The 137,565-nt window shown below is 40.0% G+C and overlaps 1 protein-coding gene and 2 pseudogenes across 8 annotated transcripts; 1 reads left to right on the forward strand and 2 right to left on the reverse strand.

Moving 5' to 3' along the window:
- Positions 1–949: 949 nt before the first annotated feature.
- BDP1 (B double prime 1, subunit of RNA polymerase III transcription initiation factor IIIB) lies at positions 950–118,973 on the forward strand. Of its 8 annotated transcripts, none has more exons than XR_004056349.1 (40): positions 950–1,425; positions 3,194–3,470; positions 6,488–6,597; positions 9,033–9,092; positions 10,285–10,410; positions 11,538–11,671; positions 14,929–15,023; positions 30,086–30,140; positions 32,757–32,900; positions 35,043–35,321; positions 36,632–36,779; positions 41,538–41,696; positions 44,284–44,440; positions 48,883–48,974; positions 49,904–50,096; positions 51,914–52,044; positions 56,768–58,463; positions 59,549–59,736; positions 60,477–60,699; positions 62,838–63,016; positions 63,961–64,171; positions 65,213–65,343; positions 73,499–73,700; positions 73,969–74,162; positions 75,184–75,568; positions 82,221–82,343; positions 89,996–90,032; positions 90,515–90,607; positions 92,732–92,960; positions 93,385–93,545; positions 95,545–95,695; positions 95,913–96,093; positions 99,839–99,902; positions 100,600–100,786; positions 102,524–102,728; positions 107,694–107,733; positions 110,765–111,020; positions 113,079–113,325; positions 113,580–113,791; positions 115,933–116,065. XR_004056349.1 is itself a non-coding variant. In XM_010380258.2 (39 exons), exons 1-39 carry the CDS (start codon positions 1,214–1,216, stop codon positions 116,062–116,064), a joined length of 7,887 nt encoding a protein of 2,628 aa, XP_010378560.2. In that variant the 5' UTR covers positions 950–1,213; the 3' UTR covers positions 116,065–118,973. The 8 variants fall into 8 exon arrangements, 6 of the variants coding, with proteins under 6 accessions (XP_010378560.2, XP_030783167.1, XP_010378554.2 ...); XR_004056350.1 differs by having other exon boundaries at positions 113,580–113,700; positions 115,933–115,951; XM_010380258.2 differs by lacking the exon at positions 113,580–113,791 and having other exon boundaries at positions 115,933–118,973.
- Positions 20,438–20,525, reverse strand: LOC115896655 (annotated as a pseudogene).
- On the reverse strand, positions 22,506–29,468 carry LOC104675653 (annotated as a pseudogene).
- Positions 118,974–137,565: the final 18,592 nt, after the last annotated feature.

Consider the following 137,565-nt stretch of genomic DNA (forward strand, 5'->3'; position numbering starts at 1 on the left):
TGAAACCCCGTCTCTACTAAAAATACAGAAAAATTAGCCGGGCGTGGTGGAGGGCGCCTGTAGTCCTAGCTTCTTGGGAGGCTGAGGCAGGAGAATGGCGTGAACCCGGGAGGCGACGGAGCTTGCAGTGAGCGGAGATCGCGCCACTGCACTCCAGCCTGGGAGACAGAGCGAGACTCCTCCGTCTCAAAAAAAAAAAAAAAAAAAAAAAAAAGTACACAAGGAGGTTGGGGCGTGGTGGCTCACGTCTGTAATCCCAGCAGTTTGGGAGGCCAAATCGGGTGGATCGCTTGAGCCCAGGAGTTCAAGATCAGCTTGGGCAACATAATGAACCCGGTCTCCACTAAATATACAAAAAAAAAAAAAAAAAAAAAAAAAAAAAATAGCCGTTTCTGGTGGCGCGCGCCTGTGGTCCCAGCAACTTGGGAGGCTGAGACGGAAGAATCGCCTGAGCCCGAGAGGTGGAGGCTGCAGTGAGCCAAGATCGCGCTACTGTACCACTCCTGCCTAGTGGACAGAGCAAGACCCTGTCTCAAAGGAAAAAAACAAAAACAAAAAAGTACACAAGAGCGTACGATAAATGGTCTTCCTACCACGATGTGTTTTCCAGAAACCAATTCCTCTCCTGGGAGGTAACTATTATCAGTTTCTTCACATCAGCATTTAATCTATGTCTACTCAATTTAGAATTTCCAAACCCTTCATGACCTTCTAAAAACAAAATCGGCCAGCGATTTTAATACTTCCAGTAAAGGTTTGAACTGAGAAGTCGATTGTCTTCTTTTCCTCTTTTAAACTACTCCTAAGGACTCCTGGAGAAGAAAGAGGAAATATCTCTGCATCTCAATTTCTGGTCCGCAGGTAACCCAGTCTCAGTAGCTTGGTAGTTACCATGGCTCCCAGTGCTGTGCGTCTGACGTCATTCTGCGGCGCTGGCCATGGCGCAATCAGTTCCGGCGCCCTGTGAGGGCGGGGGAGCTGGGAGGAGGGTGAAATTTAGCCATCGGTGTGTGGCAGGGTCATGAAAAAGCGGCGGCGGCGGCAGAGAGGAGGAGGCGGCGGCGGCGGAGTGAAACTGCGGTAGCTGCCCCCTGGGCTGGTAGTGTGGCTTTGTGGGGAGGGCGTAGTTCCTAATCCCCTTTCCGGGCAGCCGCCGGGGCTCGGGGCTGTGAGCGGCCGTCAAGGCTGCCTCCCCGGGCCCCCTGCCTCCGCCATGTTCCGCAGGGCACGCCTTAGCGTGAAGCCGAATGTCAGGCCTAGTGTAGGCGCCAGGGGCTCCACAGCTCCCAATCCCCAGCGTGGGCAGGAGTCTCCCAGGCCGCCGGAGCCTGCCACGGACTCTGCTTCCAAGCCAGCGGAGCCCACAGATGTACCCGCAGTCGATTTCGGTGGAGCGGAGCCCCAAGAAAAGGCTCCTAGGAGCAGGTAAGAGCTTGCAGAGGGAAGAATTTTCATTTGCCCTGCCTCTCCGGGCCTGTCACCTGGAAGCTGAGCAAATGAATTTTATCATAGGAGTCCGCTGTCGTTTGCAGTAAGCCGTTCATTTGAGGCTTGATGAAACCACTCCAGACTGCAGTTTGGTTGTCTGGCGTGCAGGGTGTGGCTTATGTGGATTTTGTCACGGTCTGTAGATTGTCCGAGAGGAGACCATGTCTTCAAGTGGTGGTGGGGAGAATCGGGGTATGGCAGTCCTGAAGTGAAGAATAGCCACACTATTCATTTGAGAGTTTAGGTCACCATAGTTTTCATCCTTCTGGAGTGCTTTGCAGGGAAGTGTTTTTGTCTTTCAAAATATAAAGTATTTATTTTTTAAAGGAGAAGATAATTACCATGTTGGCCAGGCTGTACTCAAACTCCTGACCTCAAGTGATCCACTTGCCTCAGCCAAAAGTGCTGGGGTTACAGGCGTGAGCCACCGTGCCCGGCCTCTTTTTATTTTTTTGTGGGTCTTTGCTAGTTGTAAAAATCTATAGGATATATATTCTGTCATTATGCATTCAACATTATTGAATGAAATGCAGATAATGCATGTGTCACATTGTCATAAGAGCTAAGATACGAATTTAAATTGAAGTCTTCCTGGAAAGGTTATTCTGTAAGTTAAGGCATTTTCTAATTTTTTTATAAGTAATTGTAAAATATGGAAAAAGTAGACTTTTTAATTATTGACTTATAGCACCTCTTTTCTTGACTTAAGTTGCATTTATAGACCATTCCTGAAATATTTATATCTGAGGTGTACCATATCTAATATCCAATTTGGGGTGACTCAGTACTTTTTTTGACTGAAGAGTTTATTCTGATGGCTGTATAAGTAGCGTTGTACCTGACAAAAGATAAATGATTTCTGCCTCAAAGGGAACTGGGTTTTGGTTACTGTAACTAAATGGTTTTTTTTTTTTTTTTTTTTTTGAGACAGAGTCTCGCTCTGTCCCCCTGGCTGGAGTGCAGTGGCGCGATCTCGGCTCACTGCAAGCTCCGCTTCCCGGGTTCCTGCCATTCTCCTGCCTCAGCCTCCCAAGTAGCTGGGACTACAGGCGCCCGCCACCGCGCCCGGCTAATTTTTTGTATTTTTAGTAGAGACGGGGTTTCACCCTGGTCTTGATCTCCTGACCTGTGATCCGTCCGCCTCGGCCGTCCAAAGTGCTGGGATTACAGGCGTGAGCCACCGCGCCCAGCAACTAAATGTTTTTCTTCAAACACTGCAATACAGATATTTCAGAGGTTTGAAGTTTTGCATATTTGATTTGATATCTGGTTGATAAGTAAAATGCCGGTAGTTTAGACCAGTTTAAAATGTGAGAGTGAATTAAAATTTTTTTGTTTATATATAAATTAATTTAATTATAAATTGTTACTTTTTTACTTAGTAATTCAAATTAGGTTGATTAAGCTTTGTTCTGTAACTTGGTTATTTGTTTTGAGGGAACTAAGCCTATAATTATGTGTTCTAATGTGCCTAGGGACTTTATATTTGAAAAAGATTAAGAGTCTATTAGAATTTACATATATTTAAAAGATTTACTAAAGAAATTTTTTTGTAACCTGTCATAATTATCATACATCTCAAGTTATTAATTTTTTAAAAATTACGAGATTGCAGTTTTGGATTTTCACCAGACTAAGTTTTAAAACTAGCATGTATAACAGAAGATTCATGGTGCCCTCTTTTTTTCTTTTTTAATTTCAACAGTTCTGAAAAGACTGGTAGTGACAATGATGTTGAAGAATCCAGTAGATCTTCCCCTACTGTTTCACAGAGAAGAAAGCGAATATCAAGTACTTCTAGTCTGGTTAAGGCTAGTGTCAGTGTTCCTTCAGAATCTCATCCCTTATCTACAGTTAATCAAGAGGCTGCACAGCCAACTACCACTCCAACAAAAGAGAAACAGCCGTGCTCAGACAGATACCGAATATACAAAGCCCAGAAACTGAGGGAAATGTTAAAAGAAGAATTGAGAAAAGAGAAGGTAAGGGAGGAGAATCAGGATTTTGGTGTTGCCTTCTGTTTATGTTAGTAAGGAATCATTGGGAAGAAAAGCATTTATAGCATTTTGATGGGGGAACAAAAACTGCATAACATCTCTTAGTCAATGGAACATCCCTTCTTGTTAATGGATTGATTGGTACACCATGGACTTAAATTACATTTTTCACTGATAGTAATTTTTACATTATTTATTTATGTTTTCACTGTTTTTAGTAAAGGCCACAAATAAGTTTCATACACGTACACATAGATATACATACACAAACATATTTATAAAATCAACCTTCAGTCAGATTTTTCATACAAAGATATCCAAGTGACAAGCGATGTATTTATTTGAATTAAGGCAAGCATATGCTGGGCTTGGTGGCTCATGCCTGTAATTTCAGCACTTTGGGAGCACTAGGCGGGCAGATCACTTGAGGTCAGGAGTTCAAGACCAGCCTGGCCAACATGGCAAAACCCTGTCTCTACTAAAAATACAAAAATTAGCCGGGCCTGGTGGCATGCATCTGTAATCCTAACTACTGGGGAGGCTGAGGCATGAGAATTGCTTGAACCGGGGAAGTGGAAGTTGCAGTGAGCCGAGATTGTGCCTCTGTACTCCAGCTTGGGTGATAGAGTGAAACAGTCTCCAAAGAAAAAAAAAAAAAAAGACAAATGTAGTTGAGCAGAATGAATTGGTAATGTTTTCTAAATTGACAATATGGAAAATTACAAGTGGGAAAAATTTGTGGTATGCATATAGTAGAGTCCATGTTCTTTTTAATCTTGAGGATTGATTTCTTTTCTAGAAGGGCAGGTAAGAGCAGTAGAGTGTGCTGGCCCTGGGGTTAAATACTTAAGGATTGAACCTCAGCTTCATTTCTTTACTAGCTATGTGACCTTGAGTAATTTAATTAATCTATTTCCTCATCTGTGAAATAAGACCATTAATAGTTCAGGTTGAGCATCCCTGAAATTGAAAATGCTCCAAAGTCCAAAATGTTTTGAGCGCCAAAGTGATGCTCCAAGGAAATGCTCATTGGAGCATATTGAATTTCAGATTTTCAGGTTAGAGATGCTTAGCCAGTATGTTTTCTGGAAATATTCAAAAATGTGAAAAAATCCAAAGTGTGTATCATTTCTGGTCTCAAGTATTGCAGATAAGAGATGCTCAACCTCTGTATATCTCATTGGAGGGCTGTGAAGATTAAATGAGTCAATACATGTAAAACACACTTAAAATGGGCCTGGTGTGGTGGCTTATGCCTGTAATCCCAGCACTTTGGGAGGCTGAGGTGGACTGATGACCTGAGGTCAGGAGTTCAAGACTAGCTTGGCCAACATGGTGAAACGCTATCTCTACTAAAAATACAAAAACTGTCTGGTCATGGTGGTGCACGCCTGTAATCTCAGCTACTCAGGAGGCTGAGACAGGAGAATCACTTGAACTCGGGAGGCAGAGGTTGCAGTGAGCCAAGATTGCGCCATTGCACTCCAGCATGAGTGACAGAGCGAGACTCTGTCTCAAAAAAAATCAAACAAAAAAACTATGTCTTGAAAATAGTAAGTGCCCAACCAGGGTCAGCTCCTGTTATGAATTGTAAAATGCCTCTTTTATTTAGTTTTTTTTAAATTAAGGGAAGGCATTTTGCTTGGTGCTTTATGTCTGTTATGTTATGTAATTATATCAACTGTGTGAAGTAGGTATCACTGTTTTACACAGGAGAAAACAAGCTTTGAATTTATGTCTTCTAAAATGTAAGCCTTACGAGAATTGCTTGAACCTGGGAGGCGGAGGTTGCAGTAAGCCAAAATTGTGCTACTGCACTCCAACCTGGGCGACAGAGCAAGGCTATGTCTCAAAAAAAAAGAGTAAGCCTCTAAAAATGTTTTATGGGTTGGGAATTGGGGGTGGGGGGATTAAAAAAAGTTCTGTATTTTACAGAAACTGCTTACTTTCATATTTAATTTATTTTGGGGAATTAAAGATTAAACATTTGCTTCAAGAATTTTACGAAATACACAGAATTTCAATTCACTACAGGGCAAAAAAAAGCTGTGTAAGCATAAATTCTCAGTGAGCTATTAAGATGTTTAGTTAGAAGACATCAGTAAGCATTTTATACGTTGAGCTTTATTAGTTTTATTCTTTTATTATTTATTTAGTTTTGAGACAAGCACACCCAGGATGGAGTGCGCTAGTATGATTACAGTTCACTGCGACTTCAACCTCCCAGGCTCAAGTGATCCTTCCACCTCAGCCTCCCAAGTAGGTGTGGCTATAGGCATATGCCACCACATCCAGCTAATTTTTTTTGTATTTTTTTGTAGAGATAGGGTCTCATTATGTTGCCCAGGCTGGTAACTCCTGAGCTCAAGCGATCCTCCTGCCTCAGCCTCCCAAAGTGCTGAGACTATAGGCATAAGCCACTGTGCCTGGCCACGTTGAGCTTTTATCTAGTCCTAGTCACTTTAGTTGTTAAAATCTAAATACTGCCTGGGTGTGTGGTTCACTCCTGTAATCCCAGTGCTTTAGGAGGCTGAGGCAGGAGGATCACTTGAGCCCAGGAATTTGAAACCAGCCTTGGCAATGTAGGGAGACTCCATCTCTACCAAAAAAAAAACAAAAAAAAAAAACCAAAAAAAACCCCCACAAAATTAGCCAGGTATTGTGGCAAGCATCTGTAGTCCCAGCTACTTGGGAGGCTGAGGTGGGAGGACTGCTTGAGCTCAGGAGTTCAAGACTGCAGTGAGCTATGATTGCACCACTGCACTCTAGCCTGGACAACACAGCAAGACCCCATCTCAAAAGTAGATAAATAAAAACTAAAAACTATTAAGGATAATGTGCTACAACTTTTTAATATTCCATCTACAAAATTACATAACTGGAGTGAGAATAATATTAAAGCACTTATAGTGAATGCAACAGTGGACTGTATATTTGCATATAGTACATCTGAAATTCTTTAGTATTTATAAAAGTGGATCTGTGTGTGTTTATGTATACAGAAACAATGGAAAAACAAATATGCTGTAAATGAAAGTCAGAGGCCACCAGATCGTTCAAAAATGACTATGAGAGACTTCATATATTATCTACCAGATAACAATCCAATGACGTAAGTAAAATTTATTTCTGCTTTACTATCTCTTTTTTTTTTTTGAGGTAGAGTCTTGCTCCGTCACCCAGGCTGGAGTGCAGTGGTGCAATCTTGGCTCACTGCATCCTCTGCCTCCCAGGTTCAAGTGATTCTCCTGCCTCAGATTCCCGAGTAGCTGGGATTACAGATGCTCACCACCACATCTGGCTAATTTTTATATTTTTAGTAGAGACTGGGTTTCACCATGTTGGCTTGCCTGGTTTCAAACTCCTTACCTTGGGTGATCCACCCACTTCGGCCTCCCAAAGTGCTGAGATTACAGGCGTGAGCCACCATGCCTGGCCTTCTGTTTTACTTTCTTTGGGTATGTAGTTATATAAATACCACTTTTATAGTACAGTTTTTTGTTTTCCAAAAGCATGTTGACAAAATTTGGAACACATATGTCCTTTTAAATATAATTTCATAACCAAAAGTAGCTGTATTCCAAATAATTGCTTTCTGGGGATGATTAATTATGCCCTTTATTTCTGAGATTAAAAATAAGTTTCCGGCCGGGCGCGGTGGCTCAAGCCTGTAATCCCAGCACTTTGGGAGGCCGAGACGGGTGGATCACGAGGTCAGGAGATCAAGACCATCCTGGCTAACATGGTGAAACCCCGTCTCTACTAAAAATACAAAAAACTAGCCGGGCGACCTGGCGGGCGCCTGTAGTCCCAGCTACTCGGGAGGCTGAGGCAGGAGAATGGCGTGAACCCGGGAGGCGGAGCTTGCAGTGAGCTGAGATCCGGCCACTGCACTCCAGCCTGGGCGACAGAGCGAGACTCCGTCTCAAAAAAAAAAAAAAAAATAATAATAAGTTTCCTCGCTGGGCACAGTGGCTCATGCCTGTAATCCCAGCACTTTAGGAGACCAAGGCAGGTGGGCCGCTTGAGTCCAGGAGTTTGAGACCAGCCAGGGCAACATAGTGAAACCCTGTCTCTACAAAAAGTACAAAAATTAGCCAGGCATGGTGGCATGTGCCTGTAGTTCCAGCTGTTTGGGAGGCTGAGGCAGGAGGACTGCTTGAGCCCTGGCATTTGAGGCTACAGTGAACAATGTTCATGTCACTGCATTCTGGGAGCAGTCTGGGTGACAGAGCGAGATCCTGCTTAAAAAAAAATTTTTTTTCTTTGTTATATTAATTACCAAAGCATAGTAAAACCAACTAAGCCACTTTTCTGTAGTCAAGATTGCAATTTTGGCCGGGCGAGGTGGCTCACCCCTGTAATCACAGCATTTTGGGAGGCCAAGGCGAGAGGATCACTTGAGCCCAGGAGTTTGAGACCAGCCTGGACAACATAGTGAGACCCCATCTCTATAAAAAATACAAAAATTAGCTGGGCATTGTGGCGCATAGGAGGAGGCTGAGGTGGGAGGATCACTTGAACCTGGGAGTTCAAGGTGGCAGTGAGCCAAGATTGCATCACTGCACTCCAGCCTGGGAGACAGCGAGACTCTGTCTCATTAAAAAAAAAAAAGTTTGAAAGGATTGCAGTTTCTATTTTTAACATACTATAAACTGATCTAAAGGAGTGATCGAAGTTTCATGCCCTGCTTTCTAATAAAGACAGTAGTAGTGTGATTAATAAATCCTCCAAGAACAAAGTTTCTTTATTAAAGTTAGCCTGGGGTTTCTGAGGCAGAAGGTTTATAATAAATCTCATTGTTGTATTGTTGATGGTTTAGCAGGTAGAGGTAGGAGTAGGGACAGTTCCTTAGCATAGTCCTTTTTCAGATTCACCAGGTCTTTGGCCCTGTTGAAGAAAGGGCCAGAAACCTAGGTTTTGAGTTGTTTAATATCTAGGAATTGAAGACAAGTCACTTAAGCTGCTTCATGCCTTGGGATTGGGAGCCTCCTTTCACTGGGGATTTAGAGGATAAGAACATTCTCTACTAGGTGTGGTGGCTCATGCCTGTAATCCCAGCGTTTTGGGAAGCTAAGGTGGGAGGATGGCATGATCCCAGGAGTTTGAGACTAGCCTGGGTGATATGGTGAAACCTCGTCTCTACAAAAAATTAAAAAACAAAAATTAGCCCTGTGTGGTGGCACGCACCTGTAGTCCCAGCTACTTGGGAGGCTGAGGTGGGAGGATTGCTTGAGTTCAAGAAGTAGAGGTTACGGTGGAGCTGAGATCACACCACTGCACTTCAGCCTGAGTGACACAGCAAGACTCTATTGTTGTATTAAAAAAAAAAAAAGAGTATTCTCTACTTAGGACCTAACACATTATTTGTACGTGATGACAAGCTTTTGACTGAAAAATCGTTTGTTGGATTGCACCATCATTAACAAAATGCTATGGCATATCTTTAAAAATTAGAAGTTAGAATAATTTTCTTCTGCCTACAGATAGAATTGAGAGGATATAAATTAATAATTTATTAAAGGTATTGTTATTTATGTTCAATAGTTCTTCACTGGAACAAGAAAAGAAAACTGAAAAGCCATCGACTCCAGTCCAGACAAGAGAGTAAGTATTTTATTTTATTTTTGAATATATTCTGTTGCTACATTTTTTAAAAAATGAGATCAAATGGTGCTTCCTGTTATAGTCGAATTACATTTGACTGGGGTCGGGCACAGTGGCTCACTCCTGTAATCTTAGCACTTTGCAAAGCCAAGATGGGAGGATTGCCTGAAGCCAGGGGTTGAGACCAGCCTGGGCATCATAGTGACATTTTGTCTCTACAAATAATGTAAAAGTAAGCTGTGCATGGTGGTATGTACATGTAGTCCTAGTTATTCAGGAGGCTGAGGTGGGAGGATTGCTTGAGCCCACACATTTCAAGGCTGTAGTGAGCTATGATCATGCCACTGCTTTGCAGCCTGGGTGACAGAGCAAGACTGTCTCTTAAAAAAAAATTACATTTGGTTGGACTTTTGTTTTGGTAATTTTAAAATTTTAATTTAATTTTTGAGACAGGGTATTGCTGTGTCACCCAGGCTGGAGTGCAGTGGTGTGAACACAGCTCACTGCACCCTTGACCTCTTAGGCTCAAGTGATCCTCCTGCCTCAGCCTCCTGAGTAGCCGGGAGTACAGGTGTATGCCACCATCCTTGGCTGAATTTTTTTTTTTTTTTTTTGAGATGGAGTCTCGCTCTGTCGCTAGGCTCGAGTGCAGTGGCGCGATCTCGGCTCACTACAGCCTCTGCCTCCTGGGTTTAAGTGATTCTGCTGCCTCAGCTTCCCGAGCAGCTGAGACTACAAGTATGCGCCACCATGCCCAGCTAATTTTTGTATTTTTAGTAGAGATGGGGTTTCACCATGTTGGTCAGGATGGTCTCATTTCTTGACCTTGTGATCCACCTGCCTTGGCCTCCCAAAGTGCTGGGATTACAGGCATGAGCCACCACACCTGGCCCAAGAAGTCTTTACTCTCTTTTAAAATAAAGAGAAACAAGCAGGACATGGTGGTTCAGGCCTGTAATCCTATCACTTTTGGAGGCCAAGGCAGGAAGATCACTTGAGGCCAGGAGTTGAGATAAAACTTGAGAAAATCCTCTAATTGTGTCCTTAACAACACATACTGTTTTCATTTGGATTATAGGAAAAGTTGGAAATAGCTAGAAAGTTGAGTTTGTAATCATTTATTTTAAGTTTTATACTATTCAGGGACTACTTTTCATGCCTTTGTGAATTAACTTATCTTTATATCTGGTAGGCAAGAAGGTAAGAGTACTGCTAATGCTGAAGATAATGAAATGGAAGAAGAGACAGATGATGGGCCATTACTGGTTCCTCGAGTAAAAGTGGCAGAAGATGGCTCTATTATTTTGGATGAAGAAAGGTATTTAAAAAAGAGAGAAAGTGAGATTGTAGTTATATGAGAACAAACATGCTTTGTCTAGTGAAAGAGGTCCTCTTTCTATATGGGCCTTTGTCACTTAGACCTTGACATTTGTATTTGCATAATGAATATTGTAAATGGAAAAGTGGGTTAGATTAATTTATAAATTTTAGTAATTTTTATAACTCTGTTTTGTATGAGAAGATGCCCTATCTCCTATTAACCTAACACCATTGTTTTATCATCTTTACTGGTCATTGACTCAGGCTGTTGAACTAATCATATGCTGTCTTCCACTGAGGATAAATTTCTAAGATTGACACAGTCTTGAAGTCAATATTCAGGTTCTCATATTATTAACATATCCTGATGTGTGGTGATAACTGATGGATATACAGTGAAATGTAGGTTTAACGTATTTTATGATTTTTGTTAACGGTGCAGTATAATTCATCTTCTGGTTTAATTTCTGTTATAACATTAAATTTCTCACATTGGGCATCGTGGAATTTAGTTGTTTTAAGGGTATTTTTTTTAAAGGTGATAAATTAGTAAGTAAATAAATAGAGCAATGGAAGGTCTTTGAATGTTTAGCTAGTGAAAAATAATTTTACAGCATTTACATTCTATAATTAAACATAAATTTAATACTGCTAATAATAGTTGTTTTTGTGTGCTGTTTTCCATTAGTTTGTAATGATGATTTTACTGGTCATTAAATAGTTAGAGCATGTTTAACTGCTTTGTCTGCAGGAATGTAAAATATAAAGTGCTTATGTTTTTCAAAATTTCCATTGATTCCAGCACAGTAATACATATTGAATATCAAAGACATGTGGAAATCAATAATACAAATACCTTTTTATAATACGTAGCCCAAAGATATTTTTTAAATATATTGCTGTTAGGGAGTTTGAAAATGAGTTGACACTTCTTTCTACTCTCTTGGAATCACATTTTAGGTAAAACTTAGCAGATGCTTGGAAAATACCCATATTTCACATAAATATTATTATACTTTTGATATGATTGCCATGCTAAACCTCAAAATATAACTATTTATGTTTCATTTACTATTTGTTTCCTTGTTTTTAGTATAGCTCTGTTTAAAAATGTATTTATTTCAGTTTAACCGTAGAAGTTTTAAGAACGAAAGGCCCTTGTGTTGTTGAAGAAAATGACCCCATATTTGAGCGCGGTTCTACAACTACATACTCCAGCTTTAGGAAAAATTATTACTCTAAGCCATGGTCAAACAAAGGTAACTAATTTTCGTTTAAAAATATGTAAGTTCTTTATTTGAAATGAAGTGACTGTTTCTGAATTAAATCAGTTCTCCCCTAAGTAAATAAAATGCAGACTACCATTTTATTCCAGCTAATTTTATTATTGACACCTCTATCTTATGCCCTCCATGGAATGGTGTCTCTGACTTCATCTTACAAATTTTTTTTTTTTTTTTTTGAGACAGGGTCTCGCTCTGTCGCCCAGCCTGGAGTGCAGTGTCCGGATCTCAGCTCACTGCAAGCTCCGCCTCCCGGGTTTATGCCATTCTCCTGCCTCAGCCTCCCAAGTAGCTGGGACTACAGGCGCTCGCCACCTCGCCTGGCTAGTTTTTTGTATTTTTTAGTAGAGATGGGGTTTCACCGGGTTAGCCAGGATGGTCTTGATTTCCTGACCTTGTGATCCGCCCGTCTCGGCCTCCCAAAGTGCTAGGATTACAGGCTTGAGCCACCGCGCCCAGCCTTATCTTACAAATCTTTAAAAAAATTTTATTTTTTATAGCAGCTGGGTCTCAGCCAGGTGCAGTGGCTTACACCTGTAATTCCTGCACTTTGGGAGGTTGAGGCAGGAGGATCACTTGAGGTCAGGAGTTTGAGACCAATTTGGGCAACAAAGCAAGACCTCATCTCTAAAAAAAAATTAAAAAAAAAAATTAGAAAGTAGAGATAGGGTCTTGATGATTGCGGAGGCTGGAGTGCAGTGAAACGATCATAACTAACCGCAGCCTGGAACTCCTGGGCTCATGTGATCTTCCTGCCTCAGCCTTCCAGAGCAGCTGGCACTACAGGCATGTGCCACCATACCCAGCTAATTTTTTGGAATTTTTTTTTTTTTTTTTTTGAGATGGAGTTACCCTCTTTTTGCCCAGGCTGGAGTGCAATGGTGCAATCTCGACTCACTGCAACCTCTGCCTCCTGGGTTCAAGTAATTCTCCTGCCTCAGCTTCCCAAGTAGCTGGGATTACAGGCACCTGCCACCAACCCCAGCTAATTTTTGTACTTTTAGTAGAGATGGGGTTTTACCATGTTGGCCAGTCTGGTCTCAAACTCCTGACCTCAGGTGATCTGCCTGCCTTGGCCTCCCAAAGTGCTGGGATTACAGGCAGGAGCCACCACACCTGACCTGTTTTTTGGATTTTTTGAAGAAATAAGGTCTTAATATATTGCCCAGTCTGGTCTCCAATGCCTGGGCTCAAGCGATCCTCGTGCCTTTGCCTCCCAAAGTGTTGAGATTACAGATGTGAGCCATTGTGCCCTGCCCAGAATCTGTTCTTTCTTTTTTTTTTTTTTTAAGTTTCTTTTGGTCACTGTTCTGCTTAAGAAAATATTTTTTAAGAGTTAACTTTATAGTCATTTTGGCTGGAATGTTCCTCTCTGTCAAATCTCTGTACAACAAATACCATTTAAGTCAAAATTAACAATACAATATTTCCTTTTTTTTTTTTTTTTGAGATGAGGTTTGCTTTTGTCGCCCAGGCTGGAGTGCAGTGGCATGATTTCGGCTCACTGCAACCTCTGCCTCCTAGGTTCAAGTGATTCTTCTGCCTCAGCCTCTTGAGCAGCTGGGATTACAGGCGCCTGCCACCATGCCCAGCTCATTTTTGTGTTTTTGGTAGAGATGGGGTTTCACCATGTTGGCCAGGCTGGTCTCGAACTCCTGGCCTCAGGTGATCCGCCTCGCCTGCCTCAGCCTCCCAAAGTGCTGGGATTACAGGCGTAAGCCACTGTGCCTGGCCAACAATATAATATTTCTAATGTGAATAATGTTCTACCTCAGATAATACTGTATAATAAAGTTTCTATAGATAAATATTATGCTGTTAAAAGTCTGTTGCATGTTGGCACTTATTATTTTTATTTTAAAAACAGCAATTTTGGGGAAAAATTCAAACAGCAGAATATAGAGTAAAAAGATTCTATACTTCCCATCTTTCACTTCCCTGTTCCTATTCTCCTGAGGTGTAACTTCTGTTAATGGTTTCTTTTTTTGAGACAGAGTCTCACTCTGTCACCCAGGCTGGAGTGCAGTGGTGCGATCTTGGCTCACTGCAGCCTCCACCTCCCAGGTTCAAGTGATTCTCCTTCCTCAGCCTCCCGAGTAGCTGGGATTACAGGCATATGGCACCATGCCCAGCTAATTTCTGTGTTTTTAGTAGAGACGGGATTTCACCATGTTGGCCAGGATGGTCTGGAACTCCTGACCCCGACTGATCTGCCCGCCTTGGCCTCCCAAAGTGCTGGTATTTACAAGCGTGAGCCACCATGCCTGGCCTCTTTTGTATTTTTCTAGCTACTTTCTTTATATACTACTTAGCACATCTTAGTTGCTTACGTAGTGTAACCCTATCCTGACTATGTATGACTCATAGTTTTCCTCAGAGCACTTCGAATAAAATCAGCTAGACAGAATGAATGTCTTAAAAAAAAAAATCCAGCTGCTTTTGTATGATTTCTTTTTCTTTTTCTTTTTTTTTTTTTTGAGGTGGAGTCTTGCTCTTTTTGCCCAGGCTGGAGTGCAGTGGCGCCATCTCAGCTCACTGTAACTTCCACCTCCCGGGTTCAAGCTATTCTTCTACCTCAGCCTCCCCAGTAGCTGGGATTACACGTGCATGCCACCACGCCCGGCTCATTTTTTTTTTGATTTTTGGCAGAGGCGGAGTTTCACCATGTTGGCCTTGCTGGTCTCGAACTCTTTTTTTGAGATGGAGTTACACTTTCGTTGCCCGGGTTGGGGTGCAATGGCGTGATCTCAGCTCACCGCAGTCTACGCCTCCTGGGTTCAAGCGATTCTCCTGCCTCAGCCTCCCACGTAGCTGAGATTACAGTCATGTGCCACCATGCCCGGCTAATTTTGTATTTTTAGTAGAGATGGGGTTTCTCCATGTTGGTCAGGCTGGTCTCAAACTCCCGACCTCAGGTGACCCACCCGCCTCAGCCTCCCAAAGGGCTGCGATTACAGGCATGAGCCACTGTGACCGGCCCTGGTCTCCAACTCTTGTCCTCAAATGATCTGCCCGCCTTGGCCTCCCAGAGTTCTGGGATTACAGGTGTGAACCACCATGCCCAGCCTATACTTTCTTATACTGAAAAGTTTTTATTTATATTAAGGTGTTTTTAGGTATACCATGGGGATCTTTCTAGTAAAATTAAGTACTGTCAAATTTTGTAAGATTTCTTTTCTCTGAAATATTGATAGGATTAATTTTCAGTCATTCTAAATCTTTTATTTTCACAGAAACAGATATGTTTTTTTTAGCCATCAGCATGGTAGGAACTGACTTTTCTATGATTGGACAACTTTTTCCTCACAGAGCAAGGATAGAAATTAAGGTAAAGTAAACCCATCACATTTGTTGATTGGAAAGAGACCAAACATTACAAATGTTAGTAGTATTATTTGTTTACCTTTGGTTTAAATCTCAGTTCATCTTTTTTTTTTCCATTGAGACAGAGTTTCACTTTGTTACTCAGTAGTGCGATGGCATGGTCTCTACTCACTGCAACCTCTGCCTCCGGGTTCAAGCAATTCTCGTGCCTCAGCGTGTCACGTAGCTGGTATTACAGGCGCTTGCCACTATGCCCAGCTGATTTTTTTTGTGTTTTGGTAGAGACGGGGTTTCACCATGTTGCCCAGGCTGCTCTCGAACTCCTGAGCTCAGGTAATCCCCCCATCTTGGCCTCCCAAAGTGCTAGGATTACAGGCGGGAGCCTCTGCTCCCAGCCATCTTTTTTTTTTTTTTTTTTTTTTAGACTATTACGATGCTTTTGTTACATTTATCCCTCTTTATTGATTGAAAAGTAATATTTATGAGTTCTTATTTGGGTACAATCTTCTTTATGTTAGTTTCATATTTTCTTATTTGTATCTTATTCATTTCTAAAATGAATTTGAGGCAGTACCAATAAAAACACACTGCAACTAAGATAAAGAAGAGTTACATAATTAAAAGAGAAGATAAGTGTACCAGAGTACCTTGGTTAAGGGTAGCTTTTTCTTTTTTCTGTTGCCTAGGCTGGAGTGCAGTGGTGTGATCTCGGCTCACTGCAACCTCTGCCTCCTAAATTCAACTGATTCTCCTACCTCAGCCTCCCTAGTAGCTGGGATTACAGGCGCACACCGCCACGCCCAGCTAATTTTTGTATTTTTCGTAGAGGGAGTTTCACCATGTTGGTCAGCCTGGTCTCGAACTCTTGACCTCTGGTGATTCACCCGCCTCGGCCTCCCACCAAGTGCTGGAATTACAGGCGTGAGCCATCATGCCTGGCCAAGAGTAGCTTTTTGAACACAAAATGTATTTCAGAATTTCCTAGGAAAGCTTAAAGAGAAGAAATCTGAGTTTACACAGTTCTCCTTTTCTGATCCACTGCTTTCCTAGGCCCCCTTAACTCTGGGACAACCAGTGGCACTAATAACAACAGTGATGTCAGTTACAGCTATTATATGCCCCAGAGGATGAGCTGTCTCTGTTTTTTAGTTTCTTTGCTTGAGAAACTTATATAAGTTTTCTGGATTTAAGTGCATTTGAGTGTCATCACACTGTGTTGCCATAATGCATTCTCAATTGATAGTGAGATCTTTGCCCAACCATAGGCTTTTTCCTTCGTTTCTCATCCATATCATGTTCATTACATTAATAAAAGGAACCATTAGGATGGTATGTTTTTTCCTCTAGAACTAAATTAGGCATGGATCGTCTGGGGACATTACATAAGGGGCATTGTACAGTGTAATGAAATAGTCTTGTATTTCTGCAAGAGATGAGGAACTGTTTATATTCTTTACGTTCATTTTCTGATGTTGATCTTTGATAAAAGAACAAAATGTTAAAATTCTGTGAAGGCTAGAAATTGTCTACAATTGGACCTCTCTGCTGATCTGAGTAATTAATTATAAATTTGTCACTGGGCTATTTGTCTCAAAAATCATGTAGATTCTTTTCCTGAAAGGTTACTACGGCTCTAGTGGGTCGTTGGGTAAAGTGTAGAAAAGTGAGAGTAGGCCGGGCGTGGTGGCTTACACCTGTAATCCTAGCACTTTGGGAGGCTGAGGCAGGTGGATCACCTGAGGTCAGGAGTCCAAGACCAGCCAGGCCAACATGGTGAAAATCCCGTCTCTACTAAAAATGCAAAAATTAGCTGGGCATGGTGGCGCATACCTGTAATCCCAGCTACTCGGGAGGCTGAGGAAGGAGAATCGCCTGAACCCAGGAGGTGGAGGTTGCCATGAGCCGAGATTGCGCCACTGCTCTCCAGTCTGCGCAACGGGAGTAAGACTCCATCTCAAAAATGAGAATAGACTGTATTTGAAGCTACTGAATTACATTACATTGATTTTCAAATATTGGACTAATGTTGTATTCCTGTATAAGCTCCATTTGGTCATAGTGTATTTTTCTGTGTTGCTCTATTTTGCTACATTTTCTTGAGAATATTTTTTGCTACTTTGTTCATGAGGGATACTGATTTGTAAATTTCCTTTACAAAGTCCGTCCTATTTTGATATGAGGCTTATACTGGTCACAGAAATTGAGCTGGAAAGTGCTCCCTCTTCTATTTTCTGAAATAATTTGTTGAAGATTAGTATTATTTTGTATTAGCTAAAGTATTAGTATTACTTTAACATTTGATAGAATTTACCTGTGAAACTATTTGATTCTGTAGTTTTCTTTGGAGGAAGGGTTTATTTTATAAATTTACGCTTTCATTGATAATTTGTATTTTTTCTCTCTCTCTCTGTTTTTTTTTTTTTGGAGACAGGGTCTCACTCTGTCACCCAGGCTGGAGTGCAGTGGTGCTATCGTGGCTCACTACAGCCTCAACCTCCTGGGCTTGAGTGATCCTCTCACCTCAGCCTCCTGAGTAGCTGGGACTACAGGCGTGTGCCACAATGCCCAGCTAATTTTTTGTATTTTTTGGAGAGACTGGGTTTTGCCACTTTGCTCAGGCTGGTTTGGAACTCCTAGGCTGGAGTGATCTGCCTGCTTTGGCCTCCCAAAGTTCTGGAATGACAGATGTGAGCCACTTCTCCCAGCCTCCTTAATGAACCAACTTTTTTTTTTTTTATTTTATTTTGTTTTTTTTTGAGACAGAGTCTCGCTCTGTCGCCCAGGCTGGAGTGCAGTGGCCGGATCTCAGCTCACTGCAAGCTCCGCCTCCCAGGTTCACGCCATTCTCCTGGTTCAGCCTCCCGAGTAGCTGGGACTACAGGCGCCCGCCACCTCGCCCGGCTAGTTTTTTGTATTTTTTAGTAGAGACGGGGTTTCACCATGTTAGCCAGGATGGTCTCGATCTCCTGACCTCGTGATCCGCCCGTCTCGGCCTCCCAAAGTGCTGGGATTACAGGCTTGAGCCACCGCGCCCGGCATGAACCAACTTTTCTTAATGTCAGTTTTAAGTTTCCAATTGTTTGTGTGTTGTTATTGATTTTTTTTTTTACTGTTTAGCACTTCCATTTACTTTTTGTAAATTTACTGTTCAGCACTTCCATTTACTTTGTTTTTTTAGCTTCTTAAGATGAACACTTAAAGCATTGATTTTAAAGCTTTCTTTTCTAAAGTAGACATTTACAGCTGTACATTTCCTTTTTGTTTTTGAGACGGAGCCTCTCTCTGTCACTCAGGCTGGAGTGCAGTGGCGAATCTCAGCTCACTGCAAGCTCCGCCTCCTGGGTTCACGCCATTCTCCTGCCTCAGCCTCCCAAGTAGCTGGAACTACAGGCACCTGCCACCATGCCAGGCTAATTTTTTGTATTTTTAGTAGAGATGGGGTTTCACCGTGTTAGCCAGGATGGTCTCCATCTCCTGACCTCATGATACGCCCACCTCGGCCTCCTGAAGTGCTGGGATTACAGTCATGAGCCACCGTGCCCAGCCTGTACATTTCCTTTTAAGCATCACTAGAGCTGTGTCCCACGAATTTTGATTTTTTTTCTTTTTTTTTTTTGAGACAGTCTTGCTCTGTTGCCCGGGCTGGAGTGCAATGGCATGATCTTGGCTGACTGCAAACTCCACCTCCCAGGCTCAAGCAATCCTCCTGCCTTAGCCTCCCAAGAAGTTGGGACTATAGGTGTGCACCACTATGCTCAGCTAACTTTTGCATTTTTTTGTACTGATGAGTTTTCACCAGGTTGCTCAGGCGAGTCTCTGACTTCTGAGCTTGGCCAGGCATGGTGGCTCATGCCTGTAATCCCAGCACTTTGGGAGGCTGAGGTGGGTGGGTCACTTGAGGTCAGGAGTCCAAGACCAGCCTGGCCAACATGATGAAACCCTGCTTCTACTAAAATATAAAAATTAGTCAGGTGTGGTGGCAAGCTCTTGTAGTCCTAGCTACTCGGAAGGCTGAGGCAAGAGAATTGCTTGAACCTGGGAGGGAGAGGTTGCAGTGAGCCGAAATTGCATCACTGCACTCCAGCATAAGTGATGGAGCAAGACTCTGTCTCAAAAAAAAAAAAACCAAAAAAAAAAAAAAAACTCCTGAGCTCAAGGCAGATCCTCCTGCCTCGGACTCCCGAAGTGCTGGTGTTGTAGGTGTGAGCCACTGTGCCTGGCCCGATGTTGTTACTATTCAGTTAAAAATATTTTCTAGTTTCCCCTGTGAGTTCTTCCTTTACTTCTCAGTTATTTAAAAGTTGGTTGCTTAATTTCTAAGCATCTGGGACATAAGTTTTTATTTTCTTTTTTGAGACAGAGCCTAGTTCTGTTTTCCAGACTGGAGTGCCATGGTGCGACCTTGGCTCACTGCAACCTTTGCTTCTTTGCCACAAACCATCCTCCCACCTTATCCTCCCAAGTAGCTGGGACTATAGGTGTGTGCCACCAAGTCCAGCTAATTTTTTTTTTTTTTTGGTAGAGATGAGGTTTTGCTATGTTGCCCAGGCTGGTCTTGAACTTCTGGACTCAAGTGATCTGCCTGCCTTGGCTTCCCATAGTGCTGAGATTACAGGCATGAGCCACTGTGCCGGGCCTAAATATCTTATTGTTTCCTAACCTAATTTTATTGTGTATGTTGCTATAATTTGTAATTTAATATTTTTAAAATGTATTTATTTATTTTAAAATTTAGCATATTAAAAAACGAAATTTAGCATATTTCCATCTTTGTATGTGTTTCTGGTATACTTGAAGTTAATGTGTATTCTGCAGTTGGATGTGGTAGTATCTAGTTCTGTCAATTACTAAGAGGGGAATTAAAATCTCTAACCATGACTATGGATGTATTTCTGTTTAGATTTATCAGTTTTTACTTTGTGTATGTTAAAGTTGGTTTGTTGGATGTTGACATTTAGCATGCTGATGAATTTATTCTTTTACCATTAGGAAATGTTTATTTTTGTTTATTTAGAGACTGGGGTCTCACTATGTTGCCCAGACTGGAGTGCAGTGGCTATTTATAGGGATGATTGCAGCCTCAGTCTCTTGGGCTCAAAAGATCCTCCTGCCTCAGCCTCCTGAATAGCTGGCACTACAAATGTGTGTCACAGTGCCGGGCTCCTACATGGTTGTGTTTTTTTAAATTATTGTTACAGAGATGGAGTCTCACTTTGTTGCTCAGGTTGATCTCAAACTCTTGGGCTCAAGCAGTCCTCTCACCTTGGGTTCCCAAAGTGTTGGGATTACAGGTGTGAGCCATCCTGACTGGTCCATGATTTTTTTTTTTAATTGTTTCTTTAACCTGTGTCTTCACATTGTAAGTACACATTTTATAGACTACATAGTTGGGTCATGCTGGCTTTTTTGTTTGTTTTGTTTTGTTTGTTTGTTTTAACCTTGTCAAGGGGCCAGGCTAATCTTGTCTGTATTGTTCCAATTTTAGTATATGTCCTACTGAATGGAGCATAGGTCATGCTTTTTTATCTAGTCTGAAATCCTCTGCCCTTTTTTTTCCCCAGGAAGAACTATATAAATTTTCTAGTAAACATTCTTAGAAAAGCATTACTTTACTGTATATTTCACTGATTTATAAGAAATAACATCAGCCTTAGAAAAACTAGGAAAAAAGATACAGATAATTAAACTTACATGAAAATGGAAAATTATAACAAAAGACTGAGCTTTATACATTTAGTTAAATTAATGAGATTATAATTTAAAAACTGCATCTGAAAACAAACTTCACTTAATCAACAGCAGTGTTTTATGACTCAAATATACTGAATTTTTTTTAAAAGAAGGAAACTCACTTTGAAACCATGTTTATTTTAAAAATAGACCTGGGTCAGATGCAGTGGCTCACAACTGTAATCCCAGCCCTTTGGGAGGCTGAGGTGGGTGGATCACTTGAGGCTGGAAGTTTGAGACCAGCCTGGGCAACATGGTAAAACCCTGTCTCTACTAAAATTACAAAAATTAGCTGGGTGTGATGGCTTGTGCCTGTAATCCCAGCTTTTTGCGAGGCTGAGGCACCACTTGAACCTGGGAGGCGGAGATTGCAGTGAACTGAGATAGTGCCACTACACTCTAGCCTGGGCAACAGAGCGACACCCTGTCTCAAAAAAAAAAAAAAAAAAAAATTTAGGCCTGTATTCAGCTTAGATTTTTCCTCCTAGGCTCTGATCATATTTATTTTATTTTGATTTGGGAAGAAAATACTGTTTCTGATGGTACGAAAGGCAAAATTTAAAAGTTTTATGTGTGTTTTTTTTTTAATCCCAGTATGGAATTTTTTCTTTTTCTTTTTTCTCTTCTCTTCTCTTCTGTTCTCTTCTCTTTCTTTCCTTTCTTTTTGGAAGTCTTGCTCTTTTTCTCAGCCTAGAGTGCAGTTGCGTGATCTTGTCTCACTGCAACCTCCGTCTCCTGGGTTCAAGTGATTCTCCTGCCTCAGCCTCCTGAGTAGCTGGGATTACAGGTGCCTGCCACCATGCCTGGCTAATTTTTACATTTTTAGTAGAGACGGGGTTTCACCATGTTGGCCAGGATGGTCTAAAATTCCTGACCTCAAGTGATCCACCCGGCTTGGCCTCCCGAAGTGCTGGGATTACGGGCATGAGCCACCATGCCTGCTCCCCACTCTAAAATTTTAAGAATTATTAATTATTACTGATTAAGGTTATTAAATTTATAACACTAATTACTTGCCAGCTGTTGGTAGTCTTTTTCTTCTCTAGTTCATCCAGGGAACTCTTAAATTACATCTTCAGCAGAATAATCCTTAAATGTACTTTAATTTTTTTTGAGACAGGGCTTCGCTCTGTTACACAGTGTGAAGTGCATGGGCATGATTACGGCTTACTGCAGCCTCTATCTCGGCTCACTGCAGTCGCTTTTCTCCTGGGCTCAAATGATCTTCCCACCTCAGCTTCCTAGGTAGCTGGGACTACAGCACATGCCACTATGCTCAGCTAATTAAAAAAATTTTTTTTTGTAGAGACTAAGTCTCACTGTATTGCCCAGGCTGGTTTTGAACTCCTTGACTCAAGTGATCCTCTTGCCTCGCCCTCCCAAAGTGTTGGGATTACAGGCATGAGCCACTGTGCCTGGCCTTTCAGTGTACTTCATAAGCAAAATGGGAGCTTTTGTTTGGATTTTACTGTTCCTAATTTTATTCTGAAACTCAGTTTTACTCCAGGCCATAAATAACGTATTAACTTTGTAATGCACAGTTGTATCCAATTCAGCAAAACAGTAGTTCATCATCAGGCTGTATTCACCCAGAGGTTAGGAAAACCAGGATTTGTCACACCTTTTAAAACAAATCTGTCTCATGTTATTTGCCAATGTGTAGTTTCAGCCTAAATTCTGACAGTGAAATTATATGGATTCGTATCTGTGAGATGAGATATCATCTTGATTTTCAAAAGGAGCCAAAGGGAGTTCCTCAGAGCTTACCTTTGCCTGGCTGAAGCTGAAAACTTTGTAACTTCATATTGCCGGTAATTTTCCCTTTGCCTTGAAAGAAGGCGAACTGAGGATTCATTTTACCAGTTCAATCACTAAAGCCAGTAAGTCCTAGTCAGTATTTGTGATTGTGTGGTCAGCTTTCTCGTCTGAGTTGGAAAGCACTGATACTTTGCTGTTCTTTACATCCACCGCTAGGTGGCTTCTTTACCCCCTAGGCCATTCATTCTTCACCTTCAAGGCAAAAATACCACCGATTTTCTTCACAATCTGTCTGCTTTCCTCTTCAGGCTTCCTCTAAATCTCTTTAAACACAAGATTTGTCTTAAATCCATTCCCTGTAAAGCTGGTTGAAGCAGCCTCAATTTGATGAGTTCTAAAATAACTGGCAGCTTTGAGAAAGCACATCTTGTAAAGTGTTAAAACCCCAGCTTCTCCAAGGCCTAAATTATGCTGCACAGCCACCTTTGCACCAGGAGCTTGCCTCTTTCCAGCTTCCTTTCTCAGCTGCTAGCAGAGTTCAGCACACTGAACCAGGTGTTTATTGGTTTATTATAAAGCATATTATAAGGGATACAGATGAAGAGATTCATAGAGTAAGGTCTGGAAGAGTCTTGAATGCAGGCACTTCTGTCCTGGAGGAGTTGGGGTGCACCGACCTCCCAGCACATGGTTGCATTCACCAACCATGAAGCTCCTGAAAATCTCAGCCTTTTATGTGCTTGTTTTTTCAGTAGCCCCAGAGAACATGGCCAGCTTTGCCTTTTTTTCCCTTTTTTTTTTTAGACAGTGTCTCGCTCTGACATCCAGTGTCATCCACTGGAGTACAGTGATGTGATCTCAGTTCACTGCATCCTCTGCCTCCCAGGTTCAAGCCATTCTCCTGCTTCAGCCTCCTGAGTAGCTTGGAATTATAGGCGTGTGCCACCATGCCCAGCCAATTTTTTTTTTAAGTAGATATGGAGTTTTGCTATGTTGGCCAGGCTCGTCTCGAACTTCCTTACTTCAAGTGGTCTGCCTACCTCAACCTCCCAAAGTGCTGGGATTATAGGTGTGAGCCACTGCGCCCAGTCTCTTTTCCCTTTCCTTTCCTTTTCTTTTTTTTTTTTTTTTTTTGAGACAGGGTCTTTGTTGCCCAGGCTGGAGTGCAGTGGTGTAACCATGGGTCACTGCAGCTATGGCCTCTTGGACTCAAGCAATCCTCCTGTCTCAGCCTCCTGGACCACAGGTGTGCGCTACCGTGCTTGACTAAATTTTTTATTTTTTGTAGATAAGAGATCTTACTATGTTGCCCAGGCTTGTCTCAAATTCCTGGGTTCAAGCAGTCCTTCTGCTTCAGCCTCTCAAAGTGCTGGCATTACAGGCATGAGACACTGCACGTAGCCCTATATATCTTTAAATTCACCTTACAATGAACTTATAATAGTTTAATGAGGCAGCTGGTCCAAGTCCACTGGTGTTTACAACTAAATGATCACAACTGATTACAGATTTCTTTCTTTTTTAATATTAAATTTTTTAAAAAACCACTGACCCATGTTCAGACAAACTTCTTCTTTTCGGGTTTTTTTTTTTTTTTTTTTTTTTTTGATACAGGGTCTCACTCTCTGTTGCCCAGGCTGGAGTGCAGTGGCCTGATTGTGGCTGCCTGCAGCTTCAACCTCCTGAGCTCAAGTGATCCTTCCATCTCAGCATCCCAAGTGCCTAAGTACAGGCACGTGTCACTATGCCCACCCAATTTTTGTATGTTTTTTGTAGAGATGGGGTTTTGCCATGTTGCCCAGGCTGGTCTCAAACTCCTGGGCTCAAGCAGTCTGCTGCCTCGGCCTCCCAGAGTGCAGGGATTGCAGGCTGAGCCACCATACCTGGCCCAGATAAATTTCTTTTACCCTACTCTACTTCCACTGCTTTACTTGACTAGCCTTAAAAACAAAAACAAACAGCTGGGTGTGGTGGCTCATGCCTGTAATCCTAGCACTTTGGGAGGCTGAGGCAGGCGGATCACCTGAGGTTGGGAGTTCGAGACCAGGCTGACCAATGTGGAGAAACCCTGTCTCTACTAAAAATACAAAATTAGCCAGGCGTGGTGGCACATGCCTGTAATCCCAGCTACTCGGGAGGCTGAGGCAGGAGAATCAGTTGAACCTTGGAGGTGGAGGTTGCGATGGCTGAAATCATGCTATTGGACTCCAGCCTGGGTAACGAGAGAGAAACTCTGTCTCAAAAACAAAAACAAACAAACAAACAAAAAAACCAGTTTTCCTTCTCTGTATATAGATATATATGAGTCTTTTGTCTTTTAAGGAAATTGAGTAGAAAAACTAGGTTTTAACATTTAACTATATATTTATCATTTTTGATGTTTTCATTTCTTCCTGTAGGTCTGAATGACAGGTCTACTGTTGAAAAATTTTCTGAGCTTTCATTTATCTGAATGTTTTTATTTCAACCTTATTTTTGAATGATATATTTTGCTGGTTTGACAGTTTTTTTTTTTTTTTTTTGGTCTTTTAAAGATGTCATTCTGTTGTCTCCTGGCTTTCAGTGTTGCTGATGTAAAGTCGACAGTAATCATATCGTTCTTGCCCTGTATATGATTAATTGTATTTCTCTGGCTGTTTTCAGGATTTCTTTCTTTTTTTTTTTTTTTTAGTATTCAGCTGTACGATGATGATATGCCTAGCTTCAGTTTTGAGTTTGCTGAGCTTCTTGCATCTTTCCCTGTATTTGGGAAATTTTAAATTACTTCTTTTAATAGTTTCTCTGTTTAATTCTCTCGTTCTGGAATTCCACCAACATAGTTTACCCCAGGTGACAGTCTGCAGGTTACCAAAGCTCTGACCACCTTTTTCCAATCTTTTTTCTTCCATTTCAGTGTTGATAGTTTCTATTGTCGTAGCATCAAGTTCACTGACCCTGTCTTTTATCTTTAGTCTGCTGTTAAGCCCATTTAGTGAATATTTTGTTTCTGATATTATATTTCTTATTTCTGTAATTTCCACCTGGTTTTGTTTTGTTTTGTTTTATTTTATTTTATTTTGTTTTATTTTATTTTATTTTATTTTATTTTTTGAGACGGAGTCTCGCTCTGTCGCCCAGGCTGGAGTGCAGTGGCCGGATCTCAGCTCACTGCGAGCTCTGCCTCCCGGATTTACACCATTCTCCTGCCTCAACCTCCTGAGTAGCTGGGACTACAGATGGCCACCACCATGCCCGGCTAATTTTTTTTTTATTTTTATGGAGATGGGGTTTCACCGTGTTAGCCAGGATGATCTTGATCTCCTGACCTTGTGATCCACCTGCCTCGGCCTCCCAAAGTGCTGGAATTACAGGCATGAGCCACCACACCTGGCCGCCTCCTGGTTATTTTTTATAGTTTCTATTCCTCTGCTGAGATTTCCCCATCTCTTCACTATACTTTCCTCTAAATCCTCAAACATCTGTATAATTAATGGATCCTTTAACTTTTTTGTCTGTTCATTCTAATACCTAGATCACATTGAGATCTGTTAATTTTTTCTTTTTTTTCTGAGTCTGCTTGCCAGGGAATGGGATCGTTCTCTTGTGACTTTTTCTTTTCTTTTCCTGACTATCACATTTTCCTATCTTTTCTCATGTCATGTGGGTTTTAAAAAACAATTAATTTTTTGGTCTCTGTCATGGGTTTGTTTGTTTGTTTGTTTGTTTGTTTTTGTTTGAGACAGAGTCTCGCTGTGTCACCCAATCTGGAGTACGGTGGCATGATCATGGCTCACTGTAACCTCCGCCACCCAGGTTCAAGCGATTCTCCTGCCTGAGCCTCCTGAGTAGCTGGGACTACAGGTGTGCACCACCATGACTGGCTAATTTTTTTTTTTTTTTTGAGACAGAGTCTCACTCTGTCGTCAGGCTGGTGTGCAGTGGCGCTATCTCAACTCACTGCAACCTCCGTCTCCTGGCTTCAGGTGATTCTTCTGCCTCAGCCTCCTGAGTAGCTGGGACTACAGGTACGTGCCACCATGCCCAGCTAATTTTTTTTTTTTTTTGTATTTTTAGTAGAGACAGGGTTTTACCATGTTGGCCAAGATGGTCTCAATCTCTTGACCTTGTGATCCACCCGCCTTGGCCTCCCAAAGTGCTGGGATTACAGGTGTGAGCCACCGTGCCCAGCTTAATTTTTATATTTTTAGTAGAGATGGGGTTTCATCATGTTGGCCAGGCTGGTCTCAAACTCCTGACCTCAAGTGATTCACCTACCTTGGCCTCCTAAAGTGCTGGGATTATAGGCGTGAACCATCGTGCCCAACCATTTTTTTTTTTTGAAATGGAATCTCGCTCTGTTGCCCAGGCTGGAGTTCATTAGCACGATCTCAGCTCACTGTAACATCTGCCTGCTGGGTTCAGGTGATTCTTCTGCCTCAGCCTCCCAAGTTGGGATTACAGGTGCACACCACCATGCCTGACTAATTTTTGTATTTTTAGCAGAGATGTAGTTTCACCATGTTGGCTAGGCTGGTCTTGAACTTCTGACCTCAAGTGATCCTTGACCTGACCTCAAGTGACCTCAGCCTCCCAAAGTGCCAGGATTATAAGGAGTGAACCACCATGCCCGGCTAGCCATGAGTTTTTTTTGAAATTGCATACTAGGCCGGGCGCGGTTGCCCATGCCTGTAATGTCAGCACTTTGGGAGGCCAAGGCAGTCGGATCACGAGGTCAGCAGATCGAGACCATCCTGGCTAACATGGAAACCCCGTCCCTACTAAAAATATAAAAATTAGCTGGGCGTGGTGGCGGGCGCCTGTAGTCCCAGCTACCTGGGAGGCTGAGGCAGGAGAAGGGCGTGAACCCGGGAGGTGGAGGTTGTAGTGACCCGAGATCGCGCCACTGCACTCCGGCCTGGGAGACAGAGCAAGACTCTGTCTCAAAAAAGAAAAAAAAAAAAAAAGGAAATTGCATACCAGACATTGTGAATGATGTGTTGTATAGTGTCTGGATTATGTTTTTTCTTTTGTTTTAAAGAGCACTGGGGCCAGGTGTGGTGGTTCACACCTCTAATCCCAATACTTTGGGAGGCTGAGATGAGAGGATTGCTTGAGCCCAGAAGTTCAAAACCAGACTGAGCAACATGGCAAGATTCCATCTCTACAAAAACAAAACAAAACAAAACGCCAGGCTTGGTGGCACACGCAATTCAGGAGGCTGAGGCAGGACGATTGCTTGACACTGGGAGGTCAAGGCTGCAGTGAGCTGTGATCACACCACTGCACTCCAGTCTGGAAGACAGCAAGACTCTGTTTCAATAAACAAAACAAAATAAAAAATAGTGTTGACTTTTGTTCTGGAAAGTCGTTAATTTACTGCCGACCTCTTTGTTCCTCTTAAGGCTTGGCTTAAAGCTTTGTTGAGGCAGATCTAGACTGGTCTTTAATCTAGGACATCCTTTCTCCAATGGGATTTCTCGTCTGATTTACAGAAAATAATTTGAGTTACTATTATATTATTTTCTTCTTTTTCCAGAACAGTCTCATGGTAGGCATGAGTTGCTATTTTCTAAGTTCTCTATGGATGGTTATGCTAATACTATACTGTAAATAGATAATGAGAGAAGGGAATGCATTGCATACAGTGGCTGCTTTAATGCATTAGTACTTAATTCTCATGCTACATCCCTGGTAGAGAAAGGCTACTCTAGAGTATTGTCTTTATCTCTAATGATGACCTTTCTGGTGTCTGAGGTGAATGTATTTGGGTGTTAGTGGGGTCTTTCCATTAGGATGCGCCTGAACTCTGTTGTTGTATGGTGTTTTGTGACTTTTAGCGTCTTCCTTCTGCCCTCATCCCTTTAGCAGCTGTTTTCTTTTAGGCCTTATATTCTGGACATATGCAACCCATACTTAGGCCAAGGTACCATGGGGTATTTCCACCCAGGCTTGTGAGGTGCCCCTCTACACAGTTCCTTTTTAGAACTATGCTCCTAAAGATTCCCTACTTCTGCAGCCGTGGTTGGATTGCTGTACCCTGTTTGGCCTTCACCTCCCTTTCCTTGGTTGGGAAATTGAGCCCGGGCAGAGAGCCAAGGTAAACATGGGCACATCTTGTCTGTTTTTCTTCTCTCCATGATTGTAGTCTTGCTCTGCCTATTGTCCTTTGCTTGAAAATAATTGATGCATATATTTTGTCAGTGTTAAAAGTCATTTGTGGTGGAGTTGGATATGGAGGACCTATCCATAATGAGTTACTTTGTCAGGGCCAGTAGTGGAAGTTATGGGATTTATTTTGTGATCATGGAATTTGACCTGTTACTGGTTCTTACCTATGAAATCAGTGACTAGTTTCAATACATTCTTTGAGAAAGTTTTAAATTGTTCTGAATTATATTACCAATTAAGTAAAATATGAGGTAGCACTGTTTTAGAATTAAATGCCTGAAACCTATTGATGTTTCTTTTAGGACATTTAATTTAATGTTTATAGCCAGTCACTTTTTGTGGAGGTAACATTTGTTAACTTTTGAGGAAATGTTTAAATAACAGTATGATCTTTTAAGGTAGAAATAAGATTATCTTTGAAAACTTCTGTATTGGTAATAAGTTTTGTGAAGAAAAATAAAGAAAAGAATGGGAAAGAAGGGCAACCTGTACATTAAAAGATGTTAATGTCATATCAGGTTTTTAAAATGTGGGTAAGGCTAAACTATAGCATCTAAGACTACACACTTGGGTCATAAACAATAAGGAAATACAAGAAAGTGATTGCTTTACAAGTCATATTAGTGGTTAAGTTCTTTTGAAGGGAGAAAGAGGGCATGAAGTACTTCCTTTGTTTTAAGTGATATTCTCTCTCTCTTTTTTTTTTCGATAAAAAACTTTATTTTTTGCTTTTAGTAAAAACTTGTAGATCACTGACGTATAGATGGGAAACATTGGCTGTTTCCTCTCCTATGATGTGTGTATGATCAGACATCTTCAGACACAAACTTATGCCCTCAGTCTTCCTAATGACCTTAGGATGGATTGAGCCTTAAGCCTTAAACATCTCCCTCTTAATGGTAGTAATCTGGTAGTAAACTGAGGACAGGGATTTTTGGGGCTGAGAAAAATGTGATAAAATGTGCCTTAATATATAGAAGGTTGTCAAGATAAACTTGGCCTGCTTCAAAATTTCACTTGTTTCTCTATAGTCTTCTCTCCATGCCACTTGAAATATATTAGAACGATGATGTCAGAGGCTTAACCTGATACGAATACTTAATTTTTTAAAAGTTAATACCAGTTACCTTAATCATAGGTTTGATCTGCTTCCGTGTATGTTGACTTTATGTTTTTCTGTCCTTTGTAAATCCAGCTTTCATTGCCGATTAATGCTATTGGTAATAAGAATCAAGAAGCTCAGTAAAAATCTTTCATCCTTATTTTTAAAAAGCCAAAGATTTAAGTAACTTGCCTGTTGGTAAAGACATATTAAGTAGAGAATAGTATGTTATTCCTAAGAGTTTTGTTTTAATGCTTACTGCATTTAAAAAAAAAAAAGCTTGTTTTATGGGAGAAAATTACTATAGGATTTTTTGTTGTTGTTAACAGAATAAATTTAAACGTGAAGAGAAGACAAATGGATGGAGAATAGACAAAGCATTCCGTAAGTATTAAGACCTCTTTTACAAAGTATTACTTGGAGAGGCTAAAAAATGACCAGTCTTTTGTCTTTGGCTCCAGTGTGTTTTAGATTTGTTTTGTTCCTGTATTGGCATAAGAGGAAGAAGTCTGAAATTTTTCTGTTTAGCAGTATGGGTCTGGTACTTGCTACAAATATATAGGCAGGAGATTATCCAGAGTATCTAGGTGCAGGTAAACAGTTCTAAGTCCAAGAAGTTATGGAGGGATTGATGCTACCACTTCTAAGTGTTATTTATTCTGAAGGAACTGTATTGGAGGAGATAATTGTTTCTGGAAGACAGTACTATTAGTTATATAGATGGTTCTTTCTAGTTCTGAATGACTAATCAGTCGTTCAGTCTATAACACTGACCACCTACTATATGGTAGTCATTGTTCTAGGTATTGAGTATGTAATGGTGGAAGATATATGGCAGATGAGAATCCTGCATTTAGAGCCTTAAGTCTAATTGGATGGGGGAAGAAAGATAGTGGATAAGCATAATTTTAGGCAGTGATTCATTTCCAAAAAGAAGATAAGAGAGAGGGTGGCTGTTCAGATCTCTTTTTTCCTAATGATCATTGGATCATTAGGGAAGTTCTGTCTGAAGAGATGTACTAGCATTTGAATTTAGATCTCGTCTGAAGGAATGATAGGTATCTTTCAATTTCTAACTAAAATCCTCATTAAAATTAACATTTTTCTTTAAGTCTAGACAAAGACATCTAAGGATCTATAAAGAAAAATAAATTTACTGTTTAAAATAGTTCTTGTAGTAATTTTTTATTGGAAGATAGGTCTTTTTCTTTTTCACCACACCGGTGGACAGGAATATATTTTTTGTGGATTTATAATTATCAGTATTTTATTATTAATGAATATATTCAATGTCCATTTAGTCATAAGATTAGCCATAGTGCTAATTTTAGAAAAAAAAAGTCCAAATTTAGAGAGTACTTACATTATGTAGCATGTACATTTATTTTATGAGTAGACAGTAAGGTAGGTGGGTAGATCCTACACCCAGTGTTTTATCGGGTCTTTAGGGAAACTGCTTTGAGGAATGGCTCTTAGAAGGTCTGGAATATTGTGTTCCTCGGCCCATTCCGTGTTAGAGAAGTGGTCCTGAAACTTTTCATTAAGTTTAACACATTATAGTCAGAAAATAATTCATAAATCTATAAACAGTCTATTTGGAGTGTGAAGCCTTTTATAGACCATTATAATAGATATCTTTAAAATTTATTGATCTTAAACACGATATAGTGTTGTATGCCTATAGTCCCAGCTACTCTCAGGGGTCGCTGAGGCAGGAGGATCCTTTCAGCCCAAGAATTCGAGGCCAGCCTGGGCAACACAGCAAGATCCTATCTCAAAACTAAAAACAACTCATTGATTTGGGGGCTTTCTGTTGGATTTTTTTTTTTTTTTTTTTTAGTTAAAACCTATGTAGGTTTTTTAAGAGAACTTACGTTTTGAATTTCTCTGAGAACCATGTGGAGATCCTTTACGATTCTTTGAGTCTATGTCTTTCAGAATCGTTGGGGAGAGTCTCAACAAATTAAGTCTGGGTCAACAGTGAAATAGGGCCTTCAGGAATCCCAGATTTGGATTTAGTTTCCTGAAATACTTTTTATTTTAGTATATACTTTCTTTTCTGAGGCTGTCTTGTAATCAAACCAGTCTTCGGCTTATGTGCATAGAGCACCATTTTCTCTACATTTACTGTAAGATTAGATGTAAAGTTCAAGCAAGGATTTGCCTCCTGGCCTGGATTCATTCTTGGAGTGTTCATTGATTACTTTCAGATATAATGCTGTTGATAGGTATTTAGTGGGTATGTTCCTGATTAAATTCATTTACTTCCCACTTTGCTGATTCTTATAAGAGTAAATGGTGAAATGGTTGTGATAAAGGTAGGGCATATGGTGGTGAATAGGCATTTCAAGGATTTCTCAGTCCATAAAAAAATTGATTTATATTTACACACATTTCAAAGTGTAGTTCGAGTTTTGACAAAGAATATGCCTGTGTAACCACTATCCCAAACAATAGAGGAAATGTTTTCATCACTTCACAAGGCCTGTTATGTCCCTTTTTAGACAATCAAATGCTGTCCTCCTGGCCCATGGCCACCATTATTTTCATTTTATTCACCATAGATAGCTTAGTGTGTTCTAGAATATCTTATACATGGTATCATACAGTATGTACCCTAGTATCTGTTTTCTTCCACTCAGTATGTTTTTGAGATTGCCTCATATTATTGCATGTATCAGTAGTTTGTTCCTTTTGTTTTGTTTAAAACTAGTTTATTTGTAATAAACAAATTATTACAAATTTGTAGTAAACAAATTATTATTTGTAATAAACTAGTTTATTCCTTTTGTTGCTGAGTGGTGTTCTGATGTGAATTTTATCTATTTCTCTGCTAAGACAAAGCTATTTTATTGCTGAGTGGTGTTCTGTTGTGTACTTGTTTATCTGTTCTCCTGCTGATAGACAAACCCATTTGCTTTTGATGTTATGATACTTTAAAAGCTAGAAGTAGTTTTGAAAAATAAAAACTTGAAAGTTCTTTTCTTTTTTTTTAAACAGAGGAAAAGCGCCCTTTTGACTTCGATTTTTTTGCTCATTTGCTTCAGAAAGTTCTTGCTGAAGAAGAGAAAAGAAAACAAAAATCTGTTAAAAATCACAGTTTAAAGGAGAAGAAATCTACCAAACCACGGAAAAATGTAAAAGGTATTGATTTTAAAGGAAAGTGTGCTAGTTTACTTAGTAGTAATAAACTTGTAATGTTGTCCCTCAGGCCTTTGAGAGTTCATGTGTAGCTCAGGTAGTTAAGATCATCAAAGCATCCAGTTGGAGGGAGTATATCTTTTTTAATCAACTAATTATCTGGTCCAAAACAATAGCTTTCTTTTAAAATTTTTAACTGGCATGATTGGGTTATTTGATATCTTTCTAGCATAGAGGATAGTTGTTGCCAGTCAAAGAGCATCAGAATTTGGAGTGTTGTATTTCATGTTTGGTTATTTATTATCATTTTCCTCTGTAAAACAAATCTGGTATAAAATTCTAGTATTAAAAAAATGGAACTCTAATCTTTTGGGGTTGTGACTAGACTGTACTGTTTGAGCATAACATTTCTGAAGGCTAATGTTGACTTGTAAAAGGTAGACATTGTGTATATGTAGGTATTTTTATTTTTAGGCTTATGTTTTCTTAACTATTTGAACTCTGATCTATGAGGACAATGTTTAGCTGTAATCACATAAAGGAGATGCTTAGAACTATAGAGAACCTTATATGTTAGCGTTTACATTTTAGCCCCTTTTGTATTGGTTTTAATCACCAAGAAACAGCCCCAGCGATCGTAAGACACTTTTTCCTAAGGACTCACAGTGTGAGTAGTGGCAGAGGCAGAACTGAAACGTAGGATTGTGAGAGCCTGTGTTGGGGATCCCCACGACCACCACCGGGGTTTGATTATTCACCAAGAAGACTAAGGATTCAGCATCCTTTGCCTGGAACATACCAAAATTTCAGATATTCAAAAGGAAAGCAGTTTAGCATAAACCACATTATACAGCTAAGGCACAGTGAACCACCCTTATCAGTTAGGGTGGTAGGAACCGTTCCCAGAACCAAATTCTGAGACATGGCCCAAGGGCCAACCTTGTAAGGAAGATTTTTCAGAGGATAGCAGTCAAGCCTGCTAAATTAACTCTTTTCTGTTCAAAGCCAGGCTAGAATTTCTTCTTCTGGAGCACATCTTTTAAAAAGTAGTATTGAAAACTGCAAATACCTTTATTCTCAGTAATCTTTTTTTTTTTTTTTTTTTTTTACTTATACATAATCCTAGAAGATTAAAATATATATCTTTTTTTTTTTTTGAGATAGGGTCTCACTTTGTCACCCAGGCTGGAGTGCAGTGGCCCGATCTTGGCTCACTGAATTCTTTACTGCTTGAGTTCAAATAGTTCTTTCACCTCAGCCTCCTGAATTGCTGGGATTACAGACATGTACCACCATGCCTGGCTAATTTTTGTAGTTTTTCGTAGAGATAGGGTTTTACCATATTGGCCAGACTGGTCTTAAACTCCTGACCTCAAATGATCTGCCCACCTTGGCCTCCCAAAGTACTGGGATTGCAGGTGTGAGCCACCACGCCCAACCAGAACTGTTTTTTTGAGATGGAGTTTTGCTCTTGTTGCCCAGGCTGGAGTGCCTTGGCGCCATCTCAGCTCAATGCAGCCTCCACCTCTCCAATTCAAGCGATTCTCCTGCCTCAGCCTCCTGAGCAGCTGGGATTACAGGCATGTGCCACCATACCCAGCTAATTTTTGTATTTTTAGTAGAGATGGGGTTTCACCATGTTGGCCAGGTTGGTCTCGAACTTCTGACCTCAGATGATCTGCCCATCTCAGCCTCCCAAAGTACTGGGATTACAGGTGTGAGCCACCGCACCCGGCCTGTACTAAATGCATTTTCAATTTACAGTATACTCAACTTACAATGGGTTTATTGGGATGAAAGCCAGTGTAAGTCAAAGAGCATCTCTATATGTAATTGTTTTTGTTTAATAAAAATGAGATAAAAAAAAAAGATTTTATGTGTATCTTGTTCTGCTTGATTTTTTTAATGCAACAGTATGCTTTGAAATTTTCACATGACTGCATATAAACTTACCTCATTATTATTATTGGCTCCATGGATTTTTATATATTATTTAGTCATTTCTCACTGGACATTTTAGGTTGTCTTTAGGTTTTTTGTTCATGCAAATAAATACTACAGAGGACATCTTTGAGTCTCTTTTCCACCTTCACAAATTTTTCTTTAGGTTGTTTGCATATTTATAGTCGTTTCTCTTGTTTTCAGTCAAAAAAGTTGCCTGTGAAGGAGTGAATGATGATCCAGATGAGTCTATGAGTTCTAGAATTTCAGACACAGAAAGATCTCAGAAGGATGCTCAGACAGTTGACGAAGAGTCTCTGACCTTATCAGGGAAGGATGCAGAACAGGTTGCATTAGAAGTAGACCTAAATCAAGAGAAAAGAAGAAGGAAGAAGCAAGATGGAGCTAATGAACTGGAAGTAAACAATCTTTTAGAAAATGCCACTGTTCAGGCGGGTCCTTCTAAAGGAGAAAAACACAAGAGTAAGTTTCTTACGTATTTAAAAAGCCTCTATATTACTTGAGAAGGCATGTACAGCAATATGGTATGTGACTTAATTTTCTGTCTAGATAGCAATTAATGATGCTTATTAATTGGTTCTGTACTCATGGTACTGTGCTAACTCTGTTTATTTTTAATTAAAGAAAAAAGTTTATTGTAAAAAGAAAATTAAACAAATTAAAGTGGGGAGATTGTTCTCTAAAGTTTGTTTCTAAGTTGTGTCATCTCCTGTGCATTCCCATTAACTGATTAGAAATCACATGTGTATATAGTTAGAAGTATGTTGCTTATATCTGTTAATAAAGCACAGGTTTTCATGTTGTACCTCTACAGAGCACCTCTGTGAACCCACAAGGGGTTAATTCCTATAAAAGAACTGGAGGAATATGTGTTCCTTCCATTTTTCTTTTTTACTCTTTGAATGCAAACATACTGCCACTTAAGAGTTGGTTGGGGATGAGGGCTAAGAGTTTGAGGGGGAGTCTTGGTCCCTTTCCTTAAGAATTCATATGTACATTATTTAAAGCCGATAACCAAGGAAAAGGTAGGAGCAGACCAGAACAACCTTTCTATAAAATTTATGTTTTCTGTACTTCAGATTTACTAATCTGATTTTAATATAAGAGTCCTGGTAGCTAACATAGTATGCTTTGTAGGCATCGCAATATTATACTCTTTTTTGGCTTATCATTAGAGTCATTACGTATAATGCAGAACAACTTAATGATTCACAACCAGATTTTAGAAATCAAACAGACCTTGCTTTAAATTCCAGCTTTTTTATTTGCTTAAGTGTTGCATTGGGCAAGTTACTTAAGATCTCTGAACTCAGGGGGTTCTCCATGAGGTTAATATTAATATCTTTTAATAGGTTTGTTTCAAGTATTAAATGAGATAATGCATTTGATGGACTTAAGGGTTCCGGCCACTTAATAAGTACTTAATAAATGATAGCTATTTGTTACTAATTGGTATACTTCTGAAGGAGCAAAAGAATAGTTAAGTCAACTTTTAGTTTCCTTACTTGACATATAAAATAAGCCACTTTAAATACTTAGAATTTAAGATAAAAGATGCTATAAACTGCCCAAGAAGCTTGGGCTGATCCTCATCTATGTTAAGTTTTTATTGTGGTCTAAAAATAAGATGTGTGCCTTGCAATTAGAAATTTGAATGTTGAATGGATTAAGGTTTTGTAGGAAAAGATAGTGTTATAGGTAAATTCCTTTGTGCTTTAAAAAATATGTTTTTGCTGTCATTTTTTAGAATAACATGCATTTTGTATTTGTAGATAAATGTCAGGCTATAAGGCCCGAGGTAAAGGAAGGTGAATGCAGTAAGGAGCAGATGCTTTCCTGCACACAAAACGTAGATGGCATTGTGGGTTTTGCCTCCAGTGAAAAAGTTGAGAAAAGAACTGACCCCATCCTTTCATTAAGGTATTTTCTGTGTCTTTTCTGGTTTTACCCACATCTGTTGATTACTGAGAAAGGAGTGTTGAAGTCTCCATCTGTAATTGTGGATTTGCCTGTTTCTTTTTTTCAGTTCTATTTGTTTTTGCTCCATATATTTTAAAGCTCTGTTGTTAGGTGTGTACATATCTAGGATTGTTTTGTCTTTTTGGTGAAATTATCTTTATCATTGTGTACGATCCTTCTGGTATTGCTCTTTTTTTCTGATGTTTACTTTGCCATTGTAGCTTTCTTTTGGTTGGTGTTTACATGGGTTTATCATTTTCTATAATGATTTTCTTTGTCTTTGGTTTTCATTAGTTTGAATATGATGTGTCCTGCTCTGTGTGTTTTAAAATTTTAATTTGTAATATAAAAACATGAGATTTACCCTCTTAACAGATTTTTTGTGTGTACTATACAGTATTGTTAACTATAAGCACAGTGTTGTATTGCCGATCTCTGGAATTTTTTTTTACCTTGCGTAACTGTACCTCTGTACCTATTGAACAGCAACTCCCATTTCCTCCGCCTCCCAGCCCTTGGCAATCATGATTCTTTCTTTTTCTTTTTTGTTTTGTTTGTTTTGTTTTGTTTTTGAGATGGGGTCGGTTTCTGTCACCCAGGCTGGAGTGCAGTGGCACGATCTCAGCTCCCTGCAACTTCCACCTCTCAGGCTCAAGCAATCCTCCCATCTCAGCCTCCCAAGAAGCTGGGACCACAGGCATGTACCACTACACCTGGCTAATTTCTTGTATTTTTGTTAGAGATGGAGTTTCACCATTTTGCTCAGGCTGGTCTTGAACTGAGCTCAGGTGATCCATCCTGCCCTGGCCTCCCAAAGTGCTGGGATTACAGGTGTGAGTCACAGCGCCCAGCCTCATGCAGTATTTTTCCTTCTGTGGCTGGCTTATTTCACTTAATGTAGCATATGAGAAGATTGCCTTTTTTATGACCGAATAATATTCCAGTACATGTATCGGCCACATTTTCTTCATCCATTCATTGGTTGATGGACATTTAGGTTGTTTTTGTCTGTTGGTGTCACTGAACATGGGAGCGCAAATATCTCTTTGAGGTCCTGATTTCAGTTCTTGTGGATGAATACCCGGAAGTAGGGTTGCTAGATCATATGGTAGTTCTACTTTTAATTTTTTGAGGACCCTTCATACTGTTTCCAATAGTGGGTGCACCATTTTACATAACCACCAACAATGTACAAGGGTTCCAGTTTTTTTCACATCTTCTTCGATACTTGTTATCTTTCATTTTATTAATAATGTCCTTCTGAACAGGTAGAAGTTGGTTTCTTATGGTTGTTTTGATTTGCATTTCCTGGATAATTATTGAGTTGAGCATCTTTCATAGCTGTTAGCCATTTGTGTATTTTCTTTGGAGACATGTCTATTCAGGTCCTGTGCCCAATTTTTTAATTAGGTTATTTTCTTTTTTGCTGTTGAGTTTTGAGAATTATTTATGTAGTTTGAATTTTAGCCCCTTATCAGAAATATGATTTACACATTTTCTCCCATTCCATAGTTTGCCTTTTCACTCTGCTGTTTCCTTTGGTGTACAGAAGGTTTTTAGTTCAATGTAGTCCCATTTGTCTAATTTTGCTTTTGTTGCCTATACTTTTGGTGTCATATCTAAGAAACTATTGCCAAAAACAAACTTAAAGCTGTTTACTGTTTTTAAGCATACAATTTAGTGGCATTAATTACATTTACATTGTTGTGCAGCCATCAGCACTGTTTCTAAAGCTGTTTTATCACTGCAAACAGAAAACCTGTACCCATTATGCAGTAATTCCTCATTCTCCCCTCCCTGCAACCACTGATAATCTCTAATCTGCTTTTTGTTTCCCATCCATATACTAATCAGGACCAGACTTGCTTAGTTTGAGATCATATTAGGCCCATTGAGAGTGGTAAGGTTGTAGACAACTTTCTGTTTCTATGTCTAATCTAGATATTTCACATAAGTGGAATCATATGTTATTTCTCATAGTTGTTTGTTCCTAGGTGACAGATATCTAAAGTGTGACTTCAGAGATACACCTAGTTTCGTAAACTACACAAAACTACTCATGACTTTTCCTAATTTTTAAAATAATTTTAAAATATTGTAACAGGGTCTTACTCTATTGCTCCGGGTAGAGTGTAGTAGCGTGATCATAGCTCACCACAACCTTGAACTCTTGGGCTCAAATGATTCTATCACCTCAGCCTCTCGAGTAGCTGGGACTACAGTCATGGGACATCATGCCTGGCTAATTTTAAAGACATTTTTTAGTGGAGATGTTTTCCAGGCTAGTCTCAAACTCCTGGGCTCAAGCAATCCTCGTACCTCAGTATGAGCCACTGTGGCCCTAACTTTTTCTAATTTAGGGGAAAAACAACCTTGTAATGATCATTAAAGTCCCAGTTGGTTTTGGAAAACAAAGAGTTGATTCTAAAATTGTCGTGTACACAAGAGCAAAGACTCAAGAATGGTAACGACAGGTTTAGAAAGCGCCAGCTTTGGAGAGGGACTGTCCTAGACTAATTTTCAAGCTAGAGTAACTAAAGCAGCACGATATTGGTACAGGGTTAGATGAATTGACTCAGTGGAACTGAATATAGAGTTTAGGAAGAGACATTTAGGAATCTGTCATATGGCAGAGGTAGCTTTAGAAATTAGCGCGCAAGCCGGGCGCGGTGGCTCAAGCCTGTAATCCCAGCACTTTGGGAGGCCAAGACGGGCGGATCACGAGGTCAGGAGATCGAGACCATCCTGGCTAACACGGTGAAACCCCGTCTCTACTAAAAAATACAAAAAAATTAGCCGGGCATGGTGGCGGGCACCTGTAGTCCCAGCTGCTCGGGAGGCTGAGGCAGGAGAATGGCGTGAACCTGGGAGGTGGAGCTTGCAGTGAGCCGAGATCCGGCCACTGCACTCCAGCCTGGGCGACAGAGCAAGACTCCGTCTCAAAAAAAAAAAAAAAGAAAAAGAAATTAGTGGGCAAAGATTGAACTAACTGTTCATCAGATTGACCTCAGATTTGAAAACCATAATATTTAATCCTCGTGTTACCATATCCGCTAACTTCCTGACAGATTGAAGACTACATGTATAAAACAAATCTTTACAACTTTTAGAAGAAATGTAGAAAAATATCTTTGTAATGTCAAGGCCTGAGGTAAGACATTTCTATTAAAACATAGAAAACACAGACTTTAAAAGATAAGATTGATAAGTTTGATGGTAGTAAAATTAAATACTTCTGTTAACAATCCTCCATAAAGAAAATAAAAGGCAAGTTATTGATCGGGAGATTTTATATGTAATATCTAGACAATAAAAATATATAGAGAACTCTTGCTGATAAGTCAGGAAAAGATGAACACCTAGTAGAAAAAATGAGCGAGAAAAAAGAAAAAAAAAAAGGTATGGCTAAATGTGAATATGTGTTGAAATGGTCAGTGCATGACTGTGAGTTTTATTATTGTTAGTTGGAATTTATTTTGTGACCGAGTCTTGCTCTATCGCCCAGGCTGGAGTGCAGTGGTGCAATCTCAGCTCACTGCCGCCTCGACTTCCTGGGCTTAAGCAGTCCTCTCACCTCAGCCTTCTGAGTAGCTGGGACTATAGGCACGTTCTATAACACCTGGCTGCTAATTGAAATATTTTTTAATATAGTAGTTCTCACTTTGCATAGGACTATGTTAACTGCAACTTGAGCTTATTGGAGCTGTGTCTTTGCTTTATATGACTTTTGGTTACACAGTACCCTGCACAGCAAGGATTGCCTATATAAATTTTAATGAAAGCTAATTCCTAAATGTTACTATTATTTTATGCATGTTTGATTTGTGAACCACATTTAATAATTTCTCATTTTGAAGCCTTTTTTTTTTTTTTTTTGAGACAGAGCTTGGCTCTGTCGCCCAGGCTGGAGTGCAGTGGTGTGATCACCTCCTGGGTTCAAGTGATTCTTTTGCCTCAGCCTCCTAAGTAGGTGGATTATAGGCCTGCACCACCATGCCCAGCTAGGTTTTGTATTTTTATTAGAGACGGAGTTTAACCATGTTGGCCAAGATGGTCTCAAACTCCTGGCCTCAAGTGATCAACCCACCCCGGCCTCCCAAAGTGCTGGGATTACAGACATGAGCCACTTTGTCCGGCCTTCGTTTTGAAATTTCTTGAGCATGTTCCTAAACATGTAAATTTGTGGCTGCTGCTTTCTCTGGAGGTACAGTTTTTGTAACATGGTGCAAGATGGATCATAGAAAAGCTAATATAGCAGTTTGTGGCCAGGCGCGGTGGCTCAAGCCTGTAATCCCAGCACTTTGGGAGGCCAAGACGGGCGGATCACGAGGTCAGGAGATCGAGACCATCCTGGCTAATACGGTGAAACCCTGTCTCTACTTAAAAATACAAAAAACTAGCCGGGCGACGAGGCGGGCGCCTGTAGTCCCAGCTACTCGGGAGGCTGAGGCAGGAGAATGGCGTAAACCCGGGAGGCGGAGCTTGCAGTGAGCTGAGATCCGGCCACTGCACTCCAGCCTGGGTGGCAGAGCAAGACTCCGTCTCAAAAAAAAAAAAAAAAAAAAAGAAAAGCTAATATAGCAGTTTGTATTATTCTGTAATTTGAAGCAGCATCTTGCAAAATGGTGATTTTGTGTGTTTAAAATTTTTTAAAATAATTATTATAAAATATATATTATTAGGAATTCTCTTCTCTCTGATATATTTTCGCTTTTTTAGTAATCAACAAGATGCCACATCAGTAGCAACTGAGTCTTCAGAATCAAGCACTTCAGATTTGCCTTCATTAGAAGTTGGAATTAGAGCATTGTGTGAGGTGAATGATGCTGAGAGTAGTTGTACAGAAGAAAGAAATGTTGACCTAAAAAATAATTCACTGTGAGTATTTTATACGATAGGATTTATTTATAAAATTTTGATAAGGTTCTTAAATGATAATAATGTTGCTTTATTTAGGGATTCAAGGGGACTATTAATACATAGTTTATTAATAGTTGAGGGAATCATTTGATATGTAATTATACTGTAGTCTGTTCAGAGTGTAACATCAGGTGTTTTTATATTTAATTGCAGAAAGATTCTGTTTCATATTTGTTGTGTAATATATGAATTTAAGGAAGGTGGTAACTTATGAAATTCTAAAAGAATTTGGAAGCCTAAATATTTGCCGTGAGATTTTACTTTTGCTTGGTTTGAGTTATTTTTTATGCCTGGTGTCAAAATAATAGATTTTAATATTGGTGATTTCAAGGAAGTGTATCTTCCAGTATGGAGATACTGGTTAAATTAATATCTTCCCAAGAAACGATTAAAAGCATCATAAAAATCTCCCTTTGAAGAGATATCTGAAGGTTTTATACTTCCTTTTAATCTTCCTCATAATTCCTCATTTCATATGGGCTTAAAAGCTATTCAGTTTATGGGCTGGGCACAGTGGCTTACACCTGTAATCCCAGCACTTTGGGAGGCCGAGGCAGGCGGATCACGAGGTCAGGAGATTGAGACCATCCTGGCTAACATAGTGAAACCCTGTCTCTGCTAAAAATACAAAAAATTAGCCGGGCGTGGTGGTGGCACAGGTGGCAGCTGGTGTGCCTGTAGTCCCAGCTACTCAGAAGGCTGAGGCAGGAGAATGGGGTGAACCCAGAAGGCAGAGCCTGCAGTGAGCTGAGATCACGTCACTGCACTCCAGCCTGGGCGACAGAGTGAGACTCCGTCTCAAAAAAAAAAAAAAAAAAAAGAAAGCTATTCACTTCATCAATTCTTATTTTTCAGTAAAGTACTGTCACAATGGAAATCAAACTTTTAAAAAATCAAAATGTCACTTAGTCTTCGAAATAGACAATAGATTCATAGGGTTCAAACATCGACAAGTATAAAAAGGTATGATTGAGCGCTCCCTCTTACCCTGTCCCGTTTCACTCAAACAAATAATCCATGTTATTTATTTCTTATATTCTTTCAGAGATTAAAAAAAATACATTTGAGCCAGGCGCGGTGGCTCAAGCCTGTAATCCCAGCACTTTGGGAGGCCAAGACGGGCGGATCACGAGGTCAGGAGATCGAGACCATCCTGGCTAACTCGGTGAAACCCCGTCTCTACTAAAAATACAAAAAACTAGCCGGGCGAGGTGGCGGGCGCCTGTAGTCCCAGCTACTCGGGAGGCTGAGGCAGGAGAATGGCGTAAACCCGGGAGGCGGAGCTTGCAGTGAGCTGAGATCCGGCCACTGCACTCCAGCCCGGGCCACAGAGCAAGACTCTGTCTCAAAAAAAAAAAAAAAAAAAAAAAAAAAAAATACATTCGAGCTAATACAAATTTGTATTTTTTGCCCTTGTTATAAACATAATGATAAACCTAATGATACTATATATAACATTTTGCAGTGGTTTTCCTCTGTCTTCCTATTCTTACGTAGTAACTCTCCTTGTTCTTTTTATAGCTTAATAGTGTTCTGTGTATGTATGCATCATAGTTTGTATTACCAGTGTCCTATTGGCTGCTATGTAGGTTGTGTTGCTAAACAGTGCTTATAGTCTTGCACCTCTATCTTTTTGCCTATATACAAGTATATAGGGTAAGTTCCTGAAAATTGAATTGCTTGCTGACAGAATGTGTGTGTGTGTATACACACTTACACATTTAAATATTTATGATTTTTTTTTTGAGACAGGGTTGCAGGAGTGCAGTGGTGTGATCATAGCTCACTGCAACCTCGACCTGGTCCCAAGCTTAGGTGATCCTCTCACCTTAGTCTCCCAAGTAGCTGGGACTATAGGTGCTCACCACCACATCCAGAGATGGAGTCTTGCTCTTGTCACCCAGGCTGGAGTGCAGTGGCACCATCTTGGCTCACTGCAACCTCCACCTCCCGGGTTCAAGGGATTCACCTGCCTTAGCCTTCTGAGTAGCTGGGACTACAGGCATGTGCCGCCATGCATGGCTAATTATTGTCATTTTTAGTAGAAACGGGGTTTCACCATGTTTGCCAGGCTGGTCTCGAACTCCTGACCTGAGGTGATCCACCCGTCTCGGCCTCCCAAAGTGCTGGGATTATAGGCGTGAGCCACTGTGCCCGGCCTTCCCATCATCTTAATCTTACTTAATATTTCTTAAGTTTTATCCTCACCGTATTATATTGCATTTCATCTTATCCTCCCTATTATGAGTTGCTACCTTCAGTATATGCCAAAATCATGTCTACTTTGAAGTCGGTTTCTGGATTTTAAATTTGTTTCATTTGTCTGTTTACTCATATATTAGTACCACACTGTTTTAATTACTGATGATGAATAGTGTATTTTTAATATCAGATAGAACAAATTAGTCTCTTTAAGTTTTCTTTGCTACTCTTGTTCTAAGTAAGCTCTTAAAGGAGTTCTTTCTAGTTCTCAGTAGGTTATTTTAGAAGTTCATTTGGACATGACTACATGTTTGATGCTATTTAAATAATGTTAATTTTTCAGGGAAATTGATCAAACAGAAAATGTTCAACCGATGTTGAGAGGTCGCTTCCAGAGACCTAAACCCAATTTGTCCAGGGCTGGGAAGAAATCAGTTCTTTCACAAGGCAAAACAGAGGCAGAGAGCAAGAATTCACATTCAAAAACTTCAGTTGAAAAGGTATGGGGTAAGAGACTTCATGGAAATTAAAATTATAAAAATTTTCTTTAAATAGTTGGGAATAAAAGTTTTTGACTTGTAATTACAAGGTAATGTTCTGATATTAAAACAGATAAAAGAACTTACATTAACATTAGATTTGTTCCTATCTTAGTCTCCTGTTTACACATTTTCTTTAACCTGGTGTATAATCCTTTCAGATATCCTCAGTGGTGATAAATCTGTCTTCTGTTTACTTATATAAAATTTTTATTTAAAATATTTCATAAACCAGCTATATATTAAATTATGCCCACAACGTTCTCATCCACACACAGGCAGTCACATTTCTGTTTGTCTTTTACAAACTGTTTTTTCTGAGACAGGGTCTTGCTCTATTGCCAAGGCAACAGAGTCCAGGAGTGCAATGGCACTATTACGGCTCTCTACAGCCTCAAAATCCTGAGCTCGGCCGGGCGCGGTGGCTCAAGCCTGTAATCCCAGCACTTTGGGAGGCCGAGACGCGCGGATCACAAGGTCAGGAGATTGAGACCATCCTGGCTAACACGGTGAAACCCCGTCTCTACTAAAAATACAAAAAACTAGCTGGGCGACCTGGCGGGCGCCTGTAGTCCCAGCTACTCGGGAGGCTGAGGCAGGAGAATGGCGTGAACCCGGGAGGCGGAGCTTGCAGTGAGCTGAGATCTGGCCACTGCACTCCAGCCTGGGTGACAGAGCAAGACTCCGTCTCAAAAAAAAAAAAAAATCCTGAGCTCAAGTGATTCTCCCACATCACCCTCCCCAGTAGGTGGGAATACAGGTGTGTGCCACCAAACCCAGATAATTTTTTTTTTTTTTTTGATGCAAAGTCTTGCTGTCTCCCAGGCTGGACTGCAATGGCGCGATCTCGGCTCACTGCAAGCTCCACCTCCCGATTTCAGGCCATTCTCCTGCCTCAGCCTCCTGAGTGCCTGGGACTATAGGCGCCTACCACCACGCCTGGCTAATTTTTTGTATTTTTAGTAGAGACGGGGTTTCACCGTGTTAGCCAGGATGGTCTCGATCTCCTGACCTCGTGATCCTCCCGCCTCAGCCTCCCAAAGTGCTGGGATTACAGGCGTGAACCACCGTGCCCGGCCTGGCCTGATTTTCTTTTTTAAATTAGCAAAAATTAGGAATGGAGTCAATGTGCACCAGGCTGGTTTCTAACTCCTGGCCTCAAGTGATTCTCCTGCCTCAGCTTTCCAGAGTGCTAGGATTATAGGCATGAGCCAGCTCACCTGGTCAATACATTTCTTTATTCTTTTTCTTTCTTTCTTTCTTTTTTTTTGCGATGGAGTCTTGCTCTGTCGCCTAGGCTGGAGTGCAGTGGCACGTTCTTGGCTCACTGCAGCCTCCACCCCTCAGGGTCAAGCAATTCTCCTGCCTCAGTCTCCCAAGTAGCTGGGATTACAGGCACGTGCCACCACATGTGGCTAATTTTTGTATTTTTAGTAGAGACAGGGTTTCACCGTATTGGCCAGGCTGGTCTCGAACTCCTGACCTGATGTGATCCACCTGCCTCAGCCTCCCAAAGTCCTGGGATTACAGGCGTGAGCCACCATGCCTGCCCTCTTTTTTTTTTTTTTTTTTTTGAGATAGGGTCTCGCTCAGTCGCCCAGGCTGGAGTGCAATGGCATGATCCTGGCTCATTGCAGCCTCTGTCTCCCAGGTTCAAGCTATTCTCTTGTCTCAGCCTCCTAAGTAGGTGGGATTGCAGGCATGCACCACCACGCCCAGCTAATTTTTGTATTTTCAGTTGAGACAAGGTTTTGTCTTGTTGGCCAGGCTTGTCTTGAATTCCTGACCTCAAGTGATCCATCCGCATTGGCCTCTCAAAATGCTGGGATTACAGGTGTGAGGGCACCATGCCTGGCCAATAACTTTTATCTATGTATGCATACATTTCTATAATTTTTAACTATAATGTGTATAATATTTAAAACCTTTTTCTTTGTTTTGTTTTTGGAACGGAGTCTCGCCCTGTCGCCCAGGCTGGGGTGCGATGGCGTGATCTTGGCTCAGTGCAACATCTGCCTCCTGGGTTCAAGCGATTCTCCTGCCTCAGCCTTCCAAGTAGCTGAGATTACAGGTGCGCACCTCTACGCCCTGCCAATTTTTCTATTTTTAGTAGAGACAAGATTTCACTATGTTGAGCCACTGTGCTCTGCCAAAGCCTTTTTTACCTGGCCACAGTGGTTTACACCTGTAATCCCAGCACTTTGGGAGGCCAAAGCCGGTGGCTCACTTTAGGCCGGGAGTTTGAAACCAGCCCGGCCAACATGGCGAAACCCCATCTCTACTAAAAATACAAAAAATTAGCTGGGTGTTGTGACACATGCCTGTAATCCCAACTACTCGGGAGTTTGAGGCAAGAGAACCATCTGAACCCAGGAGGGAAGAGGTTGCAGTGAGCCAAGATTGCACCACTGCACTCCAGCCTGGGCAACAGAGTGAAACTCTCAAAAAAATAAAAAATTTAAAAAAACGCTTTTCCTCTGAAACTATTAATTTATACTTTTTTGGGTCCAATTGGTCTTTTTAATAGCTCTAGCATGTTAACATGTTATGGGTTTACCTAATCAGTTTTCTACTAATGGATGTTCAGATTGTTTCTATTTTTGTTTATTTGTTTTTTTAACTCTTGTATATAAGAAGCAAACAATTTTGTAAGTAAGGCTTTCTCAAGGAAACAAAGTGTAAATTTCTACAGACTGGTGGGATTGTTGGGTCAAATAGTGTTTTAAATATTTTTATGATTCTTGTTATGCATTGTCTTTTGTTATTTGTTATTTTTATTACTTTAAAAATTTTTCTGATATGTCTGAGTCTCCTGAATTGTTATGCATTGTCAAACTGACAGTCATACATAATCTATTTACATTGCTAAGTGAATCTTTCTGTTTCCTTACAACTTTTCCAGAATTATATTGTTACAATTTTTTTTTAACTAAAACACTTTTTAAGATGTTGGTTTGCTTTTTACTGTTTTGTGAAATATCTTTTATCATAATCTTTATAGTATAGTTATATCATTCTAATCTTATGTTTATTGAATTCTAGAAAATTTGGAAAATACAGATTCATGTAAAAGTTAAAACAAAAATCACTTGTAATTTTTTTCTTTACCTTTTTTCTTTGAAATGTTGTAATCTTGTTTCTTTTCTTTTTCTTTTCTTTTTTTTTTTTTTTGAGGTAGAGTTTCACTCTTGTTGCCCAAGCTAGAGTGCAATGGTGTGATTTCAGCTTACAGCAACCTCTGCCTCCTGGGTTCAGGCAATTCCCCTGCCTCAGCCTCCCAACTGACTGGGATTACAAGCATGTGCCACCATGCCCGGCTAATTTTTTTGTATTTTTAATAGAAATGATTTCGGTTTCACCATGTTAGCCCAGCTGGTCTCGAACTTCTGACCTCAGGTGATCCCCCGCCTCAGCCTCCCAAAGTGCTGGGATTACAGGTGTAAGCCATCATGCCCAACCATTCCTTCTAATACTTGTAATTTCATTATTCACATGCAACCAATCTTTTCACATGTATTGTTACATATTTTCTTTTACACAACTGAATCATGATTTCAATACAGTTTTGTATCCTTTGGTAATTAACATTTCAGAAATATTTTTCCGAAATATTTAGTGTGATTCCATTTTTGTTAAAAAAAAAAAAAAAATGTACACCAGGTGTGGTGGCTCATACCTGTAAGCCCAGCCCTTTGGGAGGCTGAGGCGGGCTAATCATCTGAGCCCAGGAATTTGAAACAAGCTTGGGCAACATGGTCTGTACAAAAAATGAAAAAATTAGCTGGGCATGGTGTGCACCTGTAGTCCCAGCTACTCAGGAGGCTGAGATGGGAGGATCACCTGAGCCTCTGGGGTCAAGGCTGCAGTGAGCTATCATCATGCCACTGTACTCTAGCCTGGGTGACAGAGTGTGACCCTGTCTCAAAAAAAAAAAAAAAAATTCATCTGCATTTAGGATTTTTAGAAAATCTCATCTAGTTAGAAGTACAAAAAATGAAGTTCTTATTTATTTATTTATTTATTTATTTATTTATTGAGATAGAGTCTCACTCTGTCACCCAGGCTGGAGTATAGTGGTGTGACCTCAGCTCACTGCAACCTTTGCCTCCCGCGTTCAAGGAATTCTCCTGCCTTAGCCTCCCAAGTAACTGGGACTACAGGCGCACGCTGCCACGCCTGGCTAATTTTTTATATTTTAGTAGAGACAGTTTCACCATGTTGCCCGGGCTGGTCTTAAACTCCTGAGGTCAGGCAGTCTACCCGCCTTGGCCTCCCAAAGTGCTAGGATTACAGGCTTGAGCCACTGTGCCCGGCCAGTTCTGTTGTTTTAATTTCCATTTATTTATTGTAAAGTTTGAACTTTTTATGGTAAGTAGATAAATTGTAGCAAATTAAATTCACAGGACCACCTGGAAAAGGATAAGATGAATACATTGGACACTTTGAGAATGGAGACTAGAGAGAGAGAGAATCCAGAAGCTGAAACTGTATCTATGTAAGTATTCAGGAAATAGTAAAAAAAAGTAACTCTTAGGAATGATGGTAATAATTTGTTTTCTACTTAATAAGGTCTGAATTTAATTTTCAAGCGGCGTACTTTAAGTTGGTTTTCAACCATAGGTGGTTTTGAAACATTAATAATAATATCTCTGCTTGATATTGCTTATATGAATTTTTTAAGTCTGTTGAGTTAGCCATTACATTTGAATGTTTATAATATGTGCTCCTGGATAATTTTATTTATAGTAAGAGATTTGAAAAGGGAATATTTAATTTGAAATGGAAATCTAAAATAGAATGTGAATCTGACTGGTGGATTCTGGGCTGTTCCAGGGGTTACCATTTATACCATGATTTGGGACTAATCCCCTGGAGTTCTACAGTATTCTATAGTATCCTTAGTCAGGAGTAGTATTCTATGCTTGACAGATGTAGATTTTTCCAGTTTTGTAATAAAATTCTATTTAAAAATGCTTTTTCAAATGGGCTTTTCAGGATTATATCTTTTTTTCTTTTTCCTTTTTTTTTTGAGACGGAGTCTCACTCTATTGAATAGTGGTGCAATCTCTGCTCACTGCAGCCTCTGCCTCCCAGGTTCAAGTGATTCTCCTGCCTCAGCCTCCCAAGTAGCTGAGATTACAGGTGCCCACCACCATACTCGGCTGATTTTTATATTTTTAGTAGAGACAGGTTTAACCATGTTGGCCAGGTTGGCCTCGAACTCCTGACCTCAAATGATACCCCCCGCCTTGGCCTCCCAAAGTGCTAGGATTATAGGTGTGAGCCACCACGTCTGGGAGGATTATGTCTTTTCAGGAAACTTGTGAATTATTTCATATTCCAAATGGTTTACTTATTCATGCTAGGGAGAAGGAAATTGGTGACTTCAAAAGAAACATTGAATTTATTTCTTTGTGGTTCTAGGTTGGGTGAAAAAAATTGTCTGCAGGAAGGGAGTCAACTAAAGGCTTTAACATCTGCAAAAGTGAGGGGCCGATTTCAAAAGCCAAAGCCAAATGTAGGTAAAGCTGCTGGAAGAAAAGAAATTCTCATGTCACAGGAAGAAATTGGGGCCAATGTAGAAAAGAATGAAAATGAATCCTGTGCTGATAGAGATGTAAGTACTCTGATTCCTCCTCACATTTTTGTGTAGTACGTGAGCCTTAATATAAGCTTCCCTTCACCCACATACATGCATGCATACATACATACATTATTTCTGACAGAGTCTCGCTCTGTCGCCCAGACTGGAGTGCAGTGGCACGATCTTGGCTCACTGCAGCCTCTGCCACCCAGGTTCAAGTGATTCTCCTACCTCATCCACCTGAGATCATGCCACTGCACTCCAGCCTAGGTGACAGAGCAAGACTCTGTCTCAAAAAAAAAAAAAATTCCCATGACCTATAATGTTTTTTTAGTTTTAGTTGTGTGGCTACAGGCACACACCACCAGGCCTGGCTAATTTTTGTATTTTTAGTAGAGACAGGGTTTTGCCATATTGACCAGGCTGATCTCGAACTCCTGACCTCAGGTGATCCACCCGCCTCAGCCTCCCAAAGTGCTAGGATTACAGGCATGAGCCACTGTGCCCAACCCTTTTATCCCCTTTTAAAAACAGTACTGCACAATTTGTGTGCATCATTTATTAAATTTGTGGTCAAAATCTCATAGCCAGCAGCCTTGCTAGTTGTAAAGCCATTTTAGATTTTGGGCATTTACATGATAGGTAATCTGTTTCACCTGACCTCATATTTGGACTTGCTTTTCCCTATCACTTAGTGGATGTTTGAATTAACCTTCTCTTTTGAAGAGATCAGTACATATGTGAGTGTTAACATTGGCTTAAACAGCATAAAATGTTAAAAGCTCCCTATTAAGATACAATTCCAAGAACAAAGACTGTGAATTTTGGATTATTTACATAGTCTTTGTGATAAAGATAAAAGTTGGCATATTTTGAGATTTCAATTTCTTACGTTATAATTCCCATGGTCTGTAGACCAGGCATGTTGACCCATGCCTGTAATCCCAGCATTTTGGGAGGCCGAGGTGAGAGGATTGCTTGAGGCCAGGTGTCTGAGACCAGTCTGGGCAACATAGTGACACTCTGTTTCTACAAACAATTTTTTTAATTAGCTGGGCTTAGTGGTGTGCTTCTGTACTTCCAGCTACTTGGGAGGCTGAGGCAGGAGGATCAGTTGAGCCCAGGAGTTCAAGCCTCCAGTGAACTATCTATAATTATGCCATTGCACTCTAGCGTGGGTGACAGAGTGAGACCCAGTCTTAAAAAAACTCCGGCTGGGCGCAGTGGCTCACGCCTGTAATCCCAGCACTCTGGGAGGCCGAGACGGGCGGATCACGAGGTCAGATCAAGACCATCCTGGCTAACATGGTGAAACCCTGTCTCTGCTAAAAATACAAAAAATTAGCCAGGCGTGGTGGTGGCACAGGTGGCAGCTGGTGCACCTGTAGTCCCATCTACTCGGGAGGCTGAGGCAGAAGAATGGCGTGAACCTGGGAGGCGGAGCTTGCAGTGAGCCGAGATCGCGCCACTGCACTCCAGCCTGTGCAACAGAGCAAGATTCCGTCTCAAAAAAAAAAAAAATTCCCGTGATCTATAATGCCATTATAATAATCAAAATAATTCAGAAAAATAGACCCCACAGGGGTATTTCTAACAGATGAAACCAAGACAGTTAACTTGTTTTTTGACTGGGAGGAGGAGAATGGGACTTTGAGATATCCTAAAAGGAGTAGCTCTTGAAATTTTCTAAGATAGCTAAAGAAAATACATTAAAAGTATTTTAAAGTCACCATTTTATGATTTTGAATTTTTTTTACCGTTTTATACTTAAATTGGACAACATTTTCAGTGAAATCTGTTATGCCTCATTGTGAAACCTAAAACATTAGAAAAATGTGTTTGTTTTCAAGACTCCTCAACACATGGAAGATCAATCATGTAAAGATTTTGAAGAGGAAGATGTCATATTACAACCTGAGAAAAATGATTCTTTTCAAAATGTGCAGCCAGATGAGCCCAAGGTTCTTAATGAATGTCTAAGGTAAGCATCATTTTGTTGATTATATCATCTTTGGATTTTGTAAGAAGTTTTAGAACTCAATCAGTTTTTTAAAACAGAAGCAATTTAGATTGATTGGTTGTCTGCGTATCTAGTTATATAATATTTAAAAATATAACTTCACCTTTCAAAAAAGTTTATGTTGTAGCCTTTATGTGAATTTCTCAGATGGTTTGAAAAAAGCTACTCATCATAAATTAGTACTTGAGTTAACATGAATAGCCTTATCACTTTATTTTATTTTATTTTACTTTTTATTTTTTGAGATGGAATTTCACTCTTATTGCCCAGGCTGGAGGACAGTCTTAGCACACTGCAACCACTGCCTCCCGGGTTCAGGTGATTCTCCTGCCTCAGCCTCCTGAGTAGCTGGGATTACAGGCGCCTGCCACCAACCCAGCTAATTTTTGTATTTTTAGTAGAGACAGGGTTTTACCATGTTGGCCAGGCTGGTCTCAAACTCCTGACCTCAAGTGATCCACCTGCCTTGGCCTCCTAAAGTGCTGGGATTACAGGTGTGAGCCATCACACCCAGCCAGCCTTATCACTTAACATGTGTATTAAATTATATGTTTATGTTCAAATGCAAAATACTACTTATTTTTAAAATATTTGTTTCTTTGGAATTAGATTGAGCACATATTGCCTTTATTTAAGATTTCTGTATTTTATTTAAAACTTATGTATAGAAACCCATACTGCTTATAGCCAAAGCCTTTTCTATTTTTTACTTCTTCCTTGGAGGGTACCAAACCAGGCTGATGGAATTACTAGTATACTGTTTCAACTTTTCGTTTTGGAAATGTTTAATGTGCACAAAAGCGCAGTAGTGGACTCCCATATACCTGCTGTCCAGTTTCAATAATTGATATTTTACCAGTCTTTACATTTAAAGACTAGCCTATGCTATACTTTCTTACAGCTGTGTTAACCTGTTTAAATAGTACCTAGCTGGGCATGGCGGCTCATGCCTATCTAGCTACATGGAAGGCTGAAGGAAGAGGCTTGCTCGAGCCCAGGAATTAGAAGCTGCAGGGAGCTATGATTGTGCCACTTTCCTCCAGCCAGGGCAGCAAAGTGAGACAGACTCCTGTTCCTCCAGAAAAGAAAATTACCTAACCTGAGAGTGAAAGCTAGGTTTCCTGAACTACTTTAAACATCTTTATTGGAAGACAAAAAAATTTATTTATTTCTTGTTGCCTTCAGTATTCCTTTGCTTCTTATTCCTCCCCACTGCCCCGATTATTTTACTAATGTGCACACAGTCTCTAGGTAGAAGTTTGTATGACTACATTGCTTGTTACATATCTCTGATATGGATTTTAATTACAGATAGCTAACAAATTATTTTTATTTATATTTTTTCAGTTTAAGCTAGAGTCTTTTAATAGATACTGTGGCTTAGTAGAAAATTAAACTTTTCTGAATGGCCTCTGGGTTTTAGAATGCTGGTGGACATTGTAACTAATATTCAGTCTGATCTCAACAACTTTCCTCTCCGTGGGTAGTGTCATTTCTGCTTTGTCATGTGATCTTTCTGGCCTTTGAATCTCCAAAATCTTCAAAAGCAATTCTAAGATTCTGTGTTTTATCAAATTATACATCTATCTATGTCTAGCAGAAAGTTTTCCCCCTCCCCTACTCCAAATATGTTGGCCTGTTCAAGATGCTATGTAAGAGAAAAAGATAGTAGGAAAACAGTCTCTTAAAGAATGCATTAAAAATTCTTTAGCCTGGGCATGGTGACTCACACCTATAATCCCAGCACTTTGGGAGGCTGAGACGGGAGGATCACTTGAGGCCAGGAGCTCAAGACAAGCCTGGACAACATAGCAAGACCCCATCTCTATATAAAAAAGGTACTTTACTAGATAAACTAGTGAATATTTCTTTGAAATTTAATCTTCTAGGTTAATTTTGCATCTTATCTACTTCATACAAATATTTTAAGATTTTTGTCATGATTGGTGATGTTCCTTTGGAGGTTTATATATGTATATATTTGAAACATATATATACACACATTTATATGTTTGAAACACACGCAGACACACGCATTTTTTTAAAGACAGGGTCTTGCTCTTGCATCCAGGCTGGAGTACAGTGGCGCGATCATGGCTCACTGCAGCCTCGACCTCTTGGGCTCAATTGATCCTCTTGCCTCAGCCTCCCAAGTAGCTGGGACAATAGGTGCTTGCCACCACGTCTGGCTAATTTTTAAATTTTTTGTAGAAACAGGGTTTTGCCATGTTGCCCAAGCTGGTCTTGAACTCTTGGGCTGAAGGGATTCTCCTTCCTCGGCCTCCCAAAGTGCTGGGATTATAGGTGTGAGCCATCGTGCCTGGCCATGAATATTTTATAGATTCTTAAACTCTGTGTTTTAGAAAAACACATATGCAGACCTTAAAGCACATTTATAGTTCTGTGCTCATTCCATATCTTATATTCTCCATTCGTGGTCCTCTTGCTTTGCCTTCCTTCTCAAATTTGTGATCTGAGGAAAGTTTGTAGATCCACTGCATATTTTGAGAAATAATCTAGTTCAATTTTATATCTGATATCCAGTCTCAGATACTGCCCTTCAGTTAATTCTGTACTTCTTTTGTTACTTAGAAACAATCTAATGCTTTGCTGGAATGGCAGTTTAAAAAATCTAAGCACATAGAATATAGTTATAACATTGCGTATCTGTATCTTACAATCTGAACTGATGTTGAAATAATGAAATTATTAATAAAGCCTTTGCTTCAAGCATTTATGTGTTTAAATAATATGCCTGTTTTCAAAATGTGACTTTGTAAAGATAGTTTATCTCTTCCCATGATACCCAAACCAAGATTGCTAGCATAGTAATCTCACTAAAAGCTAGATGTTTCTGGATGGAGATGAAAAGTGTCATAAATCAGAAAATGGAATTCAGTCCATTCTGTACTAATCAAATTAAATTTCCTTTATTGATTGCTGTTAATTTTACATTTAACATTGTCAATTACTAACATTAATGATGGATATAAACACTTAAGTTACGTAAACAAATACAACTTGAAAAGCAATCTTACTCCTAAGGACCTGTCTTATAGTATCAAAAATTGCATTATTGAAAACAGTTATTTCAGTGAGGAAGGATAGTTTAGGACCTGAAGATGTTGAAACAAACAGTAGCAACAATAGCATACTTTTTGTTTTTGTTTTTGTTTTGTTTTGTTTTTTTTTTTTTTTTGAGACAGAGTCTCACTCTGTCGCCCAGGCTGGAGTGCAGTGGCATGATCTTGGCTCACTGCAACCTCCGCTTCGTGGGTTCCAGCTATTTTCCTGCCTCAGCCTCCTGTGTAGCTGAGATTACAGGCGTGCGCCACCACGCCCTGCTAATTTTTGTATTTTCAGTAGAGACAGTGTTTCACCATGTTGGCCAGGCTGGTCTCGAACTCTTGACCTCAAGTGATCCACCTGTCTCAACCTTCCAAAATGCTGGGATTACAGGCTGAGCCACCATGCCCAGCCTAGCATACTTTCAAGTAAATGTTTTGCTTATTTGTTTTTGTTTTTTGTTTGTTTGTTTTGAGACGGGATCCTGCTCTGTTGCTCAGTCTGGAGTGCAGTGGCATGATCATGGATTACTGCACCGTCATCCTTCCTGGGCTCAGGTGATCCTCCCACCTCAGCCTCCTGAATAGCTGGGACTACAGGTGCACGCTACCTCACCTGACTGATTTTGGGTTTTGTTTTGTTTTGGTAGAGATGGGATTTCTACCAAAAACTCCTGGGCTCGAGCCATCTGCTTCAGCTTCCCAAAGTGCTGGGAGTACAGGCATGAGGCATCATGCCCAGCTCGTCTTTTTTTAAGCTGTTGTATGTATAGTTACATACCTGTTCAGTCTGACATGGCTGAATAAATCTAATCTAGTGTTTCATTGGATCTAGCTTTTGCCCAATATTAATAACTTTTCCTTACCAGTCATATAAAAGCTCTTTCATTTATTTATATGTTTATTGATTTCACCATCTATTATAATAAACAGAAAGCAAAACAAAAAGTGCTGCTGCTTTTCTGGAGAGCAAGGTGCTTGTTTTGGATAGTGATTGTCTGCCCAATAGCATTCAGCAAAACATTGTGTATTTAGTCTTTCCTTTTATTCTTTACTTATGTTATGAAATAACAAGCTCTTAGAGAAACATGTGTATGGGAAATCTCATATAAAATTGATTTTAAAAGGTGAAGAGGGCAGACCTCATTTGTAGTCCTAAGATTTAATCTTAGTCAAGTCATACTTGTATCCAGGTATTTGAGGTGGTCAGGTCTATTTTGGCAAAGCGTTTGTCTGTGTAAAAGATAGAAGGGATGAAGAGGTAGAAATAGCAGACATACATTAATCTGGCTCCAATGCAGGGAACTGGAGAGTCTTCCTAGTCGGTATTTGCAAATGGTAGCGTGAATGACAATTGGAAAGAGATTAGGATCAAATAGCTTCTATACTGATTGACTTTACTAGGTATATATATTTAAACTTTTTGCTTTGATTTCAAAAGGTGGGATTTTTTTCTTTTAATTTTTAAATTTTACCCAGAGATTCCTAGGGCTTCCTTAATTTTTTTGAATTTGAGAGTTTCTGGTGTTTCTGTAGTGATTTCTCAAACATCATCTCTTTAGCAGGCAGTCTGGTTTAAAACTTGATTGTGTGCCCCTCCTTTTTTTTTTTTTTTATAGCATTCAAGAGAATAATAAAGCAAATAAACTTAATCAAGTCCCAATTCTAAGGACTCGATTTCAGAAACCAAAGCCAAATATCGGAAGAGGAACTGGAAGGAGAGAAATTTCCTCAAAAGAAGAGGTACTAGAGAAGATTCTTGTCTCTGGGGAAATGACAGCAGCATTGAGAGAAACTGTAAGACCAGACACCTCACCAAAGGAGATGGTACCAGCAGAGATTAGTACTACTAAAGAAATGCAGTCAGATTTAAAAGAAACTGGAAGAAGAGCCATTTCTCCCAGGGAGAAGATTCTAGATGTGATTGATGTCACCAGGGAAATGGAGACAGGTTTGAAAGCAAGGAGAAGAGAGATTTGTTTAAGGGAGAGGACACCAGAGGTGATTGATGCCACTAAGGAAATAGACAAAGATTTGGGAGAAACTGGAAGAAGAGAAATACCCCCACATGAAAATGACCCAGAGGAGGTCAAGCCTGTAGGTGAAATGGAGACAAATTTAAAAGCAACTGGAAATGAGAGTTCCCCAAGGGAGAAGACACCAGAGGTGATTGATGCCACTCAGGAAATAGACAAAGATTTGGAAGACGCTGGAAGAAGAAAAATATCCCCAAAGGAAAATGGCCCAGAGGAGGTCAAGCCTGTAGATGAAATGGAGACAGATTTGAAAGCAACTGGAAGAGAGAGTTCCCCAAGAGAGAAGACACCAGAGGTGATTGATACTACTGAGGAAATAGAGATAGATTTGGAAGAAACTGAAAGAGAAATATCCCCACAGGAAAATGGCCCAGAGGAGGTCAAGCCTCTAGGTGAAATGGAGACGGATTTGAAAGCAGCTGGAAGAGAGAGTTCCCCAAGGGAGAAGACACCAGAGGTGATTGATGCCACTGAGGAAATAGAGATAGATTTGAAAGAAACTGAAAGAGAAATATCCCCACAGGAAAATGGCCTAGAAGAGGTCAAGCCTGTAGGTGAAATGGAGACAGATTTGAAAGCAACTGGAAGGGAGATTTCCCCAAGGGAGAAGACACCAGAGATGATTGATGCCACTGAGAAAATAGACAAAGATTTGGAAGAAACTGGAAGAAGAGAAATATCCCCAGAGGAAAATGGCCCAGAGGAGGTCAAACCTGTAGATGAAATGGAGACAGATTTGAAAGCAACTGAAAGAGAGAGTTTCCCAAGGGAGAAGACACCAGAGGTGATTGATGCTGCTGAGAAAATAGAGATAGATGTGGAAGAAACTAAAAGAGAAATAACCCCACAGGAAAATGGCCCAGAGGAGGTCAGGCCTGTAGGTAAAATGGAGACAGATTTGAAAGAAATTAGAGAAGAAATTTCCCAAAGGGAAAAGGTGCTAGCAGAGATCAGTGCTATAAGGGAAAAGGAGATTGATTTGAAAGAAACTGGAAAAAGAGACATTTCCATGATGGAGAAAGTATCAGGAAAGATGGCTGTCATTGAAGAAATGGAGACAGATATGAAAGAAACTGGAAGAGAAAATTTTAGAGAGAGAGGATCTGAAGAGATCTGTGTTACTGAGGAAAAGGTGGCAGAATTGAAAAAAACTGGAAAAACAGACATTTCTCCAAGGGAAAATGAACTAGAGGAGACCAGTACCTCGAGACAAACTGAGACACATTTAATGCAGAGCGGTAGCAATGACTGCAGTGCTATGCCTTCACTAGATATTAAAGTATGTATTTTTCTGTCCTTTAAAAGTTTTTTTGAATGCTTTTTTTCAGAGGAAAGTTACCAAAATAATTCCATGATTATTTTGTCCTTAAGTCCAACAACACTTATCTCTAAAAGTCTAAAGTCTTTTGTAGCCCTAAGTTTCTGTGTTTCAGTGCCTTGAGGAAACTGTATGTTCTTTTTTAAAAAGATAACTTAGGCTGGGCACACCTCTAAACCCAATACTTTGGGAGGCTAAAATGGGAGGATTACTTGAGCCCAGGAGTTTGAGACCAGCCTGGGCAACATAGGGAGACCTTGTCTCTAAAAAAATAATAATAATAAATAAAATAAAATAAAATATAATGAGGTGCAAGCCTGTAGTCCCAGCTACTTGGGAGGCTGAGGTGAGAGGATTGCTTGAGCCCTGGAGGTTGAGGCTGCAGTGAGCTGTGATTGTGCCATTGTACTCCACCCTGGGTGACAGAGTAAGACCCTGTCTCAAAAAGAAATGAAAAACAAAAAAAAAAAACTATTTTTAACTGTGAAAAAGTCACTATTATTATTGTTTTTTTCCTCTAAGTCAGATGGGCAAGGATCAAACTTTTCTTTTGGCTTAGGTTTGAGGTCCCAAAAATGTTACTGTTCTTAATGTCATTTGAAGTAACTCTTTTAGGTAAAAGAAGAATAGGAAATTAGACTGACTTTGTACTAACCCTAGCGTGAACACACATTATTTATTTTGGCCACATCTGCATCTGCTTTTATTTCTTGCCCCACCTGACTTGACTTCTAAAAGTTCTTTTTGTTTTTGCAAGTTACTTTGAAGTTGATGATCTTCTAACATTTTCAAGGACTTTTTTTTTTTTTTCTAACTTTTATAAATAGGTAATGACATTTGTGGTTTGGAAAAGTAATAAATTGCAACATTAAAAGGGTTTCCTGAATTCCTAATTTTACCATTTGGAAATTAAATTTTATTTAAAAATTAAAAACTTCTAAATTGTTAAAGGAAAGTGTTCAGAATTTAGTAGACTTTTGTTTTAAGTATATAAGATGTTTAAATAATCTTTTATGTGTGCTGATTTACCATGACTGTTTCTCTAGAACATTAGCAGTGAAGTACTGTCGATGATGCACACACCTGTAGAAGAAAAAAGAGATTCTGAAAAAGAAGTATCAAGTCACTTCAGTCGTTTCAGGATTTCTTCACAGACTCATGAATCTGGTAAAACAGAAGTCCTGGGGATTCGATCTCCAGATGTTCCAGAGCCGTTTTCAGATATTAATTTAAGGTACCAGTGTGTTTTTAAAGAAAAAGATATTAAGTTATAGTTGCAGATTATGTTAAACTAAGTGAGGTTTTAAGGTATAACATATACAGGATAGTGTTAGAGATTTTAAGATAGTTTTGGGAAGACTGGGAGAGAGGATTGAGGTCACTCTGACAAGTCAGTTGTGAAAGTTACTGACATACAAAATTGTACGTAACAGTCTTAAATCAATACAGGTTTGATAGACTTATGTTTTGTTTGTGCAGAGATGATATAATTCCTAGGCTCATACCTGGATTGTACCATTCATGGTTTTCAGGATCTGCCAGATAGTTCGATTTGTTTTCCTGTTAAGAATTGGAATTAGGCCAAGTACGGTGGCTCACACCTCTAATCGTAGCAATTCAAAAGGGTGAATCCTTTGAGCCCAGGAGTTTGAGACCAGCCTGGGCAACAGGCTGTAGCAACCCCATCTCTACAAAAAATACAAAAACTAGCTGGGTGTAGTGGCACATGCCTGTAGTCCCAGCTACTTGGGAGACTCAGATGTGAGGATCACCTGAGCCTGCAGAGGTCAAGGCTGCAGTGAGGTATGATTGTGTCATTGCACTCCAGCCTGGGGGACAGAACAAGACCCTGTCTCCAAAAAAAAAAAAAAAAAAAATTAACATGTTTACTGCCAGTCTCTAAGGTTGTACTGAGACTCTGTTTCCCCTGCCCCTTCAGTTCATTCTAAAGCTTGATAATCCTTGTTCCAAAAGTAGATCTCTTCCTCAAGAACAGAAGTCACTTGAAATTAAACCAGCACCTTTTGTGAGGAGTAGATTCAAAAGACCAAAACCAAACTTAGCAAGAGCAGCTTTGAAGAGAGAGACTACAGAATCAGAAAAAAATATATATGAGAAGAAATCAGAAACCAAGAAAATGGAGACTATTGTGATGCAAGAAAATAATGAACAAGCTGATACTCTCCCTTCTCAACATGTGAGTAATATTTAAGATGGAAGTTCTGTGTGTGGGTTTTTTGTTTGTTTGTTTTAAATTATTAGGGCTAATAAAAGCACCTGGCATTAAAATTTTACAAATATTTCTGTAATTTTTGCTGCATGTAATGTTGCTCCCATGCTTAATGTGCCTCATCGTTCCACACAATTTGTGTAAGAATCTCAGATACCTGATAATGGGCAAGCATGTTGTGGGAAAGCGTTTAGGAGGTCTGGGCTCTGGTTCCCGTTCTGGGTTTGTGACCATTGACGAAATAATTTTCTTCATAGAAAAAATGACAATAATAGTGTTTTTATTTTTTTATTTTTTTTGAGATGAAGTCTCACTCTGTTCCCAAGCTGGAGTGTAGTGGTGCAATCTTGGCTCACTGCAACCTCCACCTCCCGGGTTCAAGCGATTCTCCTGCCTCAGCCTCCTGAATGCTGGGACTATAGGCATGCACTGCCATGCCCGGCTAATTTTTTTTTTTTGTATTTTTAGTAGAGACGGGGTTCACAGCTGATCTCGAACTCCTGACCTCGTGATTCGCCTGCTTTGGCCTCCCAAAGTACTGGGATTACGCTGAGCCATGGCCCCTGGCAAGAATAATAGTTTTTTATTTCAGTCTGTTGTGAAGGTGAAATGAAGAGTTAAAAGGTTGATTTGAGTTAAAGGTGATATTTTGTTTACTTTATTAACTTGGTCCATAACAGATTAAAATTGTGTGATATACCATCAAAAACGTTGAAATGAAATGAATAATTATAAACTGAATGTTTTCCACATATAAAGTCCTTTTTAGAATTAAAACTCTTATTTGACATCTTAAAACAGCTCAGTACTTTACTGTGCATCAACATTTGTACCTTTTCTCCTATGCTTATATTCATAAAAGGTAAGTTACATTTGTATTATACTTTCTGATTGTAGAAATTTCAATTTGGAAAAATATATGTATTCTAAAAAGTGAAAGTCTTATAATGTCACATCCCTTTCCCCCAAGTTAATCATACAGCAATTTTGAATATATCCACTTAAACTTTTTGGTCTTACAGTTTTTTTTTTTTTTTTTTTTTTTTTTTTTTTGAGACGGAGTCTCGCTCTGTCGCCCAGGCTGGAGTGGGGTGGCCAGATCTCAGCTCACTGCAAGCTCCGCCTCCCGGGTTCACGCCATTCTCCTGCCTCAGCCTCCCGAGTAGCTGGGACTACAGGCGCCTGCCACCTCGCCCGGCTAATTTTTTTGTATTTTTAGTAGAGACGGGGTTTCACCGTGTTAGCCAGGATAGCCTCGATCTCCTGACCTCGTGATCCACCCGTCTCGGCCTCCTAAAGTGCTGGGATTACAGGTCTTACAGTTTTAAAATAATAAAATGGGAAGGTATTTTTATTGTTTTCCAAAATGACATTAATTTTTGCCTTCTGATTTTTCCACCTACAATATTGTGAGCTTCTTTTTAGATCAGTACAAAGAGATATATCTTCTTTTAAATGATCAGGTAGTATTGCATTGTAAAGAAATTAGGCCGGGCGCGGTGGCTCAAGCCTGTAATCCCCAGCACTTTGGGAGGCCGAGATGGGCGGATCACGAGGTCAGGAGATTGAGACCATCCTGGCTAACACGGTGAAACCCCGTCTCTACTAAAAATACAAAAAACTAGCCGGGCGAGGTGGCGGGCGCCTGTAGTCCCAGCTACTCGGGAGGCTGAGGCAGGAGAATGGCGTGAACCTGGGAGGCGGAGCTTGCAGTGAGCTGAGATCTGGCCACTGCACTCCAGCCTGGGTGACAGAGCGAGACTCCGTCTCAAAAAAAAAAAAAAAAAGAAATTAAAATTTATTTATTCAGTCCCCTAATGATAGATCTGTCTTATTTCTGATTTTTTGTTTGTCTTTCCCGGTGAGGGAGGTGGTGCTTAAATTATTACAATAAATATTTTTGTGTGTATATTTGTACTTGTTGAGTATTTATAAGATACATTTCTAGAAGTGGAATTGCTGGGAATTTAGAATTTTGGTATAGACTAACTTATTATTCTTTACAAAGATGGTATCAGTTTATACTTGTACTAATAGAATAAGAAAGTTCTTATTTCCTTATACTTTTAGCAACCCTGAATGAAATTTTGTTTTCTACCTTTTAGGATGAAGCTTCCCTAATGATAACAAGAGAAAAAGACACATCAGGTCACAGGAATGAGGAGGCTGTGATATTGCCATGTACACAGACTGAAAAGAACCTTTCATCTTCAAATTCTTGTGAACCTAAAGAGGAGTCTCAGTCAGCACAAGCCCAGGAAAATGACTTAGTTGTTTCTATGGGGTAAACAATGATTTTCTTTGAAAATATAAAATAAGAGAGATACTTGTTTTAAATATTTCTCATTTTTATTGAGATATGTTAATTCATTTAAAAAGTGAACATAAAGAATATTGTTTTAATTTTATTGATACAGCAGACTGCCTAAAATATAATATCAGATTGAATTCAACACCATCTAATGGTTGCCTGCTTATCTGCATTGTCAGCTGTGTAAGAGCCTATACCAAGCAATGCATTTAAAAACTATAGGCTGAGCATCCCTAATAAAAAATTCTGAAATGCTCCACAATCTAAAACTTTTTGAGAGCTGATATGATGCTCAAAAGAAATGCTCAGTGGAGCATTTTGGATTTTCAAAGTAGGGATGCTCAACTGATAAGTATAATGCAAATATTTCCAAATCTAAAAAAGTCTGAAATCTGAAACATTTCTGGTCCTGAGCATTTTGGATGAGGGCTGCTTAGCCTGTATGTATATGAGCTATATATATTCATTACCTTTTAAAAATTGGTGAAATACTCATAACATAAAATTTACCTTTTTAACTATTTTTTAATGTGCAGTGGGTTTAAGTGTATTCACATTATTGTTCCGTTGCCACCACCATTCATCTCTAGACTTTATTTTTCATCTTTGTAAAATGAAACTCTCTACCCATTAAATATTAACTTATTCTCCTCTTCTTCCAGCTCCTGGCAACCACCATTCTGTCTGTATATTTAGCTACTCTAGGCATATTATTATAAGTTTATTACCTTTTGAGAATTGAAATAACTGTTTTCTTTTGTAAAGTAAGATGTTTATAATCAGAAAGCAATTTCCCTTTGATGGTACAGAGTATTTTTTAGAGCGTTTATTAGAGGAGATCCAAATTTTACATTTTTACGTTGGTTTTCAACTTTTACAGTCAAGTGCCCTGACTTTCTCCCTGTGCTCTTGTTTAGGACTAATAATATAAACACTTTCCAGCAAGAAGTGAAGGAAAGTGTTATCCAAACTGCTCGACCAGTAAGGGGCCGACTTCAGAGACCGAGACCAAATGTAAGAAAGACAGGACAGAGGCAAATAGTAGACAAAGATGATGCCAAAGGCATAATTAAGGAAGAAAGAACAGTATTACGAAAAGATGAAACCGAGAAGAAAATCTTAACTGCAGTGAGTTATTGTTATGTAATTAAATTGAGCCTTTTAATGCATTTAAAATAAGTTATAGCTCAGACATGGCTTAGAAATACAGGCATCTGACACTTATTCTACTCAATGAATACAGTTTCCAGTTTTGTTTCAGATTTGCTCTTCTGGATTTTTTTTTTTTTAAGTGAAAAAATGTATTTCTTTTAAAATTAATGAAGCTGTTCATCGTAAAAGACAAAATAATATAATAAATACCACAGATCTTACTCTGAGATAACCACTGAAAACCTTTGACATATCTTACTGGATGTATTTCCATGCACACATACATGCACATTTATGCAGATTTAAGCAATAAAGTCATTACATATTATAACTTTCTGTTACTCACTTAATACTATGTTAAGTGGCTTTCTGGATCAATAAATATGTTAGTTACATCATTTTTGCTGTATAACGTGCTGTTTTGAATGACAGTTTAATCTCTTATTGATGGGACTTTTGGTATTAGGAAAAAAGTCTAAGTAGTGTAATGCCTAAAAATGTTCATTTTAGGTAGTTCTTATTTTTCTCTTTAGCAGTGCAAAGTCTGGGTTTAAAATAATCTTTATTTGAACCAAAAAGCTCTTTTTTAAAAAAAAAATTAAACTTTTGTTTATTTTTAATTTCATAGCAGGTGACTATTATAGGTTTCAAAGTATTATGTAAACATATTATTGCAATAATCTTTGAAACTTCTCTCTGAACTAGGCATCCTCGTTTTGGCAACAGAATATGAACATTACATATCCAGTTTGAATCTAATTTTAAAGAATTAACCACCAATGGTGGTATGTGCCTGTAATCCCAGTTACTCAGGAGGCTGAGGAAGGAGGATCACTTGAGCTTAGGAGTTTGAGACCAACCTGGGCAGTATGATGAGACTATTTTGAAATAAATAAATAAGAATTTAAAGAAGAAAAGGGATTTTAGAAAACCAAATATCTTTCTTAATGATGGAAATATTTTAAGAGGTATATTCTGCTATAAAAATAACATACTAATAGGATTTTGTCTTTTCAGTCAAATCCTCAAATTGAAACTGAAATTGAAGTTCCATCTTCCATAGTTTCAGAACACAGAATGTGTGAAAATCAGAGTCAGGTGGTTCTTGTAGAAAACCTTCATATTAACAAAACAGATGAAACAATCAGGTGAGTTTGCTTTTAATGAGAAAAACATAAGACTTTTCAAAGATAAAGGTTATATTTTTGCATAGTTGACTTTGTATATTAATAACTTCACATCCTGAAAATGTTAAAAGGGTAAAGTAATAAATACTTTTGATACTAGAGAGTCTTTTAAATCTGCTTCTCGAATACTGTATGAATTGCATGGCTGATATTCTCTTAAGTATGTGATATTCTCTTAAATATATGTAATTTCTCTGAAAAGTTTGACAAGCATCCTACTTTTTGGTACTGAAACTAAACTTTTAATAGTAGACAAAGATTCTTAAGTTCTTTGTATCTTTTTTAGAAATTCAGGCCAGGCGCAGTGGTTCACGCCTGTAATCCCAGCACTTTGGGAAACCAAGACGAGAGAATCGCTTGAGTCCAGGAGTTCAAGACCAGCCTGGGCAACATAGTGAGACCTCGTCTCTATAAAAATAACAAATACAAAACAAAAGATGTTTATAACCTATTGACTAAAATTCATTAATAGGTAGTGCTATAAAGTACTTACTGTATACTATATTTAGAGGTAACTGTATCAAAGCCAAATGGTAAGAATGATATCTTTTATATGAGATGAGCTAGTAGGATGAAGAAGTTTTAACATTACCACTTTTATTTATTACTTGCTATCTGCCTTATTATTATTGATATTAAAGCAAGATGTGTTCTTTAGTAAAAACGCCTTTCCTTTCTGTGTATAGTTCTTGGTCCATCTAATTTACCGTCTTTGTAACTAGAACATGTTTTAGTGAAGTATTTATTAATTTTCCTCCAGGATGTTTTCAGCACTTAAGAATATACTTTAAATATTTCAGCTTCCTTTAATTAGGTAGAGTGACTTTGGCATTTCTGGGAAATGCAGAGGAGATGTTATTGTATCCTTTTTTTACCCTCTCTAGTTGGGTGAAGCTAGAATTTGGGCATGTTAGGTCATCTGTTGAAACAGGTGCTATTGATTTATATTTTCTTTTATTATATTTACTTTTTGAGACAAGGTATCTCACTGTGTCGCCCAGGATGGAGTGCAGTGGTGCAGTCACAGCTCACTGCAGCCTCAACTTCCTGGGCTCAAGTGATCCTCCCACTTCAGCCACGAGTAGCTGGGACCACAGGTGCACACCATCATGCCTGGCTATTATTTTTGTATCTTTTTGTAGAGATGGGGTTTCAGCAGGTTGCCCAGGCTGGTCCTGAACTCCTGAGCTCAAGTGATCCGCCTGTCTTGGCCTCCCAAAATCTTGGGATTACACGGTGAGCCCCATGCCCGACCTCTGTTAAATTTAGATGCTTGAAGCAGTTTGCTTTCATTTAGACAAGTTTCTTTTTTTTTTTTTTTTTTTGAGACGGAGTCTCGCTCTGTGGCCCAGGCTGGAGTGCAGTGGCCGGATCTCAGCTCACTGCAAGCTCCGCCTCCTGGGTTTACGCCATTCTCCTGCCTCAGCCTCCCGAGTAGCTGGGATTACAGGCGCCCACCACCTCGCCCGGCTAGTTTTTTGTATTTTTTTTTTTAGTAGAGACGGGGTTTCACCATGTTAGCCAGGATGGTCTCAATCTCCTGACCTCGTGATCCGCCCGTCTCGGCCTCCCAAAGTGCTGGGATTACAGGCTTGAGCCACCGCGCCCGGCCTCATTTAGACAAGTTTCTAATGTGAAGTTTTCATTTTAGTATGGATTACTTTTTTTTTTGGAGACAGAGTCTCAGAGGGCAGTGACTGGATAGTGGCTCATTGCAACCTTGGCCTCCTAGATTCAAGCAATTCTTGTGCTTCAGCCTCCCGAGTAGTTGGGATTACAGGCACCTACCACCACACCCTACTAATTTTTGTATTTTTAGTAGAGACAGGGATTCACCATGTTGGCCAGCCTGGTCTGGAACTCCTGACCTCAGGTGATCCATTCACCTCAGACTCCCAAAGTGCTGGGATTACAGGCATGAGCCACTGTGCCCAGTCTGGATTACTTTTCTTTCCAATATTACAGCCCCCACCCCGTCCCCCCACTTTTTGTCTTAAAAAGCCTTACATTTTTTTTTGGATGTGTAATAGTTACACGTATTTTTGGACTACATGTAATATTTTGATACATTATACACAGTATATAATTATCAATCAGAGTAACTGGGATATCCATCACCGCACACATTTATCTTTATATTGGCAACATAATTTTCTAGCTATTTTGAAATAATACAATAAGTGATTGTTAACTATACTTTTCCTACTGTACTATTGAATACCAGAACTTACTCCTTCTATCTAACTGTGTTTTTGTACACACTAATCAGCTTCTCGTTACTCCCTTCCCTCTTGCCTTCCTAGTCTCTGGTGAGCACCATTCTAATCCCTACCTCCATGAGATCCACTTTTTAAGCTGCTACATATGAGTGAGAACATGCAATATTTGTCTTTCTGTGCCTGGCTTATTTCACCTAACATAATGACCTCTAGTTCCATCTATGTTGCTGTGAATGACAGGATTTCATTCTTTTTTATGGTTAAATAATATTCCATTGTATATATATTCACCACACTTTCTCACTTTTTTTATTCATTTGTTGCTGGACACTTAGGTTGATATTATGTGTTGGCTATTGTGAATACCACTGCAGTAAACGTGAGAGTTCAGATAGCTCTTTGATACACTGATTTCCTTTCTTTTGGACATATACCTGGCAGTAGGATGGCTCAATCAAATGGTAGTTCTATTTTTAGTTTTTTGAGGAACTTTCGTACTTTTTTCCATAATGGCATTCCTACTTTATATTCCCATGAACAGCATATGAGTTTTCCCCTTTCTCCACATCCTGACCAGTATTTGTAATTTTTTGTGTTTTTAATAGTAGCCATTTTAACTGCAGTGAGATGATATCTCAGTGCTGTTTTGATTTGTGTTTCCTTGATGATTAATGATGTTGAACATTTTGTCAGATACCTGTTGGCCATTTGTATGTCTTTGAGAACTGTCTGTTTAGATCTTTTGCCTATTCTTAGTCAGATTATTTGTTTTTTGCTATTGAGTTGTTTTTGTTCCTTATATATTCTGGTTATTAACTTTTGTGAGATGGATAGTTGGGAATTTTTTTCTCCCATTCTGTAGGTTGTCTCTTCACTTTGTTGATTGTTTCCTGTGCTGTGCATTGTAAAGTCTTTCCATATTGCTTTTAAGATTAAGGCCAATTTTTATTTCACATTAATTTTAGGTTCCCTTACTTAGCCATTTTTTCAGTTTTTAAAACTGGATATTTTATTGAAATGTTTTTTACTAAAATTCATTACACTTATATTACAAATGCTATATTGGATTAGGTTTATGATTGATCTCAGAGCAATTTAACTCTGATAATGTCTAGGAAACATTGCAAATGAATTTTGTTTACATCATTCACTTCTCCTAATTACTAACTATGGGATTATTTTCTATGTATAATCCCTTTTTGATCTTAAAGAATTATAGAATTTTGGCCAGGTGCAGTGGCTTACGCCTGTAATCCCAACACTTTGGGAGGCTGAGGTGGGCAGATCACAGGGTCAGGAGATCGAAACCATCCTGGCTAACACGGTGAAACCCCATTTCTACTAAAAATACAAAAAATTAGCCAGGAGTGACGGCGTGTGCCTGTGGTCCGAGCTACTCCGGAGGCTGAGGCAGGAGAATAGCATGAACCCGGGAGGAGGAGCTTGCAGTGAGTGGAGATCGCGCCCCTGCACTCAAGCCTGGGCGACAGAGCGAGACTCCATCTCAAAAAAAAAAAAAAAAATTAGAATTTTACCACTGACAATAACCTTACATACTCATTTATTCCACAAATGTTTTAGTGTCTGCTGTGTGCCAGGTGTTGTTCTAAGTGCTGATGATGTACGAATGAACAAAGAAAAAAAGGCTATCACTGTGGAGTTCATATTCTAATTGAGAAGCAGATTATAAACAAGAGAAATAAGTTGAATAATAAGTGATAAATAAGTAGAGAAAAATAAAGTTTTGAGTAGGGGGTATTGTGATTGGGGATTCAATTTTTAATCAGCAGTGACCAGAGAAAGCATCATTAAAAGGGTGCATTGAAGGCCGGGTGCGGTGACTTACGTCTGTAATCCCAGCACTTTGGGAGGCTGAGGCGGGTGGATCACCTGAGGTCGGGAGTTTGAGACCAGCCTGACCAACATAGAGAAACCCCATCTCTACTAAAAATACAAAATTAGGCAGGAATGGTGGTGTATGCCTGTCTGTAATCCCAGCTACTTGGGAGGCTGAGGCAGGAGAATCGCTTGAACCCAGGAGGCGGAGGTTGCAGTGAGCCGAGATCGTGTCATTGCACTCCAGCCTGGGTGACAAGAGCAAAAGTCACTCTAAAAATAAAAAGGATGCATTGAAAAGAAGTGAAGGGCCAGCTGTGGTGGCTCATGCCTGTAATCCCAGCATTTAGGGAGGCCGAGATGGGCAGATCAGTTGAGCTCAGGAGTTTGAGACCAGCCTGACCAACATGGCAAAACCCTCTCTCTACAAAAGAAATACAAAAATTAGCCAGGTGGGGGTGCTGTGCACCTTTAAGAACAAAAGAAAGAAGTAAAGGAGTATGTTGAGTCTAGGGGATGTCCTGGGGAAGAGGAAACAATTCAAAGCACTAAGGCAAGAAGAGAGTGTGCTGGCATGCTTGGGGAACAGCAAAGAGGCCAACGTAGGACAGAGTGCAAAGGAGGAAGAATAGTAGATGTATGGGAGGTAAAGGCTGAGGATAGAGATGGATAGATTATATAGGGCAATTGCAAGGATTTTGATTTTTACTCCAAGTGAGCCTTTAAAACACTAGTGACCTTGAGGGCAGCCTTCCCTAATGCTTTCATTTCTAATTGACTAAATAGATCTAGAGCGTTTAAGTGACTTACACAAAGTAATATTGGCAGTTTAGCTTTTTTTTTTTGAGACAGAGTCTTGCTCTGTCGCCCAGGCTGGAGTGCAATGGCACAGTCACGGCTCACTGTAGTTTCAATCTCCCAGACTCAAGTGATTCTCTTGCCTTAGCTCCCAAGTAGCTGGGACTGCAAGTGTGTACCACCACACCTGGCTATTTTTTTATTTCTTGTGGAGACGGTTTCACCATGTCACCCAGGCTGGTCTCGAACACCTGGGCTCAAGTGATTGTCCTGCTTTGACCTCCCAAAATGCTGGGATTACAGGCATGAGTTGCTGTGCCTGGCCAAGCAGTTTAGTTTTCAGGATTTATAACTTTCAGACTAGCAAATTCTGCAGTTACATAGGCAGTGTTTCTTGAAACAAACTTTTTGTGTTTCAGATTATTTTATGCTTAGCCTTTGTATTTCTTGATGAGAGAGATCTGACTTTAAAACTTCCTGTATGGGGCCAGGCATGGTGGCTCACGTCTGTAATTCCAGCACTTTGGGAGGCCAAGGTGGGTGGATCACGAGGTCAGGAGATCGAGACCATCCTGGCTAACACAGTGAAACCCTGTCTGTACTAAAAATACAAAAAATTGGCAGGGTGTGGTGGCGGGCGCCTGTAGTCCCAGCTACTCAGGAGGCTGAGGTAGGAGAATGGCATGAACTTGGGAGGCGGGGCTTGCAGTGAGCTGAGATTGCGCCACTGCACTCCAGCCTGTGCGACAGAGCGAGACTCCATCTATTAAAAAAAAAAAAAAATCCTGTATAGAAAACTGTCACGCCCATTGCCCCCTTTTTTTAACCTTTTCTAGTTCGTGAAGTATATTTCAGCTGTTAGCCATACAGTAATTGAAAGTAACTATCTCTGTATAGTTTTTGTTTGTTTTTTTGAGATGGAGTCTTGCTCTGTTGCCCAGGCTGGAGTGCATTGCGTGATCTCGGCTCACTACAACCTCCGTCTTCTGGGTTCAAGCGATTCTCCTGCCTCAGCCTCTTGAGTAGCTGGGATTGTAGGTGCCTGCAACAATGCCTGGCTAATTTTTGTATTTTTAGTAGAGAAGGGGGTCTCACCATGTGGCCAGGCTGGTCTTGAACTCCTGACCTCAAATAATCCACCTGCCTCAGTTTACCAAAGGGCTGGTATTATAGGCATGAACCAGTGTGCCTGGCCTCTCTCTGTATAGTTTTATAGTTAGTTTATTCTTAGGTTCAGCATCTTGTGGGTTGTTTTTTTGTTTTGTTTTGTGTATTTGAGACAGAGTTATGCTCTTGTCGCCAGGCTGGAGTTCACTGGCATTATCTCGGCTCACTGCAACCTCCATCTCCCAGGTTCAAGCAATACTCGTGCCTCAGCCTCCTGAGTAGCTGGAATTACAGGTGCCTACCACCACACCCAGCTAATTTTTGTATTTTCCATAGAGATCGTGTTTTACCATGTTGGCCAGGCTGGTCTTGAACTCCTGACCTCAAGTGACCCACCTGCGTTGGCCTCCCAAAGTGCTGGGATTACAGGTTTGAGCCACCACACCCAGCCAATTTGGCATTTTGTTGTCCCTTTTGACTTCAGTAGCACATTGGTCTTATTTATATTTTATTCTTAAATACCTCTGCAGAATCACATTTGATTGTAAATAGCTTATACTTAAATATGATTTGTTTTCCCATGTAATTAGTCTACATTAGCCAGCATTGTAACCTTGTTAGAATTTCCTGTGAACTTCCGTGTTGTTTACTGCCAGAAGAATGTAGGAGGGTTAGTACATTTGGAAATGTGGTAACTACTCCTAGATAATTTTTATTTAGGAATATTGCTTAAGATTAGTTTTTAGGCCAGACGTGGTGGCTCACGCCTGTAATCCCAGCACTTTGGGAGGCTGAGGCAGGTGGATCACCTGAGGTTGGGAGTTTGAGACCAGTCTGGCCAACATGGTGAAACCCCATCTCTACTAAAAATAGAAAAATTGACCAGTCATAGTGGCGCATGCCTGTAATCCCAGCTACTCAGGAGGGTGAGGTAGGAGAATCACTTGAACCTGGAGGTGGAGGTTGCGGTGAGCTGAGATCACACCATTGCACTTCAGCCTGGGTGACAAGAGCGAAACTCCATCTCAAAAAAAAAAAAAAAAAAAGATTAGTTTTTAATGCAGACCTTTCAGAGAACTCATGATAGGTACTTAATATATCCAGTTATTCTTTATAAATATCCAGATTTATATTAGTTTTTTTTTTTGGTTTTTTTGAGACAGAGTTTCGCTCTTGTTGCCCAGGCTGGAGTGCAATGGTGCAACTTCAGCTCACTGCAACCGCCGCCTCACTGCAACCTCCACCTCCCAGGTTCAAATGATTCTCCTGCCTCAGCCTCCTGAGTAGCTGGGACTTCAGGCATGCACCACAATGCCCAGCTAATTTTGTTTTTTTGGTAGAGATGGGGTTTCTTCATGCTGGCCAGTCTGGTCTTAAACTCCCGACCTCAGGTGATCCGCCCACCTTGGCCTCCCAAAGTGCTGGGATTATAGGCGTGAGCCACTGCACCTGGCCTATATTAGTTTTTAAGCTTCCTAATTCAGATCCTTGCCAGTGGCTAAAATATTTTCCAGGAAACCATTAGATAGCTATTCAGGTTACTTTGGGAGCTGTGGCTACTCTCTTGAATGCTAAAACATTGTCTTTTTCTGATTTGGCAGATACAAATGGATTATATTGAGAGGCTTATGACATTGGTTGTCAGTAAACCCTTTTTAGTGAGATTTCAGGCATATGGTAGGAGAATAGACTCTACTCTTCAAGCCTACTTTAGAACTAGAAGGATCAAATTGGTTATAACTGTCATATATTTGTTCATGCTTTGGGGGTCCAATTGAAAGCATTTGTTTAAAGTGCCATTATGAAATCTATCTTCAGCTACTTGCATTTTTTTTTCTGATCTTGTGATTTCTCTGAAAATTAAAATAGCATGAAATCACATAATGGAATGAATAAATGAAAGTTTAAAAAGATTCATATTATTGTAAAACTTCTTCAGGCTATATAGAAAATGGAACCTACAAAAGCTTTGTAAGTTTTTCCTTTCATATCAGCAATGTGTGGTTTCATTTTACATGCTTGATTTTGTTGCCAATTTATTTATAATCCTTTGAACATAGAATTGATTTGTATCCAAAATTGTTTGATGTAACAGCTGTTATATCAACAAGAAATTCTGATTTTTGTTCTTCAACATGATTCATACTTCATTCTAGACATGAAAATAAACTGTATGTTCCTAGTTCAGCACAGATGACAAGAAGGAAATTCCAAAAGGCTAAGCCAAATTTGAGAAGAGCACCCAGTAAGAAAGAGGAACCAGTTTTAGAAAAAGGCACAACAGATCAGAGCAAGGAAGGCAAGCCAGAAGATCATTTGCTGCAGAAAGGAGCTTCCAACACCCAGCTCCTTCTAAAAGTAAGTTTGGGCAAAAAAAAAAAAAAAAAAAAAAAATTCTCAGTGAGGTCTATTTTGTCAAGATCATGAAGAGCATGAGTAAAATATAGTTTTGACTTCCATACTGTAGCCATGTTCATGAAAAGTGACTTTCTAGTGTTATAAAAGATGAGCAACCAATTGCTTGTATATATGTGTAAACTTGGAGATTTAGGCCAAACTAACAAACTAAATTAACATAGAGATTGTTTCTGTAGTAATAACTATTTAATTTCTTCTCAAATCTAAGGAAAAAGCTGAGCTTTTGACATCTATGGAGGTTTCAGCGAGAAAAGATTGTGTAGGTTCCAACGAGTCTGCTTTGGCAAAAATAGATGCTGAATTAGAAGAAGCTGGACCATCAAGAAGGGTTGGAGAGGAAACTGTAGGAGATAATTCACTATCTTCAGTTGTTGAAGAGCAATATCTCAATAAACTAACAAGGTAATATTTTATTTAACAAAAGGTTTCACAATAGGAAATAAAAATCACTTAACTTTTACCTTAACTTACTGGTAGAACGAAATTTTTGGGTATTGAGTCTGTTAGACATGGGTAGAAACGTGACCAAAGAGTAGTAATTAAGCTAAGTAATTAAGGTGCTCATTCAAATGGAGTCACAAACAAAATGAAGAATACCTTACTTCTATAGTTTTCAAAGAAAATGGAAAGAAACTTAAGTTCTAGAAACCAGCACTGCTCTAGTGGATTTCTGCTGCCTTCTTTTTCTTTTAACCTGTTTACCCAGTGGGATAAACTAATACCACCTTTTGATCTCATATTCTGTATTTATTGGTACTGTGTGTGTGTGTGTGTGTGTGTGTGTGTGTGTGTGTTTTTGGTGTTTTTTTTTTTTTTTTTTGAGACAATTTCATTCTTCTCGCGCAGGCTGGAGTACAATTGCGTGATCTTGGCTCACTGCAACCTCCACCTCCCAGGTACAAGTAATTCTCCTGCCTCAGCCTCCTGAGTAGCTGGGATTGCAGGTGGGCACCACCACGCCCAGCTAATTTTTGTATTTTTAGTAGAGATCGGGTTTCACCATGTTGGCCAGGCTGGTCTTGAACTCCTGACCTCAAGTGATCTACCTGCCTCGTCCTTCCAAAGTGCTGGGATTACAGGGGTGAGCTATTGCTCCCAGCCAGTTCTGTGTCTTTTATCCGTTTTTCTTCTAATAATTATCAGTTTTGTGTTTATTTTATCTTCACTTTCTTATTACAGGAAAGAATGGCCCAGAATTAAAAACTTACTATGAAAAATTTGTAGGTAGATAACTAAGAATTAACTCTGAATGAGAAACTAGTAGTTAATTCCTTTTTTATTTTCACAGCATAAGATTTTCAAGGAATGGGTGGTGGGCATTTTCATTTTAATGACTGGAACCGGAATTTCACTCTAAAAGTTTGGTTTTCATTGAAATTATCCTTGCATGCATATGACCTTGTTGTTTTGATTAAACGTCTAGCTGTCCACAACCGTTAAAAGAATCAAATTACTCTAAAATTGCTCTGGATGGGAAAACAACTATCTCTTCTGCATCTGAGTATGAGAGAAATCGTAGTGAAAGGAGAAGTCACAGAAAGATCAAACCAAATGTCACCAGAGGTCGTGGATCAAAACGAGTTCGGGGTAAGACCTCTAAGAAGGAACCTAGAGCTTCCAAGGCCATGCTGGTGACTCTTCGGGCTTCCCAGGAAGAAGAAGATGATGCTGATGATTTTGAGTCTGACTATGAAGAAGAAAGCTGTCATCTTGCTCCTGAAGAAGTAAACAAAGCTCCAGTATTTGTACCTGTTGGTCTCAGATCTCCTGAACCTGTTTCTGCTCAGATAGAGGAAACAATGGAAGAGGTTTGTTTTTGTTTTTTTTTGATCCTTGGTACTTTATCTTACTTGGTTTTTACCTCTTGTTTCTTTTAGGGGACATTATTTCTTCTCTTAGTGATTATTAGGATTTGAAGAGTTCTTTCTCTAAATAACCTCTACCAAATATAATTTGGAGCTTTGCATAACCTTTTGTGTTTGCTCAGCCCCCATGGCCCAGGCCCAGCAAGGGAGTCAGTGTAACAACAATGAGAGAAATCTGCTTAGACGTGTACATAGAAGCTGCTTAGTCTACTTTCTGATTAATTTTTCAAACATTTTGGCAGGTGTTTTCTGGTTGATAGAGAAGCTAGAGGGGACTTACTTGTTTTCTTTTTTAAAAAAATTGGGCCAGGCGCGGTGGCTCACACCTGTAAATCCCAGCACTTTGGGAGGCCGAGTTGGATGGATCACCTGAAGTCTGGAGTTTGAGACCAGCCTGACCAACAAGGTGAAACCCTGTCTCTACTAAAATACAAAAATTAGCTAGGCGTGGTGACAGGTGCCTGTAGTCCCAGCTACTGGGGAAGCTGAGACAGGAGAATTACATGAACCCTGGGAGGCGAAGGTTGCAGTGAGCCAAGATTGCGCCACTGCACTCCAGCCTGGGCAACAGAGTGAGACTCCATCTCAAAAAAAATAAAATAAAATAAAAATTTAAAAAGTGCTAAAATACATGTCACCTAAAATTTACTATCTCTCTCTCTCTCTGTTTTTTTTTTTTTTTTTTTTTTGAGACAGGATCTCACTCTGTCACCCAAGCTGGAGTGCAGTGGTGGGATCTCGGCTCACTGCAACCTCTACCTCCCAGGTTTAAGTGATTCTCCTGCCTCAGCCTCCTGTAGCTGAGACTTAACAGGTGTGCACCACCACGCCTGACTAATGTTTGTATTTTTGATAGGGACAGGGTTTTACCATGTTGACCAGGGTGGTCTTGAACTCTTGAACTCAAGCAGTCCACCAGCCTTGGCCTCCCAAAGTGCTGGATTACAGGCATGAGCCACCGTGACCAGCCATCTTACTCATTTTTAAGTGTATGGTTCAGTGGCATTAGGAACTTTCACATGTACATGTTGTCATGCTACCATCACTACCATCCATCCACTGAACTTTTTTAAAATTAATTAATTGAGAGATGGGGTTTTGCTACATTGCCCAGTCTGGTCTCAAACTCCTGAGCTCGGCCTCCCAGAGTGCTGGGATCACAGGCATGAGCTACTGCGTTCTTTTTAAAGATGATTAAGACATCCTGCAATGAGTGGTTGTCCCCTAGCCTGGCAAAAAACCAAGATACAAGATACAAACACTCAATACCTGTCCCTCGAGCCCTATCCCTGTCCTGTCTGGCCTGGTCACTCCCAGGTCTGCCTTGCACCCCTGGCAAACTCTTTTTATTTTGTTAAAACTGAAATTCTATACCCATTAAACAATAACTCTCCATTCCTCCCCCTAACCTTTTGGCAACCACTTTTTTACATCTTGGCTCTGTAATTTGACTCCTCGTATAAATGGAATCATACAGTACTTTTTTGTGTGACCATTTTATTTCATTTAGCATAGTGTTTTCATAGTTCATATATGTTGTAGCTTATGTCAGAGTGTTCATTTTCAAGGTTGAATAATATTCCATTGTGTGCATGTATCACATTTTGTTTATTCCTTTATTATCAATGGACACTTGGGTTGCTTCCATCTTTTGGCTGTTAGAAATAATGCTGGTATGAACATAGTTGTATAAATACCTCTATGAATCTCTGCTTTTACTTTTTGGGGGATATACCCAGAAGTGGAATTGCTGGATTGTATGTTAATTCTTCTTTTTTTTTTTTTTGAGATGGAGTCTCTGTCGCCTAGACTGGAGTAGAGTACGGTGGCGCGATCTTGGCTCGCTGTAACCTCCATCTCCCAGGTTCCAGCAATTCTCCTGCCTCAGCCTCCCAAGTAGCTGGGATTACAGGCGCCTGCCACCACATCCAGCTAATTTTTTTGTATTTTTAGTACAGGTGGGGTTTCACCGTGTTGGCCAGGCTGGTCTCAAACTCCTGACCTCAAATGATCCACCTGCCTGGGCCTCCCAAAGTGCTGGGATTACAGGTGTGAGCCACTGCACCCGGCCTGGATCGTATGTTAATTCTATACTTGACTTTTCAAGCAACCTTTGTACTGTTTTTCATAGGGTTATATCTTTTTACCTCCCTATCAACAGCGTACCGGTAGTAGCTATGTTGTACCTTTTGATAGTAACCATCCTAAGGGTTGTGAACTAGAGGAACATATTGAACGTATTTAGCTTCCTTACACTTTTGCCTCTTAGTCTGCCATTCCAACTTTGTAACTTCAGAGTTTTCTGTTCTGCCTCAATTTTCAGTCACTTCTTTGGCTTACTGAGGAGCTTATCTGAGTCAGTTTTGGGTAAGCATTCATGATAGTTTCTGAGTCATTTGAAATGAATCAGAGTTAACTAAGATAGTGGCAACAATAAAAGAAGCAATAAGAAACATTAAACAATTCAAGTAATGTTTAAGATAATTAAAGTAAACTTTAAATGTTAATGTAATTCCATTAAGAATTAACAGATTATCTGAATTTGTAAAGTCATATATGAAGGGAAGTCAAAACCTACTTTTATTCAGTGTTAATAATAAACTGGTAAATGTTTTAGAGTAAATGAACTAATAAAATGGCTTGAAGCTAATTTAAATGATGCAAAATGAGGTTGTTTCTTACAATTCAAAGTAAAGATAGTGAATGTAAGCATTATGTGAAACAAGAAAATGCAGAAGGAAGGGTAATTTTGTGGAAAGACATCTGGTTAATGCTGCATGAGAGTTCATTTAGCTATCTATTTTGCATTTTTCTTTCTTTAAGTGAAGCCAAATTGCTAGTGAAACTATGATCAGTAATTAACTTCTGAAAATTGGATTCCAGACTGTATCCCTGAATTAATACAGGCTGTCTTTTTAAATAGCAGTAGTCATAATAATTGAACAAGGCTTTCCTTAAATTCTATTCCTTGTGGCCAGCCACTAAACAAGGAAATATATATGTTAGAAAAAATTTTCTTTAAAAAGCATTGAGGCTGGGCACGGTGGCTTACGCCTGTAATCCTAGCACTTTGGGAGGTTGAGGCGGGTGGATCACGAGGCCAGGAGTTCGAGACCAGCCTGGCCAACATGGTGAAACCCTATCTCTACTAAAAATACAAAAATTAGCCGGGCGTGGTGGTGGGCGCCCGTAATCCCAGCTACTCAGGAGGCTGAGGCAGGAGAATCGCTTGAAACCAGAAGGCAAAGGTTGTGGTGAGCCAAGATAGGACCGCTGCACTCCAACCTGGGCGAAAGAGTGAAACTCTGTCTTTAAAAAAAAAAAAAAACGTTGAAAGGCCAGGCGTTGGTGGCTCACATCTGTAATCCCAGTGATTTGGGAGGCTGAGATGGGAGGATCAGTTGAGGCCAGAAGTTCAAGACCAGCCTATACAACATAGCAAGACCCTGTATCTGCATTCAATCAATAAATTAGCGAGGTGTGTTGGTGCATATTTATAATCCCAGCTATTCAGAATGCTGAGTGGGGAGGATTGCTGGAACCCAGGAGTTTGAGGTTGCAGTGAGCTACAATCATGCCACTGCATTGTAGCCTGGACAACAGGAGGAAACAAAAGCATTGAAACACAATGGAACGGTTTTTTCAGCCCTAAAGGGATATAAAGTGTTGATATGTGTCACAACATGGATGAATTTTGGGAACCTTCTGCCAAGGGAAAGAAACTAGTTACAAAGTATCACATACTATGTGATTCCATTCATATGAAATGTCCAAAATAAGGAAATCCACAGAGACAGAAAGTAGATTAGTAGTCGCTTAGGGATTGGGAGATGGGGAAGAGAGATAGGTTAAGGGAGAGATAGCTAATGGGTATAAGGTTTATTTTTGAAGTGATGAAAATGTTCCACATTTGAATGTGATAATGATTGCACATATCTATGAATATCCCAAAATACGTTGAATTATTCACCTTAAGTGGGTGAATTGTTTGTTACGTGAATTACAAGTCTTTTTTAAAGTAACGAAACTGTATGATGCTTAAAAAACCAACTTTTACTTTATAGAATATTCCCTTTTCCCATCCAGTTCCAACTCTTTAAGAAGAATTTTTTCTTCTCAGATCACCTGAACTTTAACATTTTTTGTTGTATTTATTTATTTTTCTTTTCTTTTCTTTATTTTTATTTTTATTTTTTTTGAGACAGGATCTCATTCCATTGCCCAGGCTGAAATGCGGTGGCATGATTTCAGCTTGCTACAACCTCCACCTCCCAGGCTCAAGCAATTGTCCCACCTTGCCACATGAGTAGCTGGGACTACAGGTGCATACCACCACACCCGGCTAATTTTTTTGTTTTTGTATTTTCAGTAGAGACGGGGTTTCACCATGTTGCCTAGGCTGGTCTCAAACTCCTGAGCTCAAGAAATCTGCCCGCCTCAGCCTCCCAAATGCTGGGATTACAGGCATGAGCTACCGTGCCCGGCCTATTGTTTTTAAATTCATTTTTTTAGAGACAAGATCTTGCGGTATTGTCCAGGCTGGCCTCAAACTCCTGGGCTCAAGCGCCCCTCCCACCTCAACCTCTGAGTAGCTAGAACTACAGGCATGTACCCCTGCGCTCACTTGAATTTTTTAGTTCATTCCAGTCCTATCAGATATTGTCAAAGATTTTTTCTCTAAATTTTGTATCTGAGGAAGCAGATGTGGTACATACAAATGTAATTATAACAGATAAGTCGGGGCACAGGGGCTCATGCCCACAGTCCCAGCACTTTGGGAAGCCAAGGTGGGCAGATCACTTGAGTGCAGGAGTTTGAGACCAGCCTAGGCAACACGGTGAAACCTCATCTTTACAAAATTACAAAAATACAAAAATTAGCTAGGCATAGTGGCACATGCCTATAGTCCCAGCTACTTGGGGGGCTGAGGCAGGAGGATCGCTTGAGCCTGAGAGGTTGAGGCTGTAGTGAGCCCTGATAGTGCCGCTGCATCCCAGCTTGGGCGATAGAGTGAGACCTAGTCTCAAAAAAAAAAATAACATATGTCATGAAGGCAGATTCTCAGACTTAACTCTTTACTCACAGTTTCTACTCAGCCATACAATATTTTATACTCTTTTTTTCTGTTAATAAGAGAATAGGCCTGGGCGTAGTGGCTGTCATGGCACCACCGCAGCTGGTGTGACATGAGTGAGACCCTGCCTCAGAATAACAAAAGAAAAACAAAAAAGATAATAAGAACCAGACTGTATTGTATATATTCTAGTAGGTAAATACTTCTTTAGTGCTCAGATTACAGGGCTCTTTAAGTAATAGGACTCAGAAATGGAGAGTAAATGTGAGTGAACTTCTTATTTTACATGGCTGTTGCCCTGGGTATCAAGAATCATGCAGGCTTTGGGGTTTTGGAAGAAGGGAGTTGGGGTGGGGGCAGTGGTATGATAAATATTTTATTTATATATTTATTTATTTTTGAGAACTAAGTGTTACTTTGTTGCCCAGGCTGGGGTGCAGCAGCACAATCTCGGCTCACTGCAGCCTCCACCTCCCGGGTTCAAGTGATTATCCTGCCTCAGCCTCCCCAGTAGCTAGGACTACAGGCAGGTACCACCATGCCTGGCTAATTTTTGTATTTTTATTGGAGATGGGGCTTCACTGTGTTGGCCAGCCTGGTCTTGAACTCCTGACCTCAGGTGATCCACCTGGCTTGGCCTCCGAAAGTGCTGGGATTACAGGCATGAGCCACTGCGCCCGGTTGGATAAATATTTTTAAAGGCTTTCAACTCATTATAGATGGCATTTATGTCAGTATATAATTAGTTGATTACATGTCTCCTTTTCTGTTGGATTGTGAGTTCACTGAGGATAGGGACCAAACTTGTCTCATTTGACTTTATATCCCTGTACCCCTAGCCCTCTATAAATGTTAACAGACTGAACACTCTCTAAATGTTAACAGACTGAACAGAGAAATTAGGGGAAAGTAAAGAGAAAGTAAAGAAAATGGAAAATGAAATGCCAGGCACTAAGAAGATGAGTCTTAGAAAGTTTGCTTACTGATTGTAATAGTCACAGCCCCTTCAAAAAATTTAAATGTTTTACTTTTGCAAAGTTGCTCTCAGTCAATAAAATAATTACTCCATTTCATTTTTTTTTTTTTTTTTTTTTGTGAGTCAGAGTCTTGCTCTGTCTCCCAGGCTAGAGGGCAGTGGCGTGATCTTGGCTCACTGCAAGCTCTGCCTCCTGGGTTCATGCCATTTTCCTGCCTCAGCCTCCCTAGTAGCTGGAACTACAGGCGCCCACCTCCATACCCGGCTAATTTTTTGTATTTTTAGTAGAGACGGGGTTTCACCGTGTTAGCCAGGATGGTCTCAATCTCCTGACCTTGTGATCCGCCTGCCTCGGCCTCCCAAAGTACTGGGATTACAGGCGTGAGCCACTGTGCCTGGCCACTCCATTTCATTTTTTAAGTTATGTATGAATGTGGATTATTTCTTTATTTCAGCGTTTCATTTTACTTATTGATGTGGAAGATGAGGTTTTGTTTTGCTGTTTTTAATATGCCAAAATGAAATGATAAAATTTATTTTGACAGCTTGAAATAACTGTGAATGTCCCAGATGTAGGATGCATAGCAGTTGTTGAACATGAGCTCCCTAACACAGATGTGACTATTGAAGAAATGAAACAAGAAGAAAATTTGAATGCATCATCATTTGTAAGCATCCATTTTAATATGTTTTGGCCTTTTATTCTTTGTTTACTTTGAAAAGACTGGCAATTCATTTTGATAGCTTTAGGTGTACAAACACTTCTTAGCTAATTTCTCTTTGTAAGGGGCTGTTAGTCTGAATAGTAAAAACTAGTGAAAGCATTGATTTTGTTTGTTTTTGGGCAGAGCTCTTAATATCCTCATAGACTTTTATATTAACATTCAGTTGCATTAAATTTATACTAAGTATAAACAAGTTAAAATATATTTTGTTGCATTTTATTTGGCACTCTTCCATTATTGATATTTATTTGCCTTTGCAAGTGGAGGCTTGAAATTGTAACTTTTTAAAAACAGCTTTATTGACATATAATTCACACATCATATGATTTACCCATTATTTAAAGTGCACAAGTAAGTGATTTCTAGTATTGTGCAAACATTATCACAGTCAATTTTAGGACATTTTCATCACCTCAAAAAGAAACCTTATTAGCGATCACTACTCATTTCCTCCCAACCCTCCCCAGCCTAGGGAACCAATAATTTGTCTTTTGTCTTTATAGATTTGCCTGTTCTAGACATTTCCTAGACATGAAATTATAAAATCTGGTCATTTGTGTCTGACTTCTTTCACTTAATGTAACATTTTTACTGTTCATCTACGTTGCAGCATGTAGTGATACTTCCTTACTTTTTGTAGCCTAATAATATTCCATATGGATATGGTACATTTTGTTTATCCATTCATCCATTCATGAACATTTGGATTATTTTTATTTTTTGTCTGTTATACATAATGCTGCTGTAAACAGTCACGTACAAGTGTTTGTGTAGATATATGTTTTTATTTCTCTTGGGTACATTTCTATAAATGTAATTGCTGGGTCATATGGTAACTCAATGTTTCATCATTTGAGGAACTGCCACACTGTTTTCCAAAGTAGCTATACCATTTTACATTCCCACCAGCAGTTTATGAGGGTTTCTGTTCTTCCATGTCCTTGCCAGCTCTTGTTATTTCACTTTTTGGTTTTTGTTTGTTTGTTTGTTTGTTTGTTTTTTTAGATGGCCTTGCATTGTCACTCAAACTAGAGTGCAGTAACACAATTGTAGCACACTACAGCCTTGACCTTCTAAGTGTAAATGATCCTTTCCACTCAGCATTCTAAGTAGCTGTGACTATAGGTGTGTGCCACTATGCCCATCTAATTTTTTTTTTTTTTTTTGGTAGAGGTGGGGTCTTGCTGTGTTGCTCAGGCTGGTCTCATACTCCTGTCCTCAAGTGATACTTTTCCCTCTGCCTTCCAAAGTGTTGTGATTACAGGCATGAGCCACTGTGCCTGGCTTGACTTTTTGGATCTAGCTGTCCTAGTGAGTGTGAAGTGGTGTCTCATTGTGGTTTTGATTTGTATTTCCTTGGTGACTAATGATGTCAGACACATTTTATGTTCCTATTGGCCATTTGTGTATCATCTTTGAGAAATGTGTGTTCAAATATTTTGTCCGTTTTTCTTTTATTGTGCTATTTGTCTCTTTATTATTGAGTTGTAAGGAGTCTTTATATATTCTAGATAAAAGTCCCTTATCAGGTATATGATTTGCAAATATTTCCTCCCTTACTGTGGGTTGCCTTTTCACTTTCTTGATGATTTCCTTTAAAGCAAAAAGTTTTAAATTTTGATGTTCAATTAATCTATTTTTTCTTTTGTTGTTCATGCTTCTGTTGTCAGATCTGAGTCCTTTGTCAAACCGAAGGTCATAAAGATTTACCCATTTTTCTTCTAAAAGAGATTTTTGCTTTTACATTTAAGTCTTTGATCCATGTTGAGTTAATTTTTGTACATGGATAACCTCATTATCCAACTTATTTCTTTTGCATGTGGCTATCCATTTGTCGTATCACCATTTGTTCGAAAAGACTGCTCTTTCCCCATTGAGTAGTCTTGACACTTTTATCAAAAATCAGCTGACCATAGCTGTATGGGTTTATTTCTGAATTCTGAATTCTGTTGCATAGATCTATATGTCTATTCTTATGCTAGTGATGCTATATTGATCACTGTTACTTTGTAGTAAGTTTTTTTTGTTTGTTTGTTTTTTTGGTGTTGAGACGGAGTCTGGTCTGTCGCCCAGGCTGGATGCACTCCAGGTGGCGCGATCTCAGCTCACTGCAAGCTCCGCCTCCTGGGTTCACGCCATTCTCCTGCCTCAGCATCCCAAGTAGCTGGGGATACAGGCGCCCGCCACCATGCCCAGCTAATATTTTTCTTTTTTTAGTAGAGACAGGGTTTCACTGTGTTAGCCAGGATGGTCTCGATCTCCTGACCTTGTGATCCGCCTGCCTCGGCCTCCCAAAGTGCTGGGATTACAGGCGTGAGCCACTGTGCCTGGCCGCTTTGTAGTAAGTTTTTGAATTGGGAAGTGTGAGTTTTACTTTATTGTTTTTTGGAATGGTTTTGGCTATTGTGGGTCCCTTTCAATTTCATATGTATTTTGTTTTTATTATGTTACATTTTTTTTGGTACAGACAGGGCCCCACAGTGTTGCCCAGGCAGGTTTCAAACTCCTGGCCTCAAGTGATTCTCTCATCTCAGCTTCCCTAAGTGCTGAAATTTCAGACATGAGCCACTATCCTTGGCCCCATATGAATTTTGCTCCATATGAATTTTAAAATCAACTTGTCAGTTTCTGCAAAGCGGTCAGCTAGGAATCTTAGTGGGATTGCATTGCATCTGGAGATCAGTTTAAGGGGTAATGCAATCTTAACAGTGTTGAGATTCTTGGTCCAGGAATATGAGATCTTTCCCATTTATTTAAATCTTCTTTACTTTTTTTTTTTTTTTTAATTTTTAATTTTAAGACAGAGTCTTGCTCTGTCACCCAGGCTGGAATGCAGTGGTGCAATCTCGGCTCACTGTAACCTCCACCTCCTGGGTTCAAGCAATTCTTGCCTCAGTCTCCTGAGGAGCTGAGATTACAGGCATGTGCCACTACACCCAACTATTTTTTTATTAGAAATGGGGTTTCACTATATTAGCCAGACTAGTTCCCTGGCCTCAAGTGATTTGCTTGCTTTGGCCTTCCAAAGTACTCACGTGTGAGCCACCACACTTGGCTGATTTAGATCTTTTACTTTTAACAATGTTTTGTAGTTTTTAGCATATAAAGTTTGCATTTGTTTGTTAAATTTATTTCCAAGTATGTTATTTTTGTCACTATTGTGAATGGGATTGTTTTCTTTGGGTGTTTTTGGAGACGGAGTTTCCCTCTTGTTGCCCAGGCTGGAGTGCAGTGGTGCCATCTTGGCTCTCCACAACCTCTGCCTCCCTGGTTCAAGCGATTCTCCTGCCACAGCCTCCCGAGTAGCTGGGATTACAGGCATATGTCACCACACCCTGCTAATTTTGTATTTTTAGTAGAAATGGGGTTTCTCCATGTTGGTCAGGCTGGTCTCAAACTCCTGATCTCAGGTGATCCACCCACCCCGGCCTCTCAAAGTGCTGGGATTACAGGCATAAACCGCTGTGCCCAGCCTGGGATTGTTTTCTTAATTTCGTTTTTGGATTGTTCGTTGCAAGTGTGTAGAAATAAAAATGATTTTTGTATATTAGCTTTATATCCTGCAACTTCTTTGGTAGATTTCTTAGGATTTTCTATATGTCAAATCATGTCATCTGCAAATAAAGATAGTTTTACTTCTTTCTGTATTAGTTTCCTAGGATCACTGTAACAAAGTACAGATGCTCCTCAACTTATGAGGAGATTACATCCTGATAAATCTATCATAAAATTACTATATATATATATATATATATATATATTTTTTTTTTTTTAAAGACAGAGTCTCACTCTGTTGCCCAGGCTGGAGTGCAGTGGTGCCATCTCGGAGACTCACTACACCCTCCGCCTCCCAGGTTTCAAGTGATTCTCCTGCCTCAGCCTCCAGAGTAGCTGGGATTACAAGCGCCTGCCACCACACCCAGCTAATTTTTGTATTTGTAGTAGAGATGAGGTTTCACCATGTTGGTCAGGCTGGTCTCGAACTTCTGACCTCAGGTGATCTTCCCACTTTGGCCTCCCAAAATGCTGAGATTACAGGTGTGAGCCACCGTGCCCGGCCTAAAATAAAAAAGTTTAAGTCGGGTACTCTTTGAACTACAAAGTTGGTAGCTTTTACCCACGAAAAATTCTCCAGGCACTTACGGAGATGAGAAAAACAAAACAAAACAAAACAAATTTATTCTCTCACAGCTTTAGAGTCTAGAAGTCTAAAATCAAGGTGTCACCAATGTTGGTTCCTTCTGGAGGCTCTGAGGAAGAACAATCACATGCCTTTCTCCTGCCTTCTGGTGGTAGCCAGCTTTCCTTATCATTTCCCAGCATGCAGCAGCATGCTTCCACCCTCTGCCTCCATTACCACATGGCATTTTCCCTTTCTGTATGTGTATCCTCTCGTCTTATAAGGAAAGGACCCCAGTCATATTGGATTAGGACCAACTCTGATCCAATATGACCTCATCTAAATTTGATTATATCTACAAATACCCTATTTTTAAATAATGTCATGTTCACAATATTTGGGATTAAGACTTTGACGTATCTTTCTAGGGGACACAATTCAACCTTTGATACTTTCTTACCTGAATGCCTTTTATTTCTTTTTCTTGCCTAATTGCCCTGGCTGGAACCTATATAGTTCAATATTTAATAGAAGCGAGAGTGGGCATTTTGGTCTTATTCCTGATCTTAGGGGGAAGTATCCTGTCTTTCATCATTTATTTTTTCATAATTGAGATTTTGTTGGTTGTGTTAAGGATCAGTACACAATTCTTCACATTTATACTGAAAATCTAAAAAGCCATGTATTGTAATTATTTTTAAAAGTTACTCCAGTGACTTTCCAGCTTAAAATTTGGAGGCAAGTTTTCATTAAAAGGCTCTCAAGTGCTAGTATCCTTACATGTTGATAAACTGTTACATACTTCCACAATTTGCAATTAAATAGCATATAGACTACATACTTAAAATTTCAGTCTTTCACAGCACATTAACAAAGTTATTAGGAAAACAGGACTACCACAACCAAAGATTTATAGAGTGCACACAATTCTGACAGGGATTCCAAATTACTGGGATTACAGCCATGATCAAGGAATGGTTTTCTTTAGGAAGCAGTTCTACTAAAATACAACATGGGTCCAAGCGCGATGGCTCATGCCTGTAATCCCAGTAATTTGGAAGGTGGGAGGATCGCATGGTAGTTCAAGGTCAGTCTGGGCAACAGAGGGAGATCCCGTCTCTACAAATACGTTTTTTAAAAGTTGGCCAGGCGTGGTGGCATGCGCCTCTGGTCCTGGCTACTCTGGAGGCTGAGGCAGGAGGGTCGCCTGGGCCCAGGAGGGTGAGGTTGCAGTGAGCTGTTGTCGCCACTACTGCACCCCAGTCTGGGCATCAGAGCAAGACTCTGTCTCAAACAAAACAGAAGCAGGCCGGGTGCATTGACTCACGCCTGTAATCGCAGCACTTTGGGAGGCCGAGGTGGGCAGATCACGAAGTCAGGAGTTTGAGACCAGCCTGGCCAACATGGTGAAACCCCATCTCTACTAAAAATACAAAACATCAGCCAGGCATGGTGGCGCACGCCTGTAATCCCAGCTACTTGGGAGGCTGAGGCAGGAGAATCACTTGAACCCAGGAGGTGAAGGTTTCAGTGAGTGGAGATTGCACCATTGCACTCTAGCCTAGGCAACAGAGCAAGACTCTGTCTCAAAAACAAACAAACAAGCAAACTGAAGAACCAGAACCAAACCATGGGAATAAAAGTAACTAAAAAATTTCAAGACATCAGATGCAGGACTGTGACTCCATATCGCCAGTTAATATGGTGGAAGGGTAAGCTGATACCTAAGACAGTCAAAGCCTCCCATAATTCAATATCCCACACTGTTTTCTGGTTGTACCAAAAAATAAACAACTGGCAAATGATTTTTACCCTTAAAAGCATTTACACTTAAAAAATGGGATGTGGTGGGATTCCCTTCTTCTTAAAAATGTTTCTAGAGTTACTAAAAAACTTGCATTTATGAAATAGTTGATAAAAATATTCCTCTGGAATGTACAAGAAGGGAGACAGGGACTATTGGTAAGACATGGTATATGATATTAATCAGACTTGGCTTTTTCTCTCCGGCTTCATCAGAGGCTGGACTTTCCTTGGTTTTTGTTTCTCTGTTTTCTGTAGGTAAATGTGATTTCTTGGTTAGCCACTTCGTTCTGTTTTCCCTTTGTTCCCCTTTTTTCTCTTGTTTGCACTTTTTTGTTTGGAAATTTATCCTTTCCTGCTGCCTTTTTTGGCTTTGTTTCCACTTATGCAGGAGTGGGTTTAGCTGACAGTCATACCAATCTCATGTTGGGCTCTTTCCTTCGCTGCTCTTCTGCTGAGCTGATCTTTCTCTTGGGCATCTTGCGGCCGGGAGTGTGCATGTTGGTGCCTGTGAGTCGCACCATGCTGAGAGCCTTCTCAAAGCTGGGCTGCCTGGCTGCTACCACTTCTCCTATCCTGTCTTATCATTAAGTGTAATGTTACCATGGGTTTTTCATAAATGTCCTTTACCAGGCTAAAGAAGTTACTTTCCATTCCTAGTTTGTTGAATGTTTCTTTCATTAAAGGGTATTGGAATTTGTCATGCTTTTTCTGCATTTACGGAGATGATCATATGAATTTTATTTTTTATTGTATTGATTTTTGGATGTTAAACCAACCTTGCTTCTCCAGGAAATATTCTAGGGTCATAATGTCTAATTTTTATACATTGTTGGATTTGGCTTGCTAGTATTTTATTGGTGATTTTTGTGTCCATGTTCACAATAAATATTGGTCTGTACTTTTCTTGTGATGTCAGGAGCTGAAGTCCTACTCCCCTAGGGAAAAATGCTCTCCAGGTGGGACCTTGGGGACCGGGGGCCTTGTATTTTTGGGTGCAGCAGTTTGAGGTGGAGTGTCTGCCATGCTGAGCTGGGAGGAAGGAGAGAGAGAGCAGTTTTGGTTCACATAGACTCTCACCTTTGTTAGCAAATTTTCAGATTTTCTTGAACAGATATTTCTTCATTTGGTTTTTGTCGCTAGGATCATTTTCAGAGGCTGTTAAATGTTTTGTTTTTAAAATCGGTTTCACTGAGGAGTGGGTCAGTGAAGCTTCTCAAGCTGTCGCTCTGGACATTGGTTCTGTAACTTCTTAATTTATTAAAATGCGTTTAAGTTTTAAGCTACGTAGGATTATAAAAATTTTGCAATACCTTTTAGGCTTTGGTTTCCATTGGTAAAAATTGGCAGCAGATGTGACTAGAGTTGAAGGATTATGAAAATGAAGAAGTAAAGTAAGAATGGTAGACGTACATAACAATATGATAAGAGTTAAAATTTGCACGTAATACAATATAAAGATAAAATCAGGAGCAAGAGACACAAGAATTTTGCCTTTAAATTATTTCTGTTCTTGCTGGTGAAATTTTGTGAATAATTATAAATTAAGACAAACCAGTTTACGCTGTTGTAACTCAAAGTATGGAAAGACCTCTAAAAATGTAGTGCATGTTGAGAAACAGAACATGTTTAGAGAAATATTTAAGATATTACTTATTTTTTTCGTTTTTAGGAAATGACCACAGGTGAACATATCCAAGATGAACCAGGTAACTGTTATCAAGGAAACTGCTAAGACTACCTTGATTAACACTAGTACAATGATTTAATAGTGGGGATAATAAATGAATCATTTTGCTGGAGAGTTTAACAAAAAGATTCAGCTATTGAATGTGTTATCTCTGTGAGAAATGTGGATTCTTGGAATGTTATTTTAGAAGGTGAATTAAAAGTTAAATGTTTAAGAAATATTTGAGCATTTCCTCTGGATCTGTATGAATGGGAGAGCATTCTCCTTGAAGATACTATTTAATGGGAGGGAGGCATGGTCAGTGAGTCAAAACCAACAGTGATGATTTATTTATTTGTAACATATAACCTGAACGAAAGACTACACTAGTAAAGGATTAATGGTTCAGAGGATATTGGAATCTGCTACTAGGAGATAAACACCTCAATTAAAAATATTTTTTAAGTGAACAGATTTCCGGATTCATTCTCTTGTTTTAATGTTGATATATTTCCTCACAAGGTACCAATGATGGAAGCACTGAAGCTGCAATAACTTTACTTACAATGGGAGATCTAGTATTGCAGTCAGAGATCAGTACTGAACAGGGTGATGGTAAGAATGAAAGCTAAGTCCTACCAAAAATAAAGACTTTTAAAACCTAACTTTTAAGAAGTTATACCCACATTTGAGTAATAACTCTTTTACATTTGAATTTGTCTCCATTTTGTTGTTCTTCCATAAAGTGTGATATGTATGTATTGATCCATCCACTATTTTACTACCGTTTAGGTGTAGTGACAGCTAACTCAAGATCGTACACTTGGTTTTTTAAGAATAATTTGTATTCAGGCCGGGCATGGTGGCTCACACCTGTAATTCCGCACTTTGGGAGGCCGAGGCAGGCGGATCAGGAGGTCAGGAAATCGAGACCATCCTGGCTAACATGGTGAAACCCCATCTCTACTAAAAATACAAAAAATTAGCCGGTCATGGTGGCGGATGCCTGTAGTCCCAGCTACTTGGGAGCCTGAGGCAGGAGAATGGCGTGAACCTGGGAACTGGAGCTTGCAGTGAGCCGAGATTGCACCACTGCACTCCAGCCTGGGCAACAGAGCGAGACTGTGTCTCAAAAAAAATAAAATAAAATAAAATAAAAATAAATAAATAAAAGAATAATTCGTATTCATGGAATAGTTGCTCTAGTGAATACTACCATTACCATCATGAATGTCATTGGTTAACTGAGCTCACTGATCACTGATCACTTTATACATGTGTCTTTAGCCAAGGAGTTGCTGCTTGGGATGGTATTCACAATTAGATGACAAATACGGTACAAAGAGACAATAGCACTCATTGAAATAATTTAGTTTAAACTGTTCTCAGTTTGGACAGAGCCAAAAGATTTATCAACCAAGATTTTTAATTTATTAGATGGAAATCACAGACAGGCGATAAATCTTTACTATCTAACTATCTTTTAAGTGCATGAAATGAGTAATTATACTATTCCTGGTAATTATTTTGCCTGGTTATGAGTAGTCTACCGTTCATTTTATTTACTTATTTATTTATTTGAGACGGAGTTTGATTTTGAGTAGCCTACCATTCATCTTTATTTATTTATTTATTTGAAGCAGAGTTTCACTCTTGTGACCCAGGCTGGAGTGCAATGGTGCAATCTCGGCTCACTGCAACCTCTGCACCCCAGGTTCAAGCAATTCTCCTGCCTCAGCCTCTCGAGTAGTTGGGATTACAGGCACCTGCCACCACGCCCAGCTAATTTTTGTGTTTTTAGTGGAGTTGGGGTTTCACCGTCTTGGCCAGGCTAGTCTTGAACTCCTGACCTCAGGTGATCCATCTGCCTTGGCCTCCCAAAGTGCTGGGATTACAGGCATGAGCCACTGCGCTAGCCTCCATTCATTTTAAGTATTAGACTTTTGGGCCAGATGCAGCAGCTCAAGCCTATAATCCCAGCACTTTGGGAGGCCAAGGCTGGTGAATGCTTGACTTCAGGAGTTCAAGACCAGCCTGGGCAACATGGTGGAACTCCGTCTCTATAAAAAATACAAAAAATTAGACAGGCATGGTGGTGTATGCCTGTAGTCTTAGCTGCTTGGGAAGCTGAGGTGGGAGGATCGCTTGAGCTCAGGAGGTCCAGACTGCAGTGAGCTGAGATCGTGCCACTGCACTCCAGCCTGGGTGACAAAGTGAGACCCTGTCTCCAAAATAGATAGATAAAAACGTATTAGACTTTTAGGCTTGGAACCGTATATTTATCAGGAAAGTCTCTGGTTTGTGTTCTGTATAGGGCTCCTTTCTTAGTGGCAGAGTATTGCAGTAGAGCCTGTCAAAAACATATAAAGTACATATAGAACATAAAGGTTTTAAAAATCTTAAATGCTGGCAGTGCTGTCTTGAAATCCATCTGAGATTGTATAATTACTCAAAATAACAAAAGGACTCATTTTTACTAATAATTGCATAAAATTTCAGTCCATAAGGATTATTAAGCTCACAATAGGTCAAATCCCTGGCATGAAATAGGGAGATCTTAAATTTAAATTTACAGCCAACAAGAGCAAACTTTATTTTTTAAATCTTTTTCTATTGCTGCTGCACAAATGAAGCAAACTTTAATAATACAGGATTTTACAGTTACTAAATGTTGAAGAATTTATTTTGAGCATCTAATTTGGTCCATTTTAATTTTGTTTTGTTTTTTTTTTTCTTCAGTAGGGGTATGTATACTTCCTCATGTACATTCAAAGGATAAAAGCCATATTCCTTTTAGCCTAGATAATGTAAATCACAAAATTGTTCATGAATGTCAGGAGCTTTCTTCACCTGTCATTACTACATCTCCTGCATCATTTGAAGAAGACAAGATTGTATTGGAGGAGCAAAGTTCCAGAGAAGAAATAAGTTTAATGGAGAAAGTAAAGGAGAATGCTACACCAACCAGGTTTATTTTAGTATTCAATTAATAAATATTACTAAAACCACCATCAAATTAGTTAATAGCTTTGAGTAATGCTTGTAAATGTAAAGTAGGCAATGCTAATTTCTTACCCTTTAAAGATGGACTGATTTTGATTTTAGGTTAATGGTTTGCATATTTAAATTATAGTAGTAAATGTTGTATATCTTTGAAGCTTTGATGAAATAGATTTATGTAAATGTCTCTGTTTTACAAATACAGACTGAATTCTCTTCTTAAGACCTCTAGTGAAGTTACTACTTTGTAATTTTAGTATTAAGAAATGAACACTTGTAGACAATGTGGCACCTAACAGGTCGTTCACTCTTATCAGTGCTAGACAGACTGTATTAATGTGAGAGAGTAAGATCTAACGTGATTCATAAATTTCTCTATCTTCTGTTTTTAGGAATACAATTTCTAAAGTGACTAGTAATTTGAGAATAAGAAGTAGACTTGCCAAGCCTAAGCCAAATCTTGAGAAGACTTTAGGGACCAACAGGTTTGATGATTATCGGGAAGTTTCCAGTTTGTGTGTAACCAAAGGGGAAGAAATGGAAACTCAAAGAGGTAAATTTTATTCTCTTAATATGTTGCAAAATCATTTTGACACAATAGATTACATTAACATTTCAAAGAAATATTTGGTCATTAAATTGCTTTAAGTTACAATAAAATAGTTTCAAATTAAAAAGTAAGATGAGCTATAAAATAAATATCCATAAATCTACCAATTGGTTTTAGTAATTAATACCATTTTGCTGTATTTGTGTGATCAATTTTTTGTCTTTTTATTCTCTCTCTCTCTCTCATAGTTGCCCCTTTAATTAGGGGCACTGACCTCCCCAATCAGTCAGAAATTTGTGTATAGGCTGGGTGCAGTGGCTCACACCTGTAGTTCCAGCATTTTGGGAGTCTTGAGCCCAGGAGTTGGAGGCCAGCCTGGACAACATAGTGAGACCCTGTCTCTTATGAGTTGAAAACATATATATTCATGTATAACTTTTGTCTCCCAAAAACTTACCTACTAATGACTTACTGTTGACCAGAAGCCTGATTGATAATATTGTTAATTAACACATATTTTGTATTTTAGATGTGTTATATACTGTATTCTTATGATAAAATAGGCTGGAGAAAATTTTTTTAAAAAATTTTCTTTTTCTGTTTTTTCAACTGATGTCCTTGAGCCATAGAGAAATGAAAATGTTATTAAGAAAGTCAGGCTGGGGCTGGGCACAGTGGCTCACACCTGTAATCCCAGCACTTTGGGAGGCCAGGGCAGGCAGCTCACTTGAAACCAGATGGGGCTGGGCAACAAGGGAGAACCCCATCTCTACAAAAGTACAAAAATTAGCCAGGCATGGTGGTGCATGCCTGTAGTCCTAGCTACTCAGGAGGCTGAGGTGGGAGTATCACCTGAGCCCGGGGAGGTTGAGGTTGCAGTGAACTGTGATCATGCCAGTGTACTCTGGCCTGGGCAGCAGAGTGAGACTCCATCTCAAAAAAAGAAAAAAGAAAATCAGGCTAGACACAGTGGTGGTGCACACCTGAAATGCTAGCCCTTTGGGAGGCAGAGGCAGGAAGATCACGTGAGCGCAGGAGTTTTGAGACCAGCTTGGGCAATATAGGGAGACCTTGTCTCTACAAAATAATTTTAAGAAGTTAGCCAGATGTGGTGGCACACACCTGTGGTCCCAGCTACTCACAGGTTTGAGCTTGCAAGATCAGGGCTGCTGTAAATTGTGGTATTGCCATTGCACTCTAGCCTGGGCGACAGAGCAAGACCCCGTCTTAAAGAAAAATAAAAGGAAGAAAATTATAAGGAAGAGAAAATACATCTTCAGTACTGCATTGTATTTATCAGTACTAAAAGTTTATGTCAACTGTTTACAAGATGAAACATCTGTCTGAAATGGTGGGCAACCCCAACTACAGGTGTCAATCTGTAATACGTACCAAGCAATTCAGCTTTTTCTTATAATGTTAGGACTTTCCTCTGCTTCTTGGGAGTGCTTCCAGCATCATTAATGGCACTTTGTATGGGTCCCATGGTGTTATTCACAGTATTGCACTAAACATGAAAAATACAGGAGAACCATGAAAGATCACCTTTTCTAAAACCTCTCCCGACATGCAGGCTCAAATTACCTGTTCTATATAGAAATCTCTTTTTCCCCATTTGTGATGCTATTCTTTGCAGTGCAGCTCCTTCCCGAAGACTTCCTCTAAAGTGGAACTAGCCAAACCTCCGTGTACCCACTTCTAAGTCTCTTTTGTATGTTGAGTTTCTAATTATTGATGCTAGTACTATAAAGTGAAGATACAATTATCGTGACAGCCAGGAATGAAATATTTGCAGAACAGGATTTGTTAATCATCTGTTTTACTGTTCAAAAATCTGTTAGCCAGGACTTCCTGCCGTGTGTATAAGTCTGATTTGTGGAATGAGAGAAGTTTGGAAGAGTCACAGTATAGGGATCTTCCTTTTAAGAGGGTATATGTTTCTAATAGAGGGATTTTAGCTGTATTATTTTGGTCTGTATCGTAAGTGTGCTTTTTGTTTAAGAAACAGAGAAAAATGCTTCCAAAGCAACAGAATTGGAAGATAAAAACCTCGGACCAGTTACAACAGCAGAGAATAAGGATCAGAGCAAATTGGCATGTGTACATGGTATCAAAGGGACCAGTATTTCTCCAGAAGTAAACCTAAGTGAAAGGTAAAAGAGGGAAGGGATTCTGAGATTCAGTTTATATTGTTTCAGTGATAGCCTTAAGTTGTGACTCTAAGAATTTGAAAAAGAAGTTCTGTTGCATTAAATATGTTTTAAAAGTTTGAAAACCATTGAATTAGATGATCTTTTACACACCTAGCTCTAAAAATAATTCCATGATTTGCCTGATTTCAAATGATACGCATACTAAACTCTCTTTCAGAAATGAAAATCAAGAAGAGAGCTCTCAGGAGGTTCACATGTTGTCAGTTGCTCCAGTTGCTTCCTCTGAGACAGGGCCCTGCACACTTGGTTTGGATAGGGGTCTTGGTGAAAATTCTGTTGAAGAAGCCCAGATAAAAGACTCTAAAGGAGACAGTGTGCTTACACTTCCTGTGCCAGAGGTAAAAGAATGTACAATATAATAAGGGATAACAAGGTGTTTCCCTCCATTAAAATAAATAAATAAATAAAAAGGTATAATTTACATACAATACACTTCACCTCTTTTATGTTCATTTTTCTTTATTTCTTTTTTTTTTTGAGACAGTCTTGGTCTGTTGTCCAGGCCGGAGTGCAATGGTATAATCTCAGCTCACTGCAGCCTCTGCCTCCCAGGTTTTAACAGATTCTCCTGCCTCAGCCTGCCAAGTAGCTGGGACTACAGGCATGTGTCACCAAGGCTAGCTAGGTTTTTTTTTTTTTTTTTTTTTTTTTTTTGAGATGGAGTCTTGCTCTGTCGCCTGGGCGGGAGTGCAGTGGCTGGATCTCAGCTCACTGCAAGCTCTGCCTCCCGGGTTTACGCCATTCTCCTGCCTCAGCCTCCCGAGTAGCTGGGACTACAGGCGCCCGCCACCTCGCCCGGCTAGATTTTTGTATTTTTTAGTAGAGACGGGGTTTCACCATGTTAGCCAGGATGGTCTCGATCTCCTGACCTCGTGATCCGCCCGTCTCGGCCTCCCAAAGTGCTGGGATTACAGGCTTGAGCCACCGCGCCCGGCCGGTTTTGTGTTTTTAGTAGAGAGGAGGTTCGCCATATTGGCCAGGCTGGTCTTGAACTCCTGGCTTCAAGTGATCTGCCTGCCTTGGCCTCCAAAAGTGTTGGGATTACAGGCATGAGCCACTGTACCTGGCTAACTTCACCCTTTTTAGTGTACAGTTCTTCAGGTTTTTATTACTCTGCAGTCATATAACCAATACATGAACAGTTCCATTAAAAAGTTCCCCAATTGAGAGAAGCCTTGGACTTGAAGAACATGTATACATTATCCAGTTAAAGGGAAAGGAACGTGTCTGTGTAAAGAACAGGTGTGGACCAGGTGCAGTGGCTCAAACCTATAATGCCATTAAAAAAAAAAAAAAAAAAAAGCCAGGCATGGTGGCATTTGCCTGTAGTCCCAGCTACTCAGGGGGCTGAAGTGGGAGGATCACTTCAGCCTGGGAGGTAGAGGCTGCAGTGAGCTGTGGTCGCCATGCACTCCAGTCTGGGAGACAGAGTGAGACCCTGTCTCCAAGAACAAATGAGTATGAAATAGCATGTAAGTAGTATGAGTGGAATATTAATGAAGAAAGTGATTAGAAATGAACTTAGAAAGATAACCTGCAGACAGACCATAAAAGGATTTTTATGACTTGATAAGGAGTTTGGTTACATTTGAAGTTACGAGATTCCTCACCCCACCCTGACTTTTTAATTTTTGCTTTTTATGTTGAAATAATTTTAAGCTTAGAGAAAAGTTACAAAAATCTTACAAAGAATTATCCCATACACTTCACTTTGATTCATTAATTGTTAATACTTTGCCTCATTTGTTTTTTTAACTCTGCCTTGCTCTTCATCTGTATAGATAAATACTTGGCTGGGTGGGGTAGCTCATGCCTGTAATCCCAGTACTTTGGGAGGCTGAGGCAGGCAGATCACCTGAGGTCAGGAGTTCAAGAACGGCTTGGCAAACAAGGTGAAACCCCATCACTACAAAAATTAGCCAGGCGTGGTGGCATGCACCTGTAATCCCAGCTACTTGGGAGGCTGAGGTGTGAGAGTTGCTTGAACTCAGGAGACAGAGGTTGCAGTGACCAAAGATTGTACCATTGTACTCCAGCCTGGGCAACAGAACAAGACTCTGTCTCAAAGAAAAAAACAAAAAAACCGAATCATTTGAAAGTAACTTGAGTCCATAAATACCTCATCTTGTGTCTAATAAGGATAAGGAAATTCCTTGTCACACTCAATATTACTACACTATGTAACATTGTCTCAATGATATGTAATATACAGTTTCCATTCCAGTTTCCCTAGTTGTCCCAATTGTGTCCATTATAGCTTTTTTTCTTTTTTAAACAGAGTCTTACTCTGTCACCCAGGCTGGAGTGCAGTGGCACGATCTCAGCTCACTGCAACCTCCGCCTCCCAGGTTGAAGTGATTCTTGTGCCTCAGCCTCCCGAGTAGCTGGGATTAAAGATGTGCACCACCACACCTAATTTTTTTGTATAATATTTTTAGAAGAGATGGGGTTTCGCTATGTTGGCCAGGCTGGTCTTGAGCTCCTGGCCTCAAATAATTTGCCCACCTCAGCCTCCCAAAGTGCTGGGATTACAAGTGTGAGCCACCGCGCCTGGCCAGCTTTTTTTTTTCTTTTTCTTAAATTCAAGATCCAATCAGGGCTCTCACATTGCATTTGATTATCCTTTTTCCTTATTTTCCTTTAATCTAGAGTATTTTTCTTGTCTTTTTGTTCACAAAAGAAAAAGCAAGAAAAGTTTAGAACAGTCTAGGCTGGCCTACAGTCTGGATTTCTTTTTTTAAATTGCTTCCTCATTACTAGATTCAACTTACATGTTTTAGGTCAAGATTATTATGTAGGTAATGACGTGTTCTTCCTTTTGTATCACATCAGGAGACACATGATGTCAGTTTGTCCCATTATTGGTGATGCTGACTGATCACTTGGCTAGAATGATACCTGCCAGATTTCATTATAATGGCATCTTTTCCATTCTGTATTAGTAATTTGTCAAATGGGACCAACGCAGCAAGTGGTTACCCTGTAGTTTTAATGTCCATTGATGATTCTTGCCTTAATCAATTTTTGACATTGTTGGTTGCAAAATGAGAGTTTTAAGATTTTAAGCAGGCTGGGTGCAATGGGTCACACCTGTAATCCCAGCACTTTGGGAGGCCGAGGCGGGCGGATCACAAGGTCAAGAAATCGAGATCATCCTGGCCAACATGGTGAAACCCCGTCTGTACTAAGAATACACAAATTAGCTGGGCATGGTGGCATGCACCTGTAGTCCCAGCTACTCGGGAGGCTGAGGCAGGAGAATCGTTTGGACCCAGGAAGGGGAGGGGTGGAGGCTGCAGTGAGCTGAGATTGCGCCACTACACTCCAGCCTGGCGACAGAGCAAGACTGTCTCAAAAAAAATAATAATAATAAAATAAAATAAAAGATTTTAAGCAGTAGAAACCCAGCATAGTGTCTTACACCTATAATCCCAGCACTTTTGGGAGGCTGAGGTGGGCGGATTACTTGAGCCCAGGAGTTCGGGACCAGCCTGGGCAACATGGCAAAACCCCATCTCTACCCCCGAAAAATTTTAAAAAAATTAGCCAAGTGTGGTGGCATGCATCTGTACTCCCAACTACTCAGGAGGTTGAGGTGGGAGGATCGCTTGAGCCCAGGAGGTGGAGGTTGTAGTGAGCTAAGAGATTTTAAGCAGTAGAGAATTACAGTCAGGATTGCATTTTAGAAAAACTACGTTTGCAGTTTTTTGAAAAACAGATTGGAGGGAACCATACTGGATTCAGGGAAAGCAGTTTGCCTCCATTCACATGTCATGTGCTAATAGTACAAAGGCTGGTGTGATGGGAGTAGAGAAAAAGTTGTGGGATTTGGGTCTCCCTATTCTGTCACTTCAAAAATCATTTCATAAAATGCACATATTTAACATTGTAGTCAGGATTCTTTGTATTAATATTTAAATGAATCAAAAGTTTATTGGAACAGCCTAAAGCTTCAAACACTTGAAAAGTGTATATGGTTAGATATTGTTGAGTTAATCTCTTCACTATGTCATATTGACAGGAAAACTTTTTAAATATAAGATTTGGCCAACCTCACTCTTTCATTTTGAATTTTTATGGCAGTATACACCAACAAGTATTCCAGAAGTCCAACAAGAGAATATAATCAATCCTCAAGACCTAACAGGTATGATAATATGCTTCAATGACATGTCATAGAACCTAATTGTATGATTTTTACCCCTTATTTTACTATGGAAAAACACAAAACAGTTTTATTTTAGTCTATGCTGGCCTTAAATTTAAAAAGTTTTATAGAAACACCTTGAAGTATTTTGCATATCAGTTTTGTTTTTCAGAGTCATAAATCTTCTCCATAGTATATCACCTTTATCCTTTATGAAATTACTTCTTGGGCCGGGCATGGTGGCTCACTCCTGTAATCCCAGCACTTTTTGAGAGGCTGAGGTGGGCAGATCACTTGAGGCCAGGAGTTCAAGACCAGCCTGGCCAACATGGCAAAACACCATCTCTACTAAAAGTACAAAACTAGCCAGGCATGGTGGCACACACCTGTAAACCCAGCTACTTGGGAGGCTGAGGCACAAGAATCACTTGAACCCAGGAAGCGGAGGTTGCAGTGAGCCGAGATTGTGCCACTGTATTTTAGCCTGGACAACAGAGTGAGACTCTTGTCTCCCAAAACAAAAAAAAAGGAGGGAACTTACTTCCTCAGGCTTGGGGGTCGTGGCGGGGAGCATTTATTTATTTAATCTTGATGATAAGTTGTCCTGAGACTTGTCTTTTTAGAAATGAAATAAATTAATGATATTCTGTTATTTCATAGTTGAGCTTTTTTATTACTAACTTTTAAACTTTAATAGTGAATCTAGTTGCTAATGTACCTCAAGATGGAGAAGATGAACAAGCCTTTATTTTAACTCTGGTGGAAATTCCAACCAATGCAGTAGAAGAATTTACTGATGCCACTGCCCAGTTCATGCCAAACCCTTTACTGCCAGCTCCCATATTGGTCAAATCAGTGAATACCGAAGAAAGAGGTGACATGAGGTAATGAATGAGCGAAACTGTTTTCGCTAGGAGGAAAAGTGATTTATGAATTAAGTAGTATTGATTGAACAAACCATTCACCAATATTAGTTGTTATTGTTGTGGAAATCTTATTTATCATTTATGTGGTAAGTTAGAGAAGAAATGTAATGTGATAGATTTTATATCTGATAAAGATGTCACTTAAATGTTTCATGTATTAGTTTTGTGTGAAACTTGTTTATTAAGTTATTTTGAAAGCTAAAAATATTAACAGTCTAGATCATAAAATGATACCTGTTAAAAGTGTGGTTACTTTGTATAGACACACACATGAAACTGAAATATACATTCACAGAAAGTTGTGAAAATAGTACAGTGGTAATAAATACAGATTTTTTTCTTAAGAGACAAGGACTTGCTTTGGTGCCCACGCTAGAGTGCCAGGCTAAAGTGTAGTGGTGCCATCATAGTTCACTGCGGCCTGGAACTCCTGGGCTCAAGAGATCCTCCTGGCTGGGCGTGTTGGCTTGCGCCTTTAATCCCAGTTCCTTGGGAGGCCGAGGTGGGAAGATCACCTGAGGTCAGGAGTTAAAGACCAGCCTGGCCAACATGGCAAAGCTCCATCACTACTACAAATATAAAAATTAGCTGGGCACGGTGGCACCACCTGTAATCCCAGCTACTCAGGAGGCAGAGGCAGGAGAACCACTTGAACCCAGGAGGTGGAGGTTGCAGTGAGCTGAGATTGCACCACTGCACTCTAGCCTGGGTGATAGAGTGAGAAAAAAGAAAAAAGATCCTCCTGCCCCAGCCTTTCAAGTAGCTTCTCAGCTACAGGTGCGCACCACCGTACTTGGCTAATTTAAACATTTTTTTTTTTTTTTTTTGTAGAGGGTGGAGTCTTGCTCTGGTACCCGGGCTTGTCTTGAATTCCTGGCCTCATGCATTCCTCCCACTTTGGCCTCCCAAAGTGCTAAGATTACAGGCATGAGCCACTGTGTCCAGCTATTCTTGATACTCTTATTTTTTTTATTTTTATTTTTTGATACTCTTATTTTAATTCTTTATTTTGGAAGTAAGTTGTATCTTAACCACCATTAAGATAATTGTCCATAGTGTAGCATTAGAAATTGAAGACTTTTATATTTTTATTTTTGGAGACAAGAGTCTTACTCTGTCACCCAGGTGGAGTGCAATGGTGTGATCTCAGCTCACTGTAACCTCCGCCTCCTGAGTTCAAGTGATTCTCGTGCCTAAGCCAAGTAGCTGGGACTATAGGTGTGTGCCACCACACCCGGCTAATATTTTGTGTTTTTAGTAGAGACGAGGTTTCACCATGTTGACCAGGCTGGTCTTAAACTCCTAACCTCAGGTAATACACCTGCCTTGGCCTCCCAAAGTGTTGGGATTACAGGCATGAGCCACTGCGCCTGGACTAGAAGGGACATTTTAGGTTAAATGTTTAACTTTACAATCAGGGAAAATACTATTAAATATTCAGATTTAATTCAATATTATGGAATTTAAGTTATAAGCCTTTAAGTATGAATGGAGCTCAAAACTATTAATAGCATTTTTGTGGCCATGGCCGTGTATCTCTTTGTTAGTTTGGAGTTTTTTGGTTTTATTGGAATTTTCATTGGAATACCTCAGCCTTTAATCTTGTTATTGAAAGGATTTCTAGGATCATTAAAAAAAGAAAGTATTAAATAACTTCTAATTCAGTGATTTAATATGTATTTCTTTTCTACGCAGTATTTGTTTACCAGCAACTTCAGTTGGTCAGGATGCCGTGGGTTTATCTATTTCTGGAAGAGATAATTCTAAAAAGCCTCCTGATAATTTGGATCTTATATCTAGGAAGAGATTTCAATGCAGGCTTGATGAAAATGACCACATTCTTCCTGCCAAAAAATGTTTGCTCACTTTAAGAGATGATTGTCAAGAATATACCTCTGAGGTAAGGTGGAATCGTTAAGTAAGATGGCCATATTGCAACAGATCTGTTTCTATTTTTTCCTTTATTCTCTTTAAACTTTTAGATATGTATAAAGTAAGTTCTGACATTTATCATAAGTTATTCAAGTAAAACTGGATTTTGGATTATCACTTTTAACCAATGGTAAATGAAAATTGATGGAGAGTAATCAAGAAACTTATCCCCAGCTCTGTATTGGTGGCTAAAAATAAGACCAAAAGCATTATATATGTCTGGATCTTGGCTCTACCAACTAGTAGTTGGAACACCTTAGGCAAGATACTTCACCTGTCTCTCTGATCAGGTTTCCTAATGCGTAAAATGGTAATACTAGTATCATCATCATCATGCTTAAAGCTACCCATTACTTTTAGGGGTAAAACCATAGTGTTTAGTGCCCCGTATTGTCTTGCTGATTTTCGTCTCTAGTCTCAATTTGTGCCAGCTTCTGCCTCACTTTCTGGCCACATTGGCCATCTTTCAATTCCTTAAATGTCCCAGGCAGGACACTTCATTTGATGTACCTTCTGTGTGCAACATTCCCTTGAAAAACATACAAACTTCTTTAGTTCAGTCATGGCTGCCTCAGGGAAGTCCGGCCAGACCATGCAAATTCAATCACCAGCCTCTATGTTGTGGGTGGGTTTCCTAGTACCCTCTTATTTTTGTACTCACCTAGTACGCCTCATAATTTGTAACTACACTGTGGAAAAGACCACTTAAAATCTGTGTTCTCGAAGAGAAAGTTAAAGACCAATAGTTCTTGAGTAATAGTTGACAAAGAGCAAATGTACTTTTATATATTTGGTGAGTCAAAAAATGCCATATCCCAGAATTGTTTTATTTTCTCTTGTTATGGGTAAGATTGAACATCTTTTCATATGCTTAGGAGCCATGTATATTTCCTTTTCTATGAACTGACTTTTCCTTTACCCATTTTTCAATTAGATTATTGATCTTTTTCTTATAGAACTGGAAGAACTCTGTTATATCTGTCTGTGGTAATGAGGTGCAAATCTTTTTTCCCAGTTCGTCATTTGTCTCTTGACTCTGCTTTCTTTGTTGTTGTTTTCTCATGCAGAACTTTTGAATTAACTTTTTATATGAACATTTCCAGACATATTAAAAGATAGACTGGGTGTAATATGTCCCCATGTGCCAGTCATCCAGTTTTAATAATTTATCAGCATTCCATGCAGACATTATTTTGTTTTGTTTTAAAAATATCCTTAATGACATGGACAAAAGACCATAGTACTTTACTAAGTACAAAACTAGGTCACCAGACTATGATATGCCATTTAAAAAATGATAGTTATACAGTGGTGTGAATATGTAAGAAAAGTATAATGTCCATTGGGGTTATTTGTGATTTTTATTTTCTAAACGTTGTTTTTAGCATTTTAATCCTGAGTTCTAGTTTGATTGCACTGTGGTCTGAGAGACAGTTTGTTATAATTTCTGTTCTTTTACATTTGCTGAGGAGTGCTTTACTTCCAACTATGTGGTCAATTTTGGAATAAGTGTGACGTGCTGAGAAGAATGTATATTCTGTTGATTTGGGGTAGAGAGTTCTATAGATGTCTATTAGGTCCGCTTAGTGCAGAGCTGAGTTCAATTCCTGGATATCCTTGTTAACTTTCTGTCTCGTTGATCTGTCTAATGTTGACAGTGGGGTGTTAAAGTCTCCCATTATTATTGTGTGGGAGTCTAAGTCTCTTTGTAGGTTTCTAAGGACTTGCTTTATGAGTCTGGGTGCGCCTGTATTGGGTGCATATATATTTAGGATAGTTAGCTCTTGTTGAATTGATTCTTTTACCATCATGTAATGGCCTTCTTTGTCTCTTCTGATCTTTGTTGGTTTAAAGTCTGTTTTATCAGAGACTAGGATTGGAACCCATGCCTTTTCTTCTGTTCCATTTGCTTGGTAGATCTTCCTCTCTCCCTTTGTTTTGAGCCTATGTGTGTCTTGGCACATGAGATAGGTCTCCTGAATACAGCACACTGATGAATCTTGACTCTTTATCCAGTTTGCCAGTCTGTGTCTTTTAATTGGAGCATTTAGCCCATTTACATTTAAGGTTAATATTATTATGTGTGAATTTGATCCTGTCATTATGATGTTAGCTGGTTATTTTGCCCATTAGTTGATGCAGTTTCTTCCTAGCATCGATGGGCTTTACAGTTTGGCATGTTTTTGCAATGGCTGGTATCAGTTGTTTCTTTCCATGTTTAGTGCTTCCTTCAGGAGCTCTTGTAGGGCAGGCCTGGTGGTAACAGAATCTCTCAGCATTTTCTTGTCTGTAAAGGATTTTATTTCTCCTTCACTTATGAAGTTTAGTTTGAGTGGATATGAAATTCTGGGTTGAAAATTCATTTCTTTAAGAATGTTGAATATTGGCCTCCACTCTCTTCTGGCTTGTAGAGTTTCTGCCGAGAGATCTGCTGTTAGTCTGATGGGCTTCCCTTTGTGGGTAACCTGACCTTTCTCTGGCTGACCTTAACATTTTTTCCTGCATTTCAACTTTGGTGAATCTGACAATTATGTGTCTTGGAGTTGCTCTTCTCGAGGAGTATCTTTGTGGCGTTCTCTGTATTTCCTGAATTTGAATGTTGGCCTGCCTTGCTAGATTGGGGAAGTTCTCCTGGATAATATCCTGAAGAGTGTTTTCTAACTTGGTTTCATTCTCCCTGTCACTTTCAGGTACACCAATCAGATGTAGATTTGGTCTTTTCACATAGTCCCATATTTCTTGGAGGCTTTCTTCATTTCTTTTTACTCTCTTTTCTCTAAACTTCTCTTCTCGCATTTTAACAATTTTTTAAAAACTGCTTTTACCAGTTAAGTACCCTTTATTCGAAATGCTTAGGAAGTGTTTCAAGTTTCAGATTTTTTTGAATTTTGGAATAATTGCATTATACTTACAGTTGTATTATACCTAACAGTTCCACATCCCAAACCTGAAAAGCCAAAATCTGCATTCTTCAATGAGAATTTCCTTTGAGTGTCATGTCAGCACTCAAAAAGTTTGGAATTTTGGAGCATTTCGGATTTTCAGCTTTGGGATGCTCAGCCTGTACAAAATTGTAGGATACACATATACTGTATTCAGATAGAAAACATTTTTTATTTTCTGTGATCAGATTTATCAGTCTTTTTGTGTATGGCTTCTGGAGATTATGTTATGCATTGGAAGTCCTTTGAGACTTCAAACAAATGTCCTAGTTAATGTTAATAATACTGATTTGTTGAGAATTTGATTTGGTGTAAGGAATAGGGCCAAGTTAATTTTCCTCATATGACTTTTACCATTTACTGAATAATTCATCTTGTTTCCACTGATAGGAAATTCCATTTTAATCAGTAAGACAATAAATCTTCATGTTTGTTTGGATATATTCCTAAAACTTACTTTTCTTTTATGTTGATTAATCTATTCGTTCTGGGGCCAGTGTCATCATACTGTTTGCATTTTTGTAGTTTTCTTTATTCTTTTTTTTTTTTTTTTTGAGACAGAGTTTAGCTCTTGTTGCCCAGGCTGGAGTACAATGGCATGATCTCAGCTCACTGCAACCTCCATCTCCCAGATTCAAGTGATTCTCCTGCCTCAGCCTCCTGAGTAGCTGGGATTACAGGCATGTACCACCACGCCCAGCTAATTTTGTATTTTTAGTAGAGACAGGGTTTCTTCATGTTGGTCAGGCTGGTCTCGAACTCCTGACCTCAGGTGATCCACCTGCCTTGGTCTCCAAAAGTGCTGGGATATTACAAGCGTGAGCCACCGAGCCTGGCTGAATTTTTGTAGCTTTATGATGCACTTTGGTATCTTATAGGGATAGTATCTCTCCCAAACCCATATAATTTTTTTCTTTTTTCAAGTTTCTCCTCATTACTTATATGTTCTCAAATTAATATGAATTTTGAATTAACTTGTTTAGCTCTTTAAGAAAGACTTCTATTCATATTTGTATTTGAATCATAGTAACTTAGATTAATTTAGGGAAAATTAACAGCACAATTATAATATTGAATCTTCCTATTCAAAAACATGGTATGTCTTTCCATTTGTTTAAGTCTTGTTTTGTGTCTTTCTAATTTATGTTAAACTCTTCTTCATATAAATCTTACACGTTTCTTATAGGTTACCCCTATGAGTTTTATCTTTTCTGTTGCTATTATCATTAAATTCTTTTCTGTTTAGAAAGCTTACTGAGTTCCCCCTCATCATATGCAGTAGTTTTTCAGTTGGTTCTCTTGGGTTTTGTAGGTAAACAGACCTATCATCTGCAAATATAATTTTAATTCTTCTACTTTTTATAGTTCTAATTTTTTTTGTAATTATAGTAGCTAATATAACTAAAAAGTAATATTAAAAAGTGGTCCCAATAGTGCACATCTTTTTTTTTTTTTTTCCGATTTTAATTAGAAGAACTTCCATGTTTATTATGTGGGATGCTAGCTTTTAGATTGCAATAGTTATGTTTTATAGTGTTAAGAAAATGTCTATTCCATTTTATAAATTTTTTTTCAAGAGTGAATATTATTGGGTACCTTTTCTGTAAATATAGATGATTTTTCTCCTCAGATCTATTGGTTTGTATTAGATTTCATAATGTCAGATCATCTTTGCATTCTTGAAACAAGCTCTACTTGGTTGTGATGTAGTAGTCTTTTGATGTGCTGCTTGTACTATTTCTTTGATACTTTTGCACTGATATTGAAACTGATTATAAAAGGCATTTAGCAGCTTTCTCTCTTCCAGTGGGCTCTGGAACACTTTCAAATAGTAGCAATATTTTTGCCATAAATGTTTAGTAGACTTCCTGTAAGAGCTTTTTGGGAGATAATATGGTTTCTTTACTTAAAGAAAAAAAGGAAATAAAATTAACTTCAGTTTTACTTGATAAGTAGATTTCTAAATTTTTTTGTAAATGTTTTTAAAACAGGTGCACTCAAAGGAATTAACAAATGCTTTTGAAGAAACAGGTGAGATATATTTTAACATGATTGCATTTTGCTAAATACTCCTGATTATTTGGGATATACCTTGTTCAAATATGAGATTGAAACTGAGTATTACTTTTCTCTAAGAGTAATACTTGTATTATCAGCACTTCTTTCCTGCAAAGGCCTTGGATTTGGCAGTTTGGTAGGCAAAAGAAGCTCTTTTCATCCTGTCATCAGTTGAAGACTATGTGGCTACAAGTATTTTCTATATAAGCTCAATAACTACATTTTAGGAGTTAGCTAAGTGTAATGGCTTTCCCCAACCCCCCACCCTGAAACAGGATCTCACTCTGTCACCCAGGCTGGAGTGCAGTGACACAATCACAGCTCACTGCAGCCTCCACCTCTCAGGCTCAAGCAATCCTCCCACCTCAGCTCCTAACTAGCTGGGACTACAGGCATGTGCCACTATGCCCAGCAAATTTTTTTTTATTTTTATTTTTTTTGAGATGGAGTCTTGCTCTGTCGCCCAGGCTGGAGTGCAGTGGCACGATCTCGGCTCACTGTGACCTCCACCTCCCGGGTTCATGCCATTCTCCTGCCTCAGCCTCCCTAGTAGCTGGGACTACAGGCGCCCCCACCACACCAGGCTAATTTTTTGTATTTTTAGTAGAGACAGGGTTTCACCGTGTTAGCCAGGATGGTCTCAATCTCCTGACCTCGTGATCTGCCCGCCTCGGAATTTTTGTATTTTTTGTAGAGACAGAGTTTCGCCATGTTGCCCAGCCTGGTCTTGAATGTACTTTTGTAGAGATAGGGTTTTACCATGTTGCCCATGCTGGTCTTGAACTCCTGGCCTCAAGCAGTCTGCCTGCCCCAGCCTCCCAGAGTGCTGTGATCATAAGCATTAGCCACCACCCGTGGCCTATAATGGCATTCATAATAGGTTCTTTACCCAGAAAATTAGTTTTGTTCTCGAGATCTTTTCAGGCTTAAGCTACCTACGGAAGCTGAAAAGATCTTAGAGTCTTCTATTTTTATAGGAATCTAAAATTTCTGTGGGGCATTAAACCACTTAGGGTCTATTTCCCTCATGACTAAAGGTGCCAGTCACATTTATCTTGTGTTTTGTACAACTCTTTATTTTTCATTTCTTTTATGACATCATTTCTCTTTTCTCTCAAACTTAGGCTTATCATTCATACATATAGCCACTGCTTTACCATGACAATGGCACTCAGGAATAAAAATGTTGCTGATGGCATCTTACAAGAGTTAGAGTTACAAGATAGAAGGGTTTGATAACCTATGATGGTTCTGGTTCTTTAAAAACACTTAATAATGGGCCAGGTGCAGGGGCTCATGCCTGTAATCCCAGCACTTTGGGAGGCCGAGGTGGGTGGATAACCTGAGGTCAGGAGTTCAAGACTAGCCTGGCCAACATGGCGAAACCCCATCTCTACTAAAAATACAAAAAGTTAGCCAGGCGTGGTGGTGGGTGTCTGTAATCCTAGCTACTTGGGAGGCTGAGGCAGGAAATTGCTTGAACCTGGGAGACGGAGGTTGCAGCGAGCCAAGATCATGCCACTGCACTCCAGCCTGGGTGACAGAGCAAAACTCTGTCTCAAAAAACAAACAAAAAATACTTGACTGAGCATGGTGGCTCACGCCTGTAATCCCAGCACTTTGGGAGGCCGAGGCAGGTGGATGATCTGAGGTCAGGAGTTGGAGACCAGCCTGACCAACATGGCGAAACCTCCTCTCTGCTAAGAATGCAAAAATTAGCTGGGCATGGTGGCAGGCACCTGTAATCCCAGCTCCTCAGCAGGCTGAGGCAGGAGAATCACTTGAACCTGGGAGGCAGAGGTTGCGGTGAGCTGAGATTATGCCATTGCACTCCAGCCTGGGCGACAAGAGGGAAACTCTGTCTCAAAAACAAAACAAAACAAAAAACCCCACACATTTAATGGGCCGAGCACAGTGACTCACACCTGTAATCCCAGCACTTTGGGAGGCCAAGGTAAGTGGGTCACTTGAGGTCAGGAGTTTGGGAGCAGCCTGGACAACATGGTGAAACACTGTCTCTACTAAAAATACAAACATTAGTTAGACGTGGTGGTGCACGCCTGTAATCCCAGCTACTCGGGAGGCTAAGGCGAGAGAATTGCTTGAACCCGGGAGGCAGAGGTTGCAGTGAACCGAGATCACGCCACTGCACTCCAGCCTGGGTGACAGAGCAAGACTCTGTTTCAAAAAAACAAAAACAAAAAAACTCTTATAATGTTAATACAGTCTTAGACTTAATTGTCCCAACTTTGACTGTGAAACTGTGATATGGTTACAGTTTACAGCCTCTAGAGATGTTCTAAGATTGCTCCCATCCATCTGCTCTCCAATAAAAGCATTAAGCAAACTACAATACAGTGAAGTGTTAGTGAATTTGTTATATGCTCTCTTTAATTAGGTTGTTTCTTTTAGCAGGTATACTTATCAACTTCATTCTCCCTTCACAGAGTTAAAGCGCTCTCTTTGAGAACAAGGCCTTAGCTATACTAAGGGAAAACAGGTTTTTTATTGAGTAAGAAAGCTTTAGTTATTTTGTTCTAATCCTTGGCTACTTTGGTTTTGTCTGCTGTTTAGTTAAGGAAAGAGAATTCTTTAGCTAAACTTGAGTATTTGAGAGTCTGTAGGTTTTACTTTTCAGGAGACCACAGGTACTTGAGTTACCACCTATATTTTGGATTGGTTTGGTTTCTAAATTTTAACAAACCTTAGATTTTTTAGAAAGTAATCACTCCCGTTGTGATTGCTCAAGAAATATTTCTGGGAAAAGATTTTCTAGGCCAAAATATATTGATATAACTATTTTGTTTCTGAATGCAGAAGCTGTTAGCATACCTTTTAACCAATTATAATAATAATCCAGATAACTCCACTAATGATAATTTAGCTTACTCTTATTAGGGTAGGTTTATATAGAATACCATGGGGTTTTTTTGTCAAATTTTGGGATTACATGGAATGTATTAACATCAATATCCTTGCTTTCCATTTGCTCTTTTTTTTGAAGGGGAGTCTCACAAAGGACAAAATGTTTTTCCTACCTCGGGAAGCACACTGACAACTCCAGAACCTCAAAGACAGCAAGTTGAACCAGCTTTTCAGAGCAGAGGATCTAGATCTCCTGATGCATGCATAGACAAGAATGTGCCTCAGTTACCTCAGGATGAAATGATTGTGTCTGATAAGGAAGAAAGAACGGATGCTGCTCCTAAGTCTGAGCAAGTGGATAGCAGAACATCATCTTCTAAAGCCCCACTATCCAGGTACCATGAAAACATATTTAATAAGTGTTGTGCTCTCTGTCTTAATAAATAAAACCTATACAGAACAGATATATATATCAAGATTAGATCCAGTACTAAAGATGGTGTTTAATAACATATTCCTCCATCAGTAATATAAAGGAAGAAGTTTCAGCCAAGGAAATACAGTAATACTGCAGATACACATTTTGTACAATAAGAGCTTAAATTTAAGTGCTGAAACTTTGTTTTAGATAGAAAATCTTTAGAATGTTTTATACACTTATTTTTTTAGATTGTTCATGGTTATTTTGATCATTACATATTCATTACATTACATATTCTACCATGTGCAGTAGCTACTAATGCACATATATATGGATGCTGACATCATCGAAGTCTCAAATAATGTGTCAGTTTTCTCCCTTGTGACAAACCAAAGAGGAAAACTATGGTTTTCTCTCCATAAGAATAAGTGTTGAAATTTAAGCAAAAGCCAACTTCTCTCACATTTTTCTCATATTCTAGAAGCAATGGTTATCAATAATTATTGGCTGGTCAGCAGCATCCGGAAGATAACGTGGTGTTGCTGAATTGAAGGAGGTGGGGGAACATGCACTAGTCTCCACTAAGGGGAAGGGTTGGGGGAAAGGACACATGTAGCTTAAAAGACATACTTAATAGATCTGTTGTTTTTGTTATCTAAATTATTGAAAATAAAGCTCAGTAGTATCTCTTCTGGCCTTAGAGATGCGCTGAAAATAGAATGAGGCCCAGGTACAGTGGCACATGCCTGTAATCCCAGCTACCCAGGAGGCTGAGGCCGGAGTTTGAGATTGCAGTGAGCTATGATTGTGCCTGTGAATAGCCACTGCACTCCAGCCTGGGCAACATAGCCAGACCAGTCTCTGAAAAAATAAAAAAAAGGCTGGGTGTGGTGGCTTATGCCTGTAATCCCAGCACTTTGGGAGGCTGAGGTGGGCGGATCACCTGAGGTTGGGAGTTCCAGACCAGCCTAACCAACATAGAGAAGCCCCATCTCTACTAAAAATACAAAATTAGCTGGGCATGGTGGCACATGCCTATAATCCCAGCCACTCAGGAGGCTGAGGCAGGAGAATCGTTGAACTCAGGAGGTGGAGGTTGTGGTGAGCCGAGATTGCGCCATTGTACTCCAGCCTGGGTAACAAGAGCGAAACTCCATCTCAAGAAAACAAAAAGAAAGAAAAAATAAATAAAACGAGGGAACCATCATGAGAGCTGGGATTAAAACAGGTTGAGAAACAGTGTTCTAGAACAGAAGTCAGCATTTTTTGTAAAATGGCATTTGTACATATTTTAGGCTTTGTGAGCCATATGGTCTCTGTTAACGGCTATTCAACTCTGCAATTACAGCACAAAAGCAACCACAGACCATATGTAAACAGATGAACATAGCTGTGTTCCAGTAAAACGTACTCACAGAATTGGGTCGGGGACTGCATATGGCCTGTAGAGCATACTATGCTGACCACTGTTCCACAGCTTTGCTACTCAAAGTGTAGTCCTGACAACAGCAGTATGGACATCATTTGAGAACACTTGGTAAATGCAGAACTCAGGCCATGCCCACTACCAACTGTGCGAATCTTCTTTTAATAAGATCACCAAGTGATTTGAATGCCAGAGATGTTCCAGAGACCAGGGTCCTGCTAATTTTGTGCAAGCTGTTCTTGAGTTCCTAGCCTTAAGCGGTCCTCCCACCTTAGCCTTGTGAAGCAGAAGCAGTTATTAAGGATGTGTCTTGGCCGGGCGCAGTGGCTCACGCCTGTAATCCCAGCACTTTGAGAGGCTGAGGTGGGCAGATCACGAGGTCAGGAGTTCGAGACCAGCATGACCAACATGGTGAAACTCCGTCTCTACTACAGCTACTTGGGAGGCTGAGGCAGGAGAATATCTTGGACCCGGGAGGTAGAGGTTGCAGTGAGTCGAGATCGTGTCACTGCACTCCAGCCTGGGTGACAGAGTGAGACTCAAAAAAAAAAAAAAGGAATGTGTCTTCCTGGATATTCTTGAATATCTTTACATTTGTATTTCTAGACCTGGCAGAAGACCCCTGGGATTTTTATCTTTAATATGTTCAAAGAATAGTTTGGAGTCTGACGAACCTATGCAGGTCCATAGTAAGAAACGCCTAAAACCTCTTATACCTGCATTAAGACAGAAATTGAAAAGATCTAATCCATTCAATGAAAGCCAGAAAAAAAATCAAGATTCCTCTGATCCGCTTCCATCTCCAAGTGTTATTAATACTCAATCTAAGAATATTAGCAGCTCAGCAACTCAGGTATGTGATAACTACTGTATTTTATTGTTTGTATGAGATGGGTTGGATATGAGATTCGACTAGGGAAAACATAGTAATTTGTTATTTTTATTTGATGTCAGAAATTATTTTAGGGCAACTCCCATCCTTCTCTCCATCGTGTTCCTCCGTAATGGAAGAAGAAAAGGTGTTGAGTCAGGAAGTTACAGTTAGGTTAGTACAGAGCGGTTGAACTAACCATAAATGGACACTTAATAGCCATTCCTTTAATCTAGAGACCCTTCTGACTTGTGGAAGCAAAAGGAAGCAGTGCTGACACCCACAAGAATTTAAGGAACTGTAAAACTAGAATTTGTTCACATGTTTCATTTCTATGTCTCCTGAAGCTATCCAATGGCAAGTATTGGGATGGAAAAATCTGTAAACCTGTATCAAAGACTTTGTAAAAATATTGGGGTGACTTAAGATCTCAACAAAGAAAAGGCTGGTGAGCATCTATTGAATAGCATGAGCCTTTGAAAGGGGTACTTTTGTAAAGAATATCTTTAAACTTTTTAAAACATTTTGTATTATTTGTTAGAATTATTTTCTGAGATCATAGATTTTATCAGTCTTGCTTATCATGGCCAAAGTTGTGAGTTTTTTTGTTGTTTTGTTTTGAGACAGAGTCTCACTCACTCTGTCACCCAGGCTGTAGTGCAGTAGTGTGATCTTGGCTCACTGCAACCTGCGTCTCCCGGGTTCAAGTGATTCTCCTGTCTCAGCCTCTCAAGTAGCTGAGATTACAGATGCATGCCACAACACCCAGCTAAGTTTTGTATCTTTAGTAGAGACGGGATTTCGCCATGTTGGCCAGGCTGGTCTCAAATGCCTGACCTCAAGCCATCTGCCCGCCTCGTCCTTCCAAAGTGTTGGAATTACAGGCATGAGCCACTGCGCCCGGCCTGTAGTAGGTCTTACTGTATTCAGGGAAAAAGACCCTTTGTGATAAAGACTGCAAATTTTTTTTTCTCTGTATGTCATTTGTCTTTTGATTTTGTGTATGGTGGTTTTTGCCAAGCAGACATTTTTTATTTCTGTTTAGATTAATTTGTCAATGTTTTATAGCTTTCTGCTTTCAGGATAGTTTAAAAAGGTACTCTTCCCAGCTGGGTGCAGTGGCTCATGCCTGTAATCCCAGCACTTTGGGAGGCCAAGGCGGGCGGATCACCTGAGGTGAGGAGTTCGAAACCAGCCTGGCCAACATGGCAAAACTCTGTCTCTATCAAAAATGCAAAATTTAGTCAGGCATAGTGGCATGCGCCTGTAGTCCCAGCTACTCGGGAAGCTGAGCTAAGGGAATTGCTTGAACCCAGGAGTGGGAGGTTGCAGTGAGCTGAGATCATCCCATTGCACTCCAGCCTGGCTTTATCTTGAAATAAATAAATAAATAAATAAATACCCTTCCCCACCTACCTCCGTCTAGAATTATAAAAGTGTTTTTCCATGGCATTTTTTACAGTAGAGTTTTTAAAAAAATACTTTTATATTTAAATCTTTTCATCCATCTAGAATTTGTTTTGGTAAGCTATAGGTCTGACTTTTTCCCCCCTGAGATGGTTATATAGTTGTCCAACATCATTTATTTAATAATACAATAACTGTTTCTGATATAGCACTTTTATCAGATGCTAAGTTTCTATATATATTGGGGTTATTTCTAGTCTATTTTTTAGTCAATAGATTTTCTAGTCAATAGATCTATCTATTTATCTATTGATAAATCTGTCATTCCCGTGCCAATACCGTGCTGTCTTAATTTGTTTATAGATTTGTAAGTATGCTAATTTCTGATAAGGTATCTTTGATATGTTATCTTTAGGTGCTGTTTTGTTTCATGGGTCTATTATTATTATTATTTTTTAATGTGACAGAGTCTCACTCTGTCGCGCAGGCTGTAGTGCAGTGGCCAGATCTCAGCTCACTGCAAGCTCCGCCTCCCGGGTTTACGCCATTCTCCTGCCTCAGCCTCCCAAGTAGCTGGGACTACAGGCACCCGCCACCTCGCCTGGCTAGTTTTTTGTATTTTTTAGTAGAGACGGGGTTTCACCATGTTAGCCAGGATGGTCTCGATCTCCTGACCTCGTGATCCGCCCGTCTCGGCCTCCCAAAGTGCTAAGATTACAGGCTTGAGCCACCGCGCCTAGCCGGGTCTGTCTATTCTTATGCAACTAATTGAAGTATTTTTACTTTAATAATTTAGTGACAGATTTAACTGTATTTTTCTTTATTAAAATTGTTCATGGAAATTAAGATGAAGTAATGGACTATGGGTACACTATGATTTACCTAATTATATCTAGTGTGGTATATTTAGTTGCTTCCAATTTTATTATTATAACTAATGCTACAAAGGTTATCTTAGTCATAAAACTCTTAACTACATTTAGGATTATTTACTCAATGTAACAGCATAGAAATGAAATTTTTGGGTCAGTGATTGTCAACATATTTAAAGCTCAGTATTTATTGCCACATTGCTTTCCAAACAGATCGTATCAATTTAGACTGCTATACACACACACACACACACATATATATGTAAATGTATTACAGTTTTATTTTACTTTATTTTTATTACCTTTTTAGGTTTCTTGTGATCAGCCCTTACTGAAAGAAGGACATAAAAGTGCCCAAAAGCGGGCCCTTCAAGGGGAGCCAACCACAGTCTCTGAATATTTCTTCAATGATATCTTCATTGAAGTGGATGAAACAGAATAAAACAGTCTTTTGTCTTTTTCTTTTTTAAATTAGGTCTAGGATTTCCAGAGTCAATTACATCAACAAAACAGTATTTAGAGCAAAATATCACTGTCTATTTTTCTTTAGGTTGATTTTGAATATTTAATGAGCTTGATTTGAAGCTTTTATAATCAGTGGAAAACATTTCTGAGGTTCCTCTCATTCTGATTGATTTAGCGTTTTGCAAATAGCAAGCAATTAAGACTGCTTTCTCAGACAGATGTTGTTTACATTTTGACTCTTCCTGTGCTAAGCACACATGGACATTTGGGAATGTTGTGGATATATGTCTCTGTATGAATTGCAGTGCAGATAGATTTGGGGGTTAATTGTATCGTATTTAACATTTAGCTTCTTTTGTGAAGATTTTTTATTTTTAGGGGGAGACGATGAAGGATGAAGCCTTTTCCGTTGCTTCTATGTACAGTCATGTATCGCATAATAATGTTTAAGTCAACGATGGACCACATATATGACAGTGGTCCCATATAATTAAAATGGAGATAAAAAATTCCTATCAACTAGTGACATTATAGCCATCATAACACAGTACGTTGCTTTTTTATGTTTAGATACACAAATACTACTATTGTGTTACAACTGCCTACAGTGTTCAGCATAGTAACACATTGTAGAGGTTTGTAGCCTAGGATCTCTAAGATATACCACATAGCCTTCTGTCTGTAGGGTGTGTCGCAGTCTGTACCATCTCAGTGTTTGTAAGTAAACTCTGTGTTTTTCCACACAAGATCACCTAACAAGGCATTTCTTAGAACATACAGTTAAGGGACACGTGACTATATGTGAAAACAAATTGTCAAACTTCACTTTAGTATGGTAAATGTTAAAGAACTTTTCTATTATCAGCTGTTTGTCTGACTAAAAAATACATATTTTTCTAATTCATGGTGATGTAACATTAGTCCTCATTGAAAAACTAGTATTTAAACATAATTATTTATAAAGATGACACATCAAAGAGCTTATTTATTTTTAAATTTTTTATTTAAAAGGATATTCAGTTTTAGCTATTTTCACCCCTCAGATTGTAGATAAGGAAGGCATTAACAAATTTATGTTTGTCTCCTTTTTCTCTTTAATTTTGAAGATATTTGAAATGCTATAACTAAAAATGTTTGGTGTATATGTTTTGAATACCTTTGTTCCCTCAGTTTAGTATATTGACTTTGTACTGTGAATTTTTCTGTTTTTCTTCTTTCTTGGATAATCTCAGGATTTTCATGAGGGTAGGGGGAACTCAACTTTGTTTATTAGACAAAATTTCCATACAAAGTTCAATCTCCTTGATACACACACAGACATATATTAGTTTTTAAAAAGCCAACTTCTTCATAGTTTTTTCTTGATTCTCAAGGAACACTTAGATCTTTAAGCGTGGAACATAATAGTGATGTTAAAAACAGAGAAAATAAGACTTTATAAACTTAATGATTATCATCAATATGAATTTAAGATTTGTTTTAATTTCAAGATTTAATGATTTACATATGTAATAATTCTGTTACCTACCCAAGCAGATCTGTAGTAGTTCCAATTAGACTTCTCAAACAGCAAATTTATCCTGATTTTATTTGAAAAGCCTCTTGGAATGATAATATAGTAGCTCAGGAACTGGAAACTTTCTGCAAACTATTTTGGGTTTGCAGGCCAGATGGTCTCTGTGGCAGCTACTCAGCTCTGCAATTTCAGTGTGAAAGAAGCCATAGACAGTACTTGAATGAAGGACTGTGGCTGGATTGGCCTTTTAGTTTGACCCCTGCATTAGGCCCCAAATTTTCTTACCCTGAGGTGCTGATATCTGTATGTATGAGTTATTTGTCACTAAAGTTATGAGTTGTGCCTAAAAGTTAAAACTGTTGATTGTATTATATAATGATCAGTATTTCAATTGGGAAGATATTTTAGAGTCTAGATAATTATGTTTGTATATTGAAAAAATGGTGGCCAGTTTTTAAGTTCCTTAATAGAAGAGAATTATGTCTCAGCAGGTATAACAGTAATGCTAATTTATTGAAACTACTGCTGTTAGAGCACTTCTTATTCATTGTCTTTTAGTAAAATTTATGGCATAACATTTTGTCAGAGAGGAGGCTATATAATTTGGAGTGGAAATTGTAAGTAGGCATTTATTTCATGATTGATATGTCACAGAAATTATGGTAGTAAATCACATTGCTATTTTAATACCCTGTTTAGGTAAGTTTTTAAAACTCATATTCTGAAAAGATTTCATTCTCTTAGTGTTAGTTTGGGAGTTAGATTGCCATGATTAAACTATTATTTATCCTTGTGTAATATAATTTTTAACCTTAGCATCTATCTCTTTTTAATCTATAATCTAGTTTTATGGAAGATGGAATTTCTTACTATATAAAGAATACAAAGACTCATTGTATTAGAGAATCAAGTCAGCCAGCTAAATTATCCTACTGTTACATCCTTAAACCTGATTTTGGAAAAGAGAAAGTTAATCAGTGTATTTACCTTACATGGTGGAAAGAACTATGTTAGGTCTGATTCATGTAAAGAAGATGTTGCAAAGAATTTATTTCACAAATCTTAAAGGAGATGTGAGTAAAAGTTTTTATCTTTTCTTGACTTTTTCTCCTGAACACTTATGTCTTAGCAAGTGGTCAGCATGAGGGTTTGAACGCCTAATTGTTGGTAAATGGTTGAGGCATGACAAAAATACTAATATCCACTGTTTATCATCATGTTATTTGAAACAAAAGTGACCATGTATACTATCTTGCTTGAAGAAGTCTTTGACAGAAAAAGCAATATCATGTCATTTATAAATTTTCTTGTTCTAAAGAAAGCAGTTGTATATATATAAATTATGTAAATAAAAGTTATTTTATACCATTTCTGTTGTGTCTTTTTAAGATGACTAAATAAAGAATTGGCTGGGTATCATGGCTTACACCTGTAATCCCAGCACTTTGGGAGGCCGAGGTAGGAGGATCACTTGAGCCCAGGAGTTCAAGACCAGCCTGGGCAACATAATGAGACCTCATCTCTACAAAAAAATTAAAAATCAGCCAACTGTGGTGGGGTGTGCTTTTGGTCCCAGTTACTCAGGAGGCTGGCATGAGAAGATCGCTTGAGCCCAGGAGGAGGTTGAGGCTGCCGTGAGCTGTGATTGCCCCATCACACTCCAGCCTAGATGACAGAAGACGAGCCTGTCTTCGTGGGGAGGAGAACAGTTTTTGACAGGTGTGCATATCCGTAATTTCAAAGCTGTAGGAGTCTGCAATGTGATTGTCCTAATAGTATTTGGAAGAGACTTCACACAGCATCTCTGTTTGCTGCAGCATCGCATCCTGAATCTGCTGGAGAGTCCTGTCTTACATTGGGTTTCACTAACAATCGGCAGTGTTATGGGTTACCCAGGAAATCGGTTGGGGTGGTATTCCCAAATATATTTTATCTCAAATTCAAAGGGCCTCTTCGAACATTGTTGCTTCTGTCGTCATGATGGCCAGTGCAAGGTGCAGAATCTTGTCTCCCTCTCCCTACTGCCTTTGTTTAAGAGACGGGGACTCACTTTGTCGCCCAGCCTGGAGTGTGGTGGTGTGATCATAGCTCACTGCAGCCTCGAACTTCTGGGTGCAAGCAATCCTCCCAGACAGGTGAGCCATCATGCCTTGGTAGCTTGTTTCTTCCCTTTAAAAATAGATCCCATGTCCTCAGACCACTAGACCCTTAGGAGATTCGCCTATGTGACAGGCTCCTGAACTTTAGCAGGATTTACCTCCCAACCTCTTATATACATATGTCTTCCTAAGACATCTAACTGCTTGCTAAGTCCTGCATTCCAGCTCCAGTTAGCATAATGTTATCCATGTCACATTTCATTTTTTGTCAAAAATCAAGAAAATACAAGTCTCTCCAGATATTTTCTGAAAGAAAATGAGGGTATTCATATCACTTTGAAGTAAGTAAAATCAGTTGTCCCTGCCACATAGAAATGCAGGTTCTTTTAATTTTTCTTACCGGAATGGAAAAGGTTGCATTTTTTTCATGCCACTGGCTTTATTCCAGGTATTAGGAGTTGTGTTGATTTGGTCTAATAAAGGTACCAATCTTGAACTGCAGCTGTGATTGACATCATCATTTGTTAAATCTGTGATAACTTAGTGTCATTCCCCAAGACCAGTGGTTCCCAAACTTTATTGCACGTCAGACTCGCCTGGGAAGCTTTAAAAAGTTTCTATGTCAGAGTTCTATCCCCTATTGTTAATCAGTGTCTGGGTGCAGTGGCTCATGCCTGTTATCCCAGCATTTTGGGAGGCTGAGGCGAGACATAGCGAGACCTCATCTCTACAAACAAAACAAAAACTAGCAGAGCATGGTGGTGTGTGTCTGTGGTCCCAGCTACTGGAGAGGCTGAGGCAGGAAGATTGCTTGAGCCCAGGAGCTCAGGGTTGCAGTGAGGTATGATCACGCCAGCCTGGGTCACAGAGTGAGATGCTGTTGCTAAAAAACATTAAAAATACAATAGAAGAAAAGATCTATCAAAGGCAGATCAGTAAGCAAGGTCTTTGTGGGGCAGTTGTCGACCTCACCAAGACATCTGAACATAATCGGTTTTCAGTAGAAGAACTTAAAAATTTGTTCACATTACATGAAAGTTCAGATTGTGTTACTCATGACCTGCTTGACTGTGAGTGTACAGGAGAAGTTCATACAGGTGATTCGTTGGAAAAATTCGTTGTCTCTAGAGATTGTCAACTTGGTCCACATCACCAGAAATCTAACTCCCCGAAACCTCTTTCTATGTCCCAGCTGAAGCAATGGAAACATTTTTCTGGAGATCATTTAAATCTTACAGATCCTTTTCTTGAAAGAATAACAGAAAATGTGTCATTCATTTTTCAGAATATAACCACTCAAGCTACTGGCACATAATGAAAGATTACTTCATGACATTCCATTGCTCTTCTTTTGAAAATTAGTATGGTAATTAAATGTACTTTTTGAAAATTAATAGAATTATTTAAATTACAATGTGTGTTGCAAAATATATCACTTGATACAACAGTCAAAATTGAGTGGTTTAAGTTTTTGTAAATATTAAATGTTTAAATGAAAAATTAAAAAAAAAAAAAATAGGGCCAGGCACAGTGGCTCATACCTGTAATCTTAGCACTTTGGGAAGCCGAGATGGGAGGATCACTTGAACCGAGGACTTTGAGACCAGCCTGGGCAACATGGCAAAATCCCTTGTCTACTAAAAATGCAAAAATCAGCCAGGCGTGCTGGCGCACACCTGTGGTCCCAGCTACTGGAGAGGCTGAGGTGGGAGGATCACTGGAGCCCGGAGGTGGAGGTTGCAGTGCGCTGAGATTGTGCCACTGTACTCCAGCATGGGTGACAGGGAGATCCTGTCTCAAAGTAATCAGAAAACACACACACACATCGCAGTGCCTGGGGATGGGCGTCAGACATCACCATTTAAAAAGAAATCTGCAGGTGATTCTAACGTGCAACACCAACACCACACAAAAGAAAAAAATGTGAAACATTGTTCGGGACCCGTCTGACTTTAACAACTGGCCAAGCTGGTGAGTCAAATGGAAATGTAGGAATCAACAGATCCCACTCACTATGTGGGTCAGAGAATGGGGGTGGTTTAAACCTTCTATTTGGCCCTTCCTTAATGCCTTATCTCATGGGTTAAGGAAACAGTGTGATGACTCTGCTGTATCCTACTTCTATGCATTCTGGGACTGAGGAAATAATTACAGGATAGGCTCCTGTGAGAAGTCAGACCAAGAATCCATCTTTCATGCAACCTTCATTAGCCTTCACTCTGAAAACTGGATCATAGAGGCTTTTCAGCTCTCAGGAAATCAGTATCATTTCAGAGTCACTATCTTCGTAACCGTGAAATAGCTGAGTATTTCTGATTCCCCAGTGCAAAGTCCCTGATGAATAACCATAGTTCTATCTGCCGAAGGCTTGGGGAAAGATTAATGGTATACCCATGAAGCCACAATTACAAAATCCTTCCTCAGGGGCTCCCATCCGCACCCTCAGTGCAGGGACTTTGGGTGTATAACCTGATTTATGTAGTCTGGAAACTGGGTATGAGGCTGTCTCCACTATGGAGACTTGAGTTTGGTTCTTGCATAACAGACCTAGAATTGTTTTGTCTATAGGTGTCATGCAACACTTTAGAAGGCTGTCAGTCTGTTTAACAGGAACCTTGGGGTCAGTTAGCCATCATCACAGATCCCCACATGTACAAATACACTATGTCAATCCTTTGCTATGGCTTATTATAGTAATTGTGCCCACCTGGTCTAAAACAGTTTGGCATTGCTGCCTGGCTTCTTCCAGTATTCCCAATGAGGTCAAGGGACCTAATTCCTTGGCAGTACCTCTCATCATCATCTCCAGCCTGCAAAGGACAGCCATCGTAGTGGCTGCATCAGCTCTTCGAAGAGGCTGATGCTTCTGTTACCAAGACTTTAAAGAAAAGAGTGTCCTCCAGGCCCTCTTTGGAGTTATGGTTAGGGGGTGTCTGAAAAAGATGTACAGTCCCCCTTTATCTACAGGTTCCATATCCTGAGATTCAACCCACCAAGGATCAGAAATATTTGAAAAATAAAACATAAAAAAAAAAAAAACAACTATAACAAATAATACAAATAAAAAATAAGTATGACAATGATTTACATAGCATTCATATTGTATTAGGTATTATGAGTAACCTAGAGATGATTTAAAGTATATAGAAGGATAGTGCTATGTTATATGCAAATACTATGCCATTTTATTTTTTGAGACAAAGTCTAGCTCTGTTGCCCAGGCTGGAAGGCAGTGGTGCAATCTCAGCTCACTGCAGCTTTGGCCTCCCAGGCTTAAGGGATCCTCCTGCCTCAGCCTCCCAAGTAGCTGGGACTACAAGTGCATGCCACCATGCCCAGGTAATACTTAAATTTTTTGTAAAGATGGGTTTTTGCCATATTGCCCAGCTGATTTTGAACTCCTGAGCTCAAGTGAACCACCCACCTCGGCCTCCCAAAGTTCTGGGGTTACAGGCCTGTGCCACCACACCTGGCCTCTGGAACCAGTTTTTCTCAGATACCCAGGGACAACTGTAATCCATTCCAACATCCTCATTTTTCTGAGTCTTCAGATGGCTTCCTGTACATGGCTTTGTCTGTATAGTAGTGAGCATCAGGATCACCTTGGAGGGCTTATTAAACAGATTGCTGGGCCCCAATCCCGAAGTTTATTTATTTTATTTAATTATTTATTTTTGAGAAGGAGTTTCACTCTTGTTGCCCAGGCTGGAGTGCAATGGCACGATCTCAACTCACTCCAACCCCCACCTCCTAGATTCAAGCAATTCTTCTGCCTCAGCCTCCTGAGTAGCTGGGACTACAGGCAGGCACCACTATTTTGTATTTTTAGTAGAGGTGGGGTTTCACCATGTTGGCCAGGCTGGTCTTGAACTCCTGACCTCAGCAGGTCCGCCTGCCTCAGCCTCCCAAAGTGCTAGGAATACTGGGAGCTGAAAAGGCCAAAGGAGTCCTGACCAACTCAGCATTCCACTGAAGGCTCTATGATCAAACAGCGAACTGTTCATCATGAATACAGAATGTGGGCAAACTCACTTCTGTGCCTGCCCCAGAGGGTTTGCTGAGGGCTATCACTCCCTGGCCCCAGCTCCTTGAGGTTATCTACTGGGACATCTAGAGCCTATTGTTCGAGGAGTGCAGTCTTGCAAGCCTGCTCTGGACCGAGCAGCTGACCTCTTCTTCCACACCCCTTCTCGCTGTCTCTCTTGCCTAATAAATACGGAGGGCTGTGTAAAGCTCAGGGCCCTTGTCCACTAGAGGCAAGGTGTCCCCTGACCCTTCTTCCAAACATATTATTTTGTCTCTTGTCTTTTATTCCTGCATTCATCCCCCTTTGTTCGGTCCCCCAGGGATCCTGGCAGGCTACAAGTGGTACCCTGAACAGCAACAGAATCAGGTGCTCTACAGGATTACAGGCACGAGCCACCACTACAGACCCCAATCCTGAAGTTTATGATTCAGCAGATCACGGGCCTAAGTTCCCAGGTGAGGCTGATGCTGCTGGCCTGTGAGCACAATTTGAGTATCACTGTTTTATAGCAGATTCTCAAACTTGGCTGCCTACTGGAATCACCTGAGATGTTTAAAAGAATACTCATTCCTAGGTTCCAACATCAGAAATGATCATTTTAACTGGTATGGAGTGCTTGGCTTGGGATTCCTTTAAATAGCTTTATTGGCTATATTTGACACACAACAAACTGCATATATTTATAATACAATTAAATTTTGATATATGTGTACACCCATAAACCATTACCACAATAAAAATAATACATCCATCATTTCCAAAGTTGCCTCTTCTACCCTGGCCTCCTGCTCCTCCCTCTCTCCTGAACACCTCCCAGATCCCAAGGTAACAATCTGCTTTTGGTCACAATGGATAGTCTGCATTTTCTAGAATTTTATATAAATGAAATCATATATACCCTTTTTCCTTTTTGGTTTCACTTCTTCCCTTTAGCATGATTTTTTGTTTGTTTGTTTTTGACAGAGAGTTTCACTCTTTTTGCCCAGGCTGGAGTACAGTCGTGTGATATTGGCTCACTGCAGCCTCGGCCTCCTGGGTTCAAGTGATTCTCCTGCCTCAGCCTCCCGAGTAGTTGGAATTACAGGCGCCCGCCACCATGCCTGGCTACCTTTTGTATTTTTAGTAGAGACGGGGGTTTCACCATGTTGGCCAGCCTGGTCTCGAACTCCTGACCTGAGGTGAACCATCTGCCTCGGCCTCCCAAAGTGCTGGGATTACAGGCGTGAGCCACTGCGTCCAGCCTACATATTTTTTTTATAAGCTAAATAACCCACGAGAAAGGCGTTAGTTAAAAAAAAAGAAAAAAAGGAAAAATAAAAGAAAAATAAATCTCTTGTCAGTTTTTTTTTTTTTTCCCCAACCCCATAATCTCTTCCTCAAGGACCTGGAAGCCTTCTCTTTGAAATGAAATCATCAAGGGAAATAGCATTTCTATTTCCTAGTCCTATGGAAAGGGTAGGAACCTAACTTCAGCTGGCACCTGTTAAGTTACAAACCTACCATAAATACGTAAGAAATTTAATTTTCCCTTGGATAAAGACAATTAATAAACATAGGTGGCTACTCCAATGCGCAGGTGATAAGTGGTGCTGTCAAGTCATCTTACTTGAGGACTAGTTGTTTATCTTGAAAACATGTATGACATGGGTTGCATCTGCCTGGTTATATAAAGGGGTGAGTGTTTTTTATTTTTTTGAGACAGAGTCTCACTCTGTCACCCAAGCTGGAGTGCAGTAGCGCAATCTTGGCTCACTGTAACCTCTGCCTCCCAGGGGTGAAGGTTAGGTTCTGTCTTTGCAATCTCTTTAGCAGATTGCCTGTAATGCACATCACATTCTAGTTTGATAGGTTTTCAGATAATTAAATTGCTTTTCTTCTCTCCTACTTTTGTGGAGACGTTTTTCGTTGTGGCAGGAATTTTTGTTTTAAATTATATTTCCCCAACAATATCTTATATAACCCTAGTACAATGATGAAAACCAGGAAATTGACATGTGCGCAATACTATTAAAGATTTTATTCAAATTACAGCCAATTCTCAGTATCCTCAAGGATTGGTTCCACAACTCTCCTCCTCCACCAAAACCCCAGGAAGCTCAAGTCCTTTATATAAAATGGTATGAGCATATGTCTTATGCACATACTCCCATGTACTTTAAATTATCTCTGGATTATATCTAATAACTAATACAAATGAGAATGCTATGCAAATAGTCGTTATACCGCATTTTAAATTTGTATTTTTTGTATTGTATTGTTGCGTGTTTTTTTTTTTCCGAGACAGGGTCTCACCTATTGCCCAGGCTGCAGTACAGTGGTGCGATTATAGCTCACTGTGGCCTCAACCTCCCATGGCTTAGGTGATCCTCCTGCCTCAGCCCCCTGAGCAGCTAGAATTACAGGTGCCGCCACTCCCGGCTGATTTTTGTATTTTTAATAGAGATGGGTTCTTTGTGATGTTGCCCAGACTGGTCTCAAACTCCTAGGCTCAAGTGATCTGCCCACCTTGGCCTCCCAAAGTGCTAGGAATACAAGTGTGAGCCACTGCACCTGGCCTGTATTGTTATTTTTTTATTGTCTCTTCCCACCCAACATTTTCCATCTGTGGTTGGTTGAATTTGCCAATGTGGGACCTGGGGATACAGAAAGCTGACTATATACCATGCTTACAGGTAGTGAATGTGTATATACAATTCCATGAAATTGTATCCCATGTAACATCACCATAGTCAGGGTACACAGCTGTTCCATCACCCCGAAAATCACTGTCATGCTGTCCCTTATAGTCATTCCCTCCTCCAGCTCTAACCCTTGGCAACCAGTTACCTGTTCTCACTACAACCTTTATTTTTATTTTTTTACTTTTTGTCACCCAGGCTGGAGTGCGCAGCTCACGGCAGCCTTGACCTCTCATACTCAAGCAATCCTCCCACCTCAGTCTCCCAAGCAGCTGGGACCACAGGTGCATGCTACCACACCCAGCTGGTTTTTTAAAAAAAGATTTTGTAGAGACTGGATTTCGCTATGTTGCCCAGGTTAGTCTCCAACTCCTGGGCTCAGGCGATCCCCACCCCCCGCCTTGGCCTCCCAAAATGCGGGGATTACAGGCATGAGCCACCATGCTGGGCCCACAACTTTTCATTTCATTAAAATGGGATCATACAGTATGTAACTATGCAATAAAGGGATAATTCAGCAGGTTTGGGTTGTGCACATTCCAAAGAAGGAATTGACACTTGACCAGTTCCTTAACCTATAAACCCTTGAAATAAAAATCCTGCCTTTTAAGAGTATTTTTGTATAGCTGAGGCCTTCAGCCATGACAGATAGTTTATGCTAATTTTATGCTGATTTAAAACTGTATCCTTTCGCTGTAATAAGCCATAACTGGACATAGCTTTTCTGAGTTCTGTGAGTCTTTCTAGTTAATCATTAAGATTAAAGTGGTCTTGGATAAGCTTTAGAGATTGTCTTTTACATAAAATCGAATTTTTTTGTTTTTGCTTTTGTTTTTTTAAGATTTGGGGCCTCATTCTGTTGCCCAGGCTGGAGTGCAGTGGTGCATTCATAGCTCACTGCAGCCTTGACTTCCTAGGCTCAAGTGATCCTCCCACCTTGGCCTCCAAAGTAGCTGGAACTACAGGTACATGCCACTCTACCAGGCTAATTTTTATTTTATTTTATTTTATTTTTTTATTATACTTTAAGTTCTAGGGCACATGTGCACAACGTGCAGGTTTGTTACATATGTGTACATGTGCCATGTTGGTGTGGCTACACCCATTAACTCGTCATTTACATTAGGTATGTCTCCTAATGCTATCTCTCCCCCCTACCCCCTCCCCACAATAGCCCAGTGTGTGATGTTCCCCTTCCTGTGTCCAAGTGATTTCATTGTTCAATTCCCACCTATGAGTGAGAACATGCGGTATTTGGTTTACTGTTCTTGCAATAGTTTGTTGAGAATGATGGTTTCCAGCTGCATCCGTGTCCCTACAAAGGACACAAACTCATCCTTTTTTATGGCTGCATAGTATTCCATGGTGTATACGTGCCACATTTTCTTAATCCAGTCTGTCACTGATGGACATTTGGGTTGATTCCAAGTCTTTGCTATTGTGAATAGTGCCATAATAAACACACGTGTGCATGTGTCTTTATAGCAGCATGACTTACAATCCTTTGGGTATATACCCAGTAATGTGATGGCTGGGTCAAATGGTATTTCTAGTTCTAGATCCCTGAGGAATCGCCACACTGTTTTCCACAATGATTGAATTAGTTTACAGTCCCACCAACAGTGTAAAAGTGTTCCTATTTCTCCACATCCTCTCCAGCACCTGTTGTTTCCTGATTTTTTAATGATTTCCATTCTAACTGGTGTGAGATAGTATCTCACTGTGGTTTTGATTTGCATTTCTCTGATGGCCAGTGATGATGAGCATTTTTTCATGTATCTGTTGGTTGTATGAATGTCTTCTTTTGAGAAGTGTCTGTTCATATCCTTTGCCCACTTTTTGATGGGGTTGTTTGCTTTTTTCTTGTAAATTTGATTGAGTTCTTTATAGGTTCTGGATATTAGCCCTTTGTCAGATGAGTAGATTGCAAAAATTTTCTCCCATTCTGTAGGTTGCCTGTTCACTCTGATGGTAGTTTCTTTTGCTGTGCAGAAGCTCTTTAGTTTAATTAGATCCCATTTGTCAATTTTGGCTTTTGTTGCCGTTGCTTTTGGTGTTTTAGACATGAAGTCCTTGCCCATGCCTATGTCCTGAATGGTATTACCTGGGTTTTCTTCTAGGGTTTTTATGGTTTTAGGTCTAACATTTAAGTCTCTAATCCATCTTGAATTAATTTTCATATAAGGAGTAAGGAAAGGATCCAGTTTCAGCTTTCTACTTATGGCTAGCCAATTTTCCCAGCACCATTTATTAAATAGGGAATCCTTTCCCCATTTCTTGTTTTTGTCAGGTTTGTCAAAGATCAGATGACTGTAGATGTGTGGTATTATTTCTGAGGGCTCTGTTCTGTTCCATTGGTCTATATCTCTGTTTTGGTATGAGTACCATGCTGTTTTGGTTACTGTAGCCTTGTAGTATAGTTTGAAGTCAGGTAGCGTGATGCTTCCAGCTTTGTTCTTTTGGCTTAGGATTGTCTTGGCAATGCGGGCTCTTTTTTGGTTCCATATGAACTTTAAAGCAGTTTTTTCCAATTCTGTGAAGAAAGTCATTGGTAGCTTAATGGGGATGGCATTGAATCTATAAATTACCTTGAGCAGTATGGCCATTTTCATGATATTGATTCTTCCTATCCATGAGCATGGTATGTTCTTCCTTTTTTTTTTTTTTTTTTGAGGCAGAGTCTCGCTCTGTCGCCCAGACTGGAGTGCAGTGGCCAGATCTCAGCTCACTGCAAGCTCCGCCTCCCGGGTTTACGCCATTCTCCTGCCTCAGCCTCCCGAGTAGCTGGGACTACAGGCGCCCGCCACCTTGCCCGGCTAGTTTTTGTATCTTTAGTAGAGACGGGGTTTCACCGTGTTAGCCAGGATGGTCTCGATCTCCTGACCTCGTGATCCGCCCGTCTCGGCCTCCCAAAGTGCTGGGATTACAGGCTTGAGCCACCGCACCCGGCCATGTTCTTCCATTTTTTTATATCCTCTTTTATTTCACTGAGCAGTGGTTTGTAGTTCTCCTTGAAGAGGTCCTTTACATCCCTCGTAAGTTGGATTCCTAGGTATTTTATTCTCTTTGAAGCTATTGTGAATGGGAGTTCATTCATGATTTGGCTCTCTGTTTGTCACTGGTATATAAGAATGCTTGTGATTTTTGCACATTGATTTTGTATCCTGAGACTTTGCTGAAGTTGTTATCAGCTTAAGGAGATTTTGGGCTGAGACAATGGGGTTTTCTAAATATACAATCGTGTCATCTGCAAACAGGGACAATTTGACTTCTTCTTTTCCTAACTGAATACTCTTGATTTCTTTCTCTTGCCTGATTGCCCTGGCCAGAACTTCCAACACTATGTCGAATAGGAGTGGTGAGAGAGGGCATCCCTGTCTTGTGCCAGTTTTCAAAGGGAATACTTCCAGTTTTTGCCCATTCAGTATGATACCGGCTGTGGGTTTGTCATAAATAGCTCTTACTATTTTGAGATACGTTCCATCAATACCGAATTTATTGAGAGTTTTTAGCATGAAGGGCTGTTGAATTTTGTCAAAGGCCCTTTCTGCATCTATTGAGATAATCATGTGGTTTTTGTCTTTGGTTCTGTTTATATGCTGGATTACGTATATTGATTTGCATATGTTGAACCAGCCTTGCATCCCAGGGATGAAGCCCCCTTGATCATGGTGGATAAGCTTTTTGATGTGCTGCTGGATTTGATTTGCCAGTATTTTATTGAGGATTTTTGCATCGATGTTCATCAGGGATATTGGTCTAAAATCCTCTTTTTCTGTTGTATCTCTGTCAAGCTTTGGTATCAGGATGACGTTGGCCTCGTAAAATGAGTTAGGGAGGATTCTCTGTTTTTCAATTGGTTGGAATAGTTTCAGAAGGAATGGTACCAGCTCCTCCTTGTACCTCTGGTAGAATTCGGCTGTGAGTCTGTCCAGTCCTGACCTTTTTGTGGTTGGTAGGCTATTAATTATTGCCTCAATTTCAGAGCCTACTATTGGTCTATTCAGGGATTCAACTTCTTCCTGGTTTAGTCTTGGGAGAGTGTAAGTGTCCAGGAAATTATCCATTACTTCTAGGTTTTCTAGTTTATTTGTGTAGAGGTGTTTACAGTATTCTCTGATGGTAGTTAGTATTTCTGTGGGGTCCATGGTGATATCCCCTTTATCATTTTTTATTGCATCTATTTGATTCTTCTCTCTTTTCTTCTTTATTAGTCTTGCTAGCAGTCTATCAATTTTGTTGACCAGCTCCTGGATTCATTGATTTTTTGGAGAGTTTTTTTGTGTCTCTACGTCCTTCAGTTCTGCTCTGATCTTAGTTATTTCTTGCCTTCTGCTAGCTTTTGAATGTGTGTGCTCTTGCTTCTCTAGTTCTTTTAATTGTGATGTTAGAGTGTCAATTTTAGATCTTTCCTGCTTTCTCTCGTGGGCATTTAGTGCTATAAATTTCCTTCTACACACTGCTTTAAATGTGTCCCAGAGATTCTGGTATGTTGTATCTTTGTTCTCATTGGTTTCAAAGAACATCTTTATTTCTGCCTTCATTTCATTATGTACCAAGCAGTCATTTGGTACAGTTTCCATGTAGTTGAGTGGTTTGATTGAGTTTCTTAGTCCTGAGTTCTAGTTTGATTGCACTTGTGGTCTGAGAGACAGTTTGTTATAATTTCTGTTCTTTTTTTTTTTTTTTTTTTTTTTTTGAGACGGAGTCTCGCTCTGTCACCCAGACTGGAGTGCAGTGGCCAGATCTCAGCTCACTGCAAGCTCCGCCTCCCGGGTTCACGCCATTCTCCTGCCTCAGCCTCCCGAGTAGCTGGGACTACAGGTGCCGCCACCTTGCCCGGCTAGTTTTTTGTCTTTTCACCGTGTTAGCCAGGATGGTCTCGATCTCCTGACCTCGTGATCCGCCCGTCTCGGCCTCCCAAAGTGCTGGGATTACAGGCTTGAGCCACCGCGCCTGGCCAATTTCTGTTCTTTCACATTTGCCGAGGAGTGCTTTACTTCCAACTATGTGGTCAATTTTGGAATAAGTGCAATGTGGTGCTGAGAAGAATGTATATTCTTTTGATTTGAGGTGGAGAGTTCTGTAGATGTCTATTAGGTCTGCTTGGTGCAGAGTTGAGTTCAATTCCTGGATATCCTTGTTAACTTTCTGTCCATTGATCTAATGTTGACAGTGGGGGTGTTAAAGTCTCCCGTTATTATTATATGGGAGTCTAAGTCTCTTTGTAAGTCTCTAAGGACTTGCTTTATGAATCTGGGTGCTCCTGTATTGGGTGCATATATGTTTAGGATAGTTAGCTCTTCCTGATGAATTGATCCCTTTACCATTATGTAATGGCCTTCTTTGTCTCTTTTGATCTTTGATAGTTTAAAGTCTGTTTTATCAGAGACTAGGATTGCAACCCCTGCTTTTTTTTGTTTTCCATTTGCTTGGTAGATCTTCCTCCATCCCTTTATTTTGAACCTATGTGTGTCTCTGCATGTGAGATGGGTCTCCTGAATACAGCACACTGATGGGTCTTGACTCTTTATCCAATTTGCCAGTCTGTGTCTTTTAATTGGACCATTTAGTCCATTTACATTTAATGTTAATACTGTTATGTGTGAACTTGATCCTGTCATTATCATATTAGCTGGTTATTTTGCTCATTAGTTGATGCAGTTCCTTCCTAGCATTGATGGACTTTACATTTTGACATATTTTTGCAATGGCTGGTACCTGTTGTTCCTTTCCATGTTTAGTGCTTCCTTCAGGATCTCTTGTAGGGCAGGCCTGGTGGTGACCAAATCTCTCAGCATTTGCTTGTCTGTAAAGGATTTTATTTCTCCTTCACTTATGAAAACTAGTTTGGCTGGATATGAAATTCTGGGTTGAAAATTCTTTTCTTTAAGAATGTTTAATATTGGCCCCCACTTTCTTCTGGATTGTAGAGTTTCTGCCGAGAGATCTGCTGTTAGTCTGATGGGCTTCCCTTTGTGGGTAACCCGACCTTTCTCTCTGTCTGCTCTTAACATTTTTTCCTTCATTTCAACTTTGGTGAATCTGACAATTATGTGTCTTGGAGTTGCTCTTCTCGAGGAGTATCTTTGTGGTGTTCTCTGTATTTCCTGAATTTGAATGTTGGCCTGCCTTACTAGGTTGGGGAAGTTCTCCTGGATGATATCCTGTAGAGTGTTTTCCAACTTGGTTCCATTTTCCCCGTCACTTTCAGGCACACCCATCAGATGTAGATTTGGTCTTTTCACATAATCCCATATTTCTTGGAGGCTTTGTTCATTCCTTTTTACTCTTTTTCTCTACACTTCTCTTCTTGGTTCATTTCATTCATTTGATCTTCAATCACTGATACTCTTTCTTTCAGTTAATCGAGTTGGTTACTGAAGCTTGTGCATTGTCACGTAGTTCTCGTGTTATGGTTTTCATCTTTCAGTTCTTTTAAGGACTTCTCTACATTGGTTATTCTAGTTAGCCATTTGTCAAATCTTTTTTCAAGGTTTTGAGTTTCTTTGCGCTGGTTATGTAGTTCCTCCTTTAACTCTGAGAAGTTTGATCGACTGAAGCCTTCTTCTCTCAACTCATCAAAGTCATTCTCCATCCAGCTTTGTTCTGTTGCTGGTGATGAGCTGCGTTCCTTTGGAGGGGGAGATGCGCTCTGATTGTTTGAATTTCCAGCTTTTCTGCACTGCTTTTTCCCCATCTTTGTGGTTTTATCTGCCTTTGATCTTTGATGATGGTGACGTGCTGATGGGGTTTTGGTGTGGGTGTCCTTTCTGTTTGTTAGTTTTCCTTCTAACAGTCAAGAACCTCAGCTGCAGGTCTGTTGGAGTTTGCTTGAGGTCCACTCCAGACCCTGTTTACCTGGGTATCAGCAGCGGAGGCTGCAGAAGATAGAATATTGCTGAACAGTGAGTGTTGCTGTCTGATTCTTGCTCTGGAAGCTTCGTCTCAGGGGTGTACCCCACCATGTGAGGTGTGAGGTGTCAGTCTGCACTTAGTGGGGGATGTCTCCCAGTTAGGCTACTCAGGGGTCAGGGACCCACTTGAGCAGGCAGTCTGTCCGTTCTCAGATCCCAATCTCCGTGCTGGGAGATCCACTGCTCTCTTCAAAGCTGTCAGATAGGGACATTGACCTCTGCCGAAGTTTCTGCTGCTTTTTGTTTAGCTATACCCCGTCCCCAGAGGAGGAGTCTACAGAGGCAGGCAGGTCTCCTTGAGCTGTGCTGAGCTCCACCCAATTTGAGCTTCCCTGCAGCTTTGTTTACCTACTTAAGCCTCAGCAATGGCGGGCGCCCCTCCTCCAGGCTTGTTGCCGCCTTGTAGTTAGATCTCAGACTGCTGTGCTAGCAATGAGGGAGGCTCTGTGGGGGTGGGACCCTCTGGGCCAGGTGTGGATATAATCTCCTGGTGTGCCGTTTCCTAAGACCCTTGGTAAATTGCAGTATTATTAGGGTGTGCATTACCTGATTTTCCAGGTGTTGTGTGTCTCAATTTCCTTTGGCTAGGAAAAGGAATTCCCTTCCCCCTTGCGCTTCCCAGGTGTTGCGATGCCTCACTCTGCTTCAGCTCTTGCTGGTTGGGCTGCACCTACGGACCAGTGCCAACTGTCCGACACGACCCAGTGAGATGAACCCGGTACCTCAGTTGAAAATGCAGAAACCACCCATCTTCTGTGTTGCTCACACTGGGAGCTGGAGGCTGGAGCTGTTCCTATTCCGCCGTCTTGGGCGCGACCGGCTAATTTTTTAAGAGTAGGGCCTGGCTATGTTGCCCAGGCTGGTCTTGAACTCCTGGGCTGAAGGGCCTCAGCCTTCCAAGTAGCTGGGATTGTAGTTGTGAACTACCATTCCCTACATCGTTTTTATTGTAGGCAGTATTGTGTCATATGGATTTACCATAATTTGCTTATTCATTCACCTGTTAATGGACATTTGGGTTGTTTGGCGATTTTGTCTATTACAAATAAAGCTGTTATAAATATTTTTGTTCAAGTTTTTAATATGCATACCTAATTTTATTTACCTTGAGTAGATTCTTATAATAGTGAAAAGTAAAAAAGCCTTTACCACGGCTTGGAGTCTAATATCTTTGTAGATACAGGGTAGTTTGGCTGAGGATCAAGCCAGGACTTGACAAGACGGGAGCTGAGGGGTCAATGAAAGGTATAATATGATATAAGGACACTACACAGGAAGGAATGGAAAGCTGAGAAATAGGATGGACACATTTGGGCAGATGTGGTCAAGACCCAGACTCTCAAATGCCCAAATCCCCTTGAGCCTTTCTCAGAGGCAGAGGCAACCTACTCTCATATCCACTCCCCATTCCCAACCAGCCTTTACCTGTGTGAAAGTCACTCAGTCACTTCATCTGGGGCACTTGCCTTATGAGCTGATGCCAGTTCTGGTGATGGACTGATCCTACCATGCCTCCTTGCCTCTGAATCTAAACAGAAGTTATTAGTTATTCCAGTGCAAACCAATAAGCCCTGAACATGGCCCAGAAAGAGACAGTTTCTTGCCAATTTGTATTGGCAAGAGTTAGGGAATACGGAAATGGATTGTAATGCCAAGGAAAACAAATACAAGGTTGGATCAGGATAAATATATAAACGCAAGTGCATGTGCCTGAGTGTCAGTCATGTTTTGCAAAGATAGTCACACAATGTCTCTCATCTTCTCTACAAGTGGCCTTTACAGTCCTCCCATTGAGTGGTGGGGTCTATGTCCCCTCTACTTGAATTCAATAGAGTACAACCAAAGTAATACCATGTGATATCCCAGGCAAGGTCATCAAGTTTCTACAGAAGAGACTTGATAGCAAAGGAGAGCCTGCCAGGTCTAACTGCCCATCCTGATCTCCCAGTTTCTTGCCTGGCCTTTAAATAACCCTCCCTTAGGTGTCCTGGAAAGTCTCCTTGCTCTGATTCCAGAGCAGTTATTTTTTATGTATTCATTCAACAAATTTAGCATCTGTAATATGCCTGGCATAGGCCATAGATGATGACACTAACAAGGCCCCAAGTTGGAGAAACTAAATGAGCCCTAACAACAAGTGCTGACCCGAGCCACAATAGAGGCCTATTTAAGGGAGAAAGAGGTAATGAGGTGAGGTCAGGGAGGGCTTCTGGAGGAGGAGATTCCTGAGCCAAGTCCTAAAGGATGTGTATGGGCTCACCAGGTGGAGAAGATGGAACGGACAAGTTTGGTCGTAGGAAGATGCCCTGGGCAGAGGGAACGGCGCGTATAAAGGAAGGAGAGCATGTGGAAGACGGCAGCCAATGTGAATGAGCAATGCATAGGAAGGAAATGAGGGTGAGATGAAAGGCAGGCACAACAGGCTGCAGAGATCAGCCCTGGAGGTTACATTCTTCAATTCATTCTCTTATTTTTATTACATAAAACTTTATTTTGGCCGGGCGTGGTGGCTCACACCTGTAATCCCAGCACTTTGGGAGGCTGAGGTGGGCAGATCATCTGAGGTCAGAAGTTCGAGACCAACCTGGCCAACATGGTGAAACCCCATCTCTACTAAAAATACAGAAATTAGCTGGACGTGGTGGCAGGCACCTGTAATCCCAGCTGCTCAGGAGGCTGAGGCAGGAGAATCACTTGAACACGGCAGGCAGAAGTTGCAGTGAGCCAAGATCGTACCATTGCACTCCAGCCTGGGCGATAACAGCAAAACTCTGGGCTGGGCATGGTGGCTCATGCCTGTAATCCCAACACTTTGGGAGGCTGACGCAGGTGGATCACTTGAGGTCAGGAGTTCAAGACCAGCCTGGCCAACATGGTGAAACTCCGTCTCTACTAAAAATACAAAAAATTAGCCAGACGTGGTGGTGGGCACCTGTAGTCCCAGCTACTCAGGAGGCTGAGGCAGGAGAATGGTGTGAACCTGGGAGGCAGAGCTTGCAGTGAGCCAAGATCACACCACTGCACTTCAGCCTGGGCAACAGAGCGAGATTCTGTCTCAAAATAAATAAATAAATAAATAAAAGAAAAACATTATTTTATTTTATTTTTGTTGTTTTTTTAGAGACAGGGTCTAGCTCTGTTACTCAGGATGAACTACCTCGCAGGATCATGGCCCACTGCAGCCTCAAACTCCTGGACTCAATTGATTCTCCCACCTCACCCTCCAAGTGGCTAGGACTACAGGCACATACCACTTATGCATGGCTATTTTTATTTTTCAGAGACATAGGCTCACTATGTTGCCTAGCCTAGTTTCAAGTTCCTGGCCTCAATAAAACATTCTTTTAAAAAATCAGAGATGGCAAAGATTATGTTCCCTGTAATCTCAATAGTGGGGTAGAGAGACACTGGACACTAACAGATGCTAGGTGACTTTGCTTGTGGCCTTCTGTGCACTTGCACTTCACCTTTTGCATTTTTCTACTTAGCTGTTCTGGGAACATTATACATTTCCAAAGAGCTTCTTGTGACAAAAGTTACAAGAAATAAGAAACATGTATGACTTTTTTTTTTTTTTTTGACAGGGTCTTGCTCTGTCACCCAGACTGGAGTGCAGTGGTGCCATGTCGTCTCACTGCAGCCTCTGCCTCTCAGGTTCCAGCGATTCTCCTGCCTCAGCCTCCCAGGTAGCTGGGATTACAGGCACGTGCCACTATGCCCGGCTAATGTTTGTATTATTAGTAGAAACGGGGTTCCACCATGTTGGCCAAGCTGGTCTTGAACTCCTGACCTCAGGTGATCTACCCGCCTCGGCCTCCCAAAATGCTAGGATTACAGGCATGAGCCACTGCACCCTGCCAAAACACGTATGACCTTTAAAGAAAGCAAGGAATCATATCCTGTTGTGTCTTTTCTGTCTTCAGGTGGTGATTGTACTTTGCATTATTGAAGAACTATTTAGAGAAAAATAAAGCGTGGCAATTAAAATATCAAACACTCTCTTCTGGTACCCTGATACATATGAAAAGTCAGTTTTTACTGGCCTTTGTTTCTGTTGATCATGGGAGGCAAGCACAGTGTAAATCATACCTTTGCAGTTTAGCTGATGCTCTCCTCCATTTGCACAAAGCCTGTCCATGTTCACGGCTCAGTCCACTCTCAATGCTTCTGCAAGGCTCAGCTGTAACCCTTTCCCAATTGCATTCTGTTCCTTTAATGTCTGTCCTACACACTCCAGCAAG

This window comes from Rhinopithecus roxellana, chromosome 3, assembly GCF_007565055.1.
Source record: "Rhinopithecus roxellana isolate Shanxi Qingling chromosome 3, ASM756505v1, whole genome shotgun sequence".
Classification (NCBI taxonomy): domain Eukaryota; kingdom Metazoa; phylum Chordata; class Mammalia; order Primates; family Cercopithecidae; genus Rhinopithecus; species Rhinopithecus roxellana.

What these genes read in the sequence shown, in the direction of transcription:
- BDP1 (XM_010380258.2), top strand. Translation starts at nt 1,214, where the DNA reads ATGTTCCGCAGGGCACGCCTTAGCGTGAAGCCGAATGTCAGGCCTAGT. An exon ending in CAGTACTGAACAGGGTGATG is followed by an intron (nt 90,608 to 92,731) that starts GTAAGAATGAAA and finishes TTTTTTCTTCAG; the next exon opens with TAGGGGTATGTATACTTCCT. An exon ending in GTCAAGAATATACCTCTGAG is followed by an intron (nt 102,729 to 107,693) that starts GTAAGGTGGAAT and finishes TTTTTAAAACAG; the next exon opens with GTGCACTCAAAGGAATTAAC.